The sequence below is a fragment of the Somniosus microcephalus genome, chromosome 13, assembly GCF_052327205.1.
Source record: "Somniosus microcephalus isolate GS21.2 chromosome 13, FLI_Smic_1.0, whole genome shotgun sequence".
In the NCBI taxonomy this organism is placed as follows: domain Eukaryota; kingdom Metazoa; phylum Chordata; class Chondrichthyes; order Squaliformes; family Somniosidae; genus Somniosus; species Somniosus microcephalus.
In genome coordinates this window covers 160734045-160857116 of record NC_140999.1, presented here as the reverse complement: position 1 = coordinate 160857116, position 123072 = coordinate 160734045, and the positions used below count along the sequence as shown (strand labels likewise).

The window sequence follows — 123072 nt, the reverse complement described above, 5'->3', positions numbered from 1 at the left end:
CCCTCTTCCCCCTCTTCCCCCTCCCTCTTCCCCCTCTTCCCCCCTCCCTCTTCCCCCTCTTCCCCCCTCCCTCTTCCCCCTCTTCCCCCCTCCCTCTTCCCCTCTTCCCCCCTCCCTCTTCCCCCTCTTCCCCCCTCCCTCTTCCCCCTCTTCCCCCCTCCCTCTTCCCCCCCTTCCCCCCTCCCTCTTCCCCCCCTTCCCCCCTCCCTCTTCCCCCTCCCTCTTCCCCCCTCCCTCTTCCCCCTCTTCCCCCCTCCCTCTTCCCCTCTTCCCCCCTCCCTCTTCCCCCTCTTCCCCCCTCCCTCTTCCCCCTCTTCCCCCCTCCCTCTTCCCCCTCTTCCCCCCTCCCTCTTCCCCCTCTTCCCCCCTCCCTCTTCCCCCTCTTCCCCCCTCCCTCTTCCCCCTCTTCCCCCCTCCCTCTTCCCCCTCTTCCCCCCTCCCTCTTCCCCCCTCCCTCTTCCCCCCCTTCCCCCCTCCCTCTTCCCCCCTCCCTCTTCCCCCCTCCCTCTTCCCCCTCTTCCCCCCTCCCTCTTCCCCCTCTTCCCCCCTCCCTCTTCCCCCTCTTCCCCCCTCCCTCTTCCCCCCTCCCTCTTCCCCCTCTTCCCCCCTCCCTCTTCCCCCTCTTCCCCCCTCCCTCTTCCCCCTCTTCCCCCCTCCCTCTTCCCCCTCTTCCCCCCTCCCTCTTCCCCCTCTTCCCCCCTCCCTCTTCCCCCTCTTCCCCCCTCCCTCTTCCCCCTCTTCCCCCCTCCCTCTTCCCCCCTCCCTCTTCCCCCTCTTCCCCCCTCCCTCTTCCCCCTCTTCCCCCCTCCCTCTTCCCCCTCTTCCCCCCTCCCTCTTCCCCCCTCTTCCCCCCCCTCCCCTCTTCCCCCTCTTCCTCTTCCCCCTCCCCCCATGACATCAAGGAGTGGGGGATATTGAAAGAGCTGGTCTCCCGGGCTGCCGGAGGTCCATCCCGGGAGAGGTATCCCTGCTTCCGGGAGGGTTGGGAACCCACAGTGACATGGAGACTTCCAGCAGGGTCCGTAAGGGTGACCCCGAGCTTCCGGTCGCCTGTCATTTTAATTCACCGCTCCACTCCCACTTCGACCTCACCGTCCTTGGCCTCTTGCATTGTTCCACGGAAGCTCAACGTAAGCTCGAGGAACAGCACCTCATCTTCCGATTAGGCACTTTGCAGCCTTCCGGACTCAATATCGAGTTCAACAATTTCAGATCATAACCTCGGCCCCTATCACATTTTTACTTATATTTTTTTCCATCCCTTTGTTTTGGGTCTTCCCTTCCCCCCCCCCCCGCCCGCCCCCGCCCGCTTTTCCTTTTTTTCCCTCTCTCTCCCACATGGCAGCTCTGTCTCATCCTGGCAGTACACTTCACACCTAATCTCAGCCGTCTTTTGTCTCCACTTGTCCGATTACCATCTCGTCTGGTTTTGAATACCTCTTAATGTCTCTTTTACTTCTTTTGTTCTGTCACAGCCCTGCCTTCGATCTATTTTATTTCCTTTCCAGTTTTGAAAAAGGGTTTCGACCCGAAACGTCAATTCTAATTTCTCTCCACGGATGTTGCCTGGCCTGCTGAGTTTTTCCAGCATTTTCTGTTGTTATTTCGGATTTCCAGCATCTGCAGTATTTTGCTATGGTACTTCCAGCAGGGGTTGGCCAGAGCCACGAATGGAGGATGTTGCTGGCTCTCCCAATGGCAACACGTCCATCCCAGTCAGCTAAAGATTTCCCTGGAGCCTAAAGCATGCCTATGCGAGGCCGTGCTGACAAGAGAGCGAGAGGAAAGTACCTGGATCCCAGGAAGCTGGAGTGGTCGCTCCGCTCCGCGCTCTCTGAGGCTCCAGCCACAGCGGCTTCAGTCCCGAGAACACCAGGGTAAGTAGCCGAGCACAACGATTGTCATTTTATAGGAAAGGGAAAGCATCACAGTGACTGAGTACCAAATACTCCACACTTTCAGAAACATTGATATTGGAACAGCACTTGGTGCGAGGCTCGGGTGAAGAGGAGTGATGCTGGGTCGGCTGGCTAATGCTGGAGACGGGGGAAGATTGGGTGGCGGGGGTTAGACTGGCGAGGTGACTCTCCTCTGCTGTGCTAACTGATCATTCAGTGAATGGACGGAGAAATATTATCGGAATTATTTTACTGGCTGGCGCTCTAGTACTGTAACACGTCTTGCAAATTATACCAACACCTATTTCTCATTGTGAGAATAAACCTTCTTCGCTCTGTTTTGTCTTCACACTAATTGGACTCAAACTTCAACTGGTAGCAATGAAATACTCCGGGGGGTGGGGCGGGGGTTCCGTACTGACACAAAGAATGGTTATGAGCTGGCAGCTCAACAACGAGGCGTGGTTTGGTCGGAATTGTCTTATTTTTAACAATACTCATTGGCTACATCAATGAAAGTAACGAGGAAGTAAGATGGAAAAATACTCAGGTTCACATTTTGGGAATGTAACAGAACACAACAACCAGAAGTGGAGGAGAGCAGTGTGAGAATCGATCAGCAATAATCACCTCCAAGTTCATCTTCATGGCCGCAACCTTGCAAAGGATTTGCCCATGTTTAAATTCGGTGTGGAATGTAATCTTCGCTTCAAGGAGTAACTCCGGGGTCGAAGATTTGCCACAGAAGCAAACAACTCTTGCCACTGATCCCGAGGACAGCCAGCAGACCGTTTACAAGGCGCTGTACGATTTCTGCGCCAGGGCAAGTGAGGAGCTGTCCTTTAAAACTGGGGACGAATTTGAAATCCTGAACGGTGACGATTCTTCTTCTGGAGTTTGGTGCTTTGCAAAGAAACTGAGTAGTTGCTATGGAGATAAGTGCACAGGATATATTCCTTCTAATTATGTTGCCAAGAAAGAAAGTTTAGCCACAGAACCGTAAGTAATTTCAAAGATTTTTCATGGCATTTAACTTGTGAAGTCCAAATGCTTCCTGTTGTGGATTTTGCTTGGAGACTATTGTTATGCTTGTTGCTGTTTCTGACTGATTCAGTATCTTCTGAAACTGCAGAATTTGTGTGTAGGTATATCTATGGTAGATTTAATTCTTGTATTTGTTGTAGATGTTGTGAATTGTTTTAGTTAAAACTGTTCAGAGACGGGGTAGTCTGGGATTTTAAGACTTTCTACCTTTCCAGTATTAAACAGTCTCCCACTACAGCTCAGTGCCTATTCTTGTGTTGGTGAAGCACCTTGGAACGGTTTACTGCATTAAAAGTGCATTCTAAATGCCTGCTGTTTTGACTTTTTGCTCCTGATCACGATCTAGTGTGGGCCTTAGCTCAGTGGGTAGCACTCTCACTTCAGAAGGTTGTGACTTCAAGTCCCACTCCACAGACTTGAGCACATATATCTAGGCTGATACTCCAGTGCAGCACTGAGGGAGTGCTGCACAGTCAGAGGTGCCGTCTTTTGGATGAGACGTTCAACCGAGGCCCTGTCTGCCCTCTCGGGTGAACATGAAAGATCCCATGGCACTATTTCGAACAGGGGAGTTATTCCTGGTGTCCTGGCCACTATTTATCCCTCAACCAACACCACTTAAAAAAAAAAGGCAGATTATCTCATTGCTGTTTGTGGGAGCTTGCTGTGCGCAAATTGGCTGCCTAGTTTCCTACATTACAACAGTGACTACACTTCAAAAGTACTTCATTGGCTGTAAAATGCTTTGGGATGTCCTGAGGTCATGAAAGGCGAAGGCGCTATATAAATGCAAGTTCTTTATTGAGGTGGGTGCAATTTCCTTCTAATTTTCCATGTCTTAATATATTTTCCTTGTCCATACACAAATGTAAGGCTAAAAATTACTGTTGGTGATATCAGCAGACAAAAGCGGAATATATTCCTCTGTTCTTTTGTCCACTGGTTTGGTGAAGGTTTGACCTATTTAAAGTAAATGGAATTGAAATAAGGCGGGGGCATAAAATAAGGTCTGAGCCTATTCCTGCCCACACCCGAGTGCCAGGCATATACACTTTCAGCAGGAGCCACTGGATAGCAATTGGGAGTGAGAACACCCACACAATCTTCCTCTCCCTATCCCAATAAAAGAGAGAACTTCAGGACATCACAAAGGCATTGCAGTCAATTAAAGCACTTTTCAAAAGTAGTCACTGTTGTAATGAAGGCCTTGTGTGACCCTTCTTGCCACAGCTCAACTAAGTCGCTATAGACCTAGGGGTGCCAACTCAGCTTGGACCTATCCCTGGAGGCTTCATCACAAGACCTCCCACCTCCAATGGCCCTAACAACCTTTTTTCCCCAATTTCCAATATTTCTATAACTAATAAACAAAAGTGATCAAAGAAACACACACAATTGTTTTATTATAAAATAAAAACAGAAAATGCTGGAAATACTCAGCAGGTCAGGCAGCATCTGTGGAGAGAGAAACAGAGTTAACGTTTCAGGTCGATGACCTTTCGTCAGAGCCGTTCTGACGCAGGGTCATCGACCTGAAACGTTAACTCTGTTTCTCGCTCCACAGATGCTGCCTGACCTGCTGAGTATTTCCAGCATTTTCTGTTTTTATTTCAGATTTCCAGCATCCGCAGTATTTTGCTTTTGTATAATTGTTTTATTACTTTTTTCTTGGGTTGCTTGCAGCAATGTCCAGGAGAAAAAATATTCAAGGCATTCAATAAGGTGCCACACAAGAGGTTATTAAACAAAATTAGGTTTTATGGGATTGGGGGTAATATACTAGCATGGATTGATGATTGGTTAATGGACAGAAAAGGAGAGTAGGAATAAACAGGTCATTTTCGGGTTGGCAGGCTGTAACTAGTGGGCTACCGCAAGGATCAGCGCTTGGGCCTCAGCTATTCACAATCTATATCAATGATTTGGATGAGGGGACCAAATGTAATATATCCAAGTTTGCTGATGATACAAAGCTGGGTGGGAATGTAAGTTGTGAGGAGGATGCAAGGAGGCTTGAAGGGGATATAGACAGGCTAAGTGAGTGGACAAGAACATGGCAAATGGAATATAATATGGAGAAATGTGAAGTTATCCACTTTGGTAGGAAAAATAGAAAAGCAGTGTATTTTTTAAATGGTGAGAGATTGGGAAATGTTGGTGTTCAGAGGGACCTGGGTGTCCTTGTACACGAATCACTGAAAGTTAACATGCAGGTACAGCAAGCAATTAGGAAAGCAAAAGGTATGTTGGCCTTTATTACAAAAGGATTTGAGTAGAAGAGTCTTACTGCAATTATATAGGGCCCTGGTGAGACCACACCTGGAGTAATGTGTACAGTTTTGGTCTCCTTACCTAAGGAAGGATATACTTGCCATAGAGGGAGTGCAGCGAAGGTTCACCAGACTGGCTCCTGGGATGGGGGAATTGAGTAGACTAGGCCTATATTCCCTAGAGTTTAGAAGAATGAGAGATGATCTCATTGAAACATACAAAATTCTTACAGGGCTTGACAGGGTAGATGCAGGGAGGATGTTTCCCCTGGCTGGGGAGTCTAGAACCAGGGGGTCACAGTCTCAGAATAAGGGGTCGGCCATTTAGGACTGAGATGAGGAGAAATTTCTTCACTCGGAGGGTTGCGAATCTTTGGAATTCTCTACCCCAGAGGGCTGTGGATGCTCAGCCGTTGAGTATATTCAAGGCAGAGATCGATGGATTTTTGAATATTAAGGGAATCAAGGGATATGGGGATAGTGCAGGAAAGTGGAGATGAGGTAGAAGATCAGCCATGATCTTATTGAATGGCGGAGCAGGCTCGAGGGGCCGAATGGCTCCTATTTCTTATGTTCTAATTCCTGGAGATTCCAGGGCAATCTTGGGGGGTCGGCAACCCTATATAGACCAAGGATTGAACCTGAGATCTTCATGGTCCTTGTGGCTCAGCTATTCATTCCCTTACCTACTTAGCCATTCGAAGATTGATTAAAAATGTATAATTTATATCATAAAGTACTTAATAAGAAAACAAATGGCTTTCGCGGGGGGAATGCTTTAGAACTGAGTACAAAACTGCCCATTCTACTCAACTGCATTAGAAAAAAAATCAAGATGAATTGAGTAGAAACAAAATCTGAGAAAATTAAATATTGCTGAAGATCAATGTTCCCATTATACAGTGTAAGGGTAAACCGGGAGAGCTTCTTCTCCCCGAGACGGACCCTCTGATATAAAGGGTCGACGTCCGCCTTATTTCCAATCAATCACTCGGAGTCCGGAGGTTCGTTCAGTAAAGCAACTTTATTTACAAGCTGACAGGGAAGATACCCATCCTGGGACGAATGCTCCCCGATCGTTGAAAATCTCCTGCCTTATATACAGGTTTTGTTCTGAGTCGTGGCTACTGTTTGCAATTAGGTGCATTACACGTATACATTTCTTTCATCAACAGTTGGCTTCGGGTGCAAATTCTTGTGACCTGTGTGTATTGGTCTGGTGACCCCATACGTATCTCAATACTTCCTCAGTTAGTGATTCACGGTTTGTGCACTTTGGCCACGACTTCACCAGACTTTCCTTCTGAACATTGTTCATACCAATTCCTTATGTGGTTGGGTATATGCTCTGTTCCTTAATCCCCTCATCTTAGCTCTTTTTTAACCCTTTCAGTCCCCCCTTTTGGTCCTGATTAATCCCGTTTAATCATTGACCAACCCGATTATTTCTCCTATTATGGTGTCCTGCCGGGGTGGTGATCAAATCCAACCCATTGGGTCACCTTGTTTATATAATCAATATTGTCCTGATTCCTATGCCCCCTACATTCTTTCCATCGACATTATCCACCCAAATACATAGGCTATAAGCATTAATGTTATAAGTACTATACATCCATTAAGCAGGTCTTTCTCCCAAGCCTTTGATCATTGGTAGTAATAGTCTGTCTGCTCGATGGGAATCTGCCCAGGAGGTTTCTGTAACAATTACCACCGAACAACATACATCACTACTTTATCAAGGTCATGTATATTTCTTCCATTTCCTTCTTTCTTTTTTGTTTTCTACATTTTTTACAGGCGGTGCATGCTGCTATTCCCATTCCTATTGCCAAAACCAATTGTATTATAACTAGTATGTGAGAAGTAATGCGGATCCATGGGTGGATGTTGACATCCATCCCCCAATCCCACAGCTTCTCATACCATTGGACTTCCTGTAGTTCTACTTCTATGTCCCTTTCTAGTTCCCCAAGGTTCCTTTGCAACATTACATATTGTTTCACCATTTTACTTAAGCCCTCTTTTATCTCTTGCAGATCCTCTTGCAGGCGGGGTATCGGAGCCCCCACCGGATCTTCATAATTGACCAATTCGTCCCTTTAAACTATCTGGCACATTTAGTTTCATTTCCTCCCTTAAGTGTACATACACCAATCTGGTGTTTCCAACTGTCACAGGGATCTTTGGTGTGAAGCAGAAGTTAGGCATTGTGATTACACATACAAGGTTACTATATTAGTACTCAGTCTCTGTGGTGGCTATACAATACTCCCCTCTGCCTCTATATCCCAAGCGGGTGTGATGGTGATCGACATGTGATAATTCCAACATGCACCACTCTGTCTTATTATAGCCGCACTCATCCTTAGGGCCTTCTCCTACTGGATGTGGGCATATCGTAAGCGTACCTTTCCCATGGCATCCATTTAGGGAGACTCCTCTTATAGTACCATTCTTCCTGATGGCATAGGTATCAATTGGACAGTGTCGGAGGTATGTCTCACCCCTCACTATGCCTATGTTTGTTACCTGGTACTGTGGGTATGGAGTCGTGTCTAGTCTCACCACTGGTATCATGAGTACCATGCCTATCGTTGCTGTCACTTCTGCTTTGCATTTTTGTATCACTGGGTATAATCTGGTCATCCCCTTGAGGGTACAAGCACTCAGAGGGCCTGGATTCTGGCTCAGGCTATAGATCTGTGCACTGTTAATCCAGTCTGGTACCTCACCTCGTTGTATCTGTGCCAGATTGTGTTTTAACTGTCCAGTGGTCCATTGGCCATAGGCATGGCACAAGCCTCTCCCTTACCCCATCGTTTGCCTGTTCCTCATCTCTATGGTTTAGTTTGTTGATAGTGCTAGCATGGTCTTCTATAACTTTGATTCCCTTGAGTAATTTCCTTATCGTATGTTCTCCCAACTCTGATTCTTGTTGAACCGAACCAGTTTCTTTCTCTAAAATCTGTTGTATTACCCTTTGTAATTGTTCCACACTACTCTGGACTCCTTGTATATCTAGGGCATTAATGAATGATGTCCCCGTATTTATTCCCGTGAGTACATCGTTTCCTAAGCCCCTCTTAATTCTTTGGTGGAATGCAGCATGTCCCCTGAAACTAGTAGCCCCTGTTGCATCAGCAGCTTGGTTAATTACATTCCTTATCATATATGCATACAACTCTCTAGTTTTAGTAAATCTTTCACAATATCCTGGCCATTGTAGCATGGTTAACTTCATTAGTACCGGTACAATTTCATGTCTCACATTATCATACAATTGTTCTCCCTCAGTGAATAACACCAGTCCATTTTCGGGCCCAGGCGTCAATTTCGGACACCTTCGTTCTTCAGGCATCGTTGTGATTGGGGGTGTTGTTGGTTCTAGGGTTACTCCTTGTGGTGTGATCCTTGTTGTTGTTGGTTGAGGTGTTGTAATGCCGTGTACAATAGTCCATCTTATGATATTGTCCGTGCAGCTCAGGACATATCCTCCCCCTACTTGACCCAACACCTTCCAGTGTCTATTACATCTTACCATATTGCTGGTATCTGTCATTCTACAGGGTCCGCATGGTTGTTGATCCAAGTTCACCCAGATACCGTTACACCTGTAACATCCTTTTCCTTGTTTTTCACACTCGTAACTGTGTGATATAATGAAGTTCCTCATGGAGTCTCCACTAGGGAATCTTCACTTGCAGTCCATTTCTTCCAGCCCGTTATTTGGACTTATAAGTGTTGTCATCAGAGTAGTTATAATAATCCATCTCACTGGATCCATGTTTATCTGTAATTTAAACAGAGGTTTGGTCGTCTTCCGAGCTCTTTCCCCTAGAGGAGAGGGTAGAATGGGGGTCTTTAGTGTTAAATGGTTTCACCTGGGTCCAGTGCTTCCATCGTATACCCGTCGGTTCCTGTAGACAAACACACGTATCACTTGTCATTAATACAGAATATGGCCCCATCCAACGGGCCCCATTCCCTTTCTTCTGATAACTTGCGTCATTACTTGTTGACCTATTCTGGGCAACTCTTCTGGTTTAAGTCCAGCATTCTGCCTTTCTAGATCTTTAATCTGTTGTTGGTTCCTTACTTCTTTACTTAGTGCTTGTACCTCCTGATTTAGTTGTACTAAGTATTGCCTTAATCTATCTTGTACTGGTCCTGGTTCTCCCACCCCTCCAGCCAAATCCTCTGGTAGTCTCATAGCTCGTCCTGTCATTAATTCATAGGGGGTCAGTCCAGTCGTTCGTCCTGGGGTGGCTTGCAGCCTCATTAGTATGCTGGGTAATAATTCCGACCATCCCTTCCCTGTTTCTTGGATGGCTTTTGTCAGCGCGTTTTTCAGTGTCCTATTCATTCTTTCTACCATCCCCGAGCTCTGGGGGTGATATGGTATATGGTATTTTTGTGTTACGTGTAACAGCTTACAGGTTTCTCTCATTATTTTACCGGTAAAGTGAATGCCGTTGTCTGAGTCAATTTGCAGAGGCACTCCCCAATGGGGTATAACCTCGGTAGCCAATATTAGTGCAACTGTTTTTGCAGAGCAATCTCGGGTGGCAAAGGCTTCCACCCACCTGGTAAATTATTACCAGGCAATATTTCTTCTCCCCCCGGTCCTGCGCTAAGGGGCCGGTAAAGTCAATTTGTAAGTTTTCCTTGGGGCCTGGGTTGGTTTGCTACTCTAACTCTACATCTCTGTCCTACATTATTCTTAGCGCATATTAGCACATATTATACAGCGGTGGCAATATTTCGCTACTTCCCGACCCATCTTTGGCCACCACCAGTACTGTGTCAGTAGGTGCAACATGTTACTTCTGCCAGTATGTGTTACACCATGGTATAGCGCCATCAGTTGTTCTCTGCAACATTCCGGTGCCACCACCTGGTTACGGGGGCCCCATTTCCAAATTCCATCCTGTAGTCGAGCGCCCGCTTGTCTCCATCTCTCTTTTTCCTCTTTACTAGTATTTTCTTGTACCTCCATTATATTCACTTCCTGTACCCCACTGACTGTCATGACCATATTTATTTCATTTTTGAACGCGTCCTCTGGTTGCATTTCTTCCGCAGCTAGTTTGGCGGCTAGATCTGCATACCTATTCCCTATAGGGGCCTGGTCCTGGGGTTCCTGTGAGTCCATATCCTCTATCTTTGTGTGGGCTTTTATTTTATTTTAATTACCACTGCCTCTAAAGGTGCCTGTGCAGCCTTAACTAACCTTTCTATTAGGTGTCCATGTTTTACTACCTCTCCCGTAGAGGTCATGTACCCCCTTCTGGCCCATAGTGTCATGTAATCATGTACCACTCCGAAGGCATAACGGCTGTCGGTATAAACATTTATCTGTTTGTTTTTTTGCTATTTCCAATGCTTTATATCCCCATAAAGGGCTCCTTTTAACAGGGTCTTTCCTTCTTGATTTACTACTGCCCATCCTGTTCTAGGTTCTCTGTTGATACACTTTCGGGATCCATCTACATAGATCATCATTTCGGGATTTTCTAGTGGGTCTTCCTTTATTCCACTACCTATTTCTTCCTCCATTTTCATCTGACAACTGTGGTCTTCTCCTTCTGTTAATATGCCCTTGGCTGGATTAGCTCCGGTATGTTTTTGTATTATCACAGTTCCATCCCTGGGGAGTAATATAGCTTCCCATTTAGCTTTCCTGCTATCCGATATAGTCTGCAATTTTCCTGTGTTGAGTAGTTCCACTAATGTATGTTGAGTATGCAAAATTACCTTTCCTATCATCACTATTGGTTCGCTTACTCGCACCGCCCAGGTGGCGCAATCTATTGCAGCCACACATCGTGACATCGCCTTCGCTACTGGGTCTTTTTTTTGCAGAGTAATACGCAACGGGTCTCTGTTTCCCTCCGTGATCTTGCATTACCACAGCTGAATAACTCCCTTGATCCTGGTCACAGTACAAGTGGAAGGGTCGGGTATGGTCTGGCAGTCCTAACGCAGGGGCCGTTATAAGTTCTTGCTTAAGGGTGCTGTATGCCTCCTCTTGCTCCGTTCCCCAATCTATCCCTTCCATAGGTCCCTTTGTACCTTTGACCAGTTTCTGTATTGGTTCCGCTAAGGTGGTATATTGGGGTATAAAGTTCCGACTGTAATTAAATAATCCCAGCACCTTTCGTACCCCTCTTACATTTACAGGCCTTGGCATGTCCCTAATGGCCTGTCTTCGCTCCTCCGTCATTTCTTTCTGTCCCCTACTTATCCAGTGCCCCAAATATTGTACTCGTTTTTGGGCTATCTGGGCTTTCCGGGGTGAGGCTTTAAACCCTGTTCTTCTTGGGGCTCCCAACACCTTAGTTAGAGCTCATAGATGGCTTTCCATATTTGGGGATGCTATTAACAGATCATCTACATATTGGGTGATGGTACTTTCTTCTGGGCTCAAGTCCACTTTTTCCATGGCTTCTGCCATTGCTTGGTGAAAAATTGTTGTGGAACCCCTGAGGTAACCGGGTCCATGTATATTGCTGATTTCCTACCGTGAACGCAAATTTGTCCTGGGACTCTCGGTCCAAGAGCAAATTCCAAAACCCATTTGCTATGTCTAATACAGTGAATATCTCTGCCTTAGGGTCTGGATCATGTAATATGGTCGATGGATTAGCCACTATTGGGTATTGTCGGGACGTACATCGATTAAGGGCGGTGTAGTCTATAGTCAATCTATGTCCCATCGGGTTTCTTAACTGGCCATACTGGGCTATTGGTTGTGGATGTAGTTTTCTGTACCACCCCTGAGTCCTCTAATTGCTGCACTATTTCTTTTACTGCTATTTCGGCTTCCAGTTTAATGGGATATTGTCGGTGCGCCTTGTGAGTTTCCCCGGGTATGCCTATCGAGGTCATTTGTACGAAGCCACAATCCTGCTTATGTGTGGTCCATACCTCTGGGAACTGTTGACATACCCATTCTGCCCCTCTTTCAATATCCCATTTATGTTTTATTACCTCTACCCTGGCTACTCCTAGACATTCCCCGCAATCCCAATTTGGTTTCTCCCTTCAATCTGGCCGCTTTGATGGCCATCTCCCTTGGTTGTATTAATACATTTAATTACCGTAATAGGTCCATGCCTAGTATTGTTCCCTCTGGGTTTGGGCATACCCAAAAGCTCATGGGTATTAACCTTCCCATGATCTCTACTGATTGTGGTTTACTCAATTTGGCTTCCACTATTCCTCCTCCCACTCCTCCTATTTTTAATTTTTTATTAGTTATGGGTAGTTCCAGGTTGGTTATCGATACTGAGGCTCCTGTATCTATTAACATTTGGTGCTGCCGGCCCTCTAACAACCCTGTTAGATACATCCAGGGAACCCCGGCCCCAACCGGGGGTGCTGGTGACCCCTAATCCTGTTTGACAGCTTTCCTAATTATTCTCATGATCTGTTCCTCATCTAACCCTTTGGGGTTACCTTCAGTGACTCCTCCTTTCTTCTACTAGGGTGCTTTTCCCTCTTGTTCTCCCCCTTTTGCCCAGCACTGATTTTTGGTGTGTCCGGGCTTCTGACAATTATAGCAAGTCATTGAGTCTCGCTGTCCCGTCTTGGTCCGGGCCCCCGTACTTTTGCTAGGGCAATTTTTTAATTGGTGGTGGGGCGAGCCACACCCATAACACTTTTCCTGTCCGGTTCCCTGGTTGGTTGCTATTGCCGCTATATATTCCAGGGCGGCGGCCTTTGTTTTTCCTTTACTTTCTTTGTCATTTATCCGTCGTGCATCTATTTCTCCTGCCCATGACATAATTTCCCCATAATTCTGTCCCACCGGGAGTCCTAACTTGAGGACTTCCTGGTGTTGCGGGCTCATTCCTTCCTTTAGCCTTTTTAAGAATACCGGGTCGTTTCACTTGGGGTCTCTAGTTCCAGAATATTGTTGGTAACTGCTATATTTTCGTTCTGCATAATCTGTTACTGTTTCATCTTTTCCTTGTTGGACATTCATTATAGTGCCCCAGTTACTCTGACCTGCACCCAGGGCTTCTTGTACTCCGTCTATAAATCCCTGTATCTTGACCTCACTTTCTTCATCTGCTAGTCCCCAAGTCCCATGTCTTCGTTCTTCGGGCATCCCCTCCCATATGCTCCTTGGACATCTGGCCTTTACTAAGGCATGGACATCTCTCTCATGCATGTTGTGGACCTCAATCATCCCTTTTAATTGTGACCCAAATTCTGGATTCCTATTAGCTGGTTTGAGCAGCGGGAGGTCCTTTAGGATAGCCTGTTTCTCCAACGGGGAGAAGGGCTTATGGTATTCTTTTTTCTTTTTTGGATTCTTTTTTCCTTGTCCATTAACTCCATCCGGCTGCCACCGGGGCCACCTGCGCCTTGGCTGCCTTTTCCTCAGGTCCTAATTCTAATCCTTTTAAACTGGGATATATAGGTTTATACCCTGGTGGGTATAAGTCCGGGTTATGGCCTGCCGCCCATTTTTGCTCATCGTCAATATCTTCTTCTTCACTTTCTTCATCACTATCTTTGTCAACTTCCTTTTTCTTTCTATGTTTCTTGAGCAACTGACAAGCCGAGGCTAACATTTGTTTCCGACCCATTTTCTTCCGTTTGTTTTTTAATTTGATCATTTGCTCGCTTTAACCTTTCCCTGAGTTCCTTTACTAATTTTTGTTGTTCCCCTTGCTCTTGTCTACACTGTTGCTAGAGCAATTTGTTTTGACAAGTCTTCCCATGCCTGCTTGCACCTAACCTTCCATTTGTTTTTACCCTGGGCGTAAGTCTGTTCATTGTCCACACACACGACTATGGCCTCATCTCCCTTACTGCCCTTTTGTTCCATCCACCAGTCATTTCTCCATTTCGGTTTGTTTCCTGACTCATACCCTTTCTTGATCATCTTCTTCTTAACCTTTTCATATTTGTCTCGGACAAATTCGTACAGGAGTTTAGATCTTTTGCCATCCTTTTCGTTCGCCATCCTTTTAGGGTGGATTTGCTAGTTCCCCCCTTGTTTGCTACCTCCGGGACTCCCCTGGACCTTCAGGGACCTTTCCCTGCTTACGCAGTTTTAACTTCACCTAGATTGGATTCTCCCTATATCCAATCCTATATAACGCGAGCTCCTCAACTTATTCAGACATTTTCATTTCTACAATGTCCTAGCATGCACCCAAGTTGCTTTACTTACGTATCCGGACTCCGCCTAGATTCATTGGATCTCCGGCCCTGGGCTTCGATATGAGGAGACAATGGGGTCGATTTTCATTGACCTGTGGAGTTGGGATTGGAGGCGTGCAGGGAGTTAAAGTCCTGAATTCGGGGGTCCCGACACCATCCCGCCCCCAACCCGTCTCCATGTAAGTTTCAAAGGAGGCGGGTACCCACCCTGCACTGGGACCCGCCTACCCGAGGCGGGAAGGGATTAGTGCCAATTAACTGCCTGTTAACAGGCAGTTTTTAGCTTAATCCCTATTTTAAAGCTTGAAGTGTGGGATTCCCGACGGCTCCAAACCACGCCAAGTTAGAGGAGTCGGGCCGTCGGGTTGAAGGACTTGGAGGGGTCAAGATGTCGGTGTTCAGGTGAGTGATGGGTGCATGAGTGCAAAGGTAAGTGTGTTTGGTGTGTCTAAAGTGTGTAAAGAAGTTTAAATTACCTGTACTTACCTTTACAGCCTTCCTTCCTCTAGGTTTCGGGAGTCCATCATCTCACCGGCACAGAAAGCAGAATAGCTGCGATCTGTCAAAAGCGACAGCCTGCAGCTTTCTGTGCCAGTGAGATTTCTAACTGAGTCTGTGTAGAAGGACTCGGGTTAGAAGTAAGACTGTCAGTGTTTGACAGCTTCAAACAGCTGTGAAACACTGATATTTCATCTGTCAAAACGTCTTGACAGATGAAATTTCAGTCTGTGACGTCACCTGTTGCCAGGTGGCCCTTAATTGGCCTGCTGGGCGGGCTCAACAAGGTCAATCAAGTTAAAATCAGGTGGATTGGCCACATCTCGATGGAGGTGGGACGACAACCCCGAAAGTTGTAGTCCTGCCTCCTTCCCGACTTCTGAATGAAAATCACCCCCAATGTCTCTACTCAGCCCGTCCGGTAGATACTACCGACTACGCCAAGTTGTAAGGGTAAACCGGGAGAGCTTCTTCTCCCCGAGATGGACACTCTGATATAAAGGGTCGACGTCCGCCTTATTCCCAATCAATCACTCGGAGTCCGAAGGTTCGTTCAGTAAAGCAACTTTATTTACAAGCCAACAGGGAAGACACCCATCTGGGACGAATGCTCCCCGATCGCTGAAAATCTCCTGCCTTATATACAGGTTTTGTTCTGAGTCGTAGCTACTGTTTGCAATTAGGTGCATTACACATATACATTTCTTTCATCATAGAGTTGGCTTCGGGTGCAAATTCTTGTGACCTGTGTGCATTGGTCTGGTGACCCCATACGTTATCTCTCAATACATTCCTCAGTTAGTGATTCACGGTTTGTGCACTTTGGCCACGACTTCACCAGACTTTCCTTCTGGGCATTGTTCATACCAATTCCTTATATGGTTGGATATATGCTCTGTTCCTTAATCCCCTCATTTTAGCTCTTTTTTAACCCTTTCATACAGCAAACAGCAAAAGTTTGGAATTGTTTCTTTGGATTGGATTGTTTAAGAATAATTAATGTATGTCTCAGACTTGAGCCCCCACTAAGATTGGAAATTCAAATTTTGCACCTGAAGAATCCCAACATTACAAGGAGCACAATTAATGCAGGAGGTGTATTGGAATTTACCTTTGTACTTCTGTGGTTTAATGAAGTAATGCCATATTTAGCGTGCTAAAGTTGTCTTCCATTAAACAAACTCAAATAACATGAATATTTCCCCAATTGTCTGAGTAAAATGCACAGCAGTTGGAAACAATTTTAATTCTTGGCTTACCAGAGATCAAAAGAGGACCCGTATCACAGAGTTATATTTCAAATGGGGTAAATTTTATGAATACACACTCCTAATGGGATGCCTTGCACGCTGGGCGTGCTCATTGGATAATTGCATACATGTTCTCAATAATCTTTCATCTTTTTTTTTCTCGCTACTTTATTTACCTTTCCTTTTTGTAGCTGGTATGCTGGGAAACTCAGCCGATCTGAAGCAGTAGGTATTCTCCTCTCTGCCCAAACTATGACTGGATCTTTCCTCATCCGTGTAAGTGGAAATCAAGAAAATATATATGCATTGTCTGGTAAGCATTTTATACAAGTAAATAACACATTTTCTCCCAACTCATGCATTTTATTAGATATCATCTCATGCATTTTATTAGATATCATGAGGAATTTATGTGCTGCTGCATATGTTATTTATGAGCTTTATGCAGTACTAAAAATTGTGGAGTAATGGTTTGGGTTTCATAACTGCTCCTGTTCATTTGCAACAGGACAGTCAAAACCACAGTTTGTGGTTAGACCTGTATCAGTTTCCTGTACTGGAACATTCTATAATCAACAGCTTCAGTTTCCTCCCACAATGGAGCCCGAACAAAAGGTCTTATTTTCATTTTTAAACCCTAATGCAGGGTGATTAACCTGTAGCCTAGGGTCACATGCTGCTGCTCCCAAGACCCAATCTGGTCCTCAAAGCCCAGGGAATTCAGTCCTATTTGTGCTTATATTTTTTATTTGCTGTTTATGTAAAGGGCTGTTTGCCTCATTGATGGGCAAATTCAAAATCAGAATACCAGGATCTATTCATATAACCAACTTGAAACGCATGCAGTTTACTGGAAACGAGGATTTAAGTTTACATGTAGCTCCCGAGGCTCCATAGTACACACTAATGTGGCTCTTGAAGACAAATGCTTGGCCACCCCTGTCCTAAATAATCTGGGCTACTGCTGCCCCAGAACCCACACCCTCCACGTTTATGAACTCCCCGCCCCCCCCATCACGACTCCCCTTCCTGACGGAAGCTTCGGCCCATTTTCCTGTGATGAATCTGGCGAGCTACGTTGAGACACTTGCTTGGCACCCTGCAGCTCGCCTGGCGAATGTAAATTAGGCCAGAGCCTCAAAGTCACAGGGGCCTCTTCGTGTCAGCCATGGCTCAGTGGGTAGCACACTAGCCTCTGAATCAGTAGGTTGTGGGTTCACTCCAGAGACTTGAGCACAGAAATCTAGGCTGACACTCCAGTGCAGTACTGAGGGAGTGCTGCACTGTCAGAGGTGCCGTCTTTCGGATGAGATGTTAAACTGAGGTCCTGTCTGCTCTCTCAGGCGGAGTAAAAGATCCAGGGCCCTTTTTCAAAGAGCAGGGGAGTTATCCCCGGTGTCCTGGCCAATATTTATCCCTCAATCAACATCACTAAAAAACAGATTATCTGGTCATTATCACACTGTTGTTTGTGGGAGCTTGCTATGTGCAAATTGGCTGCCGTGTTTCCTACATTACAACAGTGACTACACTTTAAAAGTACTTCATTGGCTGTAAAGTGCTTTGGGAGGCCCTGGGGTCATGAAAGGCACTATGTAAATGCAAGTCTTTCTATCTTTCTTCATCGTCAGTCACTCAAAAGTCAAAATCTACCCCTTTAATGTGTGCATCTAAAATCCCTCTCCCCATTATTTTGTTGAAGTGTTAACCCATTTATTTCAAAGAGAGTGATTTGAGATAAATGTGTTGAATGTCCATATGCTGGTTCAGATGGTGTCATTTTCAACCTTTGGATTTCTGTTTATTTTTGAGGGTGACCTACACAGAGATAGGTTGTATTATATAAATTCAGGTCCCAGGTTTAATCCCTGATATTTGCTGAGAAGGCAATCTTGGCTAAAGGAGCAGTTGGGGTGCTGTAAATAGCATTATCGCCCTTGCAATAGTGAGGGGAAAAGTGTGTGACAGTGTGTGTGACAGGATCAGGTGGACATTCATTGTCCAGGTTCACACACAATGGTCACTTGGATGAGGTATTTCCAACACCTGTGAACAGTACCACAGTGTGACTTACCTCATTCAGGAGAGGAGGAAACGTGGTTCAAAAATCAATAAATACTGCATACTTTGCTTCAGGATTGCAATATTATAAATCTGATGCTCCATTTTACATTTGTATATTCTGTATGAAAATTTAGGATATTTAAATTGTAATTATCTTTGCTTTTCCTTGGTTATATGTGAGGAGTGGATTGGGACCAGTCTTACTTCAGCCATTTAGAAATAATATTTTGAAAAAGAGATATTCTAGATAGAGCCAGTTACTAGATACTAGATGCAGGAAGGATGTTCCTGATGGTGGGTGAGTCCAGAACCAGGGGTCACAGTCTAAGGGTAAGGGGTAAGCCATTTAGGACTGAGATGAGGAGGAATTTCTTCACCCAGAGAGTGGTGAACCTGTGGCATTCTCTACCACAGAAGGCAGTTGAGGCCAAATCATTAACTATATTCAAGAAGGAGTTGGATATAGTTCTTAAGGCTAAAGGGATCATGGGATATGGGGAGAAAGCAGGGACAGGGTACTGAATTTGGATGATCAGCCATGATCTCATTGAATGGTGGAGCAGGCTTGAAGGGCTGAATGGACTACTCCTGCTCCTATCTTCTATGTTTCTATTAAATGGCTACAAATCTGTAAAAATAAACATCTTGTTTGGTTGTCTCCGCCCACCTTCATGCATACTTTTCCCTATCCAAACCCCTTCCAACTGCCCGCAGGTTAATACTGACCTCTTCAAAGTCTCCAATATTCTGTGTGACTGCAGTGGAACCATGATATCCCTTCTTGACCTCTTCAACCCCTCCATTGTCTTCAACCCTGTTGCCCATCCTCCTCCACCACCTTTCTTCCATGATCCTACTTCTGTGATACAACCTTCCATGTTTTCATTCATACTTGACCCAATTAAGCCAATACATCTCCTGGAATGGTTTCTCCTTCTGGGCCAACATGCTCACTCGCAATATGGCTAAAGGTTCCATCATTGGCTGCCATTTATTCCTGATCTATATGCTGCCCTCAGCAACATCAATAAGCATGGGATCAACTTCCATTTGAATACTGGTGATACTCAGCTTGACTACTGAACTAACCCCTCCACCGCCAGCACCTCTCACCCCCACCATCAATTCCATAGCATTGTTACTCTGTTCACTGCTTGTCCAGCATTAAGTCATTGATGACCAGAATGTTCTGCAGCTTAACATTGGCAAGACCAAAGCCATCACTGTTCAACTGCTAGAAATATTGCACATTTTCACCAATTCAACCCCCCTTCCCAGATTATACTCGACAGTGCTCAACCTTATTGCCCTGTTTGACTTTGAGCTCATTTCCAAACAATCACTAAGACTGCTGTCTTCTGATTCCCAAATATTGGCCATCTCCATCCTTCATCTTTACTTAACCCTCAATAAAGCCCACGTCATTGCCTTTTTCACCTATAGGCTTGGCTTCTCTAAAGCTGTTCTCATTGGCCTATTGAGCTGCATTCTGTGTAAACTCTAGTTCATACAAACCCTGTTGCCAGCATTTAATCCTGTTTTAAATCCCACTCACCCTTCACCCCCATCCTCGCTAACTTTGACTGTCTGTGTACCCCAGCACATTATTTCAAAATCCTTCCAAGGCCATGCTCCACTCTCCATCACTGCAATCTCCTCCAACCCTACATTTCTTGCTCGCCATTTCTGTAGTCCACCAGCTGTGGCAAAGCCATTAGGCTCTCGTTTACAAATTTACCAGGAAATTTCTTCTCAAAACAATTTTTTTTTACACACTTTTAAATACCTCCCTATTTGATGACCTCCCAAAACTCTAATCCTGCCAGGTTCAACTGATACTTTGTGAAGTGTTTTGAGATGTTTCACTGTATTAAAGGTGCTTTATTGTGCAAATTATTGTTGCAACTTCTCAACTTTTTTTAACGCTTTTCTTTCATTATTGTCTACTGGTCCAGTGGCTCCACTCAATGAATGCAGACAGAAAAGAGTGGGGGCGTTTAGAATTTGAATCTGGGGAGACTGCAGCTGTTCAAAGTGGAAGCTTTCATTTATTACATCCTATCCTTTTTGGAGTTCTAATGAGTTCAGAAAAACTATCTGGCCAGGTTCTCATGATCTTCTTTGTCTTACTATATCATATAGAATTCCCATTTTACCCTTTCTTCTTCAGTACGAGATGGAGCCATTGTAAGACACTATCGTATCATCCACAATAAAACTGGGCAGTTTTACCTGAATAAAATCAATCAATTTTCCAGTCTGAAAGAACTCGTGGAATGCTACAAATTAAGTTATCTTCGGTCAGGTCTCTTATTAACTACACCTTGTCAGAAAGTAAGTTAATTTTAAATATTCTATCTTTTATAAATTTCAAGCCTTTTTGAAATAAGTCAGCCTGACATGAAATTACTGTTGGAAAGTTATGCATCAAGAACAATGTACAGTTTTGCTTCAAAGTCAAAAAGTGGCAGAAGTCAGTGTGTTGTGGATATAAACAGGTTGGTCTTTTCTTGAGAGAAAAAGTTTGCACTGCCTGACATTGTGGGGTAAATTTTCTGATTGCATGTTCCTGGCATGGAGCCTCACATATCAGGAAATTGCACATCTGCAGCCTGTGATTTGGCATCTGATAGACTAACCTCCATACTAAGAATACACACTCTGGTATGTCAGTCCGTCACACCATATTCATTTCACTTCCACATTCTCCATGTATTATTAAGTTAGGCCCAGGCAACCATGTATGTAAGCCAACACAGCAACCATTCTGCACATAGCAAGATCTTACAAACAGCAATACAAGCTAGGCTGCTTTATTTTGTTTGTGAGAGGAATTTTAGATAGGAATGCCTGGCCAACATTTCTTGCACAGCCAAAAAAAATCAAATGAACCCTCATTGCTGTTTGTGAGCTCTTTCTGTGAGTAGAATGCTCTTCTTTGCATAGTGCCACAGAATCATTAATGCCCACCTTTAAAAGACACCTCAGCTTAGCATCTCATCTGAAGGACAACACCTCCACGAATGCAGTATTCCTTTAGTACTGAATTATTAACCTACATTATGTCCTCAAGACCTGGAATGGGTTTGAACCCACAACCCACTGACCTAAAGGTGAGACGGCTACCAACCAAACCGAGGTTCAAATGAAATGGCAAATGAACAGCTAAAGCCGAAAGTCAAGCTTACTCTCTCCTCATATCTGTGTAGTATCTGACATTGTCTGAAGGTAACGCATTCAGTTTCAAAAATCTGCAAAATACCAACGTGTGGATCGCGAATAAGTTCTTTAAATGAAACGTTTGTGAATATTTTCCAACTAAAACTGTTCCTGTATGAATGCTTAATTTCAACGTGCATTTTTTTTTTTACTACAGACATTGTTTCTGGCTTTTTTAAATGGAATAATGTCTGCAGTAAAAAGGTGCACAGAGGAATTTAGTATGAGCATATAAAGTGTTCATTCAGGAACAGCACCAGACAGAAAATATATCCCAATTAGCTCATGAAAGGGTCTGGCAAACAGATTGCTAAGGAATTAAATATCAGTTTTTACTTTGACAATTAATAAATATGAATTTTTGAAGGAATTTTTCATTCCAGTCTTGTCTGTATTTTATATTTGAAGCAGCATCAACCAAATATAAGAGATTTGTCCTATTTGACTGTGGATGACTGGGAGCGGCCAAGGGAAGAGTTCACTTTTACGATCAAGCTGGGTTCTGGACATTTTGGAGAAGTATATGCTGGATATTGGAAGGAAACTGTTCCAGTAGCCATCAAAACAGTACACGTTGGTAAGGATGCATTGGAAGTGAGATGTGATAGCACAGAAGCTTCAACATTAGAGTGGTTAGTTCAATTAGGGCAGGAGTGTCCAAACTGCAGACCATGGGCCACATGCAGCCTCTGAACCCTGCTACTGCAACCCTTGAAGTTTAGGCAACATTGGCCTATTTGTGCTTATATATCTTATTTGTGGGCGTTTATCTTGTTTCAATTTTGTAGACCTGGGGTTTTAGAAAGGACTATTTTTGGCATTGTTGCCTCATTGGTAAATAAATCCTAGATCTGTTAGTAACTGTAGTGACCCACAAAGCAATTTGGGCACCCCTAGTTACTAGGAGACCCTTGTTTAAAACCCCTGTCTTAACTGAGGTTATACAGTATCGGAATGAAAATTTTATTGATTCTCAGCTAAGATTTTTGTTATGTCCGTGTATTAATAAGAAAAGGACTGCAGAGAACGGTACAACAGGTGTTTACTCAACGTGGTTCAAACTGCAACTGAAACAACAGATTACTACTCAGCGTTATATACAGGTGTGGTCACTGCCGGTACTACAGTATACATGAGCTGTAGAAAATAGTTCCCCCCCTTAAAGGTACATACATTACAATTCCTCCCCTTTTAGATTAACAGTACCATAACACTCATTTAACAATTAAATATCAAACTAATTACAATTAACACTTTTAACATGCAACATTAGCTGAAAATAGTCTATTTATAAATTCAGTCTTTGGGGAGGCTTCCTGATCCTTTCTGGATAGCGCCTTTCCCGAGTGTCTTGCTCTTGGTGCGGAGGCGATTCTGGCCCCCTGTCGTCGGTTGGTTCATCAGCTTCCAATGCTACTGTTTCTGGGGTAGATGCTACCTGTACGTCGGGTTCATCACCAGGTACGTATGGGCGAGGCATGGGGTTGACTCGTTCCTGTGACTAGGATCTGGTCAGCATGGCGTCTCACGATGCTCTCCCCAACGTCCACTGTGTACATTAGTGGCCCCTGCTGTGTGCATATCGTTCCTGGTTGCCATTTCTCTGTTCGGTAGTCGCGGGCCAAGACTGGTTGCCCTACATTGAAGCTCCTTGTCGGCTTCTCATTGATGTGCTGGAATTGCTTACTCTCAGCATCTCTTCGTACATTTGGTCTGAGCAAATCCAGACGAGATCTCAACCTTCGGTTAAAGAACATCATGGCCGGGGCCTGGTTGGTGACTGCATGTGTCGCATTTCTGTAGGTTAACAGGAAATTGTCCACCTTATGCTGCAGTGGAATGTCGTCATCGCACATGGCCTTTACTGCTTTTTTAAAGGTTTGTACAAACCTCTCGGCCAATCCATTTGTGGCTGGATGATATGGGGCGGATGTGTAATGCCTTACCCCATTCCTTTTCATAAATCTTCGAAACTCTTCGGACACAAACTGTGGTCCGTTATCAGAGCAAATCTGCTCTGGCAAGCCGTTCCTGGCAAAAATGGTCCATAGGACTGCAATAGTTTTCTCCATGGTGGTGGAGGACATTTTGATCACCTCAGGCCATTTCGAGTGCGCATCCATGGCTATTAAAAACATTGAGTCCATGAATGGACCAGCAAAATCAATATGCACCTGTTGCTATGGAGATGAGGGCCACTCCCATGGGTGTAGAGGGGCATGTAGTGGTGCATTTTGGACCTTCTGGCATCCTGAGCAGCTCTTTGTCAGGTCCTCGATTTGCTGATCGATCCCCAGCCACCACACATAAGTCCTAGCAAGGCTTTTCATTTTCACCCCTCCCAGATGACCTTCGTGAAGCTCATTGAGCACTCTCTCCCTTAACTTGGGTGGAATTACCACTCGGGATCCACACATCAAGGTCCCCTGGCATACTGACAGCTGTTCTCTTCTGGATGAGAATGCTGGCAACAGTGAGTCGCCATGTGCTGGCCATCCCTTCACCGTCAAATCATATACCCGAGACAGTGTCGGGTCATTTCGGGTCTCCTTCTCTATACCAGCGTTAGTTACTGGCAAGCATTCAATTATAGTCGAATGAAATATTTCGGCAGGATCCACTGCTGGTGCTTCCTCCGCAGTAGGCAGTGGCAGGCGTGATAGCCCATCAGCGTTTCCATGCTGTTTCGTGCCCTTATACTCGATTTCATATTGGTGCGCCCCTAGAAAAATGGACCATCTTTGTAGCCGTTGCGCAGTCATCACCGGAACGCCCTTCTTTGGATTAAAGATGGAGACAAGTGGTTGGTGGTCAGTCAGCAAGGTGAACTTCTGCCCGTGCAGATAGTGATTGAACTTTTTCACTCCCCACACTAGGCTGAGGGCCTCCCTGTCAATCTGGGTGTAGTTACGCTCGGCTGAGGTTAGTGACTGAAATGCAAAGGATACTGGCCTCTCCGAGCCGTCCGGGAATTTGTGCGACACCACCGCTCCAATGCCATAGGGTGATGCATCACACGCCAACCGAATTGGTAGTACTGGGTTGAAATGAGCCAACACCTCTTTTGATGTGATCAATGCTTTGCTCTTCTGGAAAGCTCGTTTACATTCGTCACTCCACTTCCATGGTACCCCTGTTTGCAGTAGGGTGTTCAGTGGGTGTAGTACGGTAGACAAATTCGGCAAGAACTTATGGTAGTAGCTCACCAGCCCGAGGAACGACCTCAGTTGTGACACATTTTCCGGTGCTGGAGCCTTGACTACTGCCTCAATCTTTTCAGGGGACTTATGTAACCCCTCTTTATCAATAACGTGGCCACAATACGAGATCTGATTCTGGAAAAACTCGCATTTGTGGCGATTAGCTCGGAGCCCATATTCCTTCAATCTAGTGAGCACCTGCTCCAGGTTGGCGAGGTGATCACTGTCATTTTCGCCCGTGACCAGGATGTCGTCCAAATAACACTGGGTCCCTGGAATCCCTTGCAGGACTTGTTCCATTGCCCTTTGCCAAATAGCCGGAGCTGATGCTACCCCGAACACCAGCCGGTTGTATTGGTAGAGACCTTTATGAGTGTTGATCGTGAGGTACTGTTTCGAGGCTTCTTCTACCTCCATTTGCAGGTACGCCTGGGCCAGATCAATCTTAGTGAAGCGCTTCCCTCCAGATAGCGAGGCGAAAATATCTTCAATCCACGGAAGCGGATATTGTACAGTGTGAAGGACTGGGTTCACTGTCATCTTAAAGTCCCCACGGATGCGAACCTTCTTTGGTTCCCCAGGCATATTACTCAACGACCTCTTCATTACAGGAATGATGGGTGTAGCCCACTCGCTCCAGTCCACTTTGGACAGTACTCCTGAATGTTCCAAACCTTCCAGCTCTGCTTCGACGGCTGGGCGGATCGCATAAGGTACCGGTCTGGCCTTAAAAAAAACTTTGGGCTTGCATTTTCCTCTATTTTGATCGTCGCTGTTATGCCTTTTAGTGTTCCGAGTCCCTGCTGGAACACTTCTTGTGCGTCAGTTAGCATTTTTGACAGTCGTCCAGGTGTGACGTTGTCATCCTTTTTGGCATCTACAGTCAGTGCTTGTATGGAATGCCAATCTAGCTGTATCTTCCGGATCCATTCACATCCTAGTAGTGGTGGTCCTCCATCTGGCAATACATATAGGTCCATTTTTGGTGTTTCCTTGCCGTTATATGTAACGTTCACCCTTATTTTTCCTTTGGGGTAGACTTTTTGCCCCGTGTACGTCTTCAAGACAATCTTTGCATCTCTCAAGGGTATATGTGAGAATAGCCGCTTGTAGTCCCTTCGGTTTATGACTGTTAGGGCTGATCCTGTGTCCAATTCCATTTTCACTTGGACTCCTGCTATCTTGAACGTGACCCAGATAGTTTGGTGATCCTCCATTTTGATCACATTATGTAGTTTCAGACAACCCAGCTCCTTGCTTCCGGAGTCTGTATCACTCTTCTGTTCTTCTGAACTACTCTCCGTCACCTTATGTACCTTCTTGTACTTCTCCTGTGGCGATTTCTTGCTGCTGGTTTTCTTTCCCGACCTGCAGACTCTTGCTATGTGTCCTACTTTTCCACACTGTCTGCACACTTTGTCCTTGAACCAGCAATCATTATGGTCGTGTGTTGTTCTGCCACAGCGATAGCACTTCACTGTTCCGTATGACATTTCATTTGTGCCATATTCTTGCGGTCTCCGTTGTATCTCTGCAGCGCCCCGTGCTGCTGCTTCATGTGATACTGCAATGCTGAAAGCCTTGTCCAGCGTAAGATCCTTTTCTGATAGAAGCCGTTTCTGGGTTCCTTCACTTTGAATCCCACACACAAACTTGTCCCTTAAAGTATCTGCTAGTCCCGTTCCAAACCGGCAGTGTTTCGATAGCTTGCGCAGTTCCGTTAAATACTCAGCATTACTTTCATCTTTATGCTGGTTCCTTTTGTGAAACTTAAATCTTTCTGCTATCAGCAGCGGTGTGGGGTTTAAGTGGTCCTGTAGGATTGACACTATGTTTTCAAAATCCTTTTCTACTGGCTTCTCTGGGGTTACTAGGTTTCGTAGTAAGCCATACGTTTTTGCACCCATTGAATTCAACAATACCAGTGCTTTCTTGTCATCTGGCACTTCATTCGCCTTGCAGTATACTTCTATGCGTTCGACATATGTCGTCCAATCTTCGACTTCATTGTCGAACGCTGTGATACTGCCACTCTTCGGCATTTTTGGGTGTGGTTAGACTGGCTTAAAATGGCGTCTCCTGCGCTTTCCTTTCTTCCCCGTTGCGGCTTAAAATGGCGTCTCCCGCGCTGCTGCCAACGCCGCTCTCGGCGGTCCTCGTGGCAAATGGCGATGCCCTGTGGGTTTCGTGTGCTGCTCCTGCATTGCTGCCAATGCCGCTCTCTGCGGTCCTCGTGGCAATGGCAGCGCCTCACGTTTTCCTGCGCGCCTCTCTCCCCCGTTGATGCTGCTCGGCCCTTGACCACCGGCTGCGCTCTGCTCTCTCTCACCTCTCTTCCCCTGTTGACGCCGCTCGGTCCTGAACACCGGCTGCGCCCTGTGCGCTCTGCCCCCTCTCCCCCGTCGACACTGCTCGGCCTTTTTCTGTGCCGCTCGGTTGGGCTCTAGCCTGTCGCTGTCCGGGAAGGGTCTGCGCAGCACCTGTTGCCAGCCCGTTTCGCTGGACCACCGTGACTGGAAAGCCAAGCCTGGCTCTCGACAGCCTCCCCTGCGATGCTCAAATCTCCGCTGGATGACTGGGCGTTTGCCCGTGGTCAACGCCCGTGCTTCTGGACTCGACCTTCTTCCACTGTTCTCCAGGAGCGAATCCCTGGGAGGTGATGCAGAGTTGCAGGTAGGTTCGAACTTGCTCGTCGCCACTGTTACGTCCGTGTAATAATAAGAAAAGGACTGCAGAGAACGGTACAACAGGTGTTTACTCAACGTGGTTCAAACTGCAACTGAAACAACAGATTACTACTCAGCGTTATGTACAGGTGTGGTCACTGCCGGTACTACATGAGCTGTAGAAAATAGTTCCCCCCTTAAAGGTACATACATTACAATTTTAATTTTAAAAACAACAGATCATTGTCTTAAAGAATTGAACCAATTTCTAAGCAGTTTTGTAAGCAGTGTGACCTTTAATTTCTCTTCCAATTTTTATAGCATCCTATGCTCTGTGTTATCTTAAAGAAACCACTCCATTATTTCAACTTAATTTAAATTCCAGTAGAATATGTTCATTGATATTTTAATAAAGTCAAACAGCATAGTATTCAGAAAGTAACAACTCATAGACCTATTTTCATGTCTTTGGTAATTTTGGTAAGAAAGTGTGGGATCTAATTTTATAAGAAAGTGCCAACAGATTTTTTACCCATGTTTAGAGCTGCTCTAACCATTCTTGCCGCTCCAAAAAAATGATTAACAATCAATGGAAACATTTTAAAAACTGATTTTGCTTGTTAATGCCTTGTTTAAATCATTAATCAGAAATTCATGCAGCATTCCATAGCGTAACAGTTAAATCAAAGCATGAGTATTTCACTTTGTCATGGAGTTAGTGAGTTTAATTAAGAGAACATTTTGGAACTTTTGTCACAACAGTGAGAGAACTGAATAGTACAAGTCAGTTTTCTACCTGAGGATTATGGATGTAGCGGACCCTGGCAGGTATATTTCAGTGGAGCAAAGGAGGAGAGGGTGGCCTAGGAGCATAAGGGCATAGAAGCCACATGACTACCCCAAGCAGAGGTACACTAACAATTCAGCTACCTGGGTATGACAAGGAAGCAGTGAGTAAAGAGGCTCTGGTTGACCAGGGAGGAGACCTGCAGGGACAGTTAGCAATTTGCAATGCACAACTAGTGACCGCGTCATAGAGAACTTCCAAGTACCCACAGGGGACATCTCAGGAGTCACTTTGTTTGGCTTTTGGACATCTGACATTTTCTTTTCTACAGAATCAAGGAATAGTGAAACTTATAATAGGAAAGAAATTTGCAGGGTTACAGGGAAAGGGCAGGGAGTGGGACTAGCTGAAGTGCTCTTGCAGAGAGCCGGCACGGGCTCGATGGGCCGAATGGCCTTCTTCCGCGCTATAACCATTCTATGATTTTTTTCATTCAGTTGTGCAGTGCTACTTGTATGTGTTTAATATGTTTGCCTGTATGTCACTAACTTCTCTGTTGTTTGTCGCTATGCCTTACTACTCGGCGTTTCCTTAGGTGGAGGAGTAGAGTACAGATGGTGTCATAGCAAACTAGCAACCTGCAAGAAGTACAGAACAGTCACTACCTGTATCTGTGACTAACCCTAATGCACCACTATCCGTGCCAGGGATCTGCTTTGCTGAAGTCACTCTGCTTTCAAAGATGGTGCCTGCTGTCACTTGATGGCACAGAACTGTTGCTTCCTGGCTACTCTACACATTTCCAGCAAATGCTCACTAATCTGTATTAGCATAGGAGAGTGGCTATCTATGAGGCCTGCAGTCCCTCTCTCATGTTTGCCTGTAACCCTATTCTCCTTGTTTCCTACATTACAACAGTGACTACACTTCAAAAGTACTTAATTGACTGTGAAGCGCTTTGGGATGTCCTGAGGTCATGAAAGGCGCTATATAAATGCAAGTCTTTCTTTCTTCCTTTCTTTGTGCATCTTGGAACTAGTAGCAGTGGGAGCATTCATGAGCGCTGGTCTTATTGTGCCTGTGTAATTAATGGCCCCTATTTTCCGATCGGAGGCTTCCTGTGTGCGGATACCTCCAATTTGCAAAACATCTACGAACTTACCTGAGGGCTCCCGAGGTCCAGACACTTCTGCTCCTGGGCCTCTCCAAACTCAAAATGCGCAGGGCCCACATATCCCAGGGGCACATGCAGTTTGCAAGCATCCCTGGGATCACGTGGGCCATGGAGAGCCAATAGGAGAAGGGAACCTCCCTTCATACACTTAGATAGACCTGTCAAATATATGAATGGAGATCACCCCAAAAACACGGTAAAACATTAAATCAATTTTTTTAAATCACGTTTTTAAAATGAGTTGAAATTAAATATTTTAAACAATAATTAAATTTTTTGAAAAAAATAATTAAAGTTTTTTACGGGGCTAAAAATAAACTTACCTTTTTAAAAGTATTTTTAAATGATAAATGAGTGAAAAAACTTTTTTTTAACTTTTTTCAACTCTTATGCTAGTAAAAGCAGGCCTTACGCCTGCTTTTACCAGGCATAAGATTTCTAAGGGTTTATTGCGGGTGGAGGTTCTCGAGAAAGAGGAACTATCCGCCCTCAGAGGCCCTTCTCTAGGGCAGGCGTCCGATCAGTCAAGAGGATTCTTGACAGATCGGAAATACCGGTTTTTAGCACATGCGCTTCGCATGCCTGAAACCGGCATTTCCGATGCCCCTACGGGTGTGTACACAGCTCGTACACACCCGCAGGCATCGGAAAATATGGCCCGATGTCTTCACTGCAGATGCCACTGATGTTGCCATGCACTCCATGGCAAACTGCAGTGCAGACAACTATTGGTTCAATTAAATCATATCACCATTGAATGGCATATGTAAGGAGGCAAGTGACTGTTAAATGCAGATCTTGTTTACTAACAGCTCCCATTGCAGAACAGGCCTACTCGGGTCTGTATACAATTCAGGAGGGACACTCAGCTTGCTGGAACACTTTACCTGCAGCATCTTAAGCTTCCTCCTCAACATCATTATGTACTGCTTCTGTTGTCTGTATCTGTTCTGGTGTTTACTTCAAGTAGGAGTGGTAACATTTGGTCCTCGGGTTAGATGATGCACTCCAGGTCAACCACTAGGTTCTTTTTCTCTGAGAAGAGAGCCGATGGCATGATATCAATACATAATTGTACATCCATTTGGGTATTGTGACAACCCCCAATCTCCAATGACTAAGCACTTCTTCCTGAATAACTTGATTATTGCTTCTTCATATGTACTGAGTTGTTTCATGTCATATGGGCTACTTCTTTCGTATGGTAGTAGCAAAGCAAATCAAGCGTCAATATCTAAGTCAGATATCCAGGCCAAAGCTTCCGGTGTAACTGCATGGATATCTTGTAGGCTGCCTGCGAATTTCCTGAGGGCAGTGCTCAATGATATGGGAGTAAAGGGGCGCTACCTTCGCCGGGGCACTAATTTTAGCGCCCCAAAAAAGTTAGGGCCTGCGCGGCTAATTTTCCCAGGTAGCGCCCCGAGAGGGAGGAGGGGCGCTACTGGAAGCGTTCCTCTTGGGGCGCTGTGAGCCAATATTGCGGCACGACGTGTCGCAGTACTACAGGCCTTTCTCCCCTTATTAAAGGGGAGGGCCTGGCGCAGCGTGTCCCGATGTCCAGCTGGGCCACCAGGGATCAGGAGTGCCGGGCTCACGGAGAGCACCCCGCACCCCGCGGGGGCGGGGGGGGGGCTTCATGGAGGCCGGGGACAGCAACGGGGCAGGTGTTGGCAGGTGGCCAGCAACAAAAATGGCCACCAGCCACCTCCCCTTTAACTAGCATTGCCCCGGCCGCAGGTAGGCCCCCCTGACCCCAGCGAACATAGCGTCCAGCGGCAAGTCAGGGGGGCGCCACCCAGTATTACAGCTGGGGCGCTGCGCACGGTGATGACATCATCGCCACTGGCGTGGCGCTAATGGTTAGCGCCGCCGCTAGCCTCACGCTGAATTTCGCGGGAGGCGTTAGCAGCGCGAGCCTAGGCGCTAGCTGATTTGCGCCCCATTAACGCCCAGGGTGCTAACGGGAGGCGCAAATCAACCGTATTTAGCCCCCATGTTCTACTCTCTTGTTATGTGGCACTTTTTCCGAGCATTGGGAATTGAGACAGTGTAATTTGGCCCATGGATATTGTTTTCTGCAATATATTCTGGTTTCCATTATGGAATGTATAATATATTTTGTATAACTCTGCTTTTTTTCACTCATTTTATCTTACTTGCTATATCCTTGCTAATATTTCTTTGTGTCAATGCAGCATTTTTTGCATATAACTTTAACAACTGCTACTTTCCAATATGTCAATATATTGTAAGAACATTCGGATTAATAAATCAATAAAGCTTGCAATGAATAGAACCATTAGGATTTACCATTCACATCTAGGGAAGTACTAGAAGTTTAAATTTGGCTTGGTTGAACCATCTGACATCAACTGATCCAAATTATATTAACATTTACACTACCAACCCCCTATAAGGATGCATGTGAGCTACTGAGTGAGTGAGTTAGAACTTCTTCGTGCCAAAAACATTGAAAAGGAAGTAAAAACCATGAAATCATGAACCAATGTTCCCTTATTAGTAATACAGTTAACAGCATTTGAATAACTAACATTAATAGTATGCAAGACACTTGGATAGATATTATTACCTGACAGAATTAATAACTGAGGTTACAAAGCCAGTTCAATGTATCACAATAATTCAGCACCAACTGTGATCTCCTTGTTGCAAATTGATATTTTGCTCAATATCCAAAGTTGACATAAAGTCATTAAGGTTAGTTTAGACTAGAATCCATGTATAGTTCACCAGTTAACAGCTTTGAATAGCAAGATTATTATCAGATATATTAAAGTTCTTCAGTAACACATGCCATGCTTGTTGACTGATTAGAATATTGGGGGTTGTCCGTCCACACGCCCCTCGCCGCCCTGCCCACCACAGAAATTAGATTGTGATGCTCCATTATAAAGTTACTAGTTCTTCGAGGGATGGAGAAATAACAGAAGAGCAGATTACCCTGACTGCTTACATACTTGTCCTAGCAGTTAGTTACAGAGCAGCAATGACAGAGTTCAGAAAGGATGGGAAAACCTGAAGAAGCAGAGAAGGGGAAGAATAAAATACCTGATTGCCAAAAGTAATAACCTGGCTTTAAAGGCAGCCGAGTGGTGCAGCTTTTTTGTGTCCTCTCTCGCCACCAAACAATGGCATAGATTCATGCTTGTGAGCTCCCCTGATAAATTGTCACCCTCAGTCAGGGTATGCTATACTGGATAAGAAGGAAATGGAGACAGACAAGCCAAGCAATTACACGCAATTTGTGGTATATCGTTGAATGGAAGGAAATAACCAACTGAAAATGGGGGTGGAGAAATATAAAGGGAGTCCAATAATAAAACCATTATTGTGAAAAGTATGCAGCGGCTTGTGAAGTATCGCTCGTGTGGTTAGATTTGCCTGTACTACCTGCAATGGTTAATTGAATCATAGAAATTACAGCATATGAGGCAGCCATCATGATACCTCTACTGGTGCTCGTCTTCAACTGTAACTACCAATTCTATCCCACATCCCTGAGGTTATTTCTAATGAAATATAAAATGACAAAATAACATAATTTATGGCAAAGATTCCTATTTGTAACAAAATCAATAAGGTGTTTACAAAGATTTTGTTAGTGATTGGACACAGAGGATATCTTCCCTAATGGATGTGGTGGTGTCATTCTATAATTTTCAAATTTTACTTTAGGCTTACGTTGGTGATGGGTCTTTGTTTTCTTTTTTCAGAAAGATGCTCTTCAGAAAGAAGGTGTTAAAACTATTGACGGCTAAAATGAAATCTATTTAAACAATTCACATGGAATCCCTGCTTTATGTATTTGACTATGAAGTAATTACACCTTAAAACTGGTAGCAAGGTTTTATGAAAGTGCCGTAAAGAAGAACGATGGTGTAGTAAACAAAAAATGTTAATGTTTAGTCAAATCTATTCTTACAATTTTACATGTTTTTTTGTTCTCCAGGTGTAATGAACCAGAAAGATTTCCAGGCAGAGACGCAGGTTATGAAGAAGTTGCATCATCCACATGTAATGTCACTTTACGCAGTATGCACAACGGCTGATCCTTTCTACATTGTAACTGAACGCATGAAAAATGGCAGTCTGCTAAGCTATTTACGAAGTTGAGTAGACATCCTTTTTATTTTTACCTATCCAGTATTTTGCCATTTTTTTTCAATGTGATAAAAGTATCATCTAGGATGCTTTGGCTAGTGCCTTATCCAAATTCAACCATCAAGGTTATACCTGTGCATATGAAATTGTGCTCCTGGAAGCTTGGAGCTACAGTCAATTGACTGATGGATGCAGCTGCTTAGTTGATTTGTTGGGATATTTAAGTGTCCCATAGTAATTGGGCCTTCTTTTGTTGGGCATCCTGGTTGATATCTCTAAAGAGACTGAAGCAAACTAGACAAAGTTGACATCAAGAAGGTCTACTTAAAGATCAATCTTAACAACAAGCAAATGATATTCTTCTACCCACCATATAAGAGACTATAACACAAAACTTTCAAGATAATGATTACTACTTTTGCTGAAATTTCCACCATTGCGGAAGTGGAATCCACTCACACTAATATAATGGAATATTTGTGGGATACTGTTGCTAGCATAGCAAAGTCCTCGGAAAGCATTTTGTTTGCAAAGATCAACCCATGATCTTTCAGGTTATAGTTATGGCTTGAAAAATGGGGGCTTTTTTCACTGCAACAGAGAAGGTTAAGGATCTAACAGGTTTTTTAAATACTGAAAGGTTATAAGAGGGTAAATCTTCTTAGGCAGTCCCTCGGAACCGAGGATAACTTGCTTCCACATTAAAAATGAGTTTGCAGGTGACTGATTAGCCCAATGCGGGACCTACAGTCTCTGTCACAGGTGGGCCAGATGGTGGTTGAAGGGACGGGTGGGTGGGGTGCTTGGGTTGACGTACGCTCCTTGTACTGCCTGCGCTTGGCTTCCGCTTGCTCTCGGCAAAGAGACTCGAGGTGTTCGGCGCCTTCCCGGATGCTTCTCCTCCACTTTGTGTGGTCTTGGGCCAGGGATTCCCAGGTGTCGGTGGGGATGTTGCACTTTTTCAAGGAGGCTTTGAGGGTGTCCTTGAAGCGTTTCCTCTGCCCACCTGGGGCTCTCTTGCCGTGCCGGAGCTCTGAGTAGAGCGCTTGTTTTGGGAGTCTCGTATCGGGCATGCGGACAATGTGACCCATCCATCGGAGCTGATCGAGCGTGGTCAAAGCTTCGATGCTGGGGATGATGGCCTGAGCAAGAACACTGATGTTGGTGCGCCTATCCTGCCAATGGATTTGCAGGATCTTCCGGAGGCAGCGTTGGTGGTACCTCTCCAGTGCTTTGAGGTGCCTGCTGGGCTTTTTTCACTGCAACAGAGAAGGTTAAGGATCTAACAGGCTTTTTAAATACTGAAAGGTTATAAGAGGGTAAATAGTGGGAGGTTGTCTGCATGGTTGTTTACTTGGTAACCAGGGCCGTCGAAGAACAAAAAGGGAAATGTTATAATTTCTATGGCTCTGTGAGCCCTGGGGCAGGTTTTGCTGTTTCTCCCCAACCAGAAATTTGATCTCTAAAACAAAAGCAAAATACTGCGGATGATGGAAATCTGAAATAAAAACAGAAAATGCTGGAAACACTCAGCATCTGTGGAGAGAGACAGTTCATTTTTAGGTCTGCTGAAAGGTCATCAACCTGAAACGTTAACTCTGTTTCTCTCTCCAGAGATGCTGCCTGACCTGTTGAGTGTTTCTAGCACTTTCTGATTTTATTTCAGAAATTTGACCTTGTGCTTTTGAATGTCCATAGACCAGTCTTGTGGCAAAACAACCATAATTCTGCCCAATACCATCTGGGAACTGTAATGATATCAGCAAATAGTGATGGTATTTGCCTGTTTGATTATTTATGCCTTACCAGCATATTTGCCTGATTGATTATTTATGCCTGACCAGCAGAGGGCATGTGAGAGACAAGCAGTTTAGTTTTAGTTTCGCTTTAGATGGATCTCTAAGATGGTGTCTCCTGTAAATGCTGTCAACTGAGTTGAACATACTTTAGATAAAAAGTCATTCTCTTTCATGAATGTGTCGTCATTGAACCCACATACAAATCAATACATGGTGTCAGAAGTGATTGAAAGAGATGAAGAGGAAAAATCTGAAGTTAAATCAGCTCTCCACATATTAGCAAGCCAAAAGAGAACATCGTTACTTACCTTTGAAGAATAGCTAACGAAGTGAAAAAATGGAAGGTTTACACCCACCGGCGAAGCTTCAGTTGACAGGTAATGTGGCTGAAAATTGGAGGAGGTTCAAACAACATTTGGAGTTGTATTTAGCGGTAATCGGAGCTGACGAGAAAAGTGATAAAATGAAAGCGTCAGTGTTCTTACATGTCGTGGGTGATGAAGCGTTGGAGGTGTATAATAACTTCACATTTGCTGCTGATGGAGACAAAATGAAGTTGGATAAAATAATGGAACAGTTTGAGGCCTACTGCATACCTAAACGTAACGTGACATTTGAGAGGCACAGATTTTTCACATGTGTACAGAAAACGGGAGAGACTATTGATCAGTATGTGACTGAACTGAGAAACAAGCAAAACGTGTGAATTTGGGGGACTGACAGACTCGCTGATAAAAGACAGACTGGTGTGTGGTATTCCAGATAATGGTCTAAGGGAAAGACTGCTAAGAGAGCAAAATCTAGACCTGGGAAAAGCCATAGCACTGTGTAGGGCTACAGAGACTGTAGTTGCAGGCAAAGGAGCTGTTCAGTGACAGTAGCTACAACGTGGATGCAGTGAGTAAGAACGGACACAAACCGTTTAACAAAAAGAGCGCCAATGTGAAAAAAGAGGCGTGGCCAGCGAACAAAAATGAAAGGGGCAATCGAAAGTCATGCAGTCGATGCGGTACACAGCATACACCAAAAAAGTGTCCAGCATATGGTAAAACATGCAATAGTTGCAACAAAAACAACCATTATGCCCGTTGCTGCAAGAACCAAGCGCAACAAAGCAAGGTCCATGCAGTAGATGAAAGCGAGATAGAGGAGTTCTATGTAGATGTTGTGTCTGAAAACAAGAAAGAAGAAAAAAGAGACTGGATGTTGACACTAAAAGTGAATGACATACACATTCCATTTAAATTGGATACTGGAGCACAAGTTAATGTGATATCAGAGACTGATTTTAAGAAAATTAGACCCAGACCAAAGATACATGGAATAAAAGTGAAAGTGACAGGATACTCAGGTACTGATATATCAGTGAAAGGAAGATGCATTGTCAAAGTGACACACAAGGACAGAGAGCACACGCTAGCATTAATCGTGGTGCCAAAGGATGTGCAAGCCATACTAGGTTTAAAAGCCTGTGAGAGACTGAACCTGGTAAAGAGAGTCCTCATTGTGGAAAGCGAAGGAGAGACAGTCTATGATGAACTCATGAAAGAGTACAACAACCTATTTCAGGGTCTAGGCTGCCTTCCAGGAGAACACACGATCAGAGTAGATAAAAGTATGCCAACGGTCATACATCCATGCAGAAAAGTTCCATTTGCTCTTCAAAAGCAACTGAAGGCAGAGTTGGACAGGATGGAAAGCCTGAACGTGATTCAGAAGATAGATGAGCCAACTGAGTGGGTGAGTTCCCTCATCATTGTGGATGGAAAGCTCAGGATTTGCCTGGATCCAAGAGATCTAAACAGAGCAATAAAGAGAGAGCACTTCAAGCTTCCTACACGTGAGGAAATCATGTCACAGTTTGCAAATGCAAAGTATTTCAGCAAATTAGATGCATCATCAGGATTTTGGCAGATGAAACTGGACGAGGCAAGTTCAAGACTGTGCACGTTCAACAGTCCATTTGGCAGATACAGATTCGTAAGGTTACCATTTGGCATTGCCTCAGCTCCTGAAGTGTATCACAAAACTATCCATATGATCTATGAGCACCTGGAGGGAGTTGATACATCAATGGATGACATCATAGTATGGGGAACCACGAGAACTGAGCATGACGAGAGACTGAAAAAAGTGCTGGAAGCAACAAGGAAAACAAACCTGAAGCTGAATAGAGAGAAATGCCAGCTCGGGGTGACAGAACTGACATTCGTGGGAGATATCCTTAGCAGTGAGGGCATCAGACCAGATCCCAGAAAGGTGTCCGCCATTGAGAATATGCCAAAGCCACAATGCAAAAAGGATGTGCAGAGGTTTAATGGAATGATCAACTACATGGGTAAATTCATATCCAACCTCTCAGAAAAGATGGCGCCACTGAGAAGACTAACTGAAAAGAACATAGAATGGGAATGGAATCATGAGCATGAGAAGTCACGGAGCGATCTAAAGAAACTGCTCACAGAGGAACCAGTTCTGAGGTTTTATGACCCAGCGAGACCCATCAAGATATCATCAGATGCATCACAGAGTGGGCTCGGTGCTGTTCTTCTGCAAAAATATGACTCCTGGCAACCTATTGCATATGCATCGCGCTCAATGACAGACGCGGAGACGCGATATGCTCAACTAGAAAAGGAGCTGCTCAGCATCACATACGCCTGTGAAAGATTTCACCAGTTTGTGGCAGGACAAGCAATCAGTGTAGAGACTGACCATAAGCCCTTGATTGCATTGTTCCAAAAGCCACTAAATGGGTGTCCGCTTAGAATACAAAGAATGATGATCAGGCTGCAACGCTATACACTGAATGTTGCGTACACACCGGGTAAGCTGATGTATACAGCAGACACGTTGTCCAGAGCTGTAGACCCAAGAGAGCCCGCAAACACCAAAATGGATGAAAAAGTGAATGCCTACGTGGACATGATCACAAGTGCACTGCCCATAGCAGATGCAAAAATGGAGCTCATAAAGAATGAGACAAACAAAGATGAAACAATGAGACGACTGAGGAAAAGCATCTTGGATGGATGGCCCAACATGAAGCAAGACTGCTCACCTGACATGGCAGAGTACTGGAACTGCAGGGCGGAACTATCACTGGTCGAAGACATCATCTACAAAGGAAGTAAAATAGTTATCCCAAAGAGTCTGAGAAAAGAGACGCTAAAAAGGATCCATGGAGGACATCTGGGAATCGAAAAGTGTAAGAAAAGAGCACGAGAGGTGATGTACTGGCCACAAATCAACCAAGATGTGACAAATGAGGTGTCAAACTGCACAATATGCCTGAAATATCGAGCAAGCAATCCGGTAGAACCACTAAAGCCACACCCAGCGCCAAACAGACCTTACCAGAAGGTAGGCGCTGACCTATTCGTATGTCAAGGGAAGGACTATCTTGTAGTCACAGACTATTACTCCCTGTATCCAGAGGTTTGTAGACTGTACACCACCACTGCAGATGCTGTGATAACATGTATGAAAGCCATATTCTCCAGACATGGCGTGGCAAGCGAGGTCTTCACAGACAACGGATCCCAGTTTTACAATGCAAGTTTCCGACACTTTGCCAAAGAGTGGGACTTTGTCCACACAACGTCAAGTCCTCACTTTCCACAGTCCAATGGACTAGTGGAAAAATCGGTCCAGACAGTCCAGACTGATGTACAAGGCAAAAGACAGTGGAACTGACTTCTACCAGAGCATGCTTGTATACCGCACAATGCCGCTCGAGTGTGGTATGTCACCAGCCCAACTCCTGATGGGACGTCTGCTAAGGTCAAACCTACCCATCCCGGAGAACCTCCTGAAAACAAAAGAGGGGGAGAAAGTGAGGAAGTTCAAAGAACAACAGAAAGAAAAGCAAAAGTACTACTATGACAGAGGAACACAAAACCTACCTGAACTCCACACTGGTGACCAAGTAAGGTTCAAAGACAAAACAAACATATGGACTCAGAAGGGAACTGTCCTGAGTGAAGTTCAACCAAGATCATACACCATTCAGACAGATGAGGGTGCTGTTCTGAGAAGAAATCGTCGGGATCTTCTCATGGGACCAGCCACAGCAAGTCAAAAGACTGATACTGTTGAACAACCTGATCACACAGCAGGTCAAAAGACTGATACTGTTGAACAACCTGATCACACAGCTGATAATTCATCATCTGAGGCAACAACTCAGATTCAAGGACAATCAATCAGAAAATCCTCAAGACGCATGAAGCCTCCTGAGAGACTCATTGAGCAAGTTTAAGGACTCTTGTTATAGAAGGAAGTAATGTTATCTTATTCTTTCTTCAAGTTCTAGTGTATTTACATATTTCATGTGAACACACAAAACAAGGTTAAAAAAACTTGATAATGATAATGTAAGTTCATTAAGTGTTACAGTTAAAATGCAGAGTAATACAAAGAAAACATGTAGTTAGATAAAAGTAAAATACTTTTGTTTTAAGAAAGGGAGATGTAATGATATCAGCAAATAGTGATGGTATTTGCCTGTTTGATTATTTATGCCTTACCAGCATATTTGCCTGATTGATTATTTATGCCTGACCAGCAGAGGGCATGTGAGAGACAAGCAGTTTAGTTTTAGTTTCGCTTTAGATGGATCTCTAAGATGGTGTCTCCTATAAATGCTGTTAACTGAGTTGAACATACTTTAGATAAAAAGTCATTCTCTTTCATGAATGTGTCGTCATTGAACCCACATACAAATCAATACGAACCTGTCCTGCAAAATCAAAAAACTTATCTCCAAGTTCACTCCAAACATTTGTGGGGTAAATGCTTTAGGTGATTTCGTGACTTTTCTCTGGCAAACTTTCTCATGCAACTTGGGGCTGGATTTTGCCAATGGGGAGCTTTTGGGGGCGGGACTCCCACTTGTCGGGTTTTAGTCCCGCCTCCATCAACTTGTGGCCAACCCACGCTATTTTCCCTTGATTGACCTTGTTAAGCCCGCCCAGCAGGCTTAGCAGGCCAATTAAGGGAAAGCCGGTTACAGGTGATGTCAGCGAGTGATGTTTCATTTGTCAAGAGCTTTTGACAGATGAAATGTCAGCATTTGACGGCTCTGTGAAGCTGTCAAACACTGACAATCTGTCTTCTAAGTTCAGTCCTGTCACTCAGGCTGAGTTAGAGAGCTCTCCTGAGCAGAAAGCAGAAAGCTTTTGACAGTTCAGCGGCCATTCTGCTTTCTGTGCCGGTGAGCTGAGGGACTCCCGAGACCTGAAGGAAGGAAGCCTGCAGGAAGAAGTAAAGGTAAGTAAAACTTATTAGAACACTTTACACACACTTCACACACTTACCTCTGCACGCATGCACCCATCACTCACCTGAACACTGGACATCTCGACCCCTCTGACCTCCGCAGACCGACGGCCCACCTCGCTGACCCTGGCGAGGTTTGGTGCCGTCGGGAAGCCCACACTTCAGGGCTCAAAATGGAGATTCTCAAAAAAACTGCCTGTTAACTACCTGTTAACAGGCACTAATCCTCTTCCCGCCTTGGAGACGGGACCCGGCGCGGGTTGGGTACCCGCCTCCTGGGAAGATGGTGCGGAGGATGGGTACCCGCCCCCAGATTCTACCATTTTCCCGGCAGTCCCGCCTCCAAACCCACCTCCCCAGGGCTGGCAAAATCGCCCCCATAGTGTCTTCTGCAAATTTAGTGCTCGAACTTACAATTCCTTTTAAGGCCAGTAGTAAATATTTTGAACAGCAAGAATGCCTTGAGGAACCCGACTGGATGAATTAGAACAATTCTCATTGCGAATCTAGCTTATTAATAATCCATTTTTGACTTCAATGGTTGGAACTCATGAACTTTTGCTTTAAGTAGATCTCCTTTGCGGGGTCATATATATTGGATTGCGCGCCTCCTCTGATACTTGCTCAAAGAACTCCAATATCACTACTCATAGTGGGACTAATTGGATAGCTGTTTCAAAGACCCGACACAAGCACAATGGGCTGAATAGCCTCCTTCTGTGCTGTATTATTCCATGATTCTATATGACACTATAAAATGAATGGCCAACTGTTAGCAATGGTTTCACACAGTAAAAGAAGATCATATGGGCCCTGCCTGAAAATTCTCTTGAGAGACATCCTGCTGACTTGTTTTGATCTGACTTGCTTTCAATCTACTGCCATCTAGTTTCTAAAATTTGGTAAATTATAAAGGTGTCTGCTTTACTTCATTTCGCAGTATGTAGTATTTTTTGAACTAAAATGCGTTTTCTATACCAAGGATTTGGTAATAGATCTTCCCATGAGCAGCGTCCGCATATAAATGCTTAATACACACAGGAATGTAGTACAAATGCTTTGCTATTACACACATCCATGAAATAATAGCCCACACAAGACTGTTGTGTGAATAAATTGTGTATTTGTATGTGAACTTTGCTGATGGGAAGATTTGCCCAAAATTTGAATCAAGGTATCTCAAGAAAGTTCAATTTTTTGGCAAAATCAATTTTTATGTTCTCTGTGTCCTTACTTTTGTTCATTTTAAACTATTATCAGGCAAAGAAGGATTCCATTTGATCTTGGAGCACCTACTTGACATGTCAATTCAAGTAGCAGAGGGGATGTCATATCTAGAATCCCTAAACTATATCCATCGGGATTTGGCTGCAAGAAATGTCCTAGTTGGAGATAATTGCATTTGCAAGATTGCTGACTTTGGATTAGCCAGAGTTATAAAGGTAATGTTGTTTTCCTTTCATATCACATGTGCATAAAACTAAATTTGCTCATACTGTACTAGAAAGACCACATTAGACTCGTTAATCTCGTCTGGATTGGACTGTAATGAACAGGTGTAGACCAACACACCAGAAATGGCTAAAAATCTAATTAGGTTAAATTCAAAAATATGCATTAAAGTTAACCCTTGAGAGCTGTACCGAATACAGGTTAATCCAGGTAAATATTTAGCCAAGAAATGTTCTGCTCGAATCCTTTGCACTTTTGTGCTTGATCACTGATATACCTAGGTCTCGTAAGGAGACAGTGTCCTCCCGCCCGTCTGGGTAAGCCACGTAGGCGTACTGGGGGTTGGCGTGCAGGAGGTTCACCCTTTCGACCAGGGGGTCTGTTTTATGGGCCCTCACGTGCTTTCGCAGCAAGACGGGCCCCGGAGAGGTCAGCCAGGTTGGTAGAGTGGTTCCCGTAGTCGACTTCCTGGGGAAAACAAACATTCGTTCATGGGGGGTGGCGTTAACGGCAGTGCAAAGTAGTGACCGGATGGAGTGCAGCGCTGTCGGGAGGACTTCCTGCCAGCGGGAGGTTGGGAGGCCCTTAGACTTTAAGGCTAAGAGGACGGCCTTCCATACCGTCGCGTTCTCTCTTTCCACCTGGCCGTTCCCTTGGGGGTTGTAGCTGGTGGTCCTACTTGCTGCAATACCTCTCGCTAGTAGGAACTGACGGAGTTCCTCGCTCATGAAAGAGGAGCCCCGGTCACTATGTATATAGTTTGGGAACCCGAACAAGGCGAAGAGGTCGTTCAGGCATTTAATGACCGTGGTACTGGTCATGTCTGGGCAGGGGAAGGCAAAGGGGAAACGGGAGTACTCATCAACAATGTTGAGGAAGTACACATTACGGTCAGAGGACGGGAGGGGCCCCTTAAAGTCGATGCTCAGGCGCTCGAAGGGGCGGGTGGCCTTGATCAGGCTTGCTCTGTCCGGCCTAAAGAAGTGCGGTTTGCACTCGGCGCAGGTCTGGCAGTTCCTGGTTATGGTCCTGACCTCCTCGATGGAGTAGGGCAGGTTGCGGGCCTTAATGAAGTGGTAAAGTCTGGTGACCCCGGGGTGGCAGAGGTCGTTGTGGAGGGTCTGAAGTCTATCACTTTGCGCGCTGGCGCATGTAATTCGTGACAGAGCATCGGGGGGTTCGTTCAGCTTACCTGGCCGGTACAAGATATCATAATCGTAGGTGGAGAGCTCGATTCTCCACCTCAAGATCTTGTCATTCTTGATTTTGCCCCTCAGCTTGTTATTAAACATAAAAGCGACCGAACGTTGGTCGGTAAGGAGGGTAAATCGTTTGCCTGCCAGGTAGTGCCTCCAGCGTCGTACCGCCTCCACAACGCCTGGGCCTCCTTCTCGACCGACGAGTGTCGGATCTCAGGGCCCTGTAGGGTCCTTGAGAAGAAGGCCACCGGTCTCCCCTCCTGGTTAAGGGTGGCGGCTAGGGCGAAGTCGGATGCATCGCTCTCGACTTGGAAGGGGATGGACTCATCCACTGCGTGCATAGTGGCCTTGGCAATGTCTCCCTTAATGAGGGAGAAGGCTGCGCACGCTTCCTCCGTAAGGGGGAAGGATGTGGACTTCATGAGGGGTCTGGCTTTGTCCGCATAATTGGGCACCCATTGGGCATAGTAGGCGAAGAGCCCCAGGGTTCTCTTAAGTGCCTTAGGGCAGTGGGGGAGGGGTAGCTCCATGAGGGGGCGCATTCTTTCGGGGTCGGGGCCGATGAGTCCGTTCTCTACTACACAGCCAAGGATGGCAAGGCGCGAGGTGTTAAACACACATTTCTCCTTATTGTAGGTGAGGTTCAGCCGTTGGGCTGTACGGAGGAATTTCTCCAGATTCACGTCGTGGTCCTGCCGGTCGCGGCCGCAGATGGTGACGTTATCTAGGTAGGGGAATGTGGCCTGCAGTCCGTTCTGGTCAACCATCCGGTCCATCTCCCTTTGGAAGACCGAGACCCCGTTGGTGACACCGAAGGGGACCCTAAGGAAGTGGTATAGGCGCCCATTCGCCTCGAAGGCGGTGTACTGGCGGTCCTCGGGGTGGATAGGGAGTTGGTGGTAGGCCGACTTAAGGTCGATGGTCGAGAATACGCGGTATTGTGCAATCTGATTGACCATGTCAGATATGCGGGGAAGGGGGTATGCGTCCAGCTGGGTGTATCTGTTTATGGTCTGGCTGTAGTCGATGACCAGGCGATTTTTATCGCCGGTCTTAACGACCACGACCTGGGCACGCCAGGGGCTGTTGCTCCCCTCGATGATGCCCTCCTTCAGGAGACGCTGCACCTCAGAGCTAATGAAAGCTCTGTCCCCAGCGCTGTACCGCCTACTCTTGGTAGCGACGGGTTTGCAGTCGGGGGTGAGGTTAGCGAACAGGGAAGGTGGCGGCACCTTGAGGGTGGATAGGCTGCAGGTGTTACGCGGTGGGCGGTTTAACCTTCGCTGGTTGTCGACTGTGAGTGGGGGGAGGGGTCCACCGTATGCTAGGGTTACACTTTGGAGGTGGGATTGGAAGTCCAGCCCTAGTAGGATGGCAGCGCAGAGCTGGGGGAGGACGAGGAGTTTAAAGTTTTTATACTCTGTACCCTTAACCGACAAGGTCACAGCACAGTAGCCGCTAATGTCCGTGGCGTGGGACCTCGATGCCATCGAGATTCGGTTGCGCGTTGGCAGGACAGGGAGGGAGTAGTGGCTCACCGTGTCTGGGTGGATGAAGCTCTCCGTGCTTCCGCTGTCAAACAGGCAGGTCGTGGCGTGGCCGTTTACTTTGATGTCCATCATCGACTTGGACAGGTGGTGTGGGCGGGCTTGATCCAGAGTGACGGAGGCTAGCGTGTAGGTAAGCGAGTCGTTGTCGTCTGCGGGCGAGGCGGTCGTCGGGTCCGGGGGCCCGGTGGCAGTCGGGCGTGGTGGGTAAAATGGCGTCTCCCACGAGGTAGGACAAAATGGCGGAGAAGATGGCTGCCCCCATAACTCACATGCACTATTGGGGTCGGTTGCCTTGATCAAAGATGGCCGCCCCATGACTCACGTGTGGGGATACTGGCCTCAGTTGCCGTGAAAGAAGATGGCCGCCCCCACAGTTCGCATGAGGCACTGCTGGCCTCTGAAGATCCGCTCCTGCAGGCCTTAGAGAAATGGCCTTTCTTCCTGCAGGTTGTGCAGGTAGAGTTCCTGGCTGGGCAGCGCGACCTCGGGTGCTTCTCCTGGCCGCAAAAGAAGCAGCCGGCGGCCCGATCGCGGGTGCCCGATGTCGGAGCCGGTACCGGGGGTGGCGGGCCCGGTCGGGTCCGGGACGCCGACGCTGAGGTAGGTCCCGGGGGCGGCGCTGCGAAGGGTATTGCGGTAGGGGTCGGGGTAGGTCCCGGGGGCGGCGCTGCGAAGGGTATTGCGGTAGGGGTCGGGCCCGAGTCCCAGGGTCGCGAGCAGTACCTGGAAAACGCCTCCTGGTCCTGATGGGCCACCTCCAGGGAGAGAGCGAGGGCTTCAGCTTTGTCCAGGTCGAGGTCTTTAGCTTCAAGCAGTCTTTGCCGTGAGTAGTCGGACCGTAGGCCTTTCACAAAGGCATCGCGGATATTATCTTCCGTATTTTCAACAGCCGTCACCGCTTTAAAGTCACAGTTCCTGCCGAGTGCTCTTAGCGCCCGTAAAAATTCAGCTACAGACTCTCCTGGCTGTTGCGGGCGGGATCTTAGGAGGTGCCTGGTGTACATGTAATTTACCGGGCTGCGGTACTGCTGTTTCAGTAGGTTGATAGCGGCCTCGTACGTAGTCGTGTCCTGTATGAGTGCGTATACTCTCGGGCTCGCTTGGGCGTTCAGAAGTCTTAGTTTGGATCTCTGCGGGGCGCCGGATTCTTCCAGGTAGGATTCGAAGCAGTCCAGCCAGTGTTTGAAGTTGAGGGCTGCGTTTGCTGCCTGTGGGTTTAGATCCAGGTACGGTGGTTTGAGGGCTTGCAGCCAAGCTGGCTGGTGTGGCTGTGCTTCTGGGAGGGCTTCTGGCTGGCCAGTAGTAGACATCTTTAAAATTTAGTCAATAAAATTGATATACCTATCAATTCGTCCAATAAAAAGCGACGAGTTAGGAACGTAACTAAAGGTTTTTATTGACTAAATAACAGAGCCCACCCTCGTGGGTGATCGGGTCCAACAAGGAGGAATACCAGCCAGTCGACTACCTTTATACCTGGGCAGGTAGGTGGAGCCATGGGCGGAGTCGGAGGTGGTCAGCCCAGGTATAACAGCGCGACAAGAGGCGACCTCGTATCGTGATACAACAGTGATAACGGTGATAACAATACAACAGTGATAACTATAGTGTAACGATAGAAGTGGTTTACCACAATCACTAGATACTTTTAGATGAGGAAGGCCATTCACCCATCCAGAAATATCCTACAGTCCCGCTATTTCAGCTTCTAATTGTTTCTTAAGTGATTTCAGAGCTTTTGCCTGGAAGTTCATTCCAAGTGTTAATCATTTTCTGCATGAAGAAGTACCACCTAATATCAATACTAAAAATGACCTTTTACTATTTTAAACCCCCATCCCTTTGTATTACTCATGTGGTTTAATTTAAAGTAATATTATAGATTAACCTTTTCCATTCCCTTAACTATCTTACACACTTCCATAAGACCATCTTTCCAATTCTTCCTCCCTAAGGCTCGAAAGCCAAAGTCTCTCCAGGCTTTTCTTGGAGCTCAGACCCCTTGCAGTAGAGGCGAGTCTTATATTCGCTTATGGGATCTGGGCATCACTGGCAAGGCCAGCATTTATTGCCCATCCCTAGTTGCCCTTGAGAAGATGATGGTGAGCCACCTTCTTGAACCGCTGCAGTCCGTGTGGTGAAGGTAGTCCCACAGTGCTGTTAGGGAGTTCCAGGATTTTGACCCAGTGACGATGAAGGATCGGCGATATACTTCTAAGTCAGGATAGTGTGTGACTTGGAGGGGAACTTGGAGGTGGTGGTGTTCCCATGCGCCTGCTGCCCTTGTCCTTCTAGGTGGAAGAGGTCGTGGGTGTGGGAGGTGCTGCCGAAGAAGCCTTGGCAAGTTGCTGCAATGCATCTTGTAGATGGTACACACTGCAGCCACGGTACGCCGGTACTTGACTGTCTCCATTGTTACTTTGCAATTAGAACTAGACACAGTACTTGATGTATGGGCTGACCAGTGCATTGTAAAGTTTGACCACAACTTCCTCTGACTTGCTTGAACACGTTTAGCGTCAATTGTATTAAGACTCCTGTTGTGTCTGTGCTTTCAAATGTAGTTATGCTAAATAACTGGACACAGACAACAGAATACTTAAACAGGTCTTTAGTAACTGAGGGTCAGGGCTGAACTGAAATACACTTTGCTCCACAGGGTTTATATACCGGTGTGGTCACTACCGGTACTACAATATACAGGAGCCATCAGAAAGTAGTCCATCACCTTAAGGTAGTCTCTTAAGGTGGTACAGGTTACATACACTACAATTCCTCCCCTTTTAGCTTAACAGTGTACACCCCAATTTAAACATAACATGGATAACATATATACAACTTTCATACAAAACTGTTCAAAGATTCAGTCTCTGAGGAGGCCTCCTGATCCGGGCCGGATAACGCCTTTCAGGGGTCTCTGGTTCTCGTTGCTGGGGTGACTCATCCATTTGATCTCTTATGGATTGAACATCATCATGTACGTTTGAGTCTGAGGTAGATGCTACAGGCTCAATAACTTCTTCAACTGGTGTCTCTGCCGTAGACATGGGGTCGACCCTTGTTCTCGATTCCACAAGTTCGTCAGCATGACGTCGTATTACGTTCTCACCAACGTCTACCATGTGCATCAAGGGTCTTTGTCGGGCACGAATTGTTCCGGATTGCCATTTATCATTCCTATAGTCCCTGGCCAACACTGGTTGTCCTATTTCGAAACTCTGAGTGGCCTTGTTATTTACGTGCTGGAATTGTTTGTTTTCGACTTCCCTACGCACATTGGGTTTTAACAAATCCAACCGGGACCGCAACCTCCTGTTATAGAACATTATGGCAGGGCTTTGATTTGTCACTGCATGCGTGGCGTTTCGATATGCCATCAGGAAATTGTCCACCTTGTGTTGTAGTGGAATATGGTCTTCGCTCATGGCCTTTATCGCCTTTTTGAACGTTTGTACAAATCTCTCGGCCAACCCATTGGTAGCCGGATGATATGGGGCAGATGTATAGTGTTTCACCCCATTCTTTTTCATGAATTTCTGGAATTCTTCTGACACGAACTGTGGTCCGTTGTCTGAACATATTTGTTCCAGCAACCCATTCCTTGCAAATATGGTTCTTAGAACTGCAATCGTCTTTTCAGAGGTAGTGGTCGACATCTTAATCACTTCTGGCCATTTAGAATGTGCGTCTACCGCTATCAAAAACATGGAATCCATGAATGGACCTGCAAAGTCGATATGCACACATTGCCATAGGGTTGAAGGCCATTCCCACGGATGCAGCGGTGCAATTGGAGGTGTGTTTTGAACTTTTTGGCACCCTGAGCAGCTTTTAGTCAGATCCTCTATTTGTTTGTCGATACCTGGCCACCACACATAAGCCCTAGCAAGGCCTTTCATCTTGACTCCCCCCAGATGACCTTCATGCAGTTCCTTCAGAACTCTCTCCCTTAATTTAGGAGGAATAATCACCCTTGTTCCATACATCAATGTTCCTTGACAGACGGACAGCTGTTCTCGTCTGGCTGAGAATGCAGGTAACAGTGGTTCGCCATGTGCTGGCCATCCCTTCACTGTCAAATCGTAGACCCGAGACAGTGTCGGGTCGTTTCGGGTCTCTCTCTCAATACTCGCATTGGTGACTGGTAAGCATTCGATGATGGTCGAGTGAAATATCTCGACAGGGTCAACTGCCGGTGCCTCTTCCGCTGTAGGTAGTGGCAGGCGTGACAGCCCATCAGCATTACCATGTTGCTTTGTACCTTTGAATTCGATATCATATTGATGTGCCCCTAGGAAAAGGGACCATCTCTGAAGCCTCTGCGCCGTCATAACCGGAACACCCTTCTTAGGGTTAAAAATGGAAACCAACGGCTGGTGATCTGTCAGCAGCGTAAACCTTTGGCCTTGCAGGGAATGGTTAAATTTCTTAACTCCCCACACGAGGCTGAGAGCCTCCCTATCTATCTGAGCATAGTTGCGCTCTGCGGAGGTCAATGATCTGGATGCGAACGCGACTGGCCTTTCCAAGCCATTTGGCAACTTATGTGAGAGCACTGCCCCGATACCATATGGAGAAGCATCACAAGCTAAACGAATAGGCAGCGTTGGGTTAAAGTGAGCCAACACTTCCTTAGAGGTGATCAGTGCCTTGCTTTTTTGAAAAGCCCGCTTACAGTCCTCGCTCCACTTCCATGGTACTCCCATTTGCAAAAGAGTGTTCAGCGGGTGTAACACCGTGGATAAATTTGGAAGAAACTTGTGGTAATAGTTAATCAACCCAAGGAACGACCTCAACTGGGATACATTTTCCGGAGCGGGAGCTTTCACAACAGCTTCGATCTTGTCAGGTGACTTATGAAGCCCCTCCTGGTCAATGACGTGACCGCAGTACGAGATTCGCTTCTGAAAGAACTCACATTTCTGGCGATTAACTCTGAGTCCATATTCTTTCAATCTGGTGAGCACCTGCTCCAAATTCGCGAGGTGTTCCTTATCATCATCTCCTGTAATCAGAATGTCGTCCAGGTAGCATTGTGTGCCTGGAATTCCCTGTAATACCTGCTCCATGGCCCTTTGCCAAATTGCTGGAGCCGATGCCACTCTATTATACCGATATAAGCCCTTATGTGTGTTGATCGTGAGATGCTGGCGTGACGCTTCATCAACTTCCATCTGTAGGTACGCCTGCGCCAGGTCTATCTTGGTGAAGTGTTTCCCGCCAGACAGCGAGGTGAAGATATCCTCAATCCGCGGAAGCGGATATTGCACCGTGTGAAGAACCGGATTAACAGTGATCTTGAAATCGCCACAGATGCGAACCTTCCCAGGTTCCCCCGGCTTGTTGCTCAACGAACGCTTCATGACGGGAACAATGGGTGTGGCCCATTCGCTCCAGTCCACCTTTGACAGTACTCCTGAACATTCTAGCCCTTCCAGCTCTGCTTCCACAGCAGGTCGTATCGCATAAGGTACCGGTCTGGCTTTGAAAAATTTTGGGTTTGCATGTTCTTCAACCTTGATGTTTGCCGTAATTCCTTTCAGTGTTCCCAGTCCCTGTTGGAACACCTCCTTAGCATCGTCCAATATTTTGGACAGCCGTTTAGGTTTGACGTCGTCCTCTTTACAGGAATCTACAGTTAGTGCTTGTAAAGAATGCCAGTCCATATTTATTCTCCGGATCCATTCCCGTCCCAGTAGTGGCGGACCTCCCTTAGGTAACACATACAAGTCCATTCCCTGACTTTCTTTACCATTGTAGACCACCTTTACCTTTATCTTTCCGATGGGGTATACTCTTTGCCCCGTGTATGTTTTCAATACAATCTCCGTATCCCTCAGGGGAATGTGTGAGAATAACCTTTTGTAATCTTGCTTATTCATGACCGTCAATGCCGATCCAGTGTCCGATTCCATCTTCACTTGGACTCCTGCTATCCGAAGCATGACCCAGATAGTTTGGTGGTCTGCTGTGTTACCCACATTATGTATTTTTAGACAACCCAGTTCCTTACTGCTGGAGTCTGAATCCGTCTTCTGTTCATCCGAACTGTTCTCTGTCACCTTGTGTACTTTTTTGTACTTCTCCTGCGGCGACTTTTTGTTGCTGGTCTTCTTTCCTGACCGGCATACTCTCGCTATGTGACCAAGTTTGCCACATTGCCTGCATTCTTTATCTTTGAACCAGCACTGGTTCTGATCATACGTTGTCCTTCCGCAACGATAGCACTTTACTGCGCCCAATGCCATTTCATTGGTGCTGAATTCCGATGGCCTTTGCTGCATTTCTGCAGTGCCTCGTGCTGCTGCCTCGTGCGATGCTGCAATGCTGAAAGCTTTGTCCAGCGTAAGATCCTTTTCCTCTAGCAGTCGCTTCTGGGTTCCTTCCTTTAGTAGTCCACACACAAACTTATCTCTCGGAGCGTCTGCTAGTCCTGTACCGAACTGACAGTACTTTGATAACTTGCGCAGTTCGATTAAGAATTCAGCGTTGCTTTCCTCTTTAAGCTGAATTCTTTTGTAAAATTTAAATCGTTCCACTATCAGCAGCGGCGTGGGGTTTAAATGCTCTTGCAGGATAGTAACAATATCCGCGAAACTCTTTCCTACTGGTTTATCTGGTGTTACAAGGTGCCTTAATAACCCGTACGTCTTCGTACCCATCGAGTTTAATAGGGTTAGTGCTTTCTTATCCACCGGTACCTCATTCGCTGTACAGTAAACTTCAACGTGTTCCACGTAAGTGGCCCAATCTTCTACATCGCTATCAAAAGCAGTGCTGTTACCCGTTTTTGGCATCCTTGTTGAGTTTCCTTTATTTTATTTTATTTTTCAAAATGGCGGCTTCCCGCGCTTGGCGGCTTTTCCCGCGCTTGTCTTCTTCCCCCGCCGACTAAAATGGCGATTACCGCGCTGTTGCCGTTCTCGTCTCCCAGCAGTCCTTTATTTCCCCCGACGCTGCTGCTCTTGTTCCCCGCCGCTCCCGCGGTCCTCGTGGACATTAACGCTTTTCTGGCTGCTGCACGTCTCTGCCCCGATTGCAGTCCGGCCCCTGACACCGGCTGCGGTCGTGTTCTCCGCCCTTTTCTTCGTTTTCCCTCCCCTTCTCCCACTGACAACTCGGCCGACTTCCCCTCCGTGCCGCTCGATCGGGCTTACCCGCCGCTGTCGTAGAAGGGATGATCACTGCCTGTTGCTGATAGTGGACTTCGTGGCCAGCAAATCAACCCGGGTTCCCGATGGCCTCCCGTGCGATGCAGTGCTCAGCAGGATGTTGAGGGCGGATGCCCCTTTTCGACGCCCGTTTTGAGGACGAAGCTTCCTTGGATGCAAAACTGCCGCTAGGTACGATCAGACTCGTCGCCACTGTTGTGTCTGTGCTTTCAAATGTAGTTATGCTGAATAACTGGACACAGACAACAGAATACTTAAACAGGTCTTTAGTAACTGAGGGTCAGGGCTGAACTGAAATACACTTTGCTCCACAGAGTTCATATACCGGTGTGGTCACCACCACCGGTACTACAATATACAGGAGCCATCAGAAAGTAGTCCATCACCGGACAGAGTCAACATGGATTTACAAAGGGTAAATCGTGTTTGACTAATCTGCTGGAATTTTTTGAGGAAGTAACTGGTAAAATAGATGGGGGAGAGCCAGTGGATGTGGTGTACCTTGACTTCCAGAAAGCCTTCGATAAGGTTCCACACAAAAGATTATCATGCAAAATTAAGGCTCATGGGATTGGGGGCAAAGTATTAACGTGGATAGAGAACTGGCTGGCGGATAGAAAACAGAGAGTTGGAATAAACGGCTCGTTTTCGGAGTGGCAGGCAGTGACCAGCGGGGTGCCGCAAGGATCTGTCCTGGGACCCCAGCTGTTCACAATATATATAAATGATCTGGATCAGGGAATTGGATGCAATATTTCCAAATTCGCTGACGACACTAAACTAGGAGGAGGGGTGGGCTCTGATGAGGATGTCAGGAGGCTACAGTGCGATTTGGACAGGTTGGGGGAATGGGCAGATACGTGGCAGATGCACTATAATGTGGATAAATGCGAGGTTATCCACTTTGGGGGTAAAAACAGGAGGGTAGATTATTATCTAAATGGCAATAGATTGGGAGATGGGGAAGTGCAGAGGGACCTGGGTGTTCTTGTGCACCAGTCACTGAAGGAGAGCATGCAGGTGCAACAGGCGATCAAGAAGGCAAATGGTATGTTGGCCTTCATATCAAGGGGGTTCGAGTATAGGAATAGGGATACCTTACTACAGCTGTACAAGGTGCTGGTGAGACCGCATCTGGAGTATTGTGTACAGTTTTGGTCGCCCCATCTGCGGAAGGATGTTCTTGCCATGGAGGGAGTGCAACGGCGATTCACCAGGCTGATACCTGGAATGGCGGGAATGACCTACGAAGAGAGATTAAATAGTTTGGGCTTGTACTCACTGGAGTTTAGAAGATTGAGAGGGGATCTCATCGAAACATATAAAATTATGGCAGGCCTGGACAGGCTGAATTCAGAGAGAATGTTTCCAATGGCCGGGGAGCACAGAACCAGGGGCCACAGTCTAAAAATAGCGGGCAAATCATTTAAAACAGAGATGAGGAAGAATTTCTTCACTCAAAGAGTGGTGAGCCTGTGGAATTCCCTGCCACAGAGGGCTGTGAAGGCTAATTCAATAAATATTTTCAAGAGAGAATTGGATATATTTCTGAAGGCTAAGGGGATTAAGGGTTACGGAGAAAAGGCGGGGACGGGGTACTGAACTGGTAAGATCAGCTATGATCTCAGACGAAGATCAGCCATGATCTCATTGAATGGCGGAGCAGGCTCGAAGGGCCGAATGGCCTACTCCTGTTCCTATCTCTATGTTTCTATGTTTAAGGTAGTCTCTTAAGGTGGTTCAAGTTACATACACTACAACTCCATTGTCTCATTCAACTTAATAACTTGAATTAAGTATTGGAGTACTGGTGTTGCCAATTTTTGCTATGTGCAGTACTTTACATTTGTCTGCATTAAATTTCATCTGACATTGTTCTGCCCACTCAGACTTTATTTAACTCATTCTATAAATTTTGGGCTGTCTCTTTCAATTTCAGTACGCCTCCTAGTTTGGTGTCATCTGCAGGTTTAACCAACTTGCATTGAGTTTCTGAATCCAAATCATTGATGAAAATTAGAAACTGTAATTGTGTGTAACTTTATAAAATACATTTTAGAGGACTAAGTATATAACTTTGTGGGGTTTACCACGGTCTTGCAACTTATTTATATTAAAATAATGAATTTTGCTTTGATTCTCCTTTTTGGGAAGGGCATTTTATTCATCTCTTCCCTTGTCAGTTTTTTGAGAAAGCAATAATTCTGAATATTTACTATTTCATGCTCTTCCTCAGTTTCAAATCTATTTGCTTCATCTCTGATGGCGAGGCTGTTTTTTTTTCTCTCTCCCACATGGCAGCTGTCTTTCATTCTACCAGTGCCATTTACACTTCATCTAGAGCCATCTTTTGTTTCTTAACTTGTCCCATTACCATCTCCTTTTGCCTTGCACCATCTCTTAATCTCTCCTGCCTTCCATCCTATCACAGACCTTCCCTTTTGTTCTTTCCTCCCCTCCCCCTTTCCCTGCCCCTGCACTTGCTTAAAAACCTGTTCCATCTCCAACTTTTTCCAGTTCTGACGAAGGGTCATCGACCTGAAACGTTAACTCTGTTTCTCTCTCCACAGATGCTGCCTGACCCGCTGAGTATTTCCAGCATTTTCTTTTTTTATTTGTCTCTGATGGCAGCCCTCTTGCTATTGTAGTATTGAAATAGTTGGCTTTGTATCTGCAACCATGCTTAAGAGCTTGGTGTCTCAGCTCCTCTGTTCACCCATTAAATTAGCTGCTGATGTTCCTTCCCTGGTCTCCCTGCAAGATTTGTAGAGATCATTTTATTCTCTTTGTTTCACTTTTAATTTGCTTGTTAATCGATTTAGATGATGCTTGTTTATTCAAAGCTTGCTGATCTTGGGTATGTATTTGCCCTACATGCTCAACACTACTTGTCATCTAGTGAAGTGTTGTCAAATCTTCTCTCCCATTTGCTTCAATACTTGCGCCATTTCACAGAATCACACAGAAACCCCACAGTGCAGATAGAGGCCATTTCGGCCCATCGAGCCTGCACCGACACATATCCCACCCGATCCCTGTAACCCCTACACCAACACATATCCCACCCTATCCCCGTAACCCCACGTATTTAATCCCCTAACACCAAGGGTCAATTTATCATAGCCAATCAACCTAACCCGCACATCCTTGATTTTAAAGTTATAAACCTTGCTCATGGTCTTTGATATATCCGAATCCCAGATCATGCTAAACTTGCTTATTCTGTTATTATTGTCACCCATAGGTGCTACAAGTCCTAATTCCTGTACATTGTCTGACTCATTTATGAATACAAGGTCAAGATGAGAAATGGCTTCCTTTACACAATGGAGCATGAAGCAGTACCACATTATATTTACCAACTATGATTCTAGACAACTTGGGTTTCCCCAATTTATATTTAAACCCTTATTATCTCTTCATAGAACAAATCATCCTCCTTCTTCTATTGACCTGGGGTTCTAGTGTTTTCACATTCAAGGGGCCGGAATTTGCAATGCGTAATAACAGCGAATGAACAGCGTTCGCTGTTATTACCCCTTTGAAACTGACCGCAATGTTAACAAATGTTATGGCCTTGAAAAACGAATTCTAATTTTGTGGAGTGTTAAATTTATCAATTTTAATAAAAAATTACAGTTTTTAAGAAACTTAAGTTTTTTTTTACATTTTTTTAAAAGTTTGATCATCTTTATTTCAAGTTTACCTTTTCCCCATGTAAGAGCCCAAATCTTTGTTTTGCTCTCTAACATTTTTGAAAAGTTAGAATAAAAGGAGCTTCTTCACTTCCTGGTTCTCGCTCTGAGAATTCTGCATTGTGATTGGCTGCTTAGACAGCATGTTGACGTCACAGCGGCTCGCATTAGCAATTCCCCATTAACTTGCACTGATTTCAACTGAATGTCGGAAAAGCCGAACCTCAGGCCACGGAGAAATGGGCGGGTTGTCTTATGAGGAAAGGTTGGACAGGCTAGGCTTGTATCTGCTGGAGTTTAGAAGAATAAGAGGTGACTTGATTGAAACATATAAGATCCTGAGAGGTCTGGACAGGGTGATGTGGAGAGGATGTTTCCTCTTGTGGGAGAATTTAGAACTAGGGATCACTGTTTAAAAATAAGGGGTCGCCCATTTAAGACAGAGATGAGTAGAAATTTTTTCTCAGAGGGTCGTGAGTCTTTGGAACTTTCTTCCTCAGAGGGCGGTGGAAGCAGAGTCTTTGAATATTTTTAAGGCAGAGGTAGATAGATTCTTGATAAGCAAGGGGGTGAAAAGTTATCGGGGGGTAGGTGAGAATGTGGATTAATCAGATCAACCATGATCTTATTGAATGGCGGAGCAGGCTCGAGGGGCCGAGTGGCCTACTCCTGCTCCTAATTCGTATGTTCGTATGTACGTTCGTATGTATGAGATCGCAAGATCTTTGTGGGAAGCTTACTTTGGGGCCAGCGCCGAATGCCTTGGCTTCATTGCTAACCGCAAATTACGGGTCAAGATGTCTATGCAGAGTACAGGAAACTCTTTGGTATCCGGCACCGACAGGACCGGAATGGTGCCGGTTGATTAAAAATGCCGGATGACGGAGAGGGTTATCTACCGAGGCTATTTTTAAGGAAGAGTCAAACTCCTGTTATTGAGGTGTTCGGACTTCCGACAGCGCCAAGAAGCTGAGTAGTGGCAGTTTGGAGAATTACCTCCACTGACTAACTCAGCCACCGCGGGAGACTCGGACTCAGACTCAGCAACATTGCCGGTTATTGAGGTGTTGTTTTCGGAGTATGAATTTTGCCGGTTAATAGAGAATTCCGGATATTTAGGTGCCGTTTAAATGAGAGTTTCCTGTAGTTCATTATGTAGTTTATCCCATCCAAAGGATCAACAACAACAACAACAACTTGTATTTATATAGTGTGGCGGAGCCACCAAAGGACTCAGAGCGGTTGTACATAATTCCTTTAACAGCAATGTAGTTACTGTCTGTGTCTGTACCTTTAATTACACTGTTTGACTGTACAATGTCTAGTTACCTTTACAGCGCGGTTTCAACGTGATGATGTCATGCCGTTAGTCACGTGATGCCCCAATGGCGGGAAGAACGTGATGACGTCATGACATCAGCTTTCAGACCAGAGGATCAGTCCTCGTGGAGCCTTCAAGGAGAGTAGACCTGTATTCGATGTATTCCAGCAGTTTCTAGTTAAAACCTGTTTTGTTCCATTAAAGTTCATTGTTTTGATTGCCTGAGTCGAACTCAGTCTTTTCGATAGGAACCTCCGTTCCGACAATAGCGCCTTTAACGTAGTAAAACGTCCCAAGGCGCTGCACAGGAGTATTTTAAGACAAAAAATTTGACACCGATCCACATAAGGATAAATTAGAGCAGGTGACCAAAAGCTTGGTCAAAGAGGTAGGTTTTAAGGAGCATCTTAAAGGAAGAAAGATAGGTAGCGAGGCGGACTGGTTTAGGCAGGGAATTCCAGAGCTTAGGGCCTAGGCAACAGAAGGCACGGCCACCAAAGGTTCAGCGATTATAATCCGGGATCCTCAAGAGGGCAGAATTAGAGGAGCGCAGATATCTCGGGGGCGGCGGGGGGGGGGGGGGTGCGGTGGGGTGCATTGGTTGTGGGGCTGAAGGAGATTACAGAGATACGTCATTTATCTCCTAGTTGTTTATGGCTACACCGCTTCCCTTTCTATCCATTCTGTTCTTTGAGTACTTTATACCCCTGAATGTTAAATTTATTTCCACTTTCTGGGTTTAGCCATGTTTCTAATATTCTTTGCACATAATAATTCTTCAGTGCCACAACAGCCTTTAGTTCCAGTATCTTATTTATATGCTTCTTGTATTCATGTATAAGCATCTTATTGTAAATTTGCCTCCTTTCATGTCTTCTAGTGCCTGCTTTTTCTGAGCTCCAGTATATGTATGTTTCTCTCTGGATTTCTATGGGATTCCAAACCGACCCATTGATGACCTCTACCCTATAAATTGTCCTGACTGGTATCAGGTTACCTCTCTGCCCTCCCTCCAAGTCATCTAGTTTAAATGATTTTTGTCTGCTGCCTCAATGTTCCTATTCGATTTAGATGTACCAGTCCTTTTTTATTCTGAAAATATTCCCAGTTATTTATGATGGTAGTATTGTCGTTTTGACAGTAGGTTGACAGCCATTCATTTACATCCTCAATGTTAGTGGTGAAATTCTTTCCCAAACACTGGAAGTATATGAGAGCGCAGTACTTTGCATCCCGTCTTTGAGCTTTGAGGCAATCTTGTGTGTCTTTTATGTACCTATATATATATTCTCCCTATGTTATTTACCCCTATATGAACTACCATCTTTCAGTATCCCTTCTAGCCTTTCCACATTGTGTACTGTTCCAGCGATTGGTAGACAGCTCACCACCCTGTAGGCCTTGTCTTTATGACACGCATGGCAAACTACTTTCCTGAGCAAAGACTCCCTTACAATCACTGTCTCTTTGTGACCTGCAAACTTCATCTTTGTCAAATTTATTCTTCCTGCCTTTCCTTCTGAGAGTTTGTTTTATTATGCAGCACTAGACAGTGCCCGGAATCTGTTGTTGTAAGACTATTGGTATCTCCATAGACTTTATCATTCTTGCTTTTCTCAATCTGAATCCGCCCTTGAATCTTGTCTCCATGCCAACTTTGTCCTTGGTTACGCTGCTATCCAATCCCTGATGATTCACACTCAAGGTTTAATGTTAGCCTGACCATTGATTTGTGATAGCGCACTTGACTGAGTCTACTTTCCATTTGCCCTCAAATTACCTCTCTTTTTTGCCTTTGTAAGCTCCTGTACATTTGTCTCTGAGGCCATACCCTTTCTTTAAGCTTATTGATCCCAGTTTTCAAATCTCTTTACCCATCTAATGTATCTGGCTGTCTCGTATGTGAACATTTCACAGCAAATACACTTCATAGCCTCCCTCTTAATTTTACTTCCTCATGGCACTCTTTTAGTTTTATTCTTCCTGTTCATCCTCTTTTGGTTTTACTGTATTATCTCAGACGCGTCCTTTCTGACTTTACAGATGGCGAGTGTCCCCTTTTAATTTTTGTTTCCTTCTGATTTTTTTTTTAATGCTTCCTTCTGGTATCCTATTTCGTTCCTGGGACTGTTGCAGTATAGGGATCGGAGATCAGGGGGTGGTTAGGAAGGCAGGGATCAGAGGGGGCCAGAGATCGGGCGGAGGGTTAAGAAGGCCGGGAATCAGAGGGGGCCCGTGTTCAGAAGGCCGGATGGGGGGGTCAGGGGCCGGGGCCAAGGATCGGAGGCCAGAGTGGGGATCGGGGTCCGGGGGGGGGGGGGTCAGAAGGGCAATGGGGGGATCGGAGATTGGAGGCCTCGTGGGTGAGGTCGGTGGCCTCTGGGTGATCGGAAGGGTCGGGGGGGTGTCCAATCACAGGGGTTGGCGAGGCAGGAACACTGAGGTGTAAGTGTCTTTCCACTTACCTGCTGGATCTAGCAGTCCTTGCCTTCCTTTAGCTGTTGGGCTTCATGAGGTCCGGGAAACCCGGCCGCCCAGAGTTAAATTTAAAATGGTGCTTCAAAATGAGGCACGTAGCCTCATTGTAATATATAAAGTGCCAATCTGCCTCGTGGAACCGGGTTGACCTCCCGTCCCCTGTCCCACCTCCGTTAAAACCGGAAGTGGACGGGTTGAGGTCAGGATTCAGATTTTTAACACTTTAACCTCCCACCTGTCTTTTGGGGTTAAAATTCCCCACAAATAATCTATAAAATATGGAGCAGATAGCTGAATCCTAGATTTTATCTGGAATGTGCACAACAGTTCCAAGATCCGTGCAGGGGTAAATGGGAGATCCACTGAACCTTACCTCTCTTGAAAGAAGAATGCAACATGTTGTCCACTGTCACCCATCCTATTTGATGTCTTCAACATTGATTTGTTAGACAGCATTGTAAATGACAGTCTTGGAGTATCTGTTTTGAGCATTTCTGATAGTATCACAATGCTCTTTTTTTACCAATTTATGTTGTGTAGTTGATGAACTCACCTTTGGGAATCTAGTGTGCTCTGTTCACAATGGGCTGACCAGTTGGATATGGTGGTGGTGCCCCTAGTGCAGTATTCTGGCTTTGCATGATGCAAGAAGGAATCATGAAGGTTAATTAGAAGGTAAAAGAGGTGTATGTCCCAATGGCATATTGACACTTCGAGGTCATGGTGGATACCAACTATAACCTGGACACAATCTTTCCACCTCCGTAACATTGCCCGTCTCCGCCCTGGCCTCAGCTCATCCGCTGCTGAAACCCTCATCCACGCCTTTGTTACCTCTAGACTTGACTATTCCAACACACTCCTGGCTGGCCTCCCACATTCCACCCTACGTAAACTTGAGGTCATCCAAAACTCGGCTGCCCGTGTCCTAACTCGCACCAAGTTCCATTCACCCATCACCCCTGTGCTCGCTGACCTACATTGGCTCCTGGTTAAGCAAAGCCTTGATTTCAAAATTCTCATCCTTGTTTTCAAATCCCTCCATGGCCTCTCCCCTCCCTATCTCTGTAATCTCCTCCAGCCCCACAACCCCTCCGAGATACCAGCGCTCCTCAAATTCTGCCCTCGCGCATCCCTGATTATAATCGCTCAACCATTGGTGGCCTTGCCTTCTGTTGTCTAGGCCCTAAGCTCTGGAATTCCCTCCCTAAACCTGTCTGCCTCTCTTTCCTCCTTTTAAGATGCTCCTTAAAACCTACCTCATCTGCCCTAATTTTCTTTTGTGGCTCACTGTCAATCTTTTGTCTTATAACACTCCTGTGAAGCTCCTTGGGACGTTTTACTACGTGCTATATAAATACAAGTTGTTGTTCTTGAAATTAGATGCTATCTTTACTGCAAACAACAACAAGGTGATAATAAACCATTAACACGTAGAGTAATTAGAAACCAAACTTCCTGGTTTTTTATACTCCTGCTGAGAGCTAATCCAAGCGTGGGTGTTGTGCCAAGGAATGGTGCGATGTAAATTCACACCTATGGTTTTCCCCACAAATTAAGTTCCTAGCTCATTGGGGAAAGAAACGTATCAGGTTCTCGAATCTTTCTCACATAAGGAAGGAAAATAGCTGGGCTAGTCACCCAGATTGCTCTCGCGTGCCAGATACCAGCTGCTTTCGAGCAGCATTGATAGAAACTTGGGAGCATGTACCTGATGGCCCACCTGCTAATCCTCGGAGCTATAAAACAGTATAATGAAGGGCAACCAGATGCGAAAGCAACTAAAGATAGAGAATACAATTTTTCCAAACTGTTCACTGGAGTTTATGACACATAACAGACACTGGACTATTAGTAACACCTAGTGGTCGTAGCGTGTTCTAGCTGAAACCTGAAAAGAGTCTTGTGCGTGATTCTTGTGTCCCTGGAGCTCTGTTTGCACTTCCACGTGTGGGAAGTTTTATAAGCTGATTTGACATAATATTTAAATTATACTGCTTGGTATGAATTTAGGACGAATGGAATCTGATCGTGATAAAGTTCTGTACTTTCAATGACTAAAATCTAATTATGACATCAGAGCAGGTTTTTGGGCCGACTGGCCTACCCTTGTTCATATGTAACATTTTATTGGGTTTTTTAAAATCTAGGAGGATGTGTATGTGTCGCAATCTACTACAATTCCATATAAATGGACGGCCCCAGAAGCTATTGAATTTGGTCATTTCTCTGTGAAATCTGACGTGTGGTCTTTTGGCATCCTTCTTTATGAAATAGTCACTCATGGTAAAACGCCTTATCCAGGTAGGCCTTGTGTTTTGTTGTGCAGTATCTGAATACTGAAAAAAAACCTTCAAGATCAATCTTTTTAACACAACTCACTTTTCTGCAGGTATGAACAACCAAGAAGTAGTGAGCATGCTTTCCGAAGCTTACCGAATGCCTTGTCCTAATGAATGTCCCGGGCAATTGCATGATATAATGCTTCAGTGCTGGGACAGCATAGCACAAAAACGCCCATCATTTGAGGCATTAGTACACAAACTGGTGGCCTTCAACAATTATGAAGGTGAAATCTGCTTTTCCTCCAACATGCAATATTTCTGTTAATACTTTCAGGAACTTCACATTTTTAGTTTTATCATACCATTGTAAAATTACTACAACAAAAGCCAAATACTGCAGATGCTGGAAATCTGAAATAAAAACAGAAAATGCTGGAAATACTCAGCAGCTCAGGGAGCATCTGTGGCGAGAGAAACAGAGTTCTGATAAACCGAGTTCTGACGAAAGGTCATTGACCTGAAACGTTAACTCTGTTTCTCTCTCCACAGATGCTGCCTGACCTGCTGAGTATTTCCAGCATTTTCTGTTTTTATTTATTATCGACAAACTACTGCTTTGGGATTGCACATGAACTTTAAGTATCCTTAATTCCTACCCCAACATTAAGCAGTCCAGGGTTAATAGACTTGTGGGTTAAACTTTTATGGCATCACTGCCATTTTACAAGCCAACTAATATAATTTCCTAGTTGCTGTTAGCAATAATGCACATGGTTCCCATTTATAAAGCTCTTGAAAATCAAATTCTCTTTATCTAATTATTGCTATAAGTAGTCGCTGCAGAATATGGGAGAAATTAAAGAAACTTACTTCTTAAAGGAATGGTCTTGTTAAAATATTTGCGGGGTGGGGGGTATACATTCCTCTTTGAGTAAAGTTAAACAAAAATTGTTTTACTAAAGTGTCGCTGGTTATAATGAAAGTTTAGTCAATTGTATCCCTGACATACAGCATTTCTGGGGACCGAACATTTTAAAGGCCCCAACTGATTGCAAGGCCCAAATTTTTTTGAATATATATTGAAAATACACTTTGGCCTGGAATCTGCAGTGGATAATAAGTGTTTGCTGTTATTACCCCTTTGAAACTGACCGCAACTTCAGGATGTAGCGCATGCGCATCCTAACGCAGAAATCCTGAAGTTGTGGACAGTCATTCACTGCTCCGACACTGGCTGTGCTGTGCACCACCCTTAAACTATCTTGGCACCTTAAATGTTCTATCGAACAGCTTACATTTTATTTTATATAAAAACAAAAGGTCATCAACCTGAAACGTTAACTCTGTTTCTCTCTCCACAGATGCTGCCTGACCTGCTGAGTATTTCCAGCATTTTCTGCTTTTATCTCAGATGTCCAGAATCTGCAGTATTTTGCTTTTACATTTTGTTTTAATTTGTGCTGATTTTTTTCTTCCTATCCTCAAAAAAGCCAAGTGTGATACTCCAGCCAATTTCCCCTGAGGATAAATTTTGCTGTGTTGGTAATTGGGTAAACAATTCTAATTTACACAGAAACTGTTTCTAATATTGAAATTTATTGCAGTTGTCCAAGACTGCACCCAGGTGACTTACTTCCAACTCCCTATCATTACTGCCTAGTAACCCATTGGCAGGATATATAAAAGTGACCAGCAGTGATTGGAGTGAATTTAAAAAAAAATCTCCTCTGTATTTCCCTCCCTGTGGGAAAGTGGTTGCCTTTATCTTCTACTTGTAATAGAATGTCCCTCATTAGGAAAGCGTCCTGTGGTGACTGATTGGCATGATCATATAGCTCAGCAATCCCAACATGCAGCCAGACCTGTCCTTTGTTTTAAGCTGCCATAAGAAAAGAAAACAAAACTATGTGAATGTGTGCAATATTTATTCATTTTCAATGTAACAATAATTCTAGATGCTGTAATCTAAACGCTTCATTGAACATGTTGGAATATCTTCTGTGCCACTTTGAGTTGCTTTTCTTAATGCAGCAGAATTCACCTTTAATGAATCACGGCTGTGTTGTATACCTCATTATGAACTGATTTAGGTTTTTTCATCGGTATTTAGTAAAACTATTGTGTATATAAAGGAGCAACTCCGAGTAAATGCTCTAACAGTGTATGGTTTTTGTTAATTGTGTCAAGTTCCATAATAAAGGTATGTTTGGATTCCATACAATGAGTGATTTGATAACAGTAGACAAGATTATGACGGGTTTGGATAGGCTAGACGGGGAAAGGCTGTTCCCACTAGTTGATGGTACAAGGACTAGGGGACACAGATTGAAGGTTTTGAGCAAGAGATACGGGGGGGTGTGAGGAAAAACTTTTTTATGCAGCGAGTGGTGAGAACCTGGAATTCGCTGCCAACGGAAGTGGTGGAAGCGGAAACACTCAATGTTTTCAAGGGGAGATTGGATAGGCACTTGAGGGAAATAAACTTGCAGGGCTACGAGGATAGAGCGGGGGAATGGGACTGACTGGATTGCTCTACAGAGAGCCGGCACGGACTCGATGGGCCGAATGGCCTCCTTCTGTGCCGTTATGACTCTATGGGGGAAAAATTGAGTTGCGCCCCCTTTGGGGCGCTAACTTCGTAGCGCTCTGAAACAGTTAACACTCCCGCGGCCGAAATTCATCGGTAGCGCCCAAGAGCGAAGTGGGGCACTACTGGAAGCGCCCCACCTCCCTCTTGGGGCGCTGCAAGGGAATATCGCGGCGCTACGTGGCGCTGCGACACGGCGCGTCGCGGTACTGCAGGCCTTCCCTTCTTAAAAGGGAGGGGCCTTGCACAGTGCGACCCGGGGCCCAGCTGGGTCACCAGGGATCGGAGTGCCAGCAAAAGAGAAGTGCTGGGCTCACGGAGCGCAGCCGGCACTCCACGGGGGGGGGGCTGAAGAGGAGGCTGGGGATGGCAATGGGGGCAGGTGCTGGCAGGCGGCCAGCAACAAAAATGGGCACCTGGCATCTCGCCTTTAATTAGCGCCGCCCCGGCCGCAAGTAGGCCCCTGATCCTGTCGGACACAGCGTCCGGCGATAAGTCCGGGGGCGCTACCAAAGATCGCAGCCGGGGCGCGAGTGGGGCGCTGCGCACGGCGATGACGTCACGTTAACGGTTACCGCTGCCGCTAACCTCCCGCTGAATTTCACGGGAGGCATTGGCGGCGCCGCACCCGGGCGCTAGTTGCTTTGCGCCCCTTTAGCGCCCTCTTAGGGAGCTAACGGGAGGCGCAAAGCAACCAAATTTTTGCCTCTATGACTCTTGACTCTATAGAATGAATGTTTGTTTCTATTACAGAAGGAAACAAAATGTATTTGTTTTTACCTTTGGAGGTCATGGTTTAGCAGCCTGATCAAGGTCATTGCCTATTTGATAACTTCAATCAGAAATCAATCTGGTTTGAAAGACTATCTAATAAATGTGTTTAACATCTTTACAAACCTCACATGCAGCACCTTATCAAGTGGCCTCTGAAAATTCAATAAAATTGTATCAAGTGTGATGGGCCAAATGGCCTCTTTCAGTACTATAATTTCTATCACTCTGATTCCTCAAGCTTGTTTATAAATCCCTTCACTGCTTTGCCCATCCCTACCTTTGTAACCTCTTCCAACCCAACATGCCAGTATGTTCCTGCTACTGTTCAGCTGAGGCCTCTTTGGCATTACTCACTTCCTCTGCTCTACCTTCCGTGGCAGAGCCTTCAATCATCTTTGCTTAGGAATTAACTGCAATCTCGCAGTCACAAAGTTGTAGTTTGACTTAATAAAACTCACTACGCACTTGGTTCGAGTGTAAAGCAAGGCTTTAATCAACTTGTTTCAGAACATGGAGGTCTAGTTGCAGTTCACTAGTTCCTGTCTTACAAAATGTCCCTGGGCGAGCTGGCCGTCCAGTGTTATTTCATGAGTCGTTTCTTCATGCTGAGATTTATAACATAGTTAATGGATGTGGTTCAGCCTGGAGGCGTAAGATCATAAGAAATAGGAGCAAGAGTAGGCCATTTGGCCCTTCGAGCCTGTTCTGCCATTCAATATCGTGGATGATCTTCTACCTCAACTCCACCTTCCCGCACTATCCCCATATCCCTTGGTTCCCAAAAATCTATCGCTCTCTGTCTTCAATATACTCAACGATTGAGCATCCACAACCCTCTGGGGTAGAGAATTCCAAAGATTCACAACCCTTTGAATGAAGAAATTTCTTCTCATCTCAGTCCTAAATGATCACTGAAGGTTCATGCCCAATGTAGAGAAACTGTAGCTAAAGCTAACAGGGGTATTGGATTGTATTAATAGAACCATTCAGTCTAAATCAAAGAGCACCATGTTGTCACTAATCAGTGATCAGACCATATCTGGAGTACTATGCCCAGATTTGTGTGGGGGGGGGGGGGGGCGGTTGAGCCATGATGCTCTGGCCATCATGAGTGTGCAGCAGGCTTGATGGACCAGCTGGTCTTTCTCTGGACGTCAATTTCATATGTCCATGAGAATCCGTCTTGGCCCCATACTCTGGGATTCTCTCCCTAAACCATTCTACCTTGCTACCTCTCAACCCTCTTCAAGCCTATTTATTTATGCCTTCTAATTTTATTCCTACTGCTTGGTGTCCATTTTCATTTCTGTGAAGTGCTTTAAGACTTTTTACTAGCAAGAAATATAATGGGGAATAAGAAAGTGGCAGAGACTTTAAACAAATATTTTGTGTCTGTCTTCACAGTAGTAGACACAAAAAGTATACCAATAATAATGGGGAACCAAGGGGCTAATAAAAGTGAGGAACTTAAAGTAATTAATATCAGTAGAGAAAAAGTACTTGGAAAAACTAATGGGACTTAAAGCTGACAAATCCCCATGATCTGATGGTCTACATTCTAGGATTCTAAAAGAGGTGGCTACAGAGATAGTGGATGCATTGGTTGCGATCTTCCAAAATTCCCTAGATTCTAGAATGGCCCCAGCGGATTGGAAGGTAGCAAATGTAACCCCGCTATTCAAGAAAGGAGGGAGAGAGAAAATGGAAATACAGGCCAGTTAGCCTAACATCAGTCATCTGGAAAACGCTGGAATCCATTATTAAGGAAGTGGTAACAGAGCACTTAGAAAATCATAATAAGATTAGGCAGAGTCAACTTAGTTTTATAAAAGGGAAATCATGTTTAACAAATTTATTAGAGTTTGTTAAGGCTATAACTAGCAGGGTAGATAAAGGGAAACCAGTGGATGTAGTATATTTGGATTTCCAAAAGGCATTCGATAAGGTACCACATAAAATGTTGTTACACAAGATAAGGGCTCATGGGGTTGGAGGTAATGTATTAGTATGGATGGATAGAGGATTGGTTGACTGACAGAAAACAGAGAGTAGGGATAAACGGATCATTTTCAGGTTGACAGGCTGTAACTAGTGGGGTGCCACAATGATCAGTGCTTGGGCCTCAGGTATTTACAATCGATATTAATGACTTCGATGAAGGGACCGAGTGTAATGTATCCAAGTTTGCTGACGATACAAAGCTAGGTGGGAAAGTAAGCTGTTAGGAGGACACAAAGAACCTGCAAAGGGATATAGACAGATTAAGTGAGTGGGCAATAAGGTAGCAGATGGAGTATAACGTGGGGAAATGTGAGATTATTCACTTTGGTAGGAAGAATAGGAAAACGGAATATTTTTTAACTGGTGAGAAACTATTAACTGCTGGTGTTCAGAGAGATTTAGGTGTCCTGGTACAAGAAATACAGAGAGTTAGCATGCAGGTACAGCAAGCAATTAGGAAGGCAAATGGCATGTTGGCCTTTATTGCAAGGGAGTTGGAGTATAAGAGTAAAGAAGTCTTGCTGCAATTGTACAGGGCTTTGGTGAGACCACACCTGGAGTACTGTGCACAGTTTTGGTCTCCTTACCTGAGAAAGGACATACATGCCTTAGAGAGAGTGCAGCGAAGGTTCACTAGATTGATCCCTGGGATCAGAGGGTTGTCCTATGAAGAGAGGTTGAGTAGATAGGGCCTATACTCTCTGGAGTTTAGAAGAATGAGATGTGATCTCATTGTAGCATATAAGATTCTGAGGGAGATTGACAGGATAGATGCTGAGAGGTTGTTTCCCCTGGCTGGAGAGTCTAGAACTAGGGGGCATAGTCTCAGGATAAGTGGTCAGCCATTTAACGCTGAGATGAGGAGGAATTTATTCACGCAGAGGGTTGTGAATCTTTGGAATACTGTACCCCAAAGGGCTGTGGATGCTTAGTCGTTAAGTATATTCAAGGCTGAGAGAGATAAGATTTTTGGACTGGAGCAGAATCAAGGGATATGGGGATCGGGCAGGAAAGTGGAGTTGAGGTCAAAGATCAGCCATGATCTTACTGAATGGCGGAGCAGGCTCGAAAGGTCGTATGGCCTACTCCTGCTCCTAATTCTTATGTTCTTACTATGTTGTAGGCAATATATATAAATATAAGTACAGTACTTGTTGTTGTAAGGGATACTGAGCTAAACTTTTTGCAATAGCAGGATGGGGGAGCATCTTTTGTGAGGCAGGACTTCTTCCCACAACAAAGATGTAACCCTGGACTTGAAGTCATGTCCATAATTTTGGCATGCTCCCTGAGAAGTCTGCCTGAAATAGGGCCAGAGAATGGCCTGAGAGATCTCTCGCTGCCAATCATTGCCGAAAGCCACAATGCTGCTGGTATAGAATTTGGTTCTAAAGCCAATGTAATTGGTCACTTACCTGACATATTTTCCTTGTTGTATTTTATTGCAATGTGCCACCCATATATGGGTGAATGTGTTGCCCATCCCGCTTCACTTCTTGCAGGAAATTCCCAGAGCGAACCACAGAGCCAATGGATCAGCTCCTGCTGCATTCCTCACCTCAGTCCACCCTGGTAATTGCTGGTAAGCCAGGAACATGAGTGGAAAATCTAGGACATTATATTCAGAATCTCTTATTTTGGATGCCCATGGTCTTAATTTGGTAGGATTTTCTAAAAAAAAACTCTCTTGTCATTTTCCTTAAAGCAGAGAAGGTTAAGAGGAGATTTGATAGAGTTGTTTAAAATAATGAACGGTTTAGATAGAGTAAATAGAAAGAAATTGTTTCCAATGGCTGAAGGGTTGATAACTACAGGGCACAGATTTAAGATGATTGGCAAAAGAACCAGACGCGACATGAGGAAAACTTTTTTACGTAACAAGTGGTTAGGATTTGGAAAGCACTGCCTGATAGGGTGGTGGAAACAGATTCAATAGTAGCTTTCAAAAGGGAATTGGATAAATAATTGAAGGAGAAAAAATTGCAAGGATATGGTGTGGTAAACCACTTTTATCGTTACACTACCGTTATCACTGTTGTATCACGATACGAGGTCGCCTCTTGTCGCGCTGTTATACCTGGGCTGACCACCTCCGACTCCGCCCATGGCTCCACCTACCTGCCCAGGTATAAAGGTAGTCGACTGGCTGGTATTCCTCCTTGTTGGACCCGATCACCCACGAGGGTGGGCTCTGTTATTTAGTCAATAAAAACCTTTAGTTACGTTCCTAACTCGTCGCTTTTTATTGGACGAATTGATAGGTATATCATATGGGGAAAGAGCCGGGGAGTGGGACTAACTGGATTGATCTTCAAAAGAGCCGGCGCAGACTCGATGGGCCGAATGACCTACTCCTGTGCTGTACTATTCTACGATTCTATATGACTAAAAGGTTCTGTCCATGTTACTTGAACCCTTTATTGACCTTCAAAGTCAATTGTTTATTTTAGGTTCATTTCAAAACCTGAACCTGATCTGGTTCTTCAACAGGAGCTATCTACTCCAATGTCATTTCCCTGCCCTCTCCCCATATCCTCCTGTATTCTTCCTTTTTAAATACTTATCAGTTCCCTATTAAGTGATGTTATAGTCTCTGCCTCAATAGCCAATTAGGATAAAGCATTCCATTCAGCAACCCTGAGATCATTACCTTGATTTTGTACAGTACTTACACCAACTTTTTGTTAAAACTAGCAGATTTTCTGTGGCATCTTCACGGTACGTTGGACAGAAAGTGCTTTGGCCCTCCCTTCCCAAAAAAATATTTTAAACAGGATAACGGCTCTGTTAAATTCACAAGACAGAGTAATATCACACAAACATGTTAATCACTTGTCCACAATATCCCCAATAATAATTTCTAGGCTTTTGAGAATTTAGATTGCTCAATGTGTGTTGGAAGGTGCCTTTTTCCATTCCTTACTTCCCTCTGTTCAATTGATGGTTTTTTGAAAGGGAAATCGGGTTTGATAAATCTATTAGAATTTTTTGAGGTTGTAACTGACAGAGTAGATAAGGGGGAACCAGTGGATGTAGTACATTTGGATTTTCAGAAGGCATTCAATAAGGTGTCACACAAGAGGTTGTTACACAAGATTAGAGCTCATGAGATTGGGGGTAATATATTAGCATGGTTCAAGGATTGGTTCATGGACAGAAAACAGGGAGTAGGAATAAAAGGCTAATTTTTGGGTTGGTAGGTTGTAACTAGTGCAGTGCCGGAAGGATCAGTGCTTGGGCCTCAGCTATTTACAATCTATATCAATGACTTACATGAGGGGAACCAAGTGTAATATATCCAAGTTTTCTGACGATACAAAGCTAGGTGGGAAAGTAAGCTGTGAGGAGGACACAAAGAATGGATAGCTAGCTGGCTGAATGACAGAAAGCAGAGAGTAGGAGTAAAGCGTAGCTATTCACAGTGGCAGAAGGTGGGAAGTGGTGTTCCACAAGGATCAGTGCTGGGACCACTGCTGTTCACAATTTATATTAACGATTTAGACTTTGGAATCAAAAACACAATTTCTAAATTTGCGGACAACACCAAATTGGGGGGGATATTCAACACTGAGGAGCACTGCAACAAATTACAAGAAGACATTAATAAGCTTGAAGAATGGACATATAATTGGCAAATGAATTTCAACATAAGTAAGTGTGAGGTATTAAATTTTGGTAAGAAAAATAAGGAGGTCAAATATTACTTGGAAAATAAGAATCTAAATGAGGTAGATGGATCTTGGCGTACAAATACACAAATCACTAAAAGTTGCAACACAGGTCAATAAGGCCATAACAAAAGCAAACCAAGCACTAGGGTTTACTTCTAGAGAGATATAATTGAAAAGAAAAGTTATGCTAAACTTGTATCGAACCTTGGTTAGACCACACTTGGAGTATTGTGTGCAGTTCTGGTTGCCATATTATAAAAAGGATATAGAGGCACTGGAGAGGGTGCAAAAAAGATTTACAAGTGTAATACCAGAACTGTGAGGTTATACCTAGCAGAAAAGGACAAACAGGCTGGGTCTTTTTTCTCTTGAAAAGAGAAGGCTGAGGGGTGACCTAATAGAGGTCTTTAAAATTACAAAAGGTTTTGTCACACAGAGAGTGTTTCCACTTGTGGGGAAGAGCAAAACTAGAGGCCATCAATATAAGATAGTCACCAAGAAATCAAAAAAGGGAATTCAGAAGAAACTTCTTTACCCAGAGAGTGGTGAGAATGTGGAACTTGCTACCACATGGAGTAGTTGAGGTGAATAGTATAGATGCATTTAAGGGGAAGCTAGATAAGCACATGAGGGAGAAGAAAATAGAGGGTTATGCTGATAGAGCTAAATAAGGCAGGATGGGAGGAGGCTCGAGTGGACCGTAAACGCCGGCATGGATTGGTTGGGCCGAAAGGCCTGTTTCTGTGCTGTATATTCTATGTAATTCTATGTAAAGAGGCTGCAAAGGGATACAATTCGGTTAAGTGATTGGGCAAGAAGGTGGTAGATGGAGTATAATATGAGAAAATGTGAAATTATCCACGTTGGTAGGAAGATTAGAAAAGCAGAATATTTTTACGAGCTGAGAGACTAGTAAATGTTGGTAGTCAGAGGGATTTGGGTGTTCTTCTACTCAAACACAGAAAGTTAACATGCAGGTACAGCAAGCAATTAGGAAGGCAAATGGTATGCTAGCCTTTATTACAAGGTGTTTGGAGTATAAGAGTAAGGAAATCTTGCTGCAATTATATCGGGCTTTGGTGAGACCACACCTGGAGTACTGTGTACAGTTTTGAACTCCTTACCTAAGGAAGGATATACTTGCCTTAGAGAGAATGCATAAGATTGTGGGTTCAAGTCCCACTCCAGAGACTTCAGCACAAAAATCTAGGCTGACACTGTCAGAGGTGCCACCTTTCGGATAAGATGTCAAACCGCGGCCCCGTCTGCTCTCTAAGGTAGATGTCAAAGATCCCATGGCACTATATCAAAGAAGAGCAGGAGAGTTATTCCTGGAGTCCTCACCAATATTTATCCCTCAATCAACAACACTAAAAAAAACAGATTATCTGGTCATTATCACATTGCTGTTTGTGGGAGCTTGCTGTGTGCAAATTAGCTGCCGCATTTCCTACATTACAACAGTGACTACACTTCAAAAAAAAGTACTACATTGGTTGTAAAGCGCTTTTTGGATGTCCAGTGGTCGTGAAAGGTGCTATATAAATGCAAGTCTTTTCTTTTAGATTGATTCCTGATTGAGAGGGTTGACCTATGAGGAGAGATTGAGTAGAATGGGCCTATATTCTCTGAAGTTTAGAAGAATGAGAGGTGATCTCATTGAAATGTATAAAATTCTTAGAGGGCTTGACAGGGTACATGCTGAGGCTGTTTCCCCTGGCTGGAGAGCCTAGAACTAAGGGTCATAATCTCAGAATTAGGGGAAATTTCTTCACTCAGAGGGTTGTGATTCTTTGGAATTCTCTACCCCACAGGGCTGTGGATTTTTTTTATTCATTGATGGGATGTGGGCGTCGCTGGATAGGCCTGCATTTAGTGCCCATCCCTAATTGCCCTTGAGAAGATGGTGGTGAGCCGCCTTCTTGAACCGCTGCAGTCCATATGGTGTAGGTACACCCACAATGCTGTTAGGAAGGGAGTTCCAGGATTTTGGCCCAGCGACAGTGAAGGAACGGCGATACAGGTCCAAGTCAGGATGGTGTGTGGCTTGGAGGGGAACTTGTAGGTGGTGATGTTCCCATGCGTCTGCTGCCCTTGTCCTTCTAAGTGGTAGAGGTCGCGGGTTTGGAAGGTGCTGTTGAAGGAGCTTTGGCGAGTTGCTGCAGTGCATCTTGTAGATGGTACACGCTGCAGCCACAGTGCGCCGGTGGTGGAGGGAGTGAATGTTGAAGGTGGTGGATGGAGTGCCAATCAAGCAGGCTGCTTTATCCTGAATGGTGTCAAGCTTCTTGAGTGTTGTTGGAGCTGCACTCATCCAGGCAAGTGGAGAGTATTCCATCACACTCCTGACTTGTGCCTTGCAGCTGGTGGAAAGGCTTTGGGGAGTCAGGAGGTGAGACACTCACCGCAGAATTCCCAGCCTCTGGCCTGCTCTTGTAGCCACAATATTTATATGGCTGGTCCAGTTCAGTTTCTGATCAATGGTAACCCCTAGGATGTTGATAGTGGGGGATTCAGCGATGGTAATGCCATTGAATGTCAAGGGGAGATGGTTAGAGTCTCGCTTGTTGGAGATGGTCATTGCCTGGCACTTGTGTGGTGCGAATGTTACTTGCCACTTGTCAGCCCAAGTCTGAATGTTGTCCAGGTCTTGCTGCATATGGACACGGACTGCATCAGTATCTGACGAGTCTCGAATGGTGCTGAACAGTGTGCAATCATCAGCGAACATCCCCACTTCTGACCTTATGATGGAGGGAAGGTCATTGATGAAACAGCTGAAGATGGCTGGGCCTAGGACACTGCCCTGAGGAACTCCTGCAGTGATGTCATGTGATTGAGATGAATGACCTCCAACAACCACAGCCAACTTCCTTTGTGCTAGGTATGATTCCAACCAATGGAGAGTTCGTTGAGTGTATTAAAGACTGAGATCGATAGAGTTTTAGACACTAAGGGAATCAAGGGATATGGAATAGGGTGGGAAAATGAAATTGATGTAGAAGATCAGCCATGATCTTATTGAATGGTGGTGCAGGCTCAAAGGGCCGCATGGCCTACTCCTGCTCCTATTTCTTCTGTTCTTCTGTTCTTATGATGCATAAAATGTGCAGAATAGCTAACCATTACATAATTCTGCCACCAGGTGGCATTCTAAAAAGGATTAAGAATACCCCAATTTTGCTAAGTCAAAGAATTGACGTTGGCCTGGGATGGGAGTGTGAAATTGTTAAAATTGGCCTTCATTTTCTCTCAGTCGGGAAAACAATTTCCTTTTACAATGCACAGCTGCTCCGAGCATTACATTCTTTAAATCTGGTTTCTTATAATCTGAAGGATACCTAAATAAATGTAATGAAACAACAATTATTTCTCGGCATTAATTGGAGCAAAATAAGTAAAAGTTTACAAGTTTATTTTATTGGCGCATTCGTGTATAATGACAACTTTACTTGACCTCGATTTGAATATATTACCACAAAGTCCTTGCCTGATTCCAGCAGGAGCTCTGGCCGCCTAAATGAAAATCAGAACTGGCGGACTTCCAGCAGTACGTCAGCGAGTTAATCACCCCCGCATGATCTTGATCCCAATACCCACCCCCATTTTCAGGCACAAAAACCACCCCCCGTGACCCTCTCTGAGCTTAATGGACTTTGCAAAGTTTATAGAACACAAAACAAAAGCTGCAACAAGTGTGTATTCAGTCGTCTTATCTTCTTTTGCATTTGCACTCTCACACTCGCACAACCACTCTGTTTAAAAAAAAAATCACCCCTTCATTTAAAAACGACTCCATATATAATGTACCTAAATAAAGATTGTGAGGTTTTTCCTCTAGCTTTTCTACAAACAATTTTGAAAAACCTTTTGACTAGAAGCGGGCAGAATATGGCAGCACTCTGGCTGACTGAATGGCACTGCTGTGTCTTGGGAAATGAGGTGCATTGCACATGCTCAGACTGCACAATCCAAACAGCTTAACGTCACAGCTCTGGGCAAAAAATATTAAATCCAAGCTTTTGGGCGAGGCTGAGGCCTTCAAGTAAAGACATTAAATGACACAAAAGACAACTCAATGGATAAATTTAATCTTGTTACTATGTAATATGTAATTTTTTGGATTTTTTAAAAATTGCTTGGATTTAACTTTTTTTGCCCAGAGATGTGACGTTAAGCTGTTTGGATTGTGCAATCTGAGCATGTGCAATACAACTCATTTCCCAAGGCACATTATAAATTTCAGTCACTGAGAAAAAAATTAACTGGTGAAAAAAAAATGACGTAAAGGGGGAAAAATGTGGTTGGTTAGAGCCTCCCGTTAGTACCTCGGGGCGGGGGGGGGGGCGCTATCGGGGCGCTAACAACTTACCACCCGAGTGAGGCGATTTTAGTGCCGCCCACGAAATTGACCTGGCAGTTAGTGGTGGCGCTAAGCACGGAGATCGTGATGTCACAGAAGCGCGTAGCGCCCCAGACCGGGAAGTGATTCTCATCCCCTGCCTCAGCGTCTGCCGCTAGGAACGACATGTAGACGGGGACGTTTTGCAGTCGGCTGAGAGCTGGGCGAGAGCTATTTAAAGGCGTGCGCTTCCTGCTTTTTCCTGTCGGCAAAATACTCTACATACGCAGGTTGAGAGAGGCGTCTGGAGACATTTAACGCTGTCCTACATGGAGTTTTGTTCCTCAGCAAGACTTTTCAGGTTCCCATTTCTGTCAGCTTTATTACTACCACATTTAGAAGATTAAATGGGGGCTGTACTAACACAGGCCTCGTCCTGCAACTTCACCATCGGAAGCAGTGGAGGTGGAGAGATAGAGTGGAAAATGTGGCCAGAGGGAGGAGGGCCAACAGGGCTCTCCACAGGAGACCTTACCCTCCCAGGCTATTCCGGGAGCAATTCTTGTAAAATCTGTGTGTTATATTGCAAATTATTACACAGACTACAAGAGTAAACTTTAACAGGACTTTACTATTCAAAGGTCAGGGCGAATCTGCCCAATCACTCATTATACAGCACTTATATACCGGTGTGGTCACCACCGGTATTACAGTATACCGCAGCCAAGATAAAGTAGTGCAACACCTAAAATAGTTCTCTTAAAGGTGGACGGTTACATACAATAGTTCTCTTAAAGGTAGAACGGTTACATACACTACAATCCTCCCTTTTTAGCTTACAACATACTTATTCCCCATTAAACATAACATCATAACATATATCCAACTTCATGTAAAAACAGTTCACAGATGTAGTCTCTGCGGAAAACAGTTCACAGATTCAGTCTCTGCGGAAAACAGTTCACAGATTCAGTCTCTGTGGAAAACAGTTCACAGATTCAGTCTCTGTGGAGGCGCCTCCTGTGCTTCTTGACTCGGTCTGGACAATGCCTCGGTGGTGTAGCAGTTCCCTGTGGTGTAGTCGGTTCACTTTGCTGGGGCGACTCATCCAATAGTCCTTCACTGGACTTAACAGCTTGAACTTCCGTCACTTCTGAACCAGCATTGCTGACTTCTAAAAGCTTGAGTACCTTGGGAAGTTTTTCTACTTCCAAACTGATTTGGTTCCGTTCGGAGGGACCACGTGCGTGATCTGGTAGGGGTGATAATGGTTCAGATGGGTTTTTGCACTTCGGAAGATTTCCCCACAAGCTGGGCAGAACAGGTCATCGTTATATTCGGTGTCGTTCAACAGGACATGGTAATAATCGGTGTCGTCCTGAGCTAGGCCAGCGAGAGGGTCTTTTATTTCCTCCCTGCCCAGCTGGACGTTAGTCAGCTTTTGTTCCAAATCCAGACATCTCGCCTGAAGAGACTTCTTCATGTGTTCAGCTTCCTCCAGCTTTTTCTGGGCTTCCTGCAAGTCTTTTACTAATGACCTCATTCGTGATTTCAATACTTCAACTTCATTCGGAGATTGATTGATCGTATTATTCAATCCCTCTACTGGAGCAGCTGTTTCAGCATTCTGTTGTTCAACATTGACGTGAGTCAGCGTACTTTTGGCATCCAAGGGTTGCTCTGCTGCCATCTTCTCAGTCTGTGTTGCAACCTCAGCTATTTCAATAACTTTTGAGAGCTCCAAACCCCTCTCCTTTGAAGATTTAAGCTCATGTTCAAATTGTTCCCATTTCAGAGTCTTGTCCCTCAGCATATGAAGGAGTTGGCTGACCGTTAACTCTTCTGACATCATCCGTTTCCCAGTAGCTGCAGGGATGTTTATAACCTTGCCCTGGGGCTCCTTTGCTGTTTCTACTTCGCCATCATCCGCAGCCTCCACCATTCGAATTTCCACAAATGAATCGTCCGGTGATGCTGCACCCAACTTCAGTAGGAGCTCGGAATTCATGGCGACCAAATCAGCTTTTTCTGCCTGCAACCTGCTAACAAGCGCCTTCAGTTGCTGAACATCTTGCTCCACCAGATTAGAGCACGCACCTTCAGAAACCGAATCAGCTTTGATTCGTTTGGCCTCCTCGCGCAGACGGTTTGTGTGCTCCTGCTCCCTTTTCTCCATCAGCTGCTTCTGTTGTCTTTCCAGATTCTCCCACTCTGTGTCAAAGAACTTTTTCATTGCTTTCATCTCTTGCTCAAGCCGGCAACTCAATTGTTCTAATTGCTGTTGTAATTTGAAATGGAGTTGAGTTCGAGCCCGGTGTTCCTCAGAATTGTGCATGTCTGTAAACTGGACAGACTCAGAATTCTCTGTCAAACTATGTTGTTGTTCTTCAGTGGAATTCTGTTCTGAAACTTTGTTCTCCTCTGAAGCATAAGCATTTATGCACTCCTTCGTTTTTCCAACCTTAGTCAGCAAGTCCATTTTAGACTTGTCTTTCGCACCTGGGCTGGTCTTATCGTCATCAGTTTCAGAGTCTGAGCTGATAGTCTTCACCGAGTTCTCACTCGTTATTGCTTTTAGGTAGTGCCATTCCATGTTTATTTCCCTGATCCACCCCCGTCCCAGAAGTGGTGGACCTCCCTCAGGTAGTACATATAAGTCCATTCCTTGGTGTTCTTTGCCCTTGTCTCTCACCTTGACTTTTATCTTTCCGATGGGGTATACTTTATGCCCCGTGTATGTCTGCAATACGATCTTGGTATCTCTCAAGGGTATATGTGAGAATAGCCAGTTGTAATCCCTTCGATTTATGACTGATAGGGCTGATCCTGTGTCCAATGCCATGTTTACTTGGACTCCGGCTATTTTTAGCATGACCCAGATAGTTTGTAGGTCAGCTTCCTTACTCACATTGTGAATTCTCAGACTACCCAGTTCCTGGCCGTTTGGGTCTGAATCCGAATTCTGTTCATCCGAACTCTTCTCGGCCACCTTGTGTACCTTGCTGTACTTTTCCTGCGGTGACTTTTGTTTGTTGCTGGTCTTCTTTCCTGACCGGCATACTTTAGCTATGTGACCAAGCTTGCCACATTTTCTACATTCCTGGTTTTTAAACCAGCATTGGTTCTGGTCGTGTGTTGTCTTCCCACAACGATAACATTTCGTTGTACCCGAAGTCATTTGATCCACGCTGAGTACCGCTGCATTTCTGCAGTGCCTCTCGCTGCGGCTTCGTGCGATGCTGCAATAAGGAAAGCCTTATCAAGTGTAAGATCGTTCTCTTCTAGCAGTCGCTTTTGTGTTCCTTCCTTCGACAACCCGCACACGAACTTGTCTCTCAATGCCTCTGTCAGATTTTCCCCAAACTGACAGTATTTCGCTAATCTACGCAGTTCAACCAAGTATTCCGCGTTGCTTTCCTCTTTCCGTTGCGTTCTCGCATAAAATTTGAATCGTTCCGCCAACATCAGCGGTGTGGGGTTCAAATGATCCTTCAGGACAGCAACAATATTAGCGAAAGTCTGATCCGCCGGTTTAGCTGGTGATAGAAGATGCTTCAATAGTCCATATGTCATCGCCCCCATTGAGTTTAGTAAGGTTAGAGCTTTATCATCATCTGCTATTTTATTGGCCTCACAATATATCTCGATGCGTTCTACATACGTGGCCCAATCTTCCACCTCGGAATCGAAGTCGTTGATGTTACCATGCTTAGGCATCTTCACTATCTTTCTGAGAAACAACAACGAATTTGTTTGTTACTTTTTTTTTCCAAAAATGGCGGTTTCCCGCGCTTGTCTTCTTCCCCGCCCACTTTCAAAATGGCGGTTTCCCACTCCAGTCTTCTTCCCCGCCTACTGGCGGCTTCCCGCGTTTCTTCCCTTGGCGGGAGGGGTAAGCTTTGCTCTCGGGCGACGACCGCTGGCTTTCGGGGTTCGCAGCCTGCGCGCCGGCTTCAGTGCGTTCCTTGTTCCCTTTTCTCGGCAGGGCAACCGGCGCTGGGGACAACCCGTTGGCGGCGAACAGTTCCAGCCGCTGGGCGGAATCTCGCTCGGTCTCCCTCGCTCGGTCCCATTCCCCCTCACTCGGGCTTTGTCTCTCCCGCTCGCTCGGGCTCTGTCTCTCCCTCAGCGGCTTCCAATCGCGCCTCCCAGCCCTCTCGCAGTCCGGTCCTTTCCTCCCCGGCTGCGGCTGAGTTCTCCGCGGTTTTATTTATTTATTATTTTTTTATTTCTTCCCGCGCCTTACGATCCCGGTCGCAGCGCCTCGCGGCCTCGGTAGCTGCCCGGCCTTTTTCGCCGGTCGCGGTCGAGCTGTCTCACGACGCTGTTGCGTCTCCCAGCCCGCTTGTAGCCCGGTCTCTCACACCGGCTGCGTTCCCGCTTGTAGCCCGGTCTCTCACACCGGCTGCGTTCCCGCTTGTACCGCGGCTTCCGTGCCCTACGCTGCCCCAGTCTCAGCGTCTCTGGCCCCGACTTCTTTCCCCCGACCGTGGTCGAGTTCACCGCCCTTATCCTCCGTTTCTTTTTATTTCCCCCCTACTCACAGTCAACGTGGCTGACTTGCTTCTCGTGGCTGATCGGCTCACTCACCACCGTGACAGAAGGGACGATCACTGCCTGTTGCTGATGGAAGGCTTCGTGTCTGAATTCTTCCTTCTTCCTTGCTCTGCAGACGCGAGTCTTCTCTCAGCAGAACGACGAGGGCGGATGCCTCTTCTCGACGCTCGTTAACTGCTTCGGATGTATCGCTGCCGCAGGGTAAGACCGAACTCGTCGCCACTGTAAAATCTGTGTGTTATATTGCAAATTATTACACAGACTACAAGAGTAAACTTTAACAGGACTTTACTATTCGAAGGTCAGGGCGAATCTGCCCAATCACTCATTACACAGCACTTATATACCGGTGTGGTCACCACCGGTATTACAGTATACCGCAGCCAAGATAAAGTAGTGCAACACCTAAAATAGTTCTCTTAAAGGTGGACGGTTACTGTGGTAAACCACTTTTATCGTTACACTATAGTTATCACTGTTGTATTGTTATCACCGTTATCACTGTTGTATCACGATACGAGGTCGCCTCTTGTCGCGCTGTTATACCTGGGCTGACCACCTCCGACTCCGCCCATGGCTCCACCTACCTGCCCAGGTATAAAGGTAGTCGACTGGCTGGTATTCCTCCTTGTTGGACCCGATCACCCACGAGGGTGGGCTCTGTTCTTTAGTCAATATAAACCTTTAGTTACGTTCCTAACTCGTCGCTTTTTATTGGACGAATTGATAGGTATATCAATTTTATTGACTAAATTATAAAGATGTCTACTACTGGCCAGCCAGAAGCCCTCCCAGAAGCACAGCCACAGCAGCTTTCAGACACCGGGCTACACCAGCCACACCAGCCGGCTTGGCTGCAAGCCCTCAAACCACCGTACCTGGATCTAAACCCACAGGCAGCAAACTCAGCCCTCAACTTCAAACACTGGCTGGACTGCTTCGAATCCTACCTGGAAGAATCCGGCGCCCCGCAGAGATCCAAACTAAGACTTCTGAACGCCCAAGCGAGCCCGAGAGTATACGCACTCATCCAGGATACGACTACATACGAGGCCGCTATCAACCTACTGAAACAGCAGTACCGCAGCCCGGTAAATTACATGTACACCAGGCACCTCCTAAGATCCCGCCCGCAACAGCCAGGAGAGTCTGTAGCTGAATTTTTACGGGCGCTAAGAGCACTCGGCAGGAACTGTGACTTTAAAGCGGTGACGGCTGTTGAAAATACGGAAGATAATATCCGCGATGCCTTTGTGAAAGGCCTACGGTCCGACTACTCACGGCAAAGACTGCTTGAAGCTAAAGACCTCGACCTGGACAAAGCTGAAGCCCTCGCTCTCTCCCTGGAGGTGGCCCATCAGGACCAGGAGGCGTTTTCCAGGTACTGCTCACGACCCTGGGACTCGGGCCCGACCCCTACCGCAATACCCTTCGCAGCGCCGCCCCCGGGACCTACCTCAGCATCGGCGTCCCGGACCCGACCGGGCCCGCCACCCCCGGTACCGGCTCCGACATCGGGCACCCGCGATCGGGCCGCCGGCTGCTTCTTTTGCGGCCAGGAGAAGCACCCGAGGTCGCGCTGCCCAGCCAGGAACTCTACCTGCGCAACCTGCAGGAAGAAAGGCCACTTCTCTAAGGCCTGCAGGAGCGGATCTTCAGAGGCCAGCAGTGCCTCATGCGAACTGTGGGGGCGGCCATCTTCTTTCACGGCAACTGAGGCCAGTATCCCCACACGTGAGTCATGGGGCGGCCATCTTTGATCAAGGCAACCGACCCCAATAGTGCCTCATGTGAGTTATGGGGGCAGCCATCTTCTCCGCCATTTTGTCCTACCTCGTGGGAGACGCCATTTTACCCACCACGCCCGACTGCCACCGGGCCCCCGGACCCGACGACCGCCTCGCCCGCAGACGACAACGACTCGCTTACCTACACACTAGCCTCCGTCACTCTGGATCAAGCCCGCCCACACCACCTGTCCAAGTCGATGATGGACATCAAAGTAAACGGCCACGCCACGACCTGCCTGTTCGACAGCGGAAGCACGGAGAGCTTCATCCACCCAGACACGGTGAGCCACTACTCCCTCCCTGTCCTGCCAACGCGCAACCGAATCTCGATGGCATCGAGGTCCCACGCCACGGACATTAGCGGCTACTGTGCTGTGACCTTGTCGGTTAAGGGTACAGAGTATAAAAACTTTAAACTCCTCGTCCTCCCCCAGCTCTGCGCTGCCGTCCTACTAGGGCTGGACTTCCAATCCCACCTCCAAAGTGTAACCCTAGCATACGGTGGACCCCTCCCCCCACTCACAGTCGACAACCAGCGAAGGTTAAACCGCCCACCGCGTAACACCTGCAGCCTATCCACCCTCAAGGTGCCGCCACCTTCCCTGTTCGCTAACCTCACCCCCGACTGCAAACCCGTCGCTACCAAGAGCAGGCGGTACAGCGCTGGGGACAGAGCTTTCATTAGCTCTGAGGTGCAGCGTCTCCTGAAGGAGGGCATCATCGAGGGGAGCAACAGCCCCTGGCGTGCCCAGGTCGTGGTCGTTAAGACCGGCAATAAAAATCGCCTGGTCATCGACTACAGCCAGACCATAAACAGATACACCCAGCTGGACGCATACCCCCTTCCCCGCATATCTGACATGGTCAATCAGATTGCACAATACCGCGTATTCTCGACCATCGACCTTAAGTCGGCCTACCACCAACTCCCTATCCACCCCGAGGACCGCCAGTACACCGCCTTCGAGGCGAATGGGCGCCTATACCACTTCCTTAGGGTCCCCTTCGGTGTCACCAACGGGGTCTCGGTCTTCCAAAGGGAGATGGACCGGATGGTTGACCAGAACGGACTGCAGGCCACATTCCCCTACCTAGATAACGTCACCATCTGCGGCCGCGACCGGCAGGACCACGACGTGAATCTGGAGAAATTCCTCCGTACAGCCCAACGGCTGAACCTCACCTACAATAAGGAGAAATGTGTGTTTAACACCTCGCGCCTTGCCATCCTTGGCTGTGTAGTAGAGAACGGACTCATCGGCCCCGACCCCGAAAGAATGCGCCCCCTCATGGAGCTACCCCTCCCCCACTGCCCTAAGGCACTTAAGAGAACCCTGGGGCTCTTCGCCTACTATGCCCAATGGGTGCCCAATTATGCGGACAAAGCCAGACCCCTCATGAAGTCCACATCCTTCCCCCTTACGGAGGAAGCGTGCGCAGCCTTCTCCCTCATTAAGGGAGACATTGCCAAGGCCACTATGCACGCAGTGGATGAGTCCATCCCCTTCCAAGTCGAGAGCGATGCATCCGACTTCACCCTAGCCGCCACCCTTAACCAGGAGGGGAGACCGGTGGCCTTCTTCTCAAGGACCCTACAGGGCCCTGAGATCCGACACTCGTCGGTCGAGAAGGAGGCCCAGGCGATTGTGGAGGCGGTACGACGCTGGAGGCACTACCTGGCAGGCAAACGATTTACCCTCCTTACCGACCAACGTTCGGTCGCTTTTATGTTTAATAACAAGCTGAGGGGCAAAATCAAGAATGACAAGATCTTGAGGTGGAGAATCGAGCTCTCCACCTACGATTATGATATCTTGTACCGGCCAGGTAAGCTGAACGAACCCCCCGATGCTCTGTCACGAATTACATGCGCCAGCGCGCAAAGTGATAGACTTCAGACCCTCCACAACGACCTCTGCCACCCCGGGGTCACCAGACTTTACCACTTCATTAAGGCCCGCAACCTGCCCTACTCCATCGAGGAGGTCAGGACCATAACCAGGAACTGCCAGACCTGTGCCGAGTGCAAACCGCACTTCTTTAGGCCGGACAGAGCAAGCCTGATCAAGGCCACCCGCCCCTTCGAGCGCCTGAGCATCGACTTTAAGGGGCCCCTCCCGTCCTCTGACCGTAATGTGTACTTCCTCAACATTGTTGATGAGTACTCCCGTTTCCCCTTTGCCTTCCCCTGCCCAGACATGACCAGTACCACGGTCATTAAATGCCTGAACGACCTCTTCGCCTTGTTCGGGTTCCCAAACTATATACATAGTGACCGGGGCTCCTCTTTCATGAGCGAGGAACTCCGTCAGTTCCTACTAGCGAGAGGTATTGCAGCAAGTAGGACCACCAGCTACAACCCCCGAGGGAACGGCCAGGTGGAAAGAGAGAACGCGACGGTATGGAAGGCCGTCCTCTTAGCCTTAAAGTCTAAGGGCCTCCCAACCTCCCGCTGGCAGGAAGTCCTCCCGACAGCGCTGCACTCCATCCGGTCACTACTTTGCACTGCCGTTAACGCCACCCCCCATGAACGAATGTTTGTTTTCCCCAGGAAGTCGACTACGGGAACCACTCTACCAACCTGGCTGACCTCTCCGGGGCCCGTCTTGCTGCGAAAGCACGTGAGGGCCCATAAAACAGACCCCCTGGTCGAGAGGGTGAACCTCCTGCACGCCAACCCCCAGTACGCCTACGTGGCTTACCCAGACGGGCGGGAGGACACTGTCTCCTTACGAGACCTCGCACCCTCGGGCACTCCGGAGACACCACCTTTACCCCCCCCCCACCACCCCCCCAATTCCAGCCCAGGTAGACGGCATGCCGGAACCCCACGAGCCTTCGCCGACCACGCAGACACCAGCACTAACACCGGATAATGCAGCACCGCCGCTGCGACGATCGGAGAGGCTTACGAGGCCTCCGGACAGACTGACATACCAGAACTGGTAGTACACTTCACCCCGCCGGACTCAAATCTAAACAAGGGGTGAATGTGGTAAACCACTTTTATCGTTACACTATAGTTATCACTGTTGTATTGTTATCACCGTTATCACTGTTGTATCATGATACGAGGTCGCCTCTTGTCGCACTGTTATACCTGGGCTGACCACCTCCGACTCCGCCCATGGCTCCACCTACCTGCCCAGGTATAAAGGTAGTCGACTGGCTGGTATTCCTCCTTGTTGGACCCGATCACCCACGAGGGTGGGCTCTGTTATTTAGTCAATAAAAACCTTTAGTTACGTTCCTAACTCGTCGCTTTTTATTGGACGAATTGATAGGTATATCAGTTACATACACTACAATTCTCATATATCCATCTGTCCGAGGAACAGTGCATTAGAAGGCTCCGCTTCAGCAAGGAGGTGATCACAGAGCTCTGCCACCTCCTGCAGCCAGAGCTCCAGCCTCAGCTCAAGACCAGGACGTCTCTGTCAGTGGCAGTGAAGGTGACAGTGGCTTTCAATTTCTAAGCCAATGGCTCCTTCCAGGCTTCAACAGGGGTCATAGCAAATACCTCCCAGTTTGCCATCCATTGTTGCATCCGGGAAGTCACAAATACTCTATATATAAAAGGAGAAGGGAGTACATCTCATTCTCCACGACCTGAGGCAAACAGCGTGAATGCTCATGTGGGTTCGCTAGGATAGCGGGCTTCCCTATGATTCAGGGCGCCATTGACTGCACGCACGTGGCATTGCGGGTACCTCATGAAAATGCAGAGGTTTTCTGCAACCACAAAGGCTTCCACTCTCTCAACGTCTAGTTGGTTTGCGACCACAGATAGTGCATTCTCGCCGTCAATGCCCGCTATCCTGGCAGCAGCCACGATGCATTCATCCTGCGCCAGACTGATGTCCCAGACTTGTTTCAACCACCGTATCAACCTCGTGGTTGGCTCCTCAGGGACAAGGGTTATCCACTCTGCACCTGGCTGATGACACCGCTCCGTAACTCCAACACTCCTGCTAAGCTCGCATACAATGAGAGCCATAGCGCCACTAGGAACCTGATTGAGCAGACTATCGGCATGCTGAAGCAAGGGTTCTGGTGTCTTGACCACTCTGGAGGAGCTCTGCAGTACTCACCTGATCGAGTATCGGTTTTCATTGTAGTGTGCTGCATGCTTCACAACCTTGCAATTCTGAGGACCCAGCCATTGCCACCAGGTGGACCACCTCAGGAGGAGGAAGAGGGCGTGGAGGAGGAGGATGAAGAGGAGGATGAGCAGCAACAACATGGGAGGGAGGCGCTCAATGTTGCTTCTACAAGGGCCGTTTGTGTACGCCTCATAAGACACCGCTTCTGATGAATGACAGAGAAGATGGCTTTTGGGATCAACAAGCACATCATTACAGCCATCCTACAGACCCTATCATTGGGCAAAGCTCCAATGAGGAACATGAGGACATTCGTAACGTTTCAATAAAAAAAAATATTTTTCTGACCAACTGTGTCTTATTAAGCACAACCAATAAAAACAAACACAACAATTCATTAACAAACAAAATTGGTTCTTACCACATCGAAATAAGTCTTAACAGAGTGAACAATATATTTACATACACATCCAACTTTGATACAAACATTCCCCCCGTATGTTAGAGAAATGTTAGTTATTTGCCCTTCAAGGATGATCTCCCTCCCCTTCGCACTTTCCCCCCTTCCCACCCTACTGCTCCTCTATAATGTGGCTCCAGTGGCTGCAGCAAGGCTGGCGAAAGGCTGCTGAATCTCAGATCCAGAGACTGCAGATGGCCTTGAAGGACGCCCTCGACCAGCTCTGGGCCTGGAGGGCCTGGCTGCAGACTGCACCAACTCATGGGCGGCAGCAGTCTGGGCTGGCTGGGTTACAGGCTGTGGCAAGTGCAATGGCAGAGTGGCAGTGGTGGCAGCAGGAATGCTGTCATCCTGAGAGGACAGCACCTTCCTGCTCAACCAACACACTGCCACTCCCCCGGGGCAGAACCTCTGCATCCGGAGTAATCTGCTCAAGCACAGATTGCTGGCCTGCTGCGGCACCGTCAGATCCCCAGTGGACAGTGGGCGACCCAGCTACAATGGCAGCAGCCAGCGCTTGTGTGGCATCAATCTGAGACTGCATGAGAGCAGTCTGAGATTGGATGGCACCAACCAATGACTCAATTGCAGCACTAAGCCTCTGCATTGCCTCGGCCTGTGCTGCAATAGATGCTGCCACCTCACCCATTACCCACAGTCTCTCTGCAATTCAACCATCCTCAGCAACGAGGCAAGGATGGGTTCAAGGGTTTGCGCACAATGACAGCTGTGCTGGCAGCGGACTCCTCCATGCTCCTAGCTAGTGCATCCATGCTCTTGGGCACCCTTGCCATTGCACCCATGAGCTCAGTATGCATGCTCATCGCCTGAGTATTCATCGTTGTGATATCAAGGTCCTAATCCGAGTTCTGTGCAGCAGAACTCGTGCGCGCAGTCACATCCGGAGAGATGGCCCCGAGCTTCCCTTCCCCATGGCATTGCTGCAGCCCGCTGCGTTCCAGAGTTTCACCCACATCAGATCCAAATCCCCTGCTACCCTCCAATGAACGTGTGCCCCCAGTATTGGATGTCTGGCCCTCGGGTGAGGCGTCGGCTTCATGTTCCTCCTCCTCTCACGCGTCGCTGCCACTGGGAGGCTGAGGGACAGGCTGGTCAAATGGTGGCTCACTATCTGAAAGCAGGAAGGTACAAGAGTGGCTTTAACATGAGGGCAGGGGGGCAGGAAGGGAGCAAGGAATGGAGACAGTATAGGTAGATGGAAAGTGGGAAAGGCTGGTGTTGTGAGGGGGAATTGGTATGAGGGAGTAGAGAGAGATGATGAACATACCATTGCTGTCCCCAAGAGGGTCGACCTCTCCAACGACATGACTCGTGATGAGTCTGTGGACTCGCTCCTCCAGTTGTGTGAGGGGGTGCAGCTCCACCTGACCTCCTCCCATGCATTGTTGCTCCCTCCAGTTATGTGAAAGCTTGGCCTGCAAGGAAAAGGACAGCATCTGAGTGAGTGTGCAGCCATGTGTTTGGCAGATGTGCCTATCATAGTTGAATAGCCGTTAATGTCTGCAAGGTGTGGGATGTGGATGTGACTTTTAGTAGATGGGCATAGTTGTTGGGTGAGTGTTGGGGATTTGGCAGTTTACACCGTCTGTGCACAGAGTGAGGTTGAGATGGTGGGATCTAGAGGTACTTCACCCTGACTACCCGAGTGAGGTCGTTGAACTTCTTGCGGCACTGCGTGTGAGTCCTTTGGACCAGGCTCCTGGATGAAATGTACTGGCCAACCTCCCTCCACACCCTTGTAAGCTCTTGGGGCCATGGCCTCCTGCCAGTGTCTGGAAATAGCACTGCCCATCGGCGTACCACAACCGCAATCAGAGCCACCAATGCCTGGTTGCTAAACCGGCAAGCTCTCTCCCTGGGCCTCTGAGTTTGTTTAAATTTATTCATGGGATGTGGGCATCGCTGGCAAGGCCAGCATTTTTATTGCCCATCCCTAGTTGCCCTTGAGAAGGTGGTGGTGAGCCGCCTTTTTGAACCGCTGCAGTCCATGTGGTGAGGGTACTCCCACAGTGCTGTTAGGGAGGGAGGTCCAGGATTTTGACCCAGCGACGATGAAGGAATGGCGATATACTTTCGAGTCAGGATGGTGTGTGACTTGGAGAGGAACTTGGAGGTGGTGGTGTTGCCATGCGCTTGCTGCCCTTGTCCTTCTAGGTGGTAGAGGCCGCAGGTTTGGGAGGTGCTGCTGAAGAAGCCTTGGCGAGTTGCTGCACCGTGCATCTTGTAGATGGTACACACTGCAGCCACGGTACGCCGGTGGTGGAGGGAGTGAATGTTTAAGATGGTGGATGGGGTGCCAATTAAGCGGGCTGCTTTGTCCCGGATGGTGTTGAGCTTCTTGAGTGTTGTTGGAGCTGCACTCATCCAGGCAAGTGGAGTAGCCATGATAATCTTTGGTGAAGATTTGCACCTCCTTGCAGACCCAGGTCAAATGTAGCAATGAGCAGGGTGAGGCTGTGCAGCATGATAGACCCTCCCCTTTAAGAACTGGAAGGCGCCAGTCTGTCTGAGTACAAGGTAATTGACATCGCCTGAGCTTGAGTAGCGTTCTGAGGTAGCGCCCCGTTCCCTGTCATAAGAGAGGTGTGTAGCGCTTGATTTAGCACTCCAATCACCTCCAGGGGCGCTGGAGACGAATTTCCCGGTCACCAGCAATAATTTGCACTGGGCGCTAAATTTTGCACCCGGCCGATATTAGCGCCCCAAAATGGGCGATACCGAATTTTTCCTCCAAAGTATTCTAAGCAATTTGTGAGAGCCCAGAAGCCAGATTGTGATATCAGTGAGATGTTTATATAGGCCAATCCCATTATAAATGTGGACAAAGGAGCTTATAATGGGGAAAAACTCAAAAAGTGGCAAAAATATGACAGTAGGAAGTCAAATTGTACAGATAAGAAGTGGGCACAGATGTAAGATTTCTAAGGAGATGTATATAAATGGTTAGCTGCTGTGTTAAAATAGTGGACAAAGGAATGTTGTTATGTATTCATCTATTAATATTGTCAACAGTAATTTCTAAGATATTGTGTTGATGGAATTTTCTGCCCACAGTCTGTTTGTTTGTGCCCAATGTGAATAGTAATGAGTACATTTTGCAGAGGTCATAAGGAACCATAACACAATGTATTATTTTTTGGAGGGGAAATGTTTTACTAGATTGGAGTTTTATCCTACAGTAAAACTATTGATTCAACAACTGAGAGATTCTTTGATCATTTATTTCATTTTGATTTAGTGAGAAAGTATTTATTTATTTTAAATCTTTAATATCCTCTGGGTAAAGTACTCCAGAGGTCGATACATTAGGGTTAGTTTTGCAAGGCTCCGCTGCCAGATCAAATCTTCGCTAGACGTGAGTCAGGTTGGAGAAGTCTGAATGATTTATAGATATTGGGTAATTTTACGAGGAACCCTTCATTTTAATAACAATCTTATTACTCACTCCAGCACATCCCATATCCTAAACACAGTTTTATTCCAAAACACTCTCTTAAGGAGTTAGTAACTTTTAGGATTTTTCTTTCATGCTTTTCAAGCTAAAAGCTTGCACCATGATCAAAATGGAAAGTAATGAGCTGTAGATTCAACTATTGGCTGGTATCATATTTCAGGCTATGGCTTGTTTCATCAGGAAAAGCTGGTAAACATTTAACAATGCTCCTGTTTGATCTGAAGTAGTTTTGTTGCTGTAGCTGTTGCTTAGCAAAGCATTGCCTCACAGTATCTCAAACTTCCAATGTCATTATAACTTGGATATGAAAAGACAGAACGAGCTTTAGATTATTGCAAACAGCAATCCCCAAACTCAGGATTCTTACTTTACCTTTTATAGTAGGGCCGTGCTGCGGTAGGAAGTGGATGTGTTACTGTGAAGGGTGTGAGGGAGGACCTGGAAGATGTCACACTGCTGACTGCTTTGTTTAACTCCTTGCAGCTGACTACAAAGCAACAATGAGCAAAGGCTCGAGAGAATGTTATCCACCTGATATCACTAGAGAATAGTGGGTGGGTGGGGAGAGGGGGAGGGCAAAAAAAAAGGTGCAAAAATTACTCGGAACTTTTCCCCCCCGGGATCTTTACTCTAGGGACAAAACTTATCGAGTAAGAGATGAGAAGGAAAGGTGAAAATGCATGCCGGCACAGTTTTTGTCCATGTATGCTAGAATTTTAGTGTTCCCAATGTAGGGATAACCCCTCTTGCCTAATTTCAGATAGCTTGGGTGCAGGTTGGCAAAAGCCAAGCCTGAGGGACCCTCAAGTGTAGGCAGGGGTACTGCTGTAGTTTAACCATCTAAAAATACAGAACAGATCACTGGTAACCTCCCGACTATTTGTAGTGACATGTGAAGGGCACTTAGCCAGGATCAGATAGTGAGAACTTGGCTACCTTTTGGGATTAGAAAGTGTTTATGAAGAAATTTCTGTTGATACATTAAATAGGTGAGGTAGAGCCCATAATGAATAGATATTACTGTGGTTAGAGAAAGATGAATCAGGAAAATAACCTTTTGTTGTTTTTGCATACTTTGTTCTTACATAGACATGTCAGTGCTAAGGAATGGAATGTTTATCTACTTTTGGCACTCAGCGCTGACATCAGGACAAATATGGCACAGGCCAGGTGCAGCATAAAACTCAATGTCCTGTGGCAATTCTAACCTCAGAAAAACACCTCTACTGTGCCAAAACAAGCTTTCTGGTTCCCACTGCAGCCACTGTAATAATGAATTGACCAGTTTCTGTGCAGATGCATGCTGTGGACTCTTGCTCACTAGGGGCTGGGTTGAAACTACAGCAAATTCATTTCATGAAGGGCCGTGCATTAAAGAGGAATGGCACTATTTCTGTAGGATAATTCTGGTGCAAGTTTTTAACAGCATAGTTGAGGTGGCAAGCCTTACCGCCCAATTTTGCTAAGTTTTGCTCCCCAAAATTGCTAATGGCACGTGGTAAGTCAAAGGAAAATTCAGTCATTCAGGTCCTAGGAAAGAATGGGTTTTCTAATTTGAATACATGATTAATAGTGTCATAAACTGTGTGTGGCATTCAAAATCTCTCAAATGAATTAAATGGGACGCATTTAATAGATTATAGGGGAGAAATTGGCCTGCATTCATTAAACCTGTCTGCCCTCTCAGATGGACGTAATAGAGTCCATGGCACTATTTCAAAGAAGAGCGGAGGAGTTATCCCCTGTGGCCTGGCCAATATCCCTCAACCAACACCTAAAACAAAAACAGACATTATCACACTGCTGTTTGTGGGACCTTGCTGTGCGCAATTTGGCTGTCGCGTTTCCTGCAATACAGCAGTGACTACACTTCAAAATGTACTTCATTGGTTGTAAAGTGCTCTGAGTTCATCCTGAGGTCATAAAAGGCGCTATATAAATGCAAATTCTTTTTTATCTTTCATTGCACCTGTCTTTTGAATGCAAAATGGATGTCATGGACAAATTTCAGGCTGTAATCTCCCAGAGGTACATCAGCTGCCAAATTGGCAGCTGGCGATGTCTAAGTACTCAAGGCATCTGCCTAAAACAGCCGTTAGGCCCTTGATTAGCATATTCAAAAGCCCTAACGCCTGTTTCAAGACCCCAGTGCCAATCTCGGCAAGAAATGGGAGGTCCGTGCCCTCCGCATGCTACGCTCAGTTTTTGCAGGTCTATGGCCACCTAACCAGCAGTCCTTAAAGGTACCGCTGGAGGCTGCCAAGGAAGACATAACTTTTTTTTTCTCACTTACCTTAATGTGGAGCCAAGAGGATCAGGAGAACTCTTCCTGTGAGACTGTGCTGGCCCTTGCCTGTCTCCTCCGGTTCGCCTCCCACTCCCCAGGCCTTACCTGAGGGCCGGCTCAGAGTCCAAACCGGTCTATTTTGAGAAGGCGCCAACTGGCGAGCTGCATCAGGACAATCGACTGACTTCCGCAGCTTGCCAGTATTATGAAGATGAGTTCTGAGGCCCAATTTGGAGCCAGCCTCAGGCTTCTGTCTTCGGGCACACGTTCTAGATATATTGCCGATTTTACGCCAGTCCCTGGCAATAACCAAATTTCTCAGCTTATATTTCTTTACTATTTCGCACACATCATTTTTGGTTTACTGTTTCCATGCTTATCTTGGTACACTTTAATTTATGTACATCTCAGCAAAATAAACAGGAATATGAACAGGGACGTACAGGAAAATTGCGGAGAATATTGTATATTGGAAAGGCCTGACCTTGAAGCACCAGAAACACATCGGCGACATCTCAACAGCTGATGCTGTCATCGGAACTCAGTCTTCCAGGCGGCAAGCCAGCAGTGCAGCTGGGCTGGACTGCTAACTGGCAGTCTGCCTCTGAAGCAGACTATTGTCACCATCACTGACTCAGTCAGTAGAGGAGCAAAATAGCTATTTAAAACTTCTGCCATATTCTAGTAGCCCATGCAAATCTACCCTGTGGTGTTATGGTGATAGGGTTAGATGACGACGGGTGGGAGGAAGCTTGTGTAGAGTATAAACACTGATATAGACCTGTTGGACCAAAAGGTTTGTTTCTGTGACGTACATTCTACGTAATTCTTCAATGGTGCTACAGAATGCTTAATAGCCTCTGACTCTTAACATAGCTGAAAAGCACCTTGCTATTACTACCACAGCTATCCATTAACTTCTTTTCCAATGTCCTTTGGCTGTTCTGATAACTTTTTTTGTTTTTAGTTTTAGATCGATACCTATCCCTGTTCTCCTGAGAACTATTTTCTTTACACCTGTAAAAATATTTCTGCTTAATTCTAATTTGTCTTTGAACATGAGTCATTTGCAAATTGGCTTTGTTATACCATGTGCCCCTCTTTCAACTCTAGTCTCGTACATGGTTTCTATTTGCATAAGAATGGTTTTGAAGGTATTCCATTTTCCTTCAGTGTCGCTATTATCACTGCCTAGTTCAAGTCATTTGCCATCTTTGCAAATCTAGCCCTTTTGAAATCTGGTACTATTGTTAACTTGTCAGCAGCTTTGGTTCGGTTGATCAATTTAAATCTAATAATATTGTACCCATTGTTGCCCAGGTGTTCGCCACATGGAGATCTGATAACAGGTCACTACTAAAAACTAGGTCCAGTGCCTGATTACCCCTAGTTTACTCATTCACTAACACCTTGTGTAAGAAAATAATTGTTTATTATATCTACAGCTGTCCTTCCCTCAATACTAGATGGATCACCCATTGAATCCCTGGAAAATTAAAATACCCCATTACACAGTCATTATTTAATTAATTTGCCCAAAACCCTTATGCAGCCCAGGGTGACCTTGAAACACAATCACGCGGTGTCCACTGGTTCGCTTGAAGTTTTATGCGACTGATGGACACTGCTGGACACTGTCTATCATTACCAATGATCTAACACTTTTAGTTTGACTGGGCTGCTTCTATTAATGGTGCTTCAGGATTGCACTTGTTGTGGTATTTTGTCCTGATGGCTTTGGGCTCATGTCCGTTGCCACTCTGTTGGCCCAGAAAAAATCGTCTTAGTTCAGTTGCCCTTGTAATTCCAAAGTGCTTGATCATAATGGGCACCTTGCACTAGAGGAGTATAACAGGTGCCAGTGGGCAGTTGAAAGTGAGCCAAATAAGAAAATAAAGCAGAAAAAAGAGAGCGTGTGGCAGAAAAGGAGAGAGGAGAGAAAGCGAATCACATAAGAAGAAAATGAGCTAAGAAAATAGAGGGGGCGAATGTGAACCAGAAATGGACAGAGTAAAAGTGCGAACCTGAAAGAAAGAGAGAATGAGTCAGAAAAGGAGAGTGAAAGAGATTAAAGCAAGCACAAGAGAACAGCCCAGAAGGTAAGGAGATGACAAACAGAAAGGAAGGAACACACACACATGTGACAGAGTAGAGACACACAGAAGGTGAAAGAGACAGAAGAGAAGGAACCTAGAAAAGACATGAGTGCAGCAAGACACATAAAAGAGAAGGTAAGAGACCCAGAAGGGTTGGAGCAAAAGAAAGACTTGCATTTATATAGCACCTTTCATGACCACTGGACATCTCAAAGCACTTTACAGCCAATGAAGTACTTTTTGAAGTGTAGCCACTGTTGTAATGTAGGAAACATGGCAGCCAATTTGCACAAACAGCAATGCGATAATGACCAGATAATCTGTTTTAGTGATGTTGATTGAGGGATAAATATTGGCCAGGACACCGGGGATAACTCCCCTGCTCTTCTTCGAATTAGTGCCATAGGATCTTTTACATCCACCTGAGAAAGCAGACAGGTCCTCCGACAGTGCAGCACCCCCTCAAGCACTGCACTGGAGTGTCAGCCTAGATTTTTATGCTCAAGTCCCTAGAGTGGGACTTGAACCCACAACCTTCTGACTCAGAGGCAAGAGTGCTACCCACTGAGCCACAGCTGACACTAAGGGGGGAATTTTGCCAACCCTGTGGAGGTGGGTATGGAGGCAGGACTGCTGGGAAAATGGCAGAAACTGGGAACGGGTACAAACCCCGCTCCCAACCCGCCTCTGTGCCATCGTCCCAGGTGGCGGGTCCCCGACTCGCGCAGGGACCCGTCTCCTCGAGGCAGGAAGGGGATTACAGCCAATTAACTGTCTGTTAACAGGTAGTTAACAGGCAGTTAAGAGGCTTATCCCCATTTTACTCCTGCAAGTGCGGGCCGACGGCTGCGAACCTCGTCAGGGTCAGCGAGGTGAGCAGTGGGTCTGCGGGGGTGAGAAGGATCGAAAAGTCCACTGTGGAGGTGAGTGATGGGTGCAAGTGTGGAGAGGTAAGTATGAGAGGTGAGTGTAAAGTGTTGGAAAGTTTCCTTACCTTTGCTTCTTCCTGCAGGCTTCAACCCTTGGGGATCCAGAAGTGCCTCATCTCAACGGCAGAGATAACAGAATGGCTGCTGCATTCTCAGATGCAGCAGCCATCTGCTTTCTCCTGAGGAAAGAGGTTTTGGTGAATCTTTGTGCAAGGGCTCACCTTAGAACAGAGATTGTCAGTGTTTGACAGCTTCGAGAAGCTGTCAAACGCTGACAATTCATCTGTCGAAAATTTTTGACATATGTAACGTCATTCGCTGACATCCTCTGTCACCGGCTTTCCCTTAATTGGCTGGCTAAGCCCGCAGGGTGGGCTTAACAAGGTCAATCAAGGGAAAATAGCATGGGTTGGTCGGACATCATTGGGGGCGGGACTGAAACCCGACAACCAGCAGTCCCGCCCCCAACGTGCCTTCATTGAGAAAATCCAGCCCTAAGAGTAGATAGAAACACAGACAGAAGGGAAGGAGGAGAAAGACAGAAGGGACAAAGTAAAGGGAATGCAAGGGAAGGAGCTGAGAGATAAAGAATGAAAGAGACACAGAGGGAAAAAGAGGAGAGAAACACAGAAGGGGAGAAGAGAGAAATATACACAGAAAGGAACGAGGGAGAAATAGAGAATTGAAGGTGAGGGAGAGAGACACATTGAAACTTTTTCTCCAGACTTTTCCAGACTAAAATATCCTGATTTTTAGTTACAGGCATAAGAAGCTGAGAGTTTTGATTATTATTGGAGTCAATTGTAAGCAGCTTAAGGAACCATTGTTTTTGCTTAAGTTTATTGTCGAGGATGATGTGCTGCTGTGTAAGCCATAGTGAAACGTGTTTAAAAAATTATGAGAATAAAATATATGTTTACTTGAGGCCTTCAGGATTTCCCGCCAACGGAATTTATTGTGCTCACTCCTAATGATACTCTACTCTTCTGGGTATTTTGCTTACCTCTCCTTCCCAAGCCAAGAAGACAGTGTTCCTTGAGAAATATACTTTTTCTGGGAATTTTGTCAGAGCTGCTCCGACTCTGCTGCCATTATTATGCCAGAAGTGCGGTGGAACCTCATTTACGCGTGTAAACGGGGTTTCCACTGTATTTCTGCGAAGTTACAGGCCATCTGCGGGGGTCACAAAAAAGCAATTGCTGGCACAGAGTTGGGCTATTTGCCCAGCGACTGGCCAGCAATTGCCCACATAAGTCTTAGGGTTGATGCTTGCATCAGTGTAAGGGGATCTCTAAGGCTTAAGTTAAACATTTACGTATCCTAAATTATGGACACACACTGTATTAAATGGGTTTATGCAAATATTGGCCTGGATTACAGTTTTCATGAATATAAAGTTACCAAAAATTAAATTGTTATTGAGTTTGGTGGAATGAAGGTAATTATGATTAAAATTCTAATTCTGTTAATTGTATAATTTTTACATTTTGGAATTCCATTGCATATCATTAGGGATCCCTTCATAAATGATTGAAATGCAATTCTCCTTTGTCATTGGAGGACCAGGCCGACATGATCCCAGGTACACTTCCGAACCGCCTGCGTCCCTGGGATCCGTGGGCCATTACGCTGCCCTCCGCCTCGAGGCCTGACACTGCAACTTTTTGCAGCTTGGCCGCCAGCAGGTACTTTCGTAATTGTTTTGCAGGTTGGATACGTACTCCCGAGGTACACCGCCGACCGCAATTTCTAGCCCCATGTTCTGCTTCCATTGTGTAAGCAATGGTACTGAAACAAACCAGCCTGTCTCTGAACCCAGTGAAACTACACAATGTGACTCCAACTTGAAAATTCTATGTTATAACTTCTTGAAGCAATACTATGTCTATGTAATTCAAAAGTTTATTGGCACACTTACAGGATGTAGTTATTTGTAAATATCTAAATACATACTAAAGGCCACAGCTTTGTCCTGTTATAACAAACATGGCATTGATCCATGAGGAGGAAGAAACCCAATGAACTAGATGAGAGCATGCTTCATAGGCCCTGAATTTGCAGTCAGGGACAAAGTGACGACGCTCGTTGCTGACCTCGAAGAAAGCTGCCCACAACCCTCTAGTGATCTCTGTGGTATGAATCTGGTGCCAAATCACGCAAATCCTAAGCGTCCAACAACAGTGATATCATCAAGCTGGCTAAGCAGCCAATCACATTGAAGAATTTTCACAGACAGCAAACCAGGAAGTAAAATGCACAGGTTCTAATTTACTTTTTATAAATTTTACAGAGAGCAAAATAAAGATTGGGACAAACACATATGATTAAGGTAGAAACTGAAATATCATAAACAAACTTTATTTTTAAAAATTGGCGTGTAATTTGCAGTCAAGAAGCTCAACATCATCCAGAGCAAAGCAACTCGCTTGATTGGCACCTCATCCACCACCTTAAACACTCACTCCCTCCACCACCAGCATACCATGGCTGCAGTGTGTACCATCTACAAGATGCACTGCAGCAACTCGCCAAGGCTTCTTCGGCAGCACCTCCCAAACCCGCGACCTCTACCACCTAGAAGCACATGGGCAGCAGACGCATGAGAACACCACCACCTCCAAGTTCCCCGCCAAGTCACACACTATCCTGACTTGGAAATATATCGCCGATCCTTCATCATCGCTGGGTCAAAATCCTGCAACTCCCTACCTAACAGCACTGTGGGAGTACCTTCACCACACGGACTGCAGTGGTTCAAGGCGGCAGCTCACTACCACCAAGGGAAATTAGAGATGGGCAATAAATGCTGGTCTTGCCAGCGACGCCCAGATCCCACGAACACATTTTTTAAAAGTCAGTGGCGAAGCAAAGGCGCTCGCCGCTGGCCCTGAAGAAAGCTGCCCACAGACAACTCGCGATCTCTGTGGCGAGAGGTTTGCCTGTTTTGACGTTCAATTAATTTCAGCGCTGCGAATAGGGGATTCCTATGACAATGCTGCAGTGATGTCAACAAGCTGTCTAAGCCCCTAGTCACATTGAAGAATTCTCACAGACAAGAAACCAGGAAATGAGAAGTTACTTTTATCCGCACTTTTTATAAATGGTACAGAGAGCGAAATAAAGACATTCACACAGGGATAAGGTAGAAGCTGAAATATCAGGAACAAACTTTTTTTTTAATTGTAATTTTGATCATAAATGGAGAAATTTGACACTCAACGAATATTAAATTAGTTTTTCAGGGCCAGAACATCTGTTTACTAGTTAATACAGTTAAAACCCCAGTTACACCTATTCCAACAAGGCTTAACATTTAATGGAGTGTTTAACATCGATATTTTCACTGATTACACTAATTGCCGGCTATGGGGGGTGGAGGGTGGGGGGAGAGCAGTATCAAAGCAGTGGATGACTGACCGCAACGTCAGGATGTCCGTGTTTAGATGTACATGCGCTACATCCTGAGGGCGTAGTCAGTTTCAGAGGGGTAATGACGGCGAATGCTGACAGTTCGGCGTCATTACCCACAGCAGATTCTGGGCCATTATATTAAAAACATAATTCTTAATTGTATTTATGACATTCCACAGATATGAAATTAGTTTTTCAGGGCCAGAACAGTTGTTCAGTGGTCAGTACATCGTTAAAACCCAGTTACACCTCTTTCAACAAGGCTTAAAGTTTTAGGGGGTTTTAACAGCGATATTTCATCATAAAAGGGGAAGTTTTCGTCCTTATATGGGATTTCAACTGATTGCCAGCTCTGGGGAGTTCCACAGCGCAACCAATGGCGGAGCAGGGATGACTGACCGCAACTTCAGATTTCCATGTTTATCTGCGCAGGCGCTTAATCCCGCGGTCAGTTACAAAGGGGTAATGATGGCGAATGCTGACAGTTTCACCGTCATTACCTCCACAAAATCCGGGCCATAGTCTAGTTCAGATATGAGATTTTGGTAAATTATTCTGGAGGTGCAACAAGGATGCTTGTGTGTGGGAGCACAGTACAAAAATAACACATTAATAAGTGACTTGAATAATATTTGTTTTTTATATATATATATATATATATATAGAAACATAGAACATAGAAGATAGGAGCAGGAGTAGGCCATTCGGCCCCTCGAGCCTGCTCCGCCATTCAATGAGATCATGGTTGATCATCAAAACTCAGTACCCTGTCCCTGCCTTCTCCCCATATCCCTTGATCCCTTTAGCCTTAAGAAATATATCTAAAGATATGTAAGCACTTGCTGTCAAAAAAAATTGTTTTGGATAGTCAGTATACCTGAAGAGTTTGAACTTTAATTTTTTTTCTGTATTTATCAGCTTCAATGTAAAGTTCTAAGTTTTATTTGGTTAAGGAGTGCAGTTATATGTCATAGTAAACATTTGGAAAAATTCATATTTAAAGTGTATGAAAGATATTAAAATCTTTGACATGCAGTGCACTGGAAGCCTGTTGCATTGTAAAGCAATACATACCTGGGAGGAATTTGCAGAATTAATTCAGTCAACCTACACTCATCCAACAATAATCTACTGTACATGTCTTGTACATGTCTTGACTCACTCTGGCTCAGAGTCTTTGAGCTGAAGCGCGAGTTAGAGACACTCCAACACATAAGGGAGGGGGGAGGAATATATAGATAGTTTATTCCAGAACAGTCACACCACGTAGAGTGATACAGGTAGAGGAAACAAAATGTGTGACTAACAGTCAGCAGGATAAGGGGAATATAGGAGGAGGAACTGCAGAAACTGTTCCTGTCCAACAGGGAGGATGTGCTTGCTATCTGTAAGGATAAGGAAGAAGGCTGTGGGGAGGATGACCAGAATGTTAACCAAGGCACCATGGAGCAAGAGACAGTCCAGGGGGGTGGGGGTGGTGTTGAATAGAAAGGTTGTAGTTATAGGGGATTTGATCATTAGAGGGATAGAGCGTAACCTCTGCAGTCATGATCAAGAGTCACCCAGGTAAAAGGAAGTGGTTGAAAAGGAACTTAGAAAGGGAGTGGGGAAGAACCAGTTTTGTGATCCATGTCAGAACCAATGATATAGGAAAGACCAGGAAGCATTGTTCCCCCTAATTTTTTGGGGGGTGCACGGTCCCTTTAATGGGCTGCGCGGCCCATTCAAAGTTTCACACATGCGCGAAATTTCAAATTTGAAAAGCCTGTCCCGGGCTGCGCAGGACTGGCAGATGGCCGCGTGGCCGCACAGCTTAAAGGGAACATTAACAGGGAGTAGTTCCAGCTCAGGGAGTATCAGAAGCTAGGCGCTAAATTAAGAAGCAGGACCTCGAAGGTGGTAATCTCTGGTTTACTACCTGAACCATGTGCTAATTGGCATAGGGAGAAACATCAGGAAAGTGAATCAGTGGCTGAAAGGGTGGAGTGGAAGGGAGGGGTTCCAGTTCATGGGATATTAGAACCAGTACTGAGACAGGAAGGAGCTGTACTGCTGGGATGGGCTCCAGCTGAACCGGACTGGAACGAAGGTCGTAACGGAAAGGATAAATAGGACTGCAGAAAGGACTTTAAACCAATAAAAGTGAGGGGGAATCTGGGTGGAAATTATAGTAACCTAAAGGTAACAAAATGATGGGATAAAAGCAAAGGTCAGAGTACAAAAAGTGATAAAGGTAGCATAAATACTCCGGGAAACAGAAAAGATTACAGGAAGTAATAAAAAAAATATACATTAAAGAAAAACAGTAATGATGAAAAATAAAAACATATTAAATTGCCGGTATAACAATGTACATCAGCAACAAAAATGCAATGGGGGAAAAATTGAGTTGCGCCCCCTTTGGGGAGCTAACGGGGCGTTACTTTTAGCGCCCCGAAAAAATTAGCGCCCCCGCAGCCAAAATTCATTGATAGCACCCCAAGAGGGAAACGGGGCGCTACTAGAAGCGCTCCCTCTCCCTCTTGGGGTGCTGCGAGGGAATATCGCGGCACTACAGGCTGTGGTACTACAGGCTTTCCTCCCCTTTAAGAAGGGAAGGGGCCTTGTGCACCGCGACACGGGGCCCAGCTGGGCCACCAGGGATCAGAGTGCCAGCAAAAGAGCCCGGCACTCAAGAGAAGTGCCGGGCTCATGGAGCTCAGCCAGCACTCTGCGGGGAGGCTTCTCAGAAGGCCGGGGGCAGGTGCAGGCAGGCAGCCAGCAACAAAAATGGCCGCCCGGCACCTCGCCTTTAATTAGTGCTGCCCCGGCCGTAGGTAGGCCCCCCTGACCCCGTCCGACATAGCGTCCGGCGGAAGTCAGGGGGCACTACCGAAGATTGCGGCCAGGGCACGAGCGGGGCGCTGCACACGGTGATGATGTCATCGCCGCCGGTGCAGCACAGCAGGGCGCTAACGGTTACCACCGCCGCTAACCTCCCGCTGAATTTCCTCTTAGGGCGCTAACGGGAGGCGCAAAGCAACCGAAATTTTTCCCCCAATAAGTCAAAACGTGTGTGAAAAACATCATCAGGTCATAGGGGCAGGGTGGGGACAGTTACTAAATAAGATTTCTGTGCATGAATGCACGTAGCATCTATATATATAGATGAGTTTGTCTGTCTGTGTGTATGCGTGCGGTAAACTCAAAAGTTATAGAGCGTACCTACACATGTTATATCAAAAGAAAGCTTATGATTAGGGGAGTGTCATAGGTGTGTTTATTTTTTGGTCAGACAAAAATTGTTTGGACAGTGTACTAAAAACGGACAAAATCCGCTCATTTCACCGCGCGCATACACACAGACAGACAGACAGACAGACAAACTCATTTATATACAGTGCTATCCGGAGGTGAACTATCCGGCAATCTGGAGCCACCGGCAAAAATCAGGAGCCGTTTTTTATTCTATTTGTTTGTTTTCTTTGCTTTATTTGAACAGTCAAGCTTTGCAAGGTCTGTAGCTATAGCAACAGCTTTAGCTACAGAGGCTTGCAGCCACACCCGAGTGTTTAGAAGCTGTTGCTAAGCAACAGTGATTGTTGTCAGATAACTCTAGAGTGTACAGCAGTTTTGAGGGAACGGCAGCAACTCGGTCCCATGGGTGCCGGATAGCACAAAGTTTCCTGTATATAGATTTGTACTTTTTTCTTAACAACATGGGCTCAAAAAAATGTTGCAGACTTGGACGCAGCACTTCTGATGCACACCGAGATAAGGCTCGGAGAGCTGCTGAAACTGATGAGCAGAGACAGGCTCGCCTTCAGGCTAACCAGGACAGAAATGCTGCTGCTAGATCAGCTGAGACTCCTCAACAATCTGAGGGACGTAAAGCTGCCAACACAGCCAGAATGGCAACTGCCAGAGCCTCAGAGACTCCTGACCAGACTCAGGCACGGCAAGCTGTTGACCAGGCGAGACATACCCAAGCCAGAGCCTCAGAGACTCCTGACCAGACTCAGGCACATCATCAGGCTGACACTATACGCATGGCCATTGCCAGAGTTGATATTTGGAATCATTGGCACAGAGCAGCCTTCTCCTATGAACCCACCATCAATTATGAAGCAGACCCCACAGTCATCATTGGCAGGATGACCATCATTTGCCCTCACTGTGGCGCTCTGAAGTGGGAAAGGGAAATTGATGGGATATGCTGCAATGGAGGAAAGGTGAAACTTCCACCACTACCAGCTCCACCTGAACCCCTACACTCACTTCTGTTGGGCAGAACTCCAGCTTCAAGACAATTACTCACTCATATCAGGAAGTACAACAACTGTTTCGCAATGACCTCTTTTGGTGCAAACAGAGTGCATGAATCAGGATTTTGCCCAACTTTTAAAGTTCATGGACAGGTGTACCATACAGCTGGCTCCCTACTTCCTCTACCAAACGAAAGACCTCAGTTTCTCCAAATCTACTTCTTGGGTGATGACGAGGAGCAAGCCAATCGCCGCAGGGAAGCTGCTGTTCACCCCGCATAACAACACCAAATCAAGCTTCAAACTTTGCTTGGGTTACAGGAGATGCTTCATCAGCAAAACCCATATATAAAGAGTTTCAAAACAGCCATCGAAAAAACAACAAATGAAGACCTCAAAGTTGTCATCAAAGCTGACAAGACTCCTGCAGGTGAACATGAGCGACGCTTCAATGCTCCTACCACCAATGAAGTAGCCATTGTCATTGTGGGCCAAGAATTTGAACAATGGGACATTGTCTTGCATATGAGAGGTGGTCCACTCAAAAGAATTTCTGAGCTTCATGGGTCATATGATCCTATGCAATACCTGCTTTTGTTTTGCCATGGGGAAGATGGATACGATGCCTATAACAAGATCCCATGTGTTGACCCCAAAACTGGTGTGCCACCTACAGCCCAAAGACAAAAGATGGTATCTGCCATGGAATTCTATTCATACAGGCTGATGGAACGACAAACTGGTTCAAACCACCTGCTTCAGTGTGGAGGACTTCTCCACCAATTCCTCACTGACATGTATGCAAAACTGGAAGGAGAGCGGCTTAATTGGTTCCGGAATAACCAAAATCAGTTGAGAGTCACAGACTATATACACTTGCGAGATGCTGTAGTCAATGATGGCAACACTGAGGACATTAGTCAAATGGTCATCCTACCATCCACCTTTGTTGGAGGTCCTAGGTACATGCATGAGCACACACAGGATGCCATGACCTATGTCAGAAACTATGGCAGACCTGACCTCTTTATCACCATGACTTGCAATCCCCAATGGCAGGAGTTCCCACCCAAAGCTGGTACTGAAAGGCATGACCTCATAGCACGGGTCTTCAACCTCAAAGTTAAAAAACTGGTAAAACTCCTGACTGTAGGCAAAATTTTTCATGCACCCCATTGCTACATGTACAGCATTGAGTGGCAGAAGAGAGGACTTCCTCATGTTTATCTTTTACTCTGGCTTCAGGCAAAGATTCACCCCAATCAGTCTTGTGGGCGACACAACCCTTCTTCTCCCTGCATGAAAAACAATGAATGTACAAAAGGTTACCCAAAGCCACTCCGCGAACAAACTCAGCATGGGGATGATGGCTATCCTTTGTACAGGAGAAGGGGCAAAGAGAGTGGAGGTTTCAGCACTGAAATAAGAATGCGAAATCAGCATTCTGGTGAGTCAGGTCAACCTGGTCAGTCAAATCAGACAAGACAGCAAGGACAGCCATTGGAAGTTGACAACCGTTGGATTGTTCCTTACTGTCCACTCCTATCCAGGCTCTTCAAATGTCACATCAATGTGGAGTACTGCCACTCAGTTAAGTCGATCAAATATTTGTGCAAGTACATCCATAAGGGCAGTGACCAAGCTGTCTTTGATCTTCAACGGGTTGGACAGCAAAATCAAAATGATGAGATCGCCACACATCTGATGGGCCATTACATCTGCAGCAATGAGGCAGCCTGGTGAATTTTTGGTTTTGACATCAACAAGCGTTACCCCACTGTCACTAAATTGGATGTGCACTTGCAAAATGGACAAAGGGTTTTCTTCCGACCAGTAAATGCCAGGCAACGTGCCGAGGAACCTCCAAAGACAAAACTGACAGCATTCTTTGAGTTGTGCCAAACGATTGACTTTGCCAAGACACTTTTGTATCATCAGGTGCCCAAGTACTACACCTGGCAGCCAAACAAGACATGGCGGGCTCGGCGCCCTGGACCAGGTCAGAAGGAAGTTCCTGGTCATACAGGGGTGTACTCATCTGATGCACTTGGCAGAGTCTACACGGTCCATCCAAACAACACAGAGTGCTTTCACCTTCGTCTACTCCTCCATGAGGTTGCTGGCCCAACATCATTTAATGACCTCAAGAATTTCAATGGCCATCTCTGTGCCTCCTTTCAAGAAGCTTGCCGCAGGAGAGGACTCATTGAGGATGACATTCATTGGCATGCAACGATGACAGAAGCTGCTCTGTCTTACTCCCCCAATAGGCTACAAAATCTCTTTGCCATTATAATTGCCCTCTGCAGCCCTTCCAACCCGATGCAGTTGTGGGAAGATCACAAAGACAGCCTGACAGAAGACATCTTACACCAACTCAGGAGAGCCAACCCCGCAATGGAGTTGAACTTCACTGATGCAATGTACAATCAGGTATTGATCCTTTTGGAGGAGAAGACTTTGGCATTGGCTGGCAAGTCTCTGACTGAGTTGAACCTTCCATTTCCTTGTAGGAATACTTCTCCAGGTCTCAGCAGAGAGGTACTCAGGGAAACCACCTACAATGTTGAGGAACTGATGTCCTTTGTCACCATCACTGAACCTAAATTGGTTCCAGACCAGAAACAGACATACAGGTTGGTTGTGGATATGGTGGAAAACAATGCTGGTGGCATTATCTTCCTCGATGCACCTGGTGGAACAGGAAAGACATTCCTGATCAATCTTTTACTGGCCATGGTTCGCTCTAAGGGATGCATTGCACTGGCTGTTGCCTCATCAGGAATCGCTGCAACTCTTCTCCAAGGAGGTCGCACTGCCCACTCAACCTTTGCTCTCCCTCTGGATCTGACAAGACAAGAACACCCAGTGTGTAACATTAGCAAAGGAACTGGTGCTGCTGAGTTGCTTCAAAAGTGTAGACTCGTTGTGTGGGATGAGTGTACAATGGCCCACAAGAGGGCACTTGAAGCACTCAACAGAACTCTTCAAGATCTGAGAGGCAACAATAGGCTGATGGGTGGTATCACCCTGTTGCTGGCAGGTGATTTCCGCCAAATCCTGCCAGTTGTCCCCAGAGGAACACCAGCAGATGAACTCAATGCATGTCTCAAGGCATCGCATCTGTGGCCAGCTGTGCAAACAGTCCATTTGACCACAAACATGCGTGTTCATATGCATGGTGACGAAATGGCAGGATCCTTTACCCGACTGCTGCTAAATTTGGGAGATGGAAAGTTGCCAATTGACAGCAGTGGTCAAATCACAATTCCTCCAGGCTGTGGCAGTCAAGTCAGAACAGTTGATGGATTGATCTCAAAGGTGTATCCAGACCTCCTCAATCACTTCAAAGATCCCAAGTGGCTGTGTGAACGGTCAATACTTGCACCCAAGAATGATACTGTCAACAACATCAACATGCTGCTTTTTCAAAAACTCCCTGGCCAAGAGCGAATTTATAAAAGTGTTGATACTGTTTATGACAGTGCTGATGGGGTACACTACCCCACTGAGTTCCTCAACTCATTGCAGCCTTCAGGAACACCTCCTCACAAACTCGTACTGAAGGAGGGCACCCCCATCATGCTCTTAAGAAACATTGATCCACCAAAGTTGTGCAATGGAACCAGACTGGCAGTCAAAAAGCTCATGCCAAATCTCATTGAGGCTACCATCATATCAGGCTGCGCCAGAGGTGAGGATGTTCTCATTCCTCGAATTCCAATGATACCAACTGACTTGCCATTTCAATTTAAAAGGTGATAGTTTCCTGTAACAATTTCTTTTGCAATGTCAATCAACAAGGCACAGGGGCAGACTTTGAAGGTTGCTGGCATCAACTTACTCACGCCCTGTTTTTCACATGGCCAGTTGTACGTGGCATGTTCAAGAGTTGGTGCATCAAGGAATCTGTTTCTTTTAACACCCTCAGGAAAAACAGAAAATGTTGTATATCAACGGGCTCTCCAATAATGCCATCATTAGGGAAGGAAAACAGGTAACTGTAAAACCCGAACAAAATATAGCACCCCTGCCTTCCAACACACAAACTGAAACTTAAAGAAAATGCTGTTATCATGTTAATGCGCAACATTAATCCACCTCAATTATGCAATGATACACACTTGCAAAATCGAAATTTTTTTTTATACAGATTATACCGAATTTGGTATTTTTATTTAGATTAAAATTCCGTCAAAGCCACTATATTTTACGCACTGCCAAGTAACGATGGGAAGGGCGTAGAGAAAGAAAATATACTCCGCCATCAATACCTGTCCATCAGCGCTGTATTATGTAAATAGTTGGCGCATTTGGTGAAGAAATTTTTTCTCAATAAAAATACCGATTCTGGGAAACTCTTAAAAAAAACGAAAGAGACTTGGCCAATTTGTTTTTTTATTCAGATTAAAATTCCGTCAACGCCACTATATTTTACGCACTGCCAATTAACGATCGGAAGGGCGTAGAGAAAGAAAATATACTCCGCCATCAATACCTGTCCATCAGCGCTGTATTATGTAAATAGTTGGCGCATTTGGCGAAGGATTTTTTTCTCAATAAAAATGCCTACGGAAACTCTTAAAAAAATGAAGCCATGCAATTTCCTCCTGGGTTGGCTATGGAAAATTGCATTTTAAAATCATAATCATTGTTTGAGTCTTTTTTTAAGCGGAATGTGGTCCTCTCATTAAAAATGTCAACAATTTTATTGCTTTTTACAATAATGCACAATCATTATATGATCATGACACATTAATGTCAATGTTAACATTGCAAAATTATAATTCTGCTTGCTACCTCCAAAGTGACATAGAAGGAAAACTGTAAAAACTTGAATTTTTGACTACTGTCGATCCCCATTAACAAAAAACTAAGTTAAACAACCACCTCCTGGGTGCTTAGGAAGAGTTCTTCAATCCCAACAGTTTTATAAACAGTTTTATAAACATGTCAGAGGGTTCTTCAGTTCCCTCGGCAACGCCGGGTACTCCAGCTAGTAAGAAATAAAACAAATGAGTTAGAAACATAAATTCAGCTTAAAGGTTAAGTATTCATAGCCATTACAGAGCCCCGGCTGGGAGTTAAATATTCCAGACTATAGGACCTTTAGAAAATTGGGAAAGGAGGAGGATTAGCAATACAGGAAACTCTTTGGTATCCGGCACCGACGGGACCGGCATGTTGCCGGTTGATCAAAAATTCTGGATGACGGAGAGGGTTATCTACCGAGCCTATTTTTAACAAAGAAAAATAAAACAATCAAGAAATGTGCAGTATACAGTAATTGGGTACTGACCTACAGAATGTTGTGTTAAATGGATGGTGGAAGATGCTTGATTAAGTACAGTACTGCCAGTTGAGGGTAATGCAATGCAATGACTAACAGCAGCGTGGAAGACATACAGTACCCCTGTAAAATGGCGGATCAGAAGAGATTACCGGCAGCGCGGAAGAGTCCGACTCCTGTTACAGGGGTAACTCTTTTGTTTGTACCCAAAAAACCCAAATTGGACTGTAAACAAAAGTTCAACTAAAACTTAAATCAAATTAAAATTTGGTTTTCCGGGTTGATGATGCACTCCAGTCCCCGCGGCGCCCACCGGTCACGGAAATACTCAAGCGCACCGGCGGACACCGCGTGCTCCATCTCCAGGGCCACCCGGGCGCGAACATGGCCACGGAAGAGAGGCAGGCAATCCGGCTGGACGACCCGCTCGACCGCCCGCTGCCTGGACCAATTGATGGCTCTTTTAGCCAGGCCCAGGAGCAGGCCCACAAGGAGGTCCTCCAACCTGTCCGCTCCCCTCCACACCGGGTGACCGTAGATCAAGAGCGTGGGACTGAAGTGCAACCAAAAATCGAGGAGCAGCCCCTTCAAGTAGTGAAAGAGGGGCTGCAACCTCTCACACTCCATATAAATGTGAAACACGGACTCCTCCAGGCCGCAAAAAATGCAGGCGGCCTGGGAGTCCGTGAACCTACTTAAAACCTTATTGCACGGGACCGCTACGTGCAACACCCTCCAGGCCAAGTCCCCGATGGCTGTTACAGGGGTATTGAGGTGTTCCGACTTCCGACAGCGCCAAGAAGCCGAGTAGTGGCAGTTTGGAGAACTACCCCCACTGACTAACTCGGCCACCGCGGGAGACTCGGAATCGGACACATTGACGGTTATTGAGGTGCTGTTTTCGGAGTGAGAATTTTGCCGGTTAATAGAGAATTCCGGATATTTAGGTGCCGTTTAAACGAGAGTTTCCTGTATTGCTAAAAGACACAATTACAGCAGCAGAAAGAAAGGATTTCAGTAAGGATGGTCAGGCAGTGGAAGCACTTTGGGTAGAACTAAGGAACAGCAAAGGATGCAGGACTCTGGTGGTAGTTGTCTACAAACCTCCTGATAGTAGTGGTGTAGTGGAGGATGTATAAATATGGAGATCAGGGAAGCGTGTAGCAGAAACAATGTGGTTATCATGGGAGATTTTAATTTTCACATAGACTGGAAGGAGCAGAACAACTCAAATTCACTCAGGCAGTGAATTTCTAGAGTGTATTTTGGACGGTTTTCTGCAACAATGGCCAAAATATTGTTGGAGTGTGGCATCTCACAGACTTTTTTTCTGCACCCTTCAGCTCCAAATGTTTTGTCTTGAATTGCTGGAAGTGCGCCCTGATAATGGGCATCTGGGATTTTAGTGAGCGGCGGGGCCAACAGTCTATCTCCTTAACTAATGGGATTTGAGGAGTGAGAAAGAAACAGAGGAACAACGGAGAAGGAGGGTGAATTAGAGTCAAATTAGGTACAGAAAGGAAAATAAAGAGAGGGAAAGAAAGATTGGATTAAGAGAGAGAGAGAGAGAAAAGAGACAGAAAAGAAAAGTATGAAAAAAAATTATTAAATTTAAAACGTTAGAAATCTCTAAGAAGAATTTATTACATGCAGAAATGACATTCAACAGCTTAACTAGTTCCCTTTCTGTGATGGGTGAGGTTGATTGACATTGTATTAACAATTATCATGCCGTTAAAGGGTACTTAAGCTGTTAAATATGAGTCCTAACTTTCTGCACTGAGTTTAATGGGCAATTAATGTGCAAATCCAGCAAGTTCTTAAAAATAACAGGGAGGTTGAGGGCAAGATACCGTTTGTGTGAGGCAAACGACGTAGCGATGTAAATCGACCAGCAAGTTATGCCATTTCGCAACCCATGGTGTTTCTCTTCTTCGCCTGTATGTGTTGGCCGATTTACACATTAATAACGGTGCGTGCGTGAACTCGCAGTTATTTTGGCAGCAAGATTTGGGTCAATATGTTTTCGAACCGACAAGAGAACAGGCCATACTAGATTTTGTGATGAGTAACAAATCAGAATTAGTTAACAATCTGACAGTAAGGGAACATCTTGTGAATAGTGGCCAGCAAAAGATTCATTGAGGAGCTGAATTATGTAAAACAGGTCCTATGTTGAATTTCACATTCTTATGGTGAGCTCCATCACAGCACTCATCTTGCCCATAGAAAATGGGCACTTGGCTAATCCATTGGCCTAGTCTACAGAAACTGGATAAAGTTGGGATTATCATTGAAAAGTTGCTACAAAACTTTTTTTTTCAATAAGCATTAATATATAATTGCATTTCACTTCCTCATTAGTTTTTTGCAATTAAAATCGCAGAAACCAAAGTGCTGAGGATGGGAATTCTTTTAGAGATTCCTATAGTGCTCCATGATTTAGATGAATAAGACAAATTTATGAGAGGTCATCTAATGCAAGTATGACGACAGCTGAGGTGCTGCGTCTGCACCTATCATTACCCCAGTGTGTACATATACACACCCAGACCATCCTACATCAGCATGTCAGAGGAGACCTGTCTGCACCACCTCTGCTTCACAAAAGAGGCTGTACTGAGTTATGGCATTTGCTGCAGGTTGACCCAGGCAACTTCCAGAACAAGGATGACTCTTCCTCTAGCTACAAAGATCACTACAGCATTAATCTTTTATAAGACATCAAGGGCAGGGTTTTAACTCAGGTGCGGGATGGTGTCGTGTTATCCGCATTTCGTGTTATCCACCCGAATCTAAATGGATGTGGGCGATTGATGCAATTTTAACTTAATTGTCCAGTTGATTTCCAACGTGTGGGAACCCTTGGCAAATGGGTTTTTCATGACTGAAAGTCGCCTCCAATGACGTCAATATTGCTGCTGCATTTAAGGTCTACAGCAAGCCTTGCTTCTTCTGCAGGCTGCCAAGCTTTCTCCATTTGGTGTGAGAGACCTGCAGGAAAGATGACAAGCGGGAGGCCCAGATCAGCTCCTCGCTTCGACGAGGTGGCCCTGCAGGCATTGGTGGATGGGGCTAGGGCCAACAGGGAGGTGCTCTTCCCTTCCTCAGGAAGGAAGAGGCCTCCCAAGCAGACTAAGGCAGTGTGGATGCAGGTGGCTGAGGAGGTCAACTCCTTGGGAGTCACATGAAGAACCTGGATTCAGTGCCGGAAAAGATTTCATGACCTTCAGCGCACTGGAAAAGTGAGTATGAGTTTCCCATCACCCTAAATCTGATCCCCATTGCCTTTCCTCAGCAGCACTCAGCTTCAGCAATCTCTTCCTCCACATCCCACTTGACACTGACATCCATGCACCCTTACCCATTCCCTCTCTCTCTATGCTCACATTCACTTAACTGTTCAACCATGCAGCCCTCACACTCCTTATCACTGTGATGTTTTGAACACAACTGACAACACACAGGGAGGGCCCTTGGTCTTGCAACCTCACTCCATCTTTATCTCCTTCTAAGTATCTATGCTATGCAATCTCTACACTCACACCTTCATTCTCACTCAACCTCCACTTGTCTCCCTCATTGCAGGAAAAGAGAGCTCACAACAAAGAGAGCGAGAGAGGACAGGAGGAGGGACAGCCTCAATAGCCCACCTGACCCCCTGGGAGGAGGCGGTACTGGAAATAGTGGGAATCGAGGATGATGCGCAAGTGGGGGACGCACAGACGGGTGCAACACAGCAAGCTGGTGACAGAAAAGTTTCCCATCTCTCTCTTTGACATTGCATGAGTCGCTGATAATAATTGTGAAGCTCTAACAGATGGACTTATGAGCATCTGCAAAAAGCAATGTGCATGTAGCCTTGGCATCACATCTCTGACTCTTTCCTTTATTCCCCCACAGGACCATCACAAGCATCCGTCCCCCCTAGCCAGGAAGAAGAGGCTGAGCAGCCAGACTCCTCAGAGGAAGCTGCAACCTCTGAGGGCGCAGCGTCACCAGAAATCTGTGCACACAGCACCAGCGCAGACACTCACACCTCGGTGGGACCTGCGGGACATACAGTAGTGTTTTCACCTGGTGTATCACAGCTCACAAGTGAGCATCAGCAGATTGTGGAGACAGGGACAGCAGTGGAGAGTCCTAGTCGGAGGGCGCAGGACTCTGCCAGCTCGGCTCAGCAGCATGTCGACCCTCTGCCTCTGGGTTCATCCATGAGATCAGCAGTGATGGAACTCCAGGCACAGATGCAGGAGTCTCTGGCAGGTTTTGTCTCTAGGATCGCTGCGAGTGTGGAGCGAATGGAGGAGTCCATAGCGAACATGACCAGAGCCTTTGTGGAGTCATTGGCGCATGAACGCCATGGAGGAGGTTAGTCGCCAGGGTATGGAAAACATGGTCATTGTTCAGAATAGAATGACATCTCTTGAGGAGCGATGGGCATCTATTGAACAGAGAAACCAGACCTTCATGGAAGTCCTTCTGAGTAGGACTGCCATTGCAGATACGGGTCCCCATGGCCCCTCTGATGTGCAGCAAGGTGCTCTCCAGCCACTTGCAGGCGCGGAGGGGGGCCTGACCCATGAGAGTGAGGTTGGTGGCAGACCTCAAGGAAGTGGGAGCTCCTCTCCAAGCGCTCACACTTCTATGCCACTGCAGAGCCCTCGGTCAGAGCCCCACTGGAGTCCACACCCAAGTGAGATAGGCGTCTCAACCCCTGCACAGCTGCAGGAGCAGCAGACTGTTGACGAGCCCTCACAGGCTCGCAACCCCAGAGGACAGCCGCCAAAGGTGTCGAGACAGGAGCAGCAGCAAAGTGAGCAAGGGGCCTCCACATCTGCTGAAGCCACAGGGGAGGCACCACGTAGGAGCACGCGCAAGAGGAAAATTCTGCATAAATAGTCACAAGGGTAGTCACTTGGGTGCAATTTTGTGTTTACTGTAAAAATGCCATCACTTCGTTATGGTACATAAAAGTTCTGATGGCAAATGTTGCAGTTGTGGTGTCTGTCATTTCACTATTGGGACTTCCACATTGAGGGCTTAGGAATACTTGCAACTGTCAGTATGGTGGTCAGAGTGCTGGGAATCCTCTGGTTCTTGGCCATTGTCAATGCTCTGGTAAGAAGCTGCGAGGCAAAAGTGTTTGATTGACTAGGCTAAGCAAATCTGGCCAGGATGAGTGCGTTCCTTGCATCCCGGGCAGCAATGTTCTCGCGTAATGCTGCCGCTGGTTGATGGGCCTCTGCAGGATGTTTGTTTTCGCACTCCTCCGCCTCCTCCTCCTCCTCATCTGAGGAGGATATGTGAGGAGCCACTTGGTCCTCAGGAATCTGCAAGCCACGACGCTGTGCCATGTTGTGAAGTGCACAGCAAACCATGACGATTCTGGAGACCCTGGCTGCTGAGTACTGCAGGGCTCCACCTGATCTATCCAGGCATCTGAAGCGCATCTTCAGCAAACTGATGGTTTGCTCGATTATGGCTCTGGTGGACATGTGGCTGGAGTTGTAGCTCTCCTCAGCTTCGTTGGATGGTCTCCTCAACGGCGTCATCAGCCACGTCCTCAGGGGATAGCCCTCGTCTCCAAGTAGCCATCCGTTAAGTTGGTCTGGCGGACTGAATAGCGGAAGCACACTAGACTGGCGCAGTATGAAGGCGTCATGGCAACTGCCAGGGTACTTGGCACAAACTTGCAAAATTTCCTTCTTGTGGTCACACACCAGCTGAACGTTAAGGGAGTGGAAGCCCTTGCGGTTGACAAAAATACCTGGATTGCGATGGACGCCCTGCACCCTTAGAAAGCCTGCCAGATGAGCTAATCCAGCCGCTCGCACCGCGACACTTGCTCGATCCTTGGTGAAATGGATGTGATTGTGCTCGAGGGCAAAGAGGGCATCGGTTACCTGCGTTATGCAAGTGTGTGCGGCCACCTGGGAGATGCCGCTGATGTCTGCTGCTGATCCCTGGAATGAGCCTGAGGCAAAAAAGTTGAGTGTGGTGGTGACTTTGCCGGCCACTGGTAATGCTTGTCCACCTGATCCTCTGGGCAGCAGGTCTTGCTGTAGCATTGCGCAGATGTCAGTCACTACCTCTCACGAAAGTCGGAGCCGCCTTTGGCACTGCTGCTCAGACATGTTGAGGTAGGTGACCCTGCGTCTGTAAACCCTGTTTGGGGGGTATCTCCTGTGCCGACGGGCTTCCAGGCGCTGGCCCCTTCTGGCCTGTGCAGCGTCAGGTGGGTGAGCAGCAGCCTGGCGCTCCTGCTGCTGCTGTTGCTGGTGCTGCTGTTGTTCCTGGTTCTGCTGCTGCAGCGGCTGGTGCTCGAGCTCCTCTAATGCCCAGATGGGAAGGAAATAAATGGCTCCCATGCTTCTGGTATATGCCTCAGTTGAGGAAGCGCTCAGTGAGGGTGGTGAGAGGTGTTTCCCAGGAGGTCACACTGGAGATGGGTGTCAGGCTCCAACGTTCCACAGGTGTGGTTAAGTCTTCTAAAAGTTGCCCCAGACCTGAGACCACTAAGTCCTGCCACCTGCAAATCATGGCTGATCAAATCTCCTCTTTAATGGTTGCCCTGCAGTTGATAGTCAGCAATCCAGTAGTGCTCCCGCCAGGTTTCACCATCGTCTTTCCCACCAGGCGTGTTTCATGTGGGAAAAGGGTTAAAATCACAAGGGCCTTTTAAAATAGGATTATAGAGGCCATTTAGTGCTTGTTAAGGGCCTTAATGACCAGTCCTGCCTGTTGGATGCAGGACGGAGTCGGGACCATGAGACACGACTGAGTTAAAATTGCTCGGAGTCGGGAACCAGGCGTGGGGGGGGGTTCCGCACGCCAGTTTTTGCGATTTTTAACCCCCCGCACGCCTCCAATCCCGCCTCCACGGCTCAATGAAAATCCTGCCCCAAATGTTTCCAAGGCAACTTAGGAGACATATACCAAATCAGCAAGTTTACACTCCAAAAACGTAAAAGCAAGTGATCGGATACTTGCAAGAGGCAATGCCCTCATCACTTTCCATTTAGAAAGGAGGCATCAGCTAGATAGGGTATAGAACTTTTATTTGGATGACAGAGTTCCCAAGAGGAAAATGGTGTAGTAGATGGCACCTATGTGGGCATCAAAATTCTTCACATCAACCCTATTGTCTACCCTAGTGTCAACTGTGGCTCAGTTGGTAGCACACTCACTTCTGAGTCAGAAGGTTGTGGGTTCAAGTCCCATGCCAGGGACCTGAGCACATAAAGCTAGACTGACACTCCAGTACAGTGCTGAGGGCGTTATCCCCGGTGTCCTGGCCAATATCTATCCCTCCACCAATATAACAAAAACAGATTATCTGGTCATTATCAAATTGCTGTTTGTGGGACCTTGCTGTGTGGAAATTGGCTGCTGTGTTTCCCACATTACAACAGTGACTACACTCCAAAAGTACTTCATTGCTTGTAAAGCGCTTTGAGACATCTGGTGGTCGTGAAAGGCGCTATATAAATGCAAGTCTTTCTTTACCTTCTTTCTATCAACAGAAAGGCATTTCATTTGAATAATGTTCAGATGATATCTGACCACAAGAGCATAATAATTCAAATAAATGCAGATTATCCTAAAACTATCCATGATGTCTTCATCATGCAGCAGTCCACAATGCGCACATGATTTGACAGTCCAGATCGTTTAGACAGATGGCTGCTGAGAGACCGGGGATATCTTCTGCCGTCATTGCACAATGAGGTGTTTTCCTTTTTCCTAACCAAGTGCTACTTTTAAGTGTTCCCTGTCTGGAAGGAGAAAATGTATTGGCAGGCGGCTGTTGTTCAGCGTGGGTGCCAAGTAATGGAAGTGCCTTTATACCTCTGTGTGCAGGGTCATGAGATGATCTGGCTACAACTGCAGCCATGTCCGAGAAGGGTCTAGAATAGCCTGATGGTTAATGGTATTTCTTCAGTCCTTTGAGGGAGTTAGCTGGGTTAGATTGATGTGCAGTCACCCAGAGAGCAAGATGTTGCATCTATCCCTTCATCTGCCATGCTCCTGGTGCTGTGTACTCCAGCAGGATATCTGGCAAGCTGCATGAGAGTAGACTATATGGTATCACTGAGGAGCATGAAGCCCACCAACGTTGGCCCCCTCAAATTGATCCCCAGTTTATCAAATCCAGCACCAATGGACTGGAGGCTGTAAATTGGAGCGAAGGTTTCAATGGCCCCAGTAACAGTGTTCTTTTTAGTGTCTAGGGCCACTTTGGTTTCAAGGGTTCCTCTGTATATGTCCACATAGCTGTGATGTGCTCCATGAAGTGTTCCACAAACAAGTGTGTTAAATAACGTTTTTGCAATACACGTGTGTGTAAAAGGAGAAAGGTTGTCTCCATGCTTTGCATGATACCTGCCAGAGCACAATTGCTATTTCTACCATGCATGCTATACCCAACATCAATAATATGTGCAAATGTGGATGCACTTATCTTAGTACTCCTTCTAATACCAGAGAACTTCTTGCTCATTTGTTCCCAGGTCCAATGGACCTTGGTAGCTCTATTCACTCTCTGGGCAACCTTGATCCAGCCAGTTTGGACCTCCACTTTGACAGAATGGTGCCCTTCAGCTCCAAAGAGGGCCACCCTCCTTTGCTGTACCTCATGTGGCAGGACCTCCAATTTGTTCTCAGGAAATGAGGATGTTTTTCCAACATTCCCACTTGCACACATTTTGTAATGGCACACTTGTTCAAACTTTTGAGGAAGCGGTCATGTTTCTTGCCAGTGCAAAATAGCCCCATCCTTTTTGGGGCGAGTATACTGCTGACTAGGCTCCCTCCCAAACCAATCACGCTGCCGGCTGGGCTCCCTGCACCCATGTTTCTTGTGGAGGAGCCTATTAAAATTAGGAGGAGGGGCTAGATTTGCAAAAATGAGTCAGGTCACGCCTCTCTTGCCAAATCAAGCAAGCCCTCACTCCCAACAAGCCCAGCTCCAATTTTGCTTTCATAGCATAATCAGGGTTATCATGTAAACTGTAGTATGGCAGCACTGAGCTTCCATCACAGGAGGAACTATAGGGTCTTTATGAATGGATGTGCCAAGTGACCTTCCTCAATTGTATCTATCTTGTAATTTTGTGAAAGATCCCTTAAAATGCACATTCTGGATTAGCTGCAACAAGGCACATGGCCTAACTTGTAGACATACAAATTACCTGCTCCAACAGTAAAATGGTACAACCCCCAAACTTGGTAATTACATCAAGCTCAAAGGTGGGCATGCAATGAATGCTTGCTCTGGACTAGAGATACTGAGTGATAGGAGAGTGTGGTAAACCCTCATTACATTAACGCAAATATCTTCATCATGACTTAGTGTCAGCTGTGGCTTAGTTGGTAGCACTCTCACCGCTAAGTCTAGAAGGTTGTGGGTTCAAGTCCCATTCCAGAGAATTGAGCACAAAAATCCAGGCTGACAATCCAGTGCAGAACTGAGGGAGTGCTGCACTGTCGGAGGTGCCGTCTTTCAGATGAGATGCTAAACCGAGGCCCTGTCTGCTCTCTCAGGTGGATGTAAAAGATCCCATGGCACTATTTTGAAGAAGAGCACGGGAGTTATCACTGGTGTCCTGGCCAAGATTTATCCCTCAACCAACATCACTAAAACAGATTATCTGGTCATTCATTGCTGTTTGTGGGAGCTTGCTGTGCGCAAATTGGCTGCCGCGTTTCCTACATTACAACAATGACTACGCTTCAAAAAGTACTTCATTGGATGGAAGGTGAAAAGTGTAGTGAATATAGAGGTGTTTAAAATCATGAAAGGTTTTGATAGAGTAGATACAGAGTGTTTCCACTTGTGGGGAAGAGCAAAACTAGAGGCCATTAATATAAGATAGTCACCAAGAAATCCAATAGGGAATTCAGAAGGAACTTCCTGACACAAAGAGTGGTGAGATTGTGGAACTCACTACCACAGGAAGTGGTTGAAGCAAATAGTATAAATGCATTTAAGGGGCGGTTAAATAAGCATATGAGAGAAAAGGGAATAGAGAGTTATGCTGATAGGGTTAGATGAGGAAAGACAGGAGGAGGCTCAAGTGGGGCATAAACACCGGCATTGTCTGGTTGGGCAGAATGGCCTGTTTCTGTGCTGTATATCCTATGTAGTTTTACAAATTAGGATTCCCAGCACAGAGATTTACTCACTTGGAGCACTAATTGGAATATTGACTGTAGACGTTAGCACACCCTTTAATTTTAATAGCTGAAAAATCAGGCAAGCCACAAAATGGGCACACTAACTTCTGTACCTGAGAGCCCACTTAGCACTTCCACCATGCAAATCTCTGCACTGAGAGCGCTAACTGGTAAAATATACCTGCTGCTTTGGTATAAATAAGCTGATGATTACTCCACATTCCTGCACAAATAAACAGTATCGCCAAATCATCTGTAAACAACTGTCCTGAAATTTACACTTTTTATCCAGGAAAAACAAAAATCGGTTTTGCGGCTTTAACCCAATATTTTAAGCACACACAGAGAGAACGTTATTTTGAAATAATTGGCAGGGTCCTACATTCTGAACTTTGAAGGGCGTGAGGGGTTACGCTTACACGCTTGGTGTCACTGAAATAAGTGGAATTGGATCTGATCCCATAGACCATGGTTTAATGACAACCCAGCACATGCAGTATGTACGCACTATATCAAGGGCCACTGATTTATCATGATCAAATACGTCAAGTTCTGTTTTTATTCCATTGGATTAAGAATTGTTTACTAGAGTTTTGGAGATTGAATTCTGAAAATCTGCCCAGTTTTCCATGAAAACTGTAAATCTGTGACCTTGATCATATTATTTACTGTTACCTTTTTTCATAATTTCACCAGAACATCTGTATATCACCTAGAAATACCTACTAAGTCAAGGCCCTGTAATTCATTCCATTTATATTAAGGGTATATATTTACACATTCCACATTTTCTTCTGTTAATTGAGTTACACAATAGAATTTTCCCCACATAAATGCTGCCCAAACGTATATATTTCCCACCATTACGCATTTTCTTTCTCATTTTGACAGCTTTTATCATTTGTCGAGATTCCCAAATAAGCTTGCTGCTGCAGGAAATGTTGTTTCTAGGTAACTAACAATGGCAGGTTTGAACAAGATGGAAATGTGTCATTTATACAGTAAATAATACAGGAATCTGTTAAGGGAACCATTCAGGTGAAGTTGCCACAGATTTTCTATTATATGAGCAGGCAATACCTTCCAATTACTCCTCCCTGGAATCTTGCCTGTTTTAGGATAACATTATCCAAAGTATTAAACATTTCGGTGAAAAAGTAGGTTTTAGATAATTGGACAAAAGCATATGACAACTTATAAAATGCCCGATATGTGCTCAGTACGTCTAGGAAAAAAATCTTCATCTGTGAGTACTGGAAAAAAAATTAAAATAAGTTTATTTTAACAAAACATTTGAGCATTCTTTCTTATCACTGGGCTAGTAGTGTTTGCAAAGACCGACATGCAAAGAAAGAGATAAAAGATTTCTATAATTGTATTATCTTAAACTCCGTTCCAAGAAAACCAAATTAAATGAAGATTACCCCACTGGATTTAGCATACAGACACATTAATCTGAAATTCTTCTCTCTGCTATTTTAGCAAAGATACTCATCTGTTTGTTTTCAAAGGGGTAGGCACACACCTGGTAATTACAGGCCAGATAGTCTAATCCCGTAAGTGTAGTTTACTTGGATTTTCAAAAGGTTTTCAACATTTCCTCATATAGAACCAGGAAGAAAGGTTAAGACTCATGGAATATATGACAAATTGTCTGGAAAGATTGAGAATTGTTCTGCAATGCCTGTTGTTCACAGTATTTGGTGAATGCTATGGAAAAGGTACTACTAGTAGTAGAGATGTTGAATTTACTAATAAAGCAATTTGGGCAGGTAAGAAATAAAAGACTATCTTCAGAGAGACTTGGACCAGTTACGTATTGAGATATTTCGGATGGATTTTAACGTGGGTAAATGTGGGATAATGCATATAGGAATAGGCCACAGTAAATGTTTATAAAATGAAAAGGTCCTATTTTTAAATCACTGAGATTAACCCTGCTTTGAATATTAGGCCTGCATTTGCTATCCTCCAGTCCCCGGGTGCTACACAAGTATTTATAGATCTTTGAAAAATATGAACCAAGGAACCACTAATTACGTCCATTAATTCCTTGAAGGTTTAGAATGTAAAGACTAACATAATTTAAAAGGGAATGGAATAATTTTTAAAAAAATTAGAGTATAAAAGATATGGGTAAAGGGTAAGCCAATCGGATTTGAGCCCCATAGGGAAACAACTGAATCCTATTCTTAAAGGGGATAACATAGAAACATCCTATTTTAAGTAGGCCAGTTTAATTGTGCAGCCTGACAAATCCAGCCCCGCAACATTATTAAGTGTTTTCAGGGAGGGGTTGTTTTTTCAACTAAAATAAGTAAATTCAATCAAAATAATAAATACAAGGGAGGGGGTCTTGTTCAGAAATATGCAAATAAAGGGGTCCTATTTCGAAGTTCCACTGGCAGAGGCGAAAAAGGAAAAGGATTTGGAAGTGATTATTAATCATAGCCTGAAAGCATTTAGTTAGTATGAAGTTGTTAACAATAAAATAAATCGGATTGTGGAATGTATTCAAAGAGTATTAGATTACAAAGATAACAAGTTATACTAATATCGTACCGATAAAGGATGAGGCTAATTCTGGAATATGGCATGCAATTGTGGTAATTTTACCTCAAAGAGGATACAAGATGCATTATAATGGGTTCAGAGAAAAATCACCAGGATGAATACAGGTCAGATGTTATGAAGAAAGGCTCAAGTGATTAAACTTCTTTTAGACCTCACAAAATTCCAGACAATATGACGAGCACTACAATCAGTACTTAGAAAGAATGATGTAACCTATTCCCATAGAATACGTTATATTCCCACCGCCACCCCTTCTGCTCTCTGGTTCTGCCTCTGCCTCCTCTCTACTGTCGCCTCCATCTTTGCTCTCCTCATCCTCCTCCACCCCACCCCCTCCCTCCCCTCTGTTCCTCCTCCCCTTCCCGCTTTGAACAAAAGTACTAGACTCTCACACCAGAGAAGTTCAAGCTACATAAATATTTAAGAAATGACAATCTAATATGAACACAGAACCTACCTCCCTCCAGAAAACTTTGAAAATACTGGATTTGCAAACAGACTGGAAATCCACCTGCTTTTCTCCAGTGCTATAGGGGAACCTGGAAAGATCATTGAATAATGTCTTCAGTGAATTTTACTACAAATGTATTTAAAACATGCAGAAATAAATATTCATGCTACCTTGATGGCTACTCTCCTGAGCTGGTACAAGAACAGCTTTAGGAGCATTATTTCTGTAAGATCTGGCAGAAGAAGCACTCGAAATTGGATTCAGTCTACCTACATGTGAGATCAATTTTAAAAATTGTTCAAAGTTACGTTAATTTAGGTTAAGCCAACTGCAGTGACAATGAACTATGGTAATAATCAGCTGATTTGTAGTCCTCATGTTTTTTAACATTTCATTATTCCCACACACTCTATTTGTAGCACATTGTGCAACTAGGATCCTACTGAGCTCTTGGATACAACCGCACTGTTCCATTTTGAAACGAAACTTACTCCATGGCAATTGCTTTCATAAACTAGTTATTACATTGTTATTTCTCAATCGATAAATTGTAGAATTAAAGCAGAATTTGTATTTTGCCTTATTAAAAAAACTCTCCATAATATGTTTTTAAAAAATGACTCAAGGAGAACTGTGAGATTTCAAAAGCTCATGTTTACTAAATGTTTGTCTGATTAAGTACCACCTTAATTATTTATGAACAATGGAAGGCCATTGGCCAAAGTTTTAAGAAACATTCACAGCCTAGTCTCAATGATGAGAACAAGACTGAAAATAGAAAACCTTTTGAAAAATTATTAAGTAGTATTCAGTGTGCATTTTCTAGCATTAATGTAGGGTCCATAGTGAACTTGAAAAATATAAAGTAAAAGGCTATACAGCGGAATGAGTTCTACCAATACACTGGCTGGGATATATGTTCAGCAGAAGAACTTTAAACAACTAAAAATGCATCAGAGATGGAGCATGTTGCATCAGTTTTCGGCTTTCATTAGCTGGACAAACTGTTTTTCAACTTTTAAAAAAAAGTTTAAGGCAAAATTTCTTCCCACCTCCAAAATGCGACATGAGAGCCAGGAGAAAAATAAGTCAAGTTAAGTAGAAGCTGTGACACTGATTTTATTTTAGAGGAAAGGGGAAGGAAAGATAAGATATATTAGATCAAGTAAAGAAAAAGTCAGATTTTCTTTAGATGGGACATAGCTAGGTGGAATTAAATTGTCAGCTAGGTTGAGTAATAGCACTCTCACTTCTGAGTCAGAAGATCACGGGCTCAAGCCCCACTCTAGGATTTGAGCCCATAGTCTAGCCTGACACTTCAGTGCTGAGGGAATGCTGCATTGTTGGAGGTGCTGTCTTTCTGCAGCGAGGCCCTCTCTGTCTGTTCAAGTGGACATAAAAGATCCCATGGCACTATTTGAAGAAGAGCAGGGGAGTTCTCCAAGTGTTCTAGCCAACATTTATTGCTCAGCCAACAGCACTAAAAATGATTATCTGGTCATTTATCGCATTGTTGTTTGTGGGATGTTGTGTGCAAATTGGCCTACATAACAATAATGTCTACACTTGAAAAATAATTAGTTGGCTATGAAGCACTTGAGGACACAATAAGGACATGAAAGATGCTATATAAATGTAAGTTCTTTCTTTAAATATGGATGACAGGGTAAGCATAATTTAAGTGATTACAATTTTTATTTTTAGTTAGAACTATGGAGAAAGGTACATTTTAGTTCTATAGGGTTAAGATTACAGCAACAAAAGCTATTTCTGAAGTTTGATAGCATACCAGTAAGTGAGCTGAAAGCAAAAGCAGTCAGGGAGACAAAAAGAATCCCTAGAGTTCTCAGCACTCTAAGAGATAAATTTGGCAGAATTTGTGGCTTGCTGAGGTAGTGAGAGTTACTCTTCACTGAAAATATTTATGAACCTTGAGTCAGGCACACAATCTTTTGGGGCTTTTTTTTTAAAGACTGCAGCTGCAATAGTAAATAATTGAGAGGGAAGTCCTAATTATCAAGAAGAAACATGGAAGGGAAACTTAGGCCGGGATCTTACCTGAGGAGGCATGTTGGGGGCGGGACTGCTGGTTTCCGGGTTCTAGTCCCACCCCCAGTGACGTCTGACAACCTGACGCTATTTTCCCCTGATTGGCCTTGTTAAGTCCGCCCTGCGGGCTTGCCGGCCAATTAAGGGAAAGCCGGTGTCAGATGACATCAGTGCATGACGCTTCATCTGCCAGTTTTGT

At 45.6% G+C, this 123072-nt stretch overlaps 1 protein-coding gene across 3 annotated transcripts; it reads left to right on the top strand.

The window, feature by feature from the left end:
- The first annotated feature begins 1539 nt into the window (after positions 1–1539).
- On the top strand, positions 1540–63865 carry LOC147108723 (protein-tyrosine kinase 6-like). 3 transcript variants are annotated; one of them, XM_086005480.1, is made up of 9 exons: positions 2089–2897; positions 16332–16453; positions 20375–20538; positions 21832–22000; positions 33221–33379; positions 41712–41893; positions 61469–61622; positions 61711–61887; positions 62965–63847. In XM_086005480.1, the coding sequence occupies exons 1-9, from the start codon at positions 2545–2547 to the stop codon at positions 62973–62975; spliced, it is 1491 nt and encodes a 496-aa protein (XP_085861606.1). In that variant the 5' UTR covers positions 2089–2544; the 3' UTR covers positions 62976–63847. The 3 variants fall into 3 exon arrangements, with proteins under 3 accessions (XP_085861607.1, XP_085861605.1, XP_085861606.1); XM_086005481.1 differs by lacking the exon at positions 2089–2897 and adding an exon at positions 1540–1877 and having other exon boundaries at positions 61711–63864; XM_086005479.1 differs by having other exon boundaries at positions 2088–2897; positions 61711–63865.
- The last annotated feature ends 59207 nt before the right edge of the window (positions 63866–123072 follow it).

What these genes read in the sequence shown, in the direction of transcription:
- LOC147108723 (XM_086005479.1), top strand. Translation starts at nt 2,545, where the DNA reads ATGGCCGCAACCTTGCAAAGGATTTGCCCATGTTTAAATTCGGTGTGG. An exon ending in AAATATATATGCATTGTCTG is followed by an intron (nt 16,454 to 20,374) that starts GTAAGCATTTTA and finishes TTTCTTCTTCAG; the next exon opens with TACGAGATGGAGCCATTGTA. An exon ending in TCTGCTAAGCTATTTACGAA is followed by an intron (nt 33,380 to 41,711) that starts GTTGAGTAGACA and finishes AACTATTATCAG; the next exon opens with GCAAAGAAGGATTCCATTTG.